This window comes from Oncorhynchus tshawytscha, linkage group LG22 (assembly GCF_018296145.1).
Source record: "Oncorhynchus tshawytscha isolate Ot180627B linkage group LG22, Otsh_v2.0, whole genome shotgun sequence".
NCBI lineage: Eukaryota > Metazoa > Chordata > Actinopteri > Salmoniformes > Salmonidae > Oncorhynchus > Oncorhynchus tshawytscha.
Window position 1 is genome coordinate 22,441,167 of NC_056450.1, and position 144,179 is coordinate 22,585,345.

General features: G+C 45.3%; 2 protein-coding genes across 15 annotated transcripts in view; one reads left to right on the top strand and one right to left on the bottom strand.

Annotated features, from left to right (window-relative positions):
* Positions 1–28,835: 28,835 nt before the first annotated feature.
* LOC112222093 (protein SOGA1) lies at positions 28,836–102,653 on the bottom strand. Of its 5 annotated transcripts, none has more exons than XM_024384697.2 (14): positions 101,375–102,653; positions 98,292–98,516; positions 90,983–91,141; positions 57,332–57,394; positions 53,812–55,158; positions 49,494–49,607; positions 46,733–46,885; positions 46,129–46,359; positions 45,392–45,547; positions 44,936–45,103; positions 33,359–33,613; positions 32,258–32,331; positions 30,639–32,142; positions 28,836–30,450 (listed from the first exon to the last, which is right to left on the bottom strand). In XM_024384697.2, the coding sequence occupies exons 1-14, from the start codon at positions 102,284–102,286 to the stop codon at positions 30,298–30,300; spliced, it is 5,514 nt and encodes a 1,837-aa protein (XP_024240465.1). In that variant the 5' UTR covers positions 102,287–102,653; the 3' UTR covers positions 28,836–30,297. The 5 variants fall into 5 exon arrangements, with proteins under 5 accessions (XP_024240465.1, XP_024240466.1, XP_024240463.1 ...); XM_024384698.2 differs by having other exon boundaries at positions 46,733–46,882; positions 49,494–49,610; XM_024384695.2 differs by having other exon boundaries at positions 49,494–49,610; positions 101,375–102,652.
* Positions 102,654–108,606: 5,953 nt separating this feature from the next.
* LOC112222095 (oxysterol-binding protein-related protein 2) overlaps positions 108,607–144,179 on the top strand; it is a 38,720-nt gene continuing 3,147 nt past the window's right edge. The window contains exons 1-15 of one of the 10 annotated variants that reach the window (XM_024384703.2): positions 108,619–108,710; positions 123,270–123,362; positions 124,665–124,852; positions 130,412–130,535; positions 130,940–131,015; positions 131,186–131,716; positions 131,819–131,916; positions 132,841–133,023; positions 134,970–135,077; positions 136,299–136,388; positions 140,948–141,071; positions 143,013–143,138; positions 143,222–143,345; positions 143,583–143,673; positions 143,800–144,179. The exon at positions 143,800–144,179 is cut by the window's right edge and continues 3,147 nt beyond it. In XM_024384703.2, the coding sequence (XP_024240471.2) occupies positions 124,816–124,852; positions 130,412–130,535; positions 130,940–131,015; positions 131,186–131,716; positions 131,819–131,916; positions 132,841–133,023; positions 134,970–135,077; positions 136,299–136,388; positions 140,948–141,071; positions 143,013–143,138; positions 143,222–143,345; positions 143,583–143,673; positions 143,800–143,902 (1,815 nt within the window). In that variant the 5' untranslated portion in view covers positions 108,619–108,710; positions 123,270–123,362; positions 124,665–124,815 and the 3' untranslated portion in view covers positions 143,903–144,179. Of the gene's footprint in view, positions 108,711–123,269; positions 123,363–124,032; positions 124,163–124,327; positions 124,397–124,664; positions 124,853–130,411; positions 130,536–130,939; positions 131,016–131,185; positions 131,717–131,818; positions 131,917–132,840; positions 133,024–134,969; positions 135,078–136,298; positions 136,389–140,947; positions 141,072–143,012; positions 143,139–143,221; positions 143,346–143,582; positions 143,674–143,799 lie in introns of those variants that run through there. The other 9 variants (XM_024384702.2, XM_024384700.2, XM_024384706.2 and 6 more) reach the window with 9 other exon arrangements.

Consider the following 144,179-nt stretch of genomic DNA (forward strand, 5'->3'; position numbering starts at 1 on the left):
AAAACAAAGGCAAAGTCTTCTCAGGCTTTGTTGATTTCAAAAAAGTTTTTGACTCAATTTGGCATGAGTGTCTGCTATACAAATGGATGGAAAGTGGTGTTGGTGGAAAAACATACTACATTATAAAATCCACGTACACAAACAACAAGTGTGTGTTTAAAATTAGCAAAAAACACAGACATTTCTTTCCACCGGGCCGTGGGGTGAGACAGGAATGCAGCTTAAGCCCCACCCTCTTCAACATATATATCAACGAATTGGCGAGGGCACTAGAACAGTCTGCAGCACCCGGCCTCACCTTACTAGAATCTGAAGTCAAACGTCTACTGTTTGCTGATGATCTGGTGCTTCTGTCCCAAAACAAGGAGGGCCTACAGCAGCAACTAGATCTTCTGCACAGATTCTGTCAGACCTGGGCCCTAACAGTAAATTGCAGTAAGACAAAAATAATGGTGTTCCAAAAAAGGTCCAGTTGCCAGGACCACAAATACAAATTCCATCTAGACACCGTTGCCGTAGAGCACACAAAAAACGATATATACCTAAACCTAAATATCAGTGCCACAGGTAACTTCCACAAAACTGTGAATGATCTGAGAGACAAGGAAAGAAGGGCCTTCTAAGCCATCAGAAGGAACATCAAATTCGACATACCAATTAGGATCTGGCTCAAAATACTTGAATCAGTCATAGAACCCATTGCCCTCTATGGTTGTGAGGTCTGGGGTCCGCTCACCAACCAAGAATTCACAAAATGGGACAATCACCAAATTGAGACTCTGCATGCAGAACTCTGCAAAAAAAATCTCGTGTACAACGTAAAACGACACACAATGCAGAGCAGAATTAGGCCAATACCCTCTAATTATCAAAACCCAGCAAGAGACGTTAAATTCTACAACCACCTAAAATGAAGTGATTCCCAAATGTAGAAGAGTCCACCAAGCAAGCTGGTCCTGGGGCTCTGTTCACAAACACAAACACAAACACACCCCACAAAGCCCCAGGACAGCAACACAATTAGACCCAACCAAATCATGACAAAATAAAAAGATAATTACTTGACACATTGGAAAGAATGAACAAAAAAACTGAGCAAATTAGAATGCGATTTGACCCTAAACAGAGAGTACACAGTGGCAGAATACCTGACCACTGTGACTGACCCAAAATTAAGGAAAGCTTTGACTATGTATAGACTCAGTGAGCATAGCCTTGCTATTGAGAAAGGCCAATGTAGGGAGACCTGGCTCTCAAGAGACAACAGGCTATGCGCACACTGCCCACAAAATTAGGTCGAAACTGAGCTTCACTTCCTAACCTCCTGCCAAATGTGTGACCATATTAGAGACACATATTTCCTTCAGATTACACAGACCCACAAAGAGTTCGAAAACAAATCAAATTTTGATAAACTCCCATACCTATTGGGTAAAATACCACAGTGTGCAATCACAACAGCAATATTTGTGACCTGTTGCCACAAGAACAGGGCAACCAGTGAAGAACAAATACCATTGTAAATACAACCCATATTTATGTTGATTTATTTTCCCTTTTGTACTTTAACTATTTGCACATTGTTACAACACTGTATATATACCTCGTATGACATTTAACATTTGTATTGTTTATTTCAGTTTCTTTGGCAATGTAAACATGTTTCCCATGCCAATAAAGCCCCTTAAATTGAAATTGAATTGAGAGAGAGGGAGAGAGAGACTGCAGATTCATGTAAAAGCCGTGCCACAGATGCAGCAGCACCTCCACCCTGCTAAGCAGTGGGCTCTGTCCTAAAACCCTGCACATAAACAATGCACTCACTCACACACACACACACACACACACACACACACACACACACACACACACACACACACACACACACACACACACACACACACACACACACACACACACACACACACACACACACACACAGCTCTCCTAGGCATCTAGGATGTACAGTATGCTGAGTGAGACAGGGAGCAAGGAAGGCATGTGCACACAAGCCTCACATCTTCACATCTATATATAGACAAATAATTCCCCTGTAAAGTCCTCTGGAATTTCCCTCCCACATAAGTCTTGAGAGAGACATGGGGAACTGTCTGTATCATTGCCATGATGGATGACTGTATCTTTGCTCTTGTTTCTCAACCAGAAGGGACCATGCACTAATTCTAGATCTGTAGAATGTTCATGCAAGTATGTGAGTGAATTATGTGAGTGTGTGTGAGTGTATGTGTTATAATATGATCAATGTAGATCGCAATGTTAGGATACTTCATCTTTACAGAAAGGATCACTGCTTATATTGTTGCCGAGATGTTTTCTATATATCCTAAATTCACCTTGGTTCATTAATTGGTGTCATGCAAATGTCATTGGGTAATCCTGAGTGAGTTTCCCAGATACAATCTACAGTGACCTTGATGTGTCATTGTCTCGGGTCACGTTGAGCTCCAGAGAGACAAACGTTTTGTCGCTTTAATGTGAAGAGTCTTTTTCAAACATACTATATACTGTATATCTGAGGTCTGTCTGTCTGTCTGTCTGTCTGTCTGTCTGTCTGTCTGTCTGTCTGTCTGTCTGTCTGTCTGTCTGTCTGTCTGTCTGTCTGTCTGTCTGTCTGTCTGTCTGTCTGTCTTCTGTCTGTCCGTCCGTCCGTCCGTCCGTCCGTCCGTCCGTCCGTCCGTCCGTCCGTCCGTCCGTCCGTCCGTCCGTCCGTCCGTCCGTCCGTCTGTCTGTCTGTGTCTGTCTGTGTCTGTCTGTCTGTCTGTCTGTCTGTCTGTCTGTCTGTCTGTCTGTCTGTCTGTCTGTCTGTCTGTCTGTCTGTCTGTCTGTCTGTCTGTCTGTCTGTCTCTCTCTCTCTCTCTCTCTCTCTCTCTCTCTCTCTCTCTCTCTCTCTCTCTCTGTCTGTCTGTTTGTCTGTCTGTCTGTCTGTCTGTCTGTCTGTCTGTCTGAGAAATTCCCTGTTTGCCCATGGTTCAATCTCCCTAACATTTGAGACAGAGTGATTGGAGATCCCCAGTGGAGTGGATTATACAGTATATAGGCTGCTGAGGTACAGTACTGTACAGCCTCCTTTCCCAGCACTAGGTTCTATTAGTGGTAGGTCCTACCCTCCTCCTAGAGTTATTCATGCATATGACAGGCTAAGCTTTGTGTGTTTGTGTGTATGCGTACTAGTGTGTGTTTGTGTGTATGTGTACTAGTGTGTGTTTGTGTGTATGCGTACTAGTGTGTGTTTGTGTGTATGCGTACTAGTGTGTGTTTGTGTGTATGCGTACTAGTGTGTGTTTGTGTGTATGCGTACTAGTGTGTGTTTGTGTGTATGCGTACTAGTGTGTGTTTGTGTGTATGCGTACTAGTGTGTGTTTGTGTGTATGCGTACTAGTGTGTGTTTGTGTGTATGCGTACTAGTGTGTGTTTGTGTGTATGCGTACTAGTGTGTGTGTGTGACACCAGGTGATATATGACCATGGGGGGCCAGGGATGTCCAAGCCCCAGGGGTGATGAGGGAGCTGGATGTGGGGTGGAGGGGATTTGGGGGTGTTAAGATCACCCCTCATTGCCATGGCTAATGGAGCTTAACCTAGTGGGTCTAGTGGGAAGTTTCCTGGGCTCACAGCAGGAAGGGCCAGAGGCATTACCCGCACTGCACTGTGAGAATGTACAGCATTCACCAGGCAGTGGTGCCGGTGACATGAGTGACCCTCGCTGCAGCAATTATGTAACATCTCTTTTGCATCTAAGGAATATGCTTAACTGAACGTTTTTGTTACGTACTCACAGTGTAGTGAGCCAGCCAGTATTAGAATACTACCGTCATTTATGTCCTTGACTCAAATGTGTTTGCCATTGAGGCATAATGCCAGTAGAAAACCCAAGCCTGTTGTTCTTCCCACAGAGCACCTGCTTTTTCACATGCCTTCTGATTCTAAGTCCCCGTGGTGGATCACAGAGGAGAGCAGGGTGGTGGATGTGTCCTTCTCTGTCCTCTCTCCCTCTCCCTCTACCTCTCCAGAGAGGAGAATCAGTGTGTGAAGGAGAGGAGCTTATAACGGTGGTGCTGGAACAAAGCAGCTCACACACACACACACACACACACACACACACACACACACACACACACACACACACACACATTGAATTGTTGTGTTTTTCTATCCTTGTGGTCACCAAACAATTGATTCCAATTCAAAACCTAAACCTAAACCTAACCGCTAAGGCTAAAATTGTATCCCCCCTCAACCCCACATCCTCAGCATGCCTCTGAACAATGGGTTTCCTGGGTTTGCCACTGACACCTGGTCCCTGCACATACACACACGCTGCTGATTATTACAGGTTTTTTATCACTTTGGCATTAATATCACAAGTATGTGGTACATTTTCACAACTCTTAGTTGTGAGGGTATTAATTTTAAGTTCCTCGGCGTACACATCACGGACAAACTGAATTGGTCCACCCACACCGACAGCGTTGTGAAGAAGGCGCAGCAGCGCCTCTTCAACCTCAGCGCCTCTTCAACCGCGATGCGGAGAGAGGGAGAGATACAGAGAAAGAGCAGAGAGAGGGAGAGAGATGCAGAGAGAGAGAGCAAAGAGAGGGAGAAAGATGCAGAGAGATACAGAGAGAGAGCAGAGAGAGGGAGAGAGAGAGCAAAGAGAGGGAGAGAGATGCAGAGAGAGAGAGAGAGAGCAGAGCGAGGGAGAAAGATGCAGAGAGAGAGAGAGAGAGAGAGAGCAGAGAGCAAAGAGAGGGAGAGAGAGAGCAGAGAGAGGGAGAGAGAGAGAGAGAGAGAGAGAGATGCAGAGAGAGAGAGAGAGAGAGAGCAAAGAGAGGAGAGAGAGAGCAGAGAGAGGGAGAGAGAGAGCAAAGAGAGGGAGAGAGATGCAGAGAGAGAGAGAGAGAGAGCAAAGAGAGGGAGAGAGAGAGCAGAGAGAGGGAGAGAGAGAGAGCAAAGAGAGGGAGAGAGATGCAGAGAGAGAGAGAGAGAGAGCAGAGAGAGGGAGAGAGAGAGCAAAGAGGGAGAGAGATGAGAGATGCAGAGAGAGAGAGCAAAGAGAGGGAGAGAGATGCAGAGAGAGAGAGAGAGAGAGCAGAGAGTGGGAGAGAGAGCAAAGAGAGGGAGAGAGATGCAGAGAGAGAGAGAGAGAGAGCAAAGAGAGGGAGAGAGATGCAGAGAGAGGGAGAGAGAGAGCAAAGAGAGGGAGAGAGATGCAGAGAGAGAGAGAGAGAGAGAGCAGAGAGAGGGAGAAAGATGCAGAGAGAGAGAGAGAGCAGAGAGAGAGACAAAGAGAGAGCAGGATAAGTTGACAGGGAGAGAGAGAACGAACAACAACACGAAGAGCTATCTATTCAAAACGGAGATGTATGAATAAACCACAGTGAGACACAGTGAGACACAGTGAGACACAGTGAGAAACAGTGAGAAACAGCGAGACACAGTGAGACACAGTGAGACACAGTGAGACACAGTGAGACACAGTGAGAAACAGCGAGACACAGTGAGACACAGTGAGTCACAGTGATATACAGTGATAAACAGTAAAACAAAGTGAAACATAGTGAGACACAGTGAGTTACAGTGAGTTACCGTGTGACACAGTGAGACACAGTGAGAAACAGTGAGAAACAGCGAGACACAGTGAGACACAGTGAGTCACAGTGATATACAGTGATAAACAGTAAAACAAAGTGAAACATAGTGAGACACAGTGAGTTACAGTGAGTTACCGTGTGACACAGTGAGACAGTGAAATACAGTGAGACACGGTGAGAGAGTGATATACAGTGAGAAACAGTAAAACAAAGTGAGACACAGTGAGTTACAGTGCGACACAGTGAGACAGTGAGATACAGTGAAATACAGTGAGACACGGTGAGACAGTGAAATACAGTGAGACATGATGAGACAGTGAAATACAGTGAGACACGGTGAGACAGTGAAATACAGTGAGACACAGTGAGACAGTGAGATACAGTGAAATACAGTGAGACACGGTGAGAGAGGAGCAGACAGGAGCAGGGAGACAAAGGTGTTACTTGTGCTTCTTGGGGAAAGGGGAGAGTAGCCTACCCACTACCCATTACCCACTCCCCAGAATAATAACATGACACATCAGATGACACAAAATGATATGAAGGATGGCTTTCAGTTCAGCATAGACATGGAAGGGGTGTTTATCATACAGATATGTCTCCTCTCTATTTAGGAAAAGGCTGATGGAGTGATAGTACTGTGTCCCAAACGACACCCTATTCCCTATATAGTGCACTACTTTTGACCAGGACCCTTAGGGACAGGGTGCCATTTGGGATGCACACATAGTTCTTTGTAAGGGTTTGGCGTGATAGTACAGTGGTAATGGTTAACCTCCAGCCAATGCGAGCTGGTCAAAAGCTCAGCAGGTTGCTGAAGAGCCAGGTCGATGAGGTGAGTGCCGTGCATAGCCCTGCCGTGTTCTGCCCCGTGGAGGAAGGTTGCTCCGGGTTTGGAGGTCAGAGGTCAGAGGTCAGCCGATAGTGCTTTAGTACAGGGTTTTCCGGGCTAGAGTATGGGGAAGTACTTCTGTTACTAAATGTGTTAGTAGAATGAAGAATATCAGAGTGGAACTCTGGAGACATTAGTAGTGCTATATGGAATAATTTAATAATGTGTAAGATGTGCCTTTTATTATGTATGGTAAAGAGTGTCTGTGTGCATATCTGCATTGTGTCTGTGTGTTTGTCTGTGTGTGTGTCTGTGTCTGTGTGTGTGTCTACATGGTGGTGTTTATGTTCCTGGAGGCCCTCCTCCCGGTCCCCACTGGCACCTCTCTCTCCTCGTCAGCCAGGGCCTCTGTTTAGCTTTTCTCCTCCTGCTTTGTTTACTCTAAAGGGCCAACATTGATTTACATCCACTACTGTGCACAGAGCTGAGAACTCTACCACTCTACCATACCTTATATGAGAATGTGGACCTAGGCTGCATGGGGACATTGTCCATCCCAGAGTTTGTGAATATGTTCATAAAATCTTGATCATCCTCACCTTTGAAAATATTTGCTGTTTCACTCTAAATGTGTCCAGAACCCACCTTGACATGAATAAAATACTGGGCCCCCTGGCAGATCATTTAGCATATCCTCACTGACTCTTTATTAGTAAGTCTTTATATAAAGATGACTGGGATTCTACTTGGAGCGTTAAAACCTGTTGGGGATGTGAAACATTTAGCATGCAGAAAGTGGTCTCTGATATATACTGTAGAGAGAGATGTGCTTGTGGGAATTGTTGGGCTTGTACATTAGTGGAGGCTCCTCAGAAGAGGAAGGGGAGGACCATCCTCAGTTAATTTCATAAAAATAAAAATTGTAAAACATTAAAAAAGTTATCCTTTTTAGATAAAACTATACTAAATATAATCACATGTTACCAAATAACCGATTAAAACACTATTTTGCGAAGAAGGTCTACAGTAGCCTCAGCAGCACTCTGTGGGGTGGCACCATGGTGTAGCCGGAGGACATCTAGCTTCCGTCCTCCTCTGGGTACATTGACTTCAATACAAAACCTAGGAGGCTAATCGTTCTCAACCCCTTCCATAGACTTACACAATAATTATTATGACAGCCTATCAGAGCTCCTGCAGCATGAACTGACATGTTGTCCAACCAATCAAAGGATCAGATAATTAATCTAGTACTGAAAACATAAACTACAGCTAGCTAGCACTGCAGTGTATAAAATGTGATGAGTTGTTGACTCAAAGAGAGAGAAATACAATAGTTGAACAGTTTTGAACAAATTAATTTCTTCCAAAATGAAGGAGAAGCAAGGGAGAAATAGAGACAGATTTCAACATGTTTTTTTTTCACTTTTAATGTCACTTACTTAGCCAGAAAAAGCAGCAAGCTAGTTTAGTCTACTAAAAAACCCTGCTTAAACAGAGGGATGCTATGTTAACTAGCTGGCTATGACTTTCTGTCACATCTGCTCCTGCAACGCCCTCTACTGCTCATCCTGTGTCTCCTTGATCTGCCGCCACTCCCCCAGTACTCTCTCCCTCTCCCTCTCCCTCTCTCTCTCACTGTATGTGATTGTGTGGGCGGAGACAGGTGTGCTGGAGTCAGAGCAGATCACCACCAGCTGCAACCTGTTCCATAATCAAGACCTCTACAAATACTCAGCCCTGCCACTTCCACACTACCAGATCGTAATCTCTGCTCATTCTGCCTGCTCTGACTCTGGTCCCTGTCTCCAGTGTCACATCATCCTGCTACTCTGTCTTGCATTCCTCACTGCTTACCCTGTCTCAACCCCTCTCGCTCCAGCCTCCGCACCTGGTTTCCAGCAACCCGCCCGAGTTTCCCCTGACCTGCACTACATCTCCCCCTGTCTTTCAATAAATACCCTGGTTACTTCATCCCAGTCTCCTTGTCTGAGTCTGCTCTTGGGTTCCCCTGTTCCACTCAGCGTAACACTTTCCAACACAACACTGGAACTCTTCCTAGTCAAGGTAAGCTTCTGGTATTAAACATTTATTGCCTACTGGGGTTTGCCGGTGTAACTGCTTACTGAGTGTACACTAACATTACTGCTTGATTGTAACGATTTTACTAACGCGTTAGTTCTATTAGCTATGCTGACTATGACACTACTTTAGCTAATATGGAGGCAACGATGTAGAGGTTTGGCGTGGAAAGTTTCTTTGCCTGGTCAAGTAAAGCTGATATATGGTGCATTGAAGTCCACAAGGGAAGGGAAGAGAAGGAATACAACTTGGCTGTTATGAGTGAACACTGTTTACGCGTGATCAGGGGTGTATTCATTCCGCCGATTCTGTTGAAAAACGTTTCTTAGACGGAAGCAAACTGAACAAAATGTGGATAAACATACCTGAATTTGTCCAATAGAAACGATCGTTTGCAACTGATGGACTAATGATTACACCTTATATCAGCTAGATGCAGGCAAGAGTGTGCAAGGCAGTATTGAATGTCACTGTCTGTCACCTCAGTTTTGTCTCTCGACCTGTGTGCACCTACGTAATCTTTAATTCATCGGCTAGGTTGTAGCAACCTCATGATGGGTATAAGGAACATTTGAGTATCATGTAGTAGCCTAAACCTATCACTGTTACATTGAACTGGGTGAATGGAATATGAATGACAGTATTCCAATGTGCTGTAATAGAAATAAGGCCATGCTCATAAAAAAAAATGGTCCTCCATCATCTTAAACGGAACTGACCGCCACTGATCTGCATGTGTCTGAGGGTGTGTGTGCTCTGTCAGTGTCTTTATAGTCAATGCTTTTACAAAATGTTAAGCTGTTTTCAAATGAAACACAATACCTTGCTCTTGTTAGGGCTTTGAGAATGTTTATTTAAAATGTGTGTATATACAGTGCCTTGCGAAAGTATTCGGCCCCCTTGAACTTTGTGACCTTTTGCCACATTTCAGGCTTCAAACATAAAGATATAAAACTGTATTTTTTTGTGAAGAATCAACAACAAGTGGGACACAATCATGAAGTGGAACGACATTTATTGGATATTTCAAACTTTTTTAACAAATCAAAAACTGTAAAATTGGGCGTGCAAAATTATTCAGCCCCTTTACTTTCAGTGCAGCAAACTCTCTCCAGAAGTTCAGTGAGGATCTCTGAATGATCCAATGTTGACCTAAATGACTAATGATGATAAATACAATCCACCTGTGTGTAATCAAGTCTCCGTATAAATGCACCTGCACTGTGATAGTCTCAGAGGTCCGTTAAAAGCGCAGAGAGCATCATGAAGAACAAGGAACACACGAGGCAGGTCCGAGATACTGTTGTGAAGAAGTTTAAAGCCGGATTTGGATACAAAAAGATTTCCCAAGCTTTAAACATCCCAAGGAGCACTGTGCAAGCGATAATATTGAAATGGAAGGAGTATCAGACCACTGCAAATCTACCAAGACCTGGCCGTCCCTCTAAACTTTCAGCTCATACAAGGAGAAGACTGATCAGAGATGCAGCCAAGAGGCCCATGATCACTCTGGATGAACTGCAGAGATCTACAGCTGAGGTGGGAGACTCTGTCCATAGGACAACAATCAGTCGTATATTGCACAAATCTGGCCTTTATGGAAGAGTGGCAAGAAGAAAGCCATTTCTTAAAGATATCCATAAAAAGTGTTGTTTAAAGTTTGCCACAAGCCACCTGGGAGACACACCAAACATGTGGAAGAAGGTGCTCTGGTCAGATGAAACCAAAATGGAACTTTTTGGCAACAATGCAAAACGTTATGTTTGGCGTAAAAGCAACACAGCTCATCACCCTGAACACACCATCCCCACTGTCAAACATGGTGGTGGCAGCATCATGGTTTGGGCCTGCTTTTCTTCAGCAGGGACAGGGAAGATGGTTAAAATTGATGGGAAGATGGATGGAGCCAAATGCAGGACCATTCTGGAAGAAAACCTGATGGAGTCTGCAAAAGACCTGAGACTGGGACGGAGATTTGTCTTCCAACAAGACAATGATCCAAAACATAAAGCAAAATCTAAAATGGAATGGTTCAAAAATAAACATATCCAGGTGTTAGAATGGCCAATCAAAGTCCAGACCTGAATCCAATCGAGAATCTGTGGAAAGAACTGAAAACTGCTGTTCACAAATGCTCTCCATCCAACCTCACTGAGCTCGAGCTGTTTTGCAAGGAGGAATGGGAAAAAATGTCAGTCTCTCGATGTGCAAAACTGATAGAGACGTACCCCAAGCGACTTACAGCTGTAATCGCAGCAAAAGGTGGCGCTACAAAGTATTAACTTAAGGGGGCTGAATAATTTTGCACACCCAATTTTTCAGTTTTTGATTTGTTAAAAAAGTTTGAAATATCCAATAAATGTCGTTCCACTTCATGATTGTGTCCCACTTGTTGTTGATTCTTCACAAAAAAATACAGTTTTATATCTTTATGTTTGAAGCCTGAAATGTGGCAAAAGGTCGCAAAGTTCAAGGGGGCCGAATACTTTCGCAAGGCACTGTATATATATATATATATATATATATATATATTTATTTATATAAATATTTATTTACATTTATTTTTTAACAAGGCCTGGTCAACCCAATGTAGTGGACTATGTGAGGGAGTGTGCCTGCCTGGGAGGGATTACCATCTATCAGGTGCTAAAACGTCTGTGTCCATGAGGCAGGTTAGTACATGGTGTACATCACATCATCACTGTATAGCCATCCTCCAAGTGACCTCTCCAGCTATAGGGAGGAGATTCATCCACATTAGATGCAATCTGTGGTGTCAATAACAGTCTTATGTAATCATACTAATAACATCCAAATAATCCACAAGTAGATTGTTGCATTATTTCGTCTCATAGTGAGGAAATGTCAAGGTTATTGTTGTAGCTGTACTTGTCTGCACACGTCTGTATATGTGAGGATATCCATAGTGCTGCTTGTGTAATGTTGCTTACTCAAGTGTTTTGAAATTTACTCTCCTCTTGCATACAGTAGGCTGGACAGAGAAATAGAGAGGTGGGGGGGCTGTGCTTTGATGGCCATACTGTGGGTAGTCAGGCAGAGACAGAAAAGGGCAAGAAGAATGAACAGGGTATCAGTCCACACACATACCCCCTCCCCCTCTCTCGATACACCCTTTGCCTTTCCCTCTACATCTTACTCTCCCCCATCTCTCTCTAGCTCTCTCTCGCTCTCTCTCTCTCTCTCTCTCTCAAATATCCCAAAAAATCTCCTTCTTGCCAGGAGAATTAGGTCAGTGACAGTGGCACAGAGAAGGAGAATGAGGGATCATGCTCTAGGTGGTGCTTATAAAGCAGAAATGTAAATACAGAGGCCCTGGTCTGGTTAAAGCATCTCACTCGTTTATCCTGACCTGCATCATCAGAACATCTGCTTTCCTTTAGAAATGCAGGCTTACCTTACCGTAGACCAAGCATCGTATGACTCCATGACTATGCTCCTGTACTGAGGAATCCAAACAATATAGCACAGGTTTAATGTAAATGTTTATTCTCAGTGGCTCTGGTTTGTGTTTACTGTTGTCTTTCATTCTCGTACAACAGACTTCTATTGTGCCTAAATGCTAGACAGATTCCAGCTCTGTCTTGGAATTTCTTCATAAGTCTACTCTCTTCCTAATGTGTTCTAATAGAACCTGGAGCCTCTCTCTACCAATTTCACTGTACAGTAAGTGCTCACTATTGGGGGAATTCCGACCCGATGTGTATTCTGATCTTAAACTTAAGCATGAGAATAGCATGCTATTCACCCGCTATTCGTTTGGGGTGGAGATCAAAGACACAGATTCAACATATTCTGACCTTAACTTAATTCCCTCTAAATTCCACATCCTTTACAAGCGATGAAACAATGAATAAGGTAGAGAAACCTGTCGGTTCCAAGTGGAACAACATCTACTTTCCCCCCCCGATTAAAATAGCACCTTTTTCCATGCACCGTAATTTACAACTTGATAAGAGCTATTGATAAGAGCTGGGTAAATTAGTAATCCGTTTGGATAAGGGAATTGTAAATATAAATTACATATGTTTTAGATATATAATTTTAACAAGGCTAATCTGAAAACAAGACTCCCTAAATTTTATCAGCATATTGATTGCGCAACCAGGGCTGGAAAAACCTTGGATCACTGCTATTCTAACTTCCGCGACGCATATAAGGCCCCGCCCCGCCCTCCTTTCGGAAAAGCTGACCACGACTCCATTTTGTTGATCCCTGCCTACAGACAGAAACTAAAACAAGAAGCTCCCGCGCTGAGGTCTGTTCAACGCTGGTCCGACCAATCTGATTCCACACTCCAAGACTGCTTCCATCACGTGGACTGGGATATGTTTTGTATTGCGTCAGACAACAACATTGACTAATACGCTGATTCGGTGAGCGAGTTCATTAGAACGTGCTTTGAAGATGTCGTTCCCATAGCAACGATTAAAACATTCCCAAACCAGAAACCGTGGATTGGTGGCAGCATTCGCATGAAACTGAAAGCCCGAACCACTGCTTTTTATCAGGGCAAGGTGACCGGAAACATGACGAACACAAACAGTGTAACTATTCCCTCCGCAAGGCAATCAAACAAGCTAAGCGTCAGTATAGAGACAAAGTAGAATCTCAATTCAACGGCTCAGACACAAGAGGTATGTGGCAGGGTCTACAGTCAATCACGGATTACAAAAAGAAAACCAGCCCAGTAACGGACGAGGATGTCTTGCTCCCAGGCAGACTAAATAACTTTTTTGCCCGCTTTGAGGACAATACAGTGCCACTGACACGGCCCGCAACTAAAACATGTGGACTCTCCTTCACTGCAGCCGACGTGAGGAAAACGTTTAAACGTGTCAACCCTCGCAAGGCTGCAGGCCCAGACGGCATCCCCAGCCGCACCCTCAGAGCATGCGCAGACCAGCTGGCTGGTGTGTTTACGAACATATTCAATCAATCCCTATCCCAGTCTGTTGTTCCCACATGCTTCAAGAGGGCCACCATTGTTCCTGTTCCCAAGAAAGCTAAGGTAACTGAGCTAAACGACTACCGCCCCGTAGCACTCACTTCCGTCATAATGAAGTGCTTTGAGAGACTAGTCAAGGACCATATCACCTCCACCCTACCTGACACCCTAGACCCACTCCAATTTGCTTACCGCCCAAATAGGTCCACAGACGATGCAATCTCAACCACACTGCACACTGCCCTAACCCATCTGGACAAGAGGAATACCTATGTGAGAATGCTGTTCATCGACTACAGCTCGGCATTTAACACCATAGTGCCCTCCAAGCTCGTCATCAAGCTCGAGACCCTGGGTCTCGACCCCCGCCCTGTGCAACTGGGTACCCGGGCTTCCTGACGGGCCGCCCCCAGGTGGTGAGGGTAGGCAACAACATTTCCACCCCGCTGATCCTCAACACTGGGGCCCCACAAGGGTGCGTTCTGAGCCCTCTCCTGTACTCCCTGTTCAGCCACGACTGCGTGGCCACGCACGCCTCCAACTCAATCATCAAGTTTGCGAACGACACAACAGTGGTAGGCTTGATTACCAACAACGACGAGACGGCCTACAGGGAGGAGGTGAGGGCCCTCGGAGTGTGGTGTCAGGAAAATAACCTCACACTCAACGTCAACAAAACTAAGGAGATGATTGTGGACTTCAGGAAACAGCAGAGGGAACACTCTCCTATCCACATTGATGGAACAGTAGTGGAGAGGGTAGTAAGTTTTAAGTTCCTCGGCGTACACATCACAGACAAACTGAATTGGTCCACCCACACAGACAGCATCGTGAAGAAGGCGCAGCAGCGCCTCTTCAACCTCAGGAGACTGAAGAAATTCGGCTTGTCACCAAAAGCACTCACAAACTTCTACAGATGCACAATCGAGAGCATCCTGTCGGGCTGTATCACCGCCTGGTACGGCAACTGCTCCGCCCACAACCGTAAGGCTCTCCAGAGGGTAGTGAGGTCTGCACAACGCATCACCGGGGGCAAACTACCTGCCCTCCAGGACACCTACACCACCCGATGTCACAGGAAGGCCATAAAGATCATCAAGGAAAACAACCACCCGAGCCACTGCCTGTTCACCCCGCTATCATCCAGAAGGCGAGGTCAGTACAGGTGCATCAAATCTGGGACCGAGAGACTGAAAAACAGCTTCTATCTCAAGGCCATCAGACTGTTAAACAGCCACCACTAACATTGAGTGGCTGCTGCCAACACACTGACTCAACTCCAGCCACTTTAATAATGGGAATTGATGGGAAATGATGTAAAATATATCACTAGCCACTTTAAACAATGCTACCTAATATAATGTTTACTTACCCTACATTATTCATCTCATATGTATATGTATATACTGTACTCTATATCATCGACTGTATCCTTATGTAATACATGTATCACTAGCCACTTTAACTATGCCACTTTGTTTACATACTCATCTCATATGTATATACTGCACTCAATACCATCTACTGTATCTTGCCTATGCCGCTCTGTACCATCACTCACTCATATCTTTATGTACATATTCTTTATCCCCTTACACTTGTGTGTATAAGACAGTAGTTTTGGAATTGTTAGCTAGATTACTTGTTGGTTATTACTGCATTGTCGGAACTAGAAGCATAAGCATTTCGCTACACTCGCATTAACATCTGCTAACCATGTGTATGTGACAAATAAAATTTGATTTGATTTATAACTTATAATCGATGGAGACAAATGTGAAACCAGTCATATGGAAATGACAGTATGTCTAACCTACCGAGGTGATCTATAATTCCTAAAAAATTTGTTAAATATTAGCCACTCTCTGTAGCCACATACATTTATAACTGTCACTTTAGTGTTAGTTTCCTTTCATTTTGCTCTGTCATGTTTGTGTGGTTGTTCCTGAGGATCACTAGCAATAGTGGATCATATAAGGCTAACGTATTACAAGTTGTGCAATAATGAATTTAAATCATTATGGAACGCAAACCATACAGTACATAGCAGGTTGAAGCTGGAACCTGGAGCACAGTTCCCGACAACTGTACCGTTGTCATCACAGTTCCATGATTAGTGAGGATTATTCGGGTAGATTTATAGGACTACTGTTATAGCCCTATTGTACACTTCTTACCTTGCAATATTTCATGGATTAAACAATTAAATATGGCAACTTTCAAGATGAATCAAATCACTGTAGTTTTAGTTCACCAATATATGATGTGTGTAAAGGCTCTTCAAGACAGTTTTTAAAATGATTATTCAGAAATAATTATGCAAGATCAGAGTAATTTTAAATCTACCAATTGATACTGAAAAGGAGATGAATATGTATGTATTTACATGGCTTTCTTTCATTGTTCCCTAATATTCTGAACCGTCCTCTCATATCTGTCAAAATTCAAATGAAAGGTACACCAAATTGTAATGGATGGCTTTAGATAAATGTACTCTGAAACCCACTGAGTGAAAACTCCACTAGAAAATCTGTTGGCCAGCAAATGGGAGGATTTTCAGCTGTTGAATTAAATGCATTCAATGTGTGCAAGGGAACCACATCTGCAAATCCTGTTACACTCTTTCATAAGAAGACGTGCGTAGGAAATGCGTACATTTCCTAAGTCTGAATCAAAGAGAACTAGGGCACTGATTATCTTTTGACCTCTCTGCTATCAGTAGGGGCTTTTAAACCCACGTCTGGATGGTTATGCAGACCAGTGAGTGCACAGCAGCCCTGTTCACTTTGACTCCCATTGGTCTCTTTATTAAATATTGCAGTTGTGATTTGGAGTCGCCATGGCTTCCTAAATGTGTTTTCATCTACGTTATTGATGGAGGAAACACAAAACCTTTCCTCAGTTTAGATGGCCACAGCATGTAACCACCCAACAAACAGCTGTTTTTCTGTCCATTTTCTCCTCTGTGTGTGAGGGCAAGCCTGAGAGAAACGAGTTGGATTTCCCAGCTTCGCGCTCAATTGAACCTTTAATTGAAGGAGACCCATTGCATGCATCCTGTTTTTGTGTGGGATCCGGTCCAGGCCATTCTCATGTCTGTCTATGATCCCTTTTTGGGACAGTCAGTGGTCTGACTGACCCAGGGCCAGGCACTAACAGTAGGAGTGCTGATCTAGGATCCGTTTGACCTTTTAGGTTATAATGAATAAGATGACGGGGGGGGGGGACCTGATCCTAGATCAGCACTCCTACTCTGAGACTCTTTATGAATACAGGCCCCGAAGAAGGAGAGTGGTCAGACTGAACATAGAGCTCCACACTATATGAATGGGAGTTTACCCCAGACACCAATACACATTATAAGTAGAATATACAGTACAGTAGTGACTTTCACCATCGTATGACATTGAAGAATTCCATTAAAGAAGAATTGCTCAGATCAGCTGTTCTATTGGTTGCACATATTGATTGATATCTGATTGTTAAGTTCAGCAGGCAGGGTTTATTAACGCAATCTTGATGGAGCACATGCCCAGGGGAGGCACGTAGGAGAGTTGGGCCAGTAACCGAAAGGTTGCTCGATCGAATCACCGAGCTGACAGCGTAAAAATCTGTAAAAATCTGTCGTTCTGCCCCTGAGCAAGGCAGTTAACCCACTGTTCCCCGGAAGCCGATGACGTGGATATCGATTAAGGCAGCCCCCCGCACCTCTCTGATTCAGAGGGGTTGGGTTAAATGTGGAAGACACATTTCAGTTGAATGCATTCAGTTGTACAATTGACTTGGTATCCCCCTTTCCCTTTCCTATTTGTCCATACCCTAATCACTGCACTGCTGCTTTATCACATCCAATCAGATCATTAGACTGTTCATGCATAGTATAGTGGGCCATATGCATGTGAAATAGAGAGGAGGGGGTAGTTAAAGTTTCCCCTGTCCAGTGGCCTCTCAACCCATTGATTGGTGTGAGGGAGATTTGGGCCTTGGACCCCAAGTTTATGGTGAGATTGCTTGGTGCTGTTGTGTAGTGTGTAGTGTACAGTGTGTAGTGTACAGTCCCCGTCCAAGCTTTGCTTAGGCAGGTGTTTTCTCAGAGCAGGCCTTAAATAGAGGAGCGTTATGGGATTTGGGATCTGGAGACCTTGAATCTATGTTAATTAAAGAGAATTGATGATGACTGCCCCATCTCTCACGTTCTCCCCCTCTCTCTCACTCCTCCTAACAATCGTTCTTCCCTCGCCATCCTTAGTTGTTGCATTAAAGAGCTCATTGTGACACATGCCGCCCTCTGATAGGAGCTTTTAAGACCACCCCTTCTGTGAGGTTGAGAAATAATTTATTTATTTATTTTTCATATTTTCATACAGGAATTCCTCATTACAGTTTTTCTCGTTTGCTTAAACACAAAAACTGGTTCCTGTACCACAAAAACCCAATACCTTATGTCATTCCCAAAAACACACACATTTCCCATAGCCGTAAACACTATTCACCTGTTTTCACACCTTCCAACATTCAAAACTCTTTCTGCAAAACCTTACACAAAAGTGGCCAAACAAATCATTAATTGCACTATATATTCATTCATAATAATGCTCTCAATATAATTAACTCAAATCATCACAACCTAAACTCAAAGAGCACACCTTACTCCACGTGCAAACACTAAGCCTCAAAATGGTTAACACACCAATCAGAATTGCAGGATCAATAATTGGGCCGAGAGGCATGTCCATGTGCTTTGGAACAATGGATCCTAACAATGCCGAAGTTGCAAGATAACAGAGCGGAATAGGACAACGAAGACAACAACAAAGACAAGTAATCTCAGAGGAAATCCGTGCCACACTAGTTCATCATGTGTTCATACATGGGAGGACTATGAGAGAAGCTGGACAGCTAGTGCAACCCAGCCTAAGCCGTTACACGGGTTGATCCATTGTCCGTACTTTCAGAAGGGAAAACAGGTAATTTGCCTTGTTACTATGATACATGTAATGTTGTAGTGCATATGGACTGAATCTCCACTTTGTCCTCAGTGTAGTTTTTACCACAGTAATGGACGACCATAGGCCAGTAATGGTCAAATTACATTTTTGCAGAACTGAGAGGCGGCCATCTATTGGAGGTAGGCGGAGACCTCTCACAGCTGAGCAAGAGACTGCCCTAGTGAATATGGTGATTGCCAATAATGCCATCCATTTGAGGGAAATTCAAACCCAAATAGTTGAAGACCAGGTTGTCTTCCAAGGAATTGACAGCATCAGCATTTCCACCATTGACCAGATCGCTCAGAAGAACCATATAAGGACAACAGCTGTACCGTGTGCCTTTTAAAGGGAATTCAAACAGAGTTAAGGAGCAACGATTCCAATACAGCTAAAGGGGGAAGTTTACATACACCTTAGCCAAATACATTTAAAAAAAACTACGTTTTCACAATTCCTGACAATTAATCCTCGTAAAAAATCCCTGTCTTAGGTCAGTTAGGATCACCACTTTATTTTAAGAATGTGAAATCTCAGAATAATAGTAGAGTGATTTCTTTCAGATTTTATTTATTTCATCACATTCCCAGTGGATCAGAAGTTTACATACACTCAATTAGTATTTGGTAGCATTGCCTTTAAATTGTTTAACTTGGGTCAAACGTTTTGGTTAGCCTTCCACAAGCTTCCCACAATAAATTGGATGAATTTTGGCCCATTCCTCCTGACAGACCTGGTGTAACTGAGTCAGGTTTGTAGGCCTCCTTGCTCGCACACGCTTTTTCAGATCTGCCAACAAATTTTCTATAGGATTGAGGTCAGGGCTTTGTGATGGCCACTCCAATACCTTGACTTTGTTGTCCTTAAGCCATTTTCGCACAACTTTGGAAGTATGCTTGGGGTCATTGTCCATTTGGAAGACCCATTTGCGACCAAGCTTTAACTTCCTGACTGATGTATGGTGTTGCTTCAATATAGCCACAATTTTCCTACCTCATGCTGCCATCTATTTTGTGAAGTGCACCAGTCCCTCCTGCAGCAAAGCACCCCTACAACACAATTCTGCCACCCCCATGCTTCACGGTTGGGATGGTGTTCTACGGCTTACAAGTGGATATAGGTACTTTTGTACCGGTTTCCTCCAGCATCTTCACAAGGTCCTTTGCTGTTCTGGGATTGATTTACACTTTTCGCACCAAAGTACGTTCATCCCTAGGACGTCTCCTTCCTGAGTGGTATGACGGCTGTGTGGTCCCATGGTGTTTATACTTGCCTCATACATTTTGTACAGATAAATGTGGTACCTTCAGGCGTTTGGAAAATGCTCCCAAGGATGAACCAGACTTGTGGAGGACTACAATTTTCTCTCTGAGGTCTTGGCTGATTTCTTTTGATTTTCCCATGATGTCAAGCAAAGAGGCACTGAGTTTGAAGGTAGGCCTTGAAATACATCCACAGGTACACCTCCAATTGACTCAAATGATGTCAATTAGCCAATCAGAAGCTTCTAAAGCCATGAAATCATTTTCTGGGATTTTCCAAGCTGTTTAAAGACAGTCAACTTAGTGTATGTAAACTTCTGACCCACTGGAATTGTGATCCAGTGAATTATAAGTGAAATAATCAATTATAAGTGAAATAAAAAATAACAATTTTTGGAAGAATTACTTGTCATGCACAAAGTAGATGTCCTAACCCACTTGCCAAAACTATAGTTTGTTAACAAGACATTTGTGGAGTGGTTGAAAAACTATTTTTAATGACTCCAACCTAAGTGTATGTAAACGCCTGACTTCAACTGTATGTGCAGGTAATTGCTATACTGTAGAGTATGGCCCATCTCTCCAGCATATCAATACAGTACTGAGTTACAGTAACTGAGTTACAGTAACTGCAGTACACAATCTTTCATATCAGTACAGTACTGTGTTTGTAGTACAGTAAAATGTGTGTTTTCGGACTTCTGTAGAGAATTTTTGAGCTGGATGCCATGGCTGACCCACAGGAGAACATCTTCTTTGACGAGGCAGGGTTCAACTGGAGCGGCAGGGTAGCCTAGTGGTTAGAGTGTTGGACTAGTGACCGGAAGGTTGCGAGTTCAAACCCCCGAGCTGACAAGGTACAAATCTGTCGTTCTGCCCCTGAACAGGCAGTTAACCCACTGTTCCCAGGCCGTTATTGAAAATAAGAATTTGTTCTTAACTGACTTGCCTGGTTAAATAAAGGTAAATAAAAATAAAACTTAACAAAAAGGCGCAAAAGGGGGCGCACCATCATTGGCCACCGTGCCGTCATACAGGATCCTGGCCAGAGGGGAGGCAACATCAGCAATTGTGCAGCCATCAGCAATTGTGATGTCCTCCACCGCCATGTCAAAGTGGGTCCATACAACACGGCACAACTCCTTCAATTTCTACATCAGCTGCACAATAACATTATTCAACAGGAAGGGGAGTCGGGGAAACCAGAGCAAGCCCAATATGTTGTAATTTGGGATAACGTGAGTTTCCATTGAGCTGCTCTGGTTCCAGGTTCCAGGATCACAGTGTGTATCACCGTTCTTTTTTTGCCAGCATATTCCCTTTTTTAAAATCAGATTTTCTCAGCATGGGGTTGGAGAGTGTATGACCGTAACCCCTACGTACAGCAAACCCTCCTGGAGGCAATGGTGGACGCCTGTGGTGATGTGTCTGTGGAGTCTATCCAGGGTTTTCTAAGGAACACCAGGGCAAACATAATGTGTGACGTTGATGAGATATTATGGCCTGACCCAGACCTGAGACGAGATGATGAGAATGCTGATGCTGAGTAACCTGTACATTTTGCTGCATTTGGAAATTAAGCTTTTTGAAATGGGTATTTTACTGTGCATGGGCTCTTCCTTACATGTTTTGTCAGTATTTATTACATTGCTGTCTTGAGGTGATCTTGCCAGGGTATCCTGAAAGGGTTATCTGGATAGTCAGTGCTGGGATTTGACAAAGTTCCAAATTATTTCTCTGAAAACCTATTCTAAACATTTTGTTTTGTTTTGAATGAATCCCTCCAGTGTGTAACAAACAGTCGTGTAGTCTGTGTTTTTGACAGCTTGTGTATGTTGTCTGAGGGCAAAGTTTGAATTGGGACCCAGACGTTAAATGTTTGTACCATTGGGTGTGAGTTTTTTAAATTGTGTGAAGATTTGACCCTTGCCTGTCCTGACGCCGAAACCGTCTGCCTAACCACTCTGCCTGTTCTGACCTCGAGCCTGCCTATACCCTGGTACTGTTTGGACTCGGACCTGTTCACTGAACCCCTACCTGTCTATCCCCTGGTACTGTTTGGACTCTGACCTGTTCACTGAACCCCTACCTGTCCTGACCTCGAGCCTGCCTATCCCCTGGTACTGTTTGAACTCTGACCTGGTTTAGGAACTCTCACATGTCCTTGTGCCCTTATAGTCTAAGCAATTGAGAAACTGTAAATGGGTGGAATCGAACCTAAAGATGGGAAGATCTGTATTTCCTATGGAGAAGGAGGCGTAGCGATCAGGAGTCGATCCATCCTTCATTGTCTTCCCTTATCTTCCCTGATATGGGAGAGAATATCCATGGTACTTACACCACGGAGAGCCAGGTTGAGAGAAGCTCTTTCCCTCCCGTCCACTTTGACCGATTCTAACACATATCAAGGTTTCGAGCAGACACTCAGGCATCAGATCTATATCTCAGCCCAGAGCGCTTAGACATGCAGATCCCCTGACACAGCAGCAGCAGCAGGCATAACATAACATCGGGGCTTCCAGACATCGGTAAATCTATGCCAGCATCTATGTAAAGTCCATGGGCTAAATTGTCTGTTTAATTTAAGTCCATATTGTTTTTAACCTGCGATAAACATCTATGACCTCCCTTGTCTCTCCACATCAAACCTTCTGACACAGCCACTTTATTTTGTTCTACAAATGTTATCTACTGTATAAGTGCATCATAACAGACTTGCACAGCCCTGTAGTATGTGGTCTAAGTGAAATGATCACATGAGGTGAATGTTTAAGTGGTGGGGTGGAGGCGTAGAAGACATGTAATCTGTAAATAGTAGAACAGGGTTGAGAAGGTATTAACTCCTCTAAAGTGGTCATTGGCGACCCGTCATTCAGGGCAGGTGGGGCAGAGCCACCTGTTTAGCTATTTAAAAAAAAGTGTCACATATCAGTTTGCAAACAATGAAAACAAATAATAATTTAGTTAATAAAGCAGCATACAAACATGGTCTCTTTTTTGCTTTCTTGTGTAAGGCAGCTCCAAAATGCAGGCGTTTCAGCCTAACTTAGTGCTTCCTGTAGTGGTGGGGCAGCCAGGGAAAAATACGGAGCGTAGGGGTTGGTATGTGGTCCAAGTCTGGGTTTAAGGGTATTTTCCAAGCTTAAAAGGATAAACATTCAACATTGGCCATGCTGTCAATACAGCATGACTTCTGCCACGTTCAAAAGAACTGGAACCTCGGAACTGGGAAATCTCAGAATTCAGTGAGTTCAAGACAACTGGGAACTCTTGAAAAAAAACTAGCTCTGACTGGGAAAATACACTTTGAATGGTCATCCAATTTAGGAACTCTGGCTTCTTTCTAGAACCCCGACCTGAAGATCACTCCCAGTTGTCATGTGTTGACACTGTTTTTTCAGAGTCCCCAGTTGTCTTGAAAGCACCATAAATTCCTGTAGGTCGAAGGAATTTTCCGTAGACAGGATTGTGTCAAAGCACAGATCTGGGGAAGGGTACCAAAACAATTCTGCAGCATTGACGATCCCCAAGAACACAGTGGGCTTCATCATTCTTAAATGGAAGAGGTTTGGAACCACCAAGAGTCTTCCTAGAGCTGGCCGCCTGGCCAAACTGAGCAATCGGGGGAGAAGGGCCTTGGTCAGGGAGGTTACCAAGAACCGAATGTTCACTCTGACTGATCTCCAGAGTTCCTCTGTGGAGATGGGAGAACCTTCCAGAAGGACAAAGATCTCTGCAGCACTCCGCCAATCAGGCCTTTATGGTAGAGTGGCCAGAAGCCCACCTTGAGTTTGTCAAAAAGCACCTAAAGGACTCTCAGTCCATGAGAAACAAGATTCTCTGGTCTGATGAAACCAAGATTGAACTCTTTGGCCTGAATGCCAAGCGTCACGTCTGTAGGAAACCTGGCACCATCCCTATGGTGAAGCATGGTGGTGGCTGCATCATGCTGTGTGGATATTTTTCATCGGCAGGGACTGGGAGACTAGTCAGGATTAAGGGAAAGGTGAACGGAGCAAAGTACAGAGATCCTTGATGAAAACCTGCTCCAGAGGGTTCAGGGCCAAACACTGGGTGAAGGTTCACCTTCCACCAAGACAACAACCCTAAGCACACAGCCAAGACAGCGTAGGAGTGGCTTCAGGACAAGTCTCGGAATGTCCTTGTGTGGCCCAGCCAGAGCCCAAAATTGAACCCAATCGAACATCTTGGAGAGACCTGAAAATAGCTTTGCATCAACACTCCTCATCCAACCTGACAGAGGTTGAGAGGATCTGCAGAGAAGAATGGGAGAAACTCCCCAAATACAGGTGTGCCATGCTGGTAGCGTCAGAAGACTCGAGGCTGTAATTGCTGCTGCCAAAGGCGCATCAACAAAGTCCTGAGTTAAGGGTCTGAATACTTACGTAAATGTGATATTTCATTTTCTTATTTTTTAAAATATTTTTTTACAAAAGGCAAAACAACTTTTTGCTTTGTTATTATGGGTTATTGTGTGTAGATTGATGAGAACTATTTTTTTCCTCCATTTTAGAATAAGGCTGTAATGTAACAAAATGTGGAGAAAGTCAAGGGGTCTGAATACATTCCGAATGCAATGTAATAACACTGATTTATTTAACCCTCTGATGATAGTGTCACCTCTACCCTAACAGGAAGTCTTTCATGCGGTGGTGAGGTAATTTCCTGTCGGTCCACCAGCCAGATGGCCAGCTGGCAGCACATTCAAGCCCATACTTGTTTTGTTTTAAAAGGAGAGAGAAATAAAAAAATATTAAACTATACTCAAATCCCAGATGTTTTTAACGAGATGAAGCCCACTGGATCATTTGCCATCCCTATAACCACTCCCCCTTCCCCTCCAACCCCCCCTAACTTCAGTTCCCCTCCGATGACATCAGTCAAGTGTAACAGATTGGACAGAGAGCAGCCTGTGAGACAGACACATCAGTGGCCTCAAGCAGACCCTCACGCCTCTGTTAGAACGCTAGAGGATACAAACAACAAGATGGTATGTGACGGACAAACAGCTGAGAACTCTGTTTCAGATTCACTGTGGAAAACCGCTCTCTTCCTCTTAGCCATTTCTTGCTCCTCTCTCACTCCTCACTCTCCACTGTATTCCTCAGTCTTCCATCTCTGGCCTCTCACCCTCCCCTTTTCTCTCTCTCCACTGTATTCCTCAGTCTTCCATCTCTGGCCTCTCACCCTCCCCTTTTCTCTCTCTCCACTGTATTCCTCAGTCTTCCATCTCTGGCCTCTCACCCTCCCCTTTTCTCTCTCTCCACTGTATTCCTCAGTCTTCCATCTCTGGCCTCTCACCCTCCCCTTTTCTCACTCTCCACTGTATTCCTCAGTCTTCCATCTCTGGCCTCTCACCCTCCCCTTTTCTCTCTCTCCGCTTGTATGTGTTGCTCAATGTTTCATCATTTCTCTATGCAGCTGCCTAGTCAGCCCAGAGATCGTGTACAGGGACAGCTGGGCTGCATATAAAGACCAAACCCACAACCATGTACAAATGTGTTAATTTTATTTTCAACAAACATTTATTTGTGGTCTATATGACAAACAGAAGGAAATGAGATCTCAGCTGAACAGGGTACATGGTTGGAAAAGAACAACCCCCAAACCCCCTAAAAATCTAAATCCTGTTCCATTTCTTATCTTTGTTAGACTCATTTTAAAAAAGAAAGTAAATGTACAAAGACAGTGTCTGGAGAAAGGGAGAGAGCTACATACTTCAACAGTCAGCTCATAGCTACAGTAGACATTCAGCTTTATTCTCTACGCAAGGATAGAAAGAGTACAAATAATGTTGATGTATCCTTTTCAAGTAACAATACAAGCAATTATTTTTTTGTTTCATTTTCAGTCATTGCATTCTCTTTTTGCCCAAGAGTCAATGTATTAGAAAGAAAGGAAATATATAAAGCGAATATACAGGCAATCTTTCAGTAATAATTTAGCTAATATTATTAACAGCGTAAGCTAAGAATTCATGTACATATTGTGATGTGACAGTGTGGATGGGGAAGTGACATCATGCAGTTTGCTTAAGGATAGATGAACAATGACATGGTACAGTGGCATTGCCCTCTCATGCCTAGCAGTATCTCTCTCTCTGATTGGACTGTTGCTTTAGACTGAACCAAGACTCTCTCCTGTCATTGGCTACCTGCTGTGAGACCAGCTACTGTTACCTGAGGGAGAGGAGCCTAACATGTGTACTTGACAGACAGGTAGAAAGGATATATTAGACCGAAACTATTATAAAACAATAGGAAAGACCTTTACTGTAAACATAAAACCCAAAGTGTATTAAGAAGAAGCATATCATATTTCAGTTCCCTTTTAAAATGTACATAATTATGACTTCACTTCCATTCATGTGCTCAGTTACTTGTTTTAGGAACGTAGAACAGCCAAGTGGTTTTGGATACTGTATAACACTTTGTGTTTTGCTAACCGCTGCTGCTCACCAAGACATTTTTATTTTAGAAAGGCACTCTAGTGACCTTCTTACTGACAACACAACAAACATGGTGGGCCTCGGGTAGGTAGGTACAAGTGACAGCCTTGCATTTAGTTCTTCCAGGTCAAAGGGCAGAGGAGGCCAGGGAGGTAGCGGAACGGGTATGGCAGCAGCTTTTATCAAAGGCAGGAGGAACCAGACCAGTTAAGTCTGTGTGGACTGGAATCAAGCTCGCCAGTGGTTGGATGGCTGGGCCTGTGAGAAATTGTGGGTTTGAACCACAAGTACATTTAAAGACTTTCAGAGACCTACTACTGTAATTCCCTATTTAAAGAGACGAGTCATAATTTCCTTCTTACAACAAGAAGAAACACACAAAAGAGCCTGCTGACTGCCCTTGCTAACTCAGCTTCTAGGGAGGGAAAGAGAGAGAGACTGAGAGAGCGAGAGAGAGGTGTGTGTATGTGCCTGTTACATGATCAGTGAGGCTCTCGGGTAGCGGCCAAATCCGTTTTTACGACAGTGACATGCTCATCATTAAGGCAACTGCCAGGGACTGACTCCTAACCAATAGCCATTTAAATAGAATACTATGTGCCAATATAGCAAAGCTGAGTAATTTCTCTTACATAAAAGCATTGTAAAAAGCACTTTTTAAAATAACAGAATCTGCACTATTAGTCCAGCACCATTACAATCCGAGAGAAAAACAAACATGTATATATAAACATTTATAAAAAAACAAATAAAAATAATTTACTTCTCTGAAAAAAGTTCCTTGGAAAGTAAACCATTCGCTCTCTCTCTGTGCTTTTCAGAGTTGGTGATGGCGTGTTACTTCAGAATGAAATACTATAGAGTACAGGTTATATCTCCCTTGTGTCTAAAATTATTACATGAACAATGGTGTCCGTTGAAAAGGTCTGGGGTTGTTGTTCTGAAGTGCGGTTTGGTGCGCGCTGACCTAGTCTAACAGGCACTTCAAAGTCAACACCACAACAGTCACCATATTAACAGACTGATTGACATCTATCAGACCTTAGAAAGACACTGAAATAGATGGAATACACCAAATTTAACTAGACAACTTCTCAGACTCTCACTTAATTTAAAGGTACAACAAACTCTCTTCACAACTGAGGCCTTTGTTCCCTCCATTTTCACAATGTTTTTTCATAAGAAACATCACACATATAGTACCAGTCAAAGGTTTGGATACACCTATTCATTCAAGGCTTTTTCTTTATTTTTTTTACATTGAAGAATAACAGTGAAGACATCAAACTATGGAATCATGTAATAACCACAAAAGTGTTAAACAAATTTTATTTTAAATTTGAGATTCTTCAAAATAGCCACCATTTGCCTTGACAGCTTTGCTCACTTTTGTCATTCTCTCAACCAGCTTCATTGGGTAGTCACCTGGAATGCATTTCAATTAACAGGCGTGCCTTGCTAAAAGTTCATTTGTAGAATTTCTTTCCTTCTTAATGCGTTTGAGCCAATCAGTTGTGTTGTGACAAGGTAGGGGTGGTATACAGAAGATAGACCTATTTGGTAAAATACCAAGTCCATATTATGGCAAGAACAGCTCAAATAAGCAAAGAGAAACAACAGTCCATCATTACTTTAAGACATGAAGGTCAGTCAATCTGGAAAATGTCAAGAACTTTGAACGTCTCTTCAAGTGCAGTCGCAAAAACCATCAAGCGCTATGATGAAACTGGCTCTCATGAGGAACGGCACAGGAAAAGAAGACCCAGAGTTACCTCTGCTGCAGAGGATAAGTCCATTAGAGCTAACTGCACCTCTGATTGCAGCCCAAATAAATGTTTCACAGAGTTCAAGTAGCAGACACATCTCAACATCAACTGTTCAGAGGAGACTGCATGAATCAGGCCTTCATAGTCGAATTGCTGCAAAGAAACCACTATTAAAGGACACCAATAAAAATAAGAGATTTGCTTGGGCAAAGAAACACGAGCATTGGACATTAGACTGGTGGAAACTTGTACTTTGGTCTGATGAGTCAAACTTTGAGATTTTTGGTTCCAACCTCCTTGTCTTTGTGAGACGCAGAGTAGGTGAACATATGATCTCCACATGTGTGGTTCCCACCGTGAAGCATGGAGGAGGAGGTGTGATGGTGTGGGGGTGCTTTGCTGGTGACACTGTCTGTGATTTATTTAGAATTCAAGGCACACTTAACCAGCATGGCTACCACAGCATTCTGCAGCAATACGCCATCCCATCTGGTTTGCGCTTATTGGGACTATCATTTGTTTTTCAACAGGACAATGACCCAACACACCTCCAGGCTGTTTAAGGGCCAAGAAGGAGTGTGATGGAGTGCTGCATCAGATGACCTGGCCTCCACAATCACCCGACCTCAACTCAATTGAGATGGTTCTGGATGAGTTGGACTGCAGAATGAAGGAAAAGCAGCTAACAAGCCCTCAGAATATGTAGGAACTCTTTCCAGACTGTTGGAAAAGCATTCCTCATTAAGCTGGTTGAGAGAATGCAAAGAGTGTGCAAAGCTCCAAGGAAAAGGGTGGCTACTTTGAAGAATCTAAAATATATTTTGATTTGTATAACACTTTTTTGGTTCCTACATGATTCCATTTGTGTTATTGCATACTTTTGATGTCTTCACTATTACTCTACAATGTAGAAAATAGTGAAAATAAAGAAAAACCCTTGAAAGAGTAGCATGTCCAAACCTTTGACTGGTACTGAACAATATCTCAAGACTTCAGTGGTGACATGAGAAAAGGAAGGAGCTAACCTTCTGTAGAGGACATTGTGTCCTGTTACATTTAAAGCAGGAGACGAGAGGTCAGGAACACAGACAGTCGATGGCTGAGGATGAAGCAGAAACACTGTGCAACAACAACTGCCTTCACTATATGGGAATGCTGCAAAGGCATTCTAGAATGAGCATTCTGTCACTCACAAACACAGTGCACGCACGCACACACACTCACACGTTAACAGATTAGCCAGAGTGTAATTGGAATTGTAACGTAACAAAGGAATGCATTGTCTCTCGAAATGGGACAAGTTTGTTTTTTCCTGGCAGGGAGTTATCTTTACAGCTGGGATCCTCTTATACACCTACATCCTACAGTATAGTACACACACGAGACAAAACTCATAGGGTCTCAGAGTCTTAACCTGCATCCTATCAATGTGTGCCAACAACAGGCAGATTACAAACATTCAAACAACCTTTAGAAAACAGAATCATCATATCATACGTAACATAAGGACGTAAATGTCCTACCCCTTCATTGGTTGAAAGTCTTTCAGAAAAACAACAGGGAGGTAGTTGACATAAAAAAATAAACATACATTGATGAGATGTTTTTTTTATGGTTGTTGGTTGATAATGGCAAGAGGCGGTCCACACCAGTAGAATCCTCTGCTTGGTGTTAGGGAGGAGGCTTGGACAGAGCTCTCCAGATGCTGGGTTGGGAAGGGACTGGTGCTGGCTAGGGAATTGGACTGGGAATAGGATTGGTATTTGGAATGGGAGCAGCTAACAAACCACCTCATATCCCTGTCGGTTGGGAAGATCCACTTTGTAGAAATCTAGTAGCCCAGTGTGTTTTCCCTATGCAATTCCAAAAATAGGACTGTCTGAATTCCTAGGTGGTCGTTTCCACAAACCGTTTGTGTGCAAAATAGCACCCTATTCCCTAAATACTGCAGTATATAGGAAGTAGTGTGTCATTACTGTTCCAGTATGTGTGTTGTGTGTGAGGTTGTTGTCCTGCTGGTAGGTGGTTCTGGTGCTCAAAGAGGAATCCTAGGAGATTCTGGTCTTCTTATATCCTTGGCATTAGAATGTGCTGCATGGGTTGAGTTCCAATTCCAGACGTGTGTGTGTGTGTGTGTGTGTGTGTGTGCATGTGACAGTGGTTCTGTGTGGCAGTTTGTGAGGGATTGTGTGTATGTACAGTATGTATGTAGCAGTGTGTTGGTGTAGCCTAGATGTTTGTGTCTACATTTTGTGACAGTACTGTAGCTTATGTGGCAGTGTGTTGGTGAGGCAATATGTGTGTGTGTTCTCACTGATCCATCACTCATTGCCTGCATCCACTCTCTCCTCCGTTGCCGTGGAAGGCTCCTGAGAGCGGTGCATGCAGTGGCCCAGTGAATGGCGTGTGGCTGAGCGGGAGGGCCGGGCGAAGCAGGATGTAAGAGACTGGGAGTTGCAATCACACGCTGCATCCTGGGACAGTGAGGAGACATTAAATAGTTATGTTATAATGCAATCCAATGAAAGACAGAGCTGCTCAAATAATCTGGTTGGATATGATGTCCTGTATGTGTGTTTGTGTGTGCATGTGTGTACCCCTGTCTCTGTGTGAGTGTCTGTCCCTGTCTCTCTGTGTGTGAGTGAGGATGTGTGGGACCTACCTCCATGCTGGAGCTCAAGGTCAGGTCCCTGGCAGTGAGATCGTTAGCAGGGGCCCCCAACTCCTCCCTGGGCATCTGTCTCATGAACCTCTTGTTGACGATCTTGGTGACGCTGTCGTTCCCCACCAGCGAAACCCCGGAAAGGCACTCAGGCTTGGGCTCATCCATGGCCCCCACCTCCCTCTGCCCCCTCTCCCCTCCCCCGGGCATGGTCGTTCCGGTCCGGCCGCACACATTCCTGAAAAACTCCTGGAAGGGGCCATATTTCTGGGCTCCGGTGTCTGGTCCAGGGCCAGAGGGCTTCCCTGCTGCCTGGCGGGCTGGGCTGGCCCCTGGCTCACTCTTCCACAGGGACTCTACGCTGCCGGAGTGTTCCACCACGCTGAATAGGCTGGACAGGCCATCGTTGAGGCCGCTGAGCACGGGGCTGTCCCTGGTGGTGGTGGAACGGGCCCAGGCCGAGCCGCTGGAGGTCGAGGACCGTTGGTGGAGGTTCCACAGGCTGCGGTCTCTGGATGAAGCCGAGGACAATCCTCCTCCGTCCAGCTTGGAGGAGGAGGCGGAAATGCGTCGCTGTAGCTTGGGGGAGCCAAACTTGGGTGAGCAGCAGGGCCTGTCGATGCGGCTGTGCACCTTATCCAGTGATGAGGAGATGTGGCGCGAGCGGGCCGAGGCCAGCGACGACGAGGGCCGGGGGGACCAGGAGGATTTGGTGTGGAAGCCCCCCACCCCCCGAGACCCGAGCCCGTCCGTCTGCAGCCCCACGCTCACAAATTGGACCGTCTGGGTGGAGCGGCTAGACACCCCCACCGTCTGGCTGCTCGCATCCTTGCTGCAATTCCTCTCCAGAGAGCTGGAGCGGATGGCCTGGCGCACGCAGTTGGTCATCTCCTTCATGTCGTCCGAGAGGTTGGCAGAGATCTCCAGGCCATGGAAGGGCGCCACCCCCGCGCCACCGCTGCTGTTCTCCAGAAGGTCCCTGTGCTGCTTGGACAGAGAGCTCAACCACTGGTCATAGGACGAAGAGGAGGCAGAGGAGGAGGAGGAGGGAGGTTGGCCCTCCAGGGCCACAGCGTCTGAGGGAGTTGAAGCCCGAGACAGGTGGCCTTGCTGGGCTTGAGGTTTGTCCTGCTTCTCCTTGGCCAGCCGGCTCTCCATACGGCGCATGGTAGGGGGGCTGTAGTAGATGCGGATGCCGGTCTTGTCTGGGGCCGTGTAGCTCCTCTGGATGCTCTCCAGGTCCAGGTAACTGCTGGGGGAGCTGGGACAGTCCCACGTCTTGAAGGGGGCATCACCCTGCTCCATCAGAGCCATCTCATTGGTCAGGTACTTCCAGTTCTTCCTGGTGAGGTCACCCGGGTCTGTGTGGGTTAGAAGGGGAGGGGCCTGGGTACTGGGCTGGTCCTTCTCTCCCTCCTCATTGGCTGTACCATTGACCTCCTGACCCGGAAGGAAAGGACAGGCCTCCAGCAGACCCTCCAACATGGACGGGAAGGACTTAGTCCTGATAGAAGAAAAATTATATCACTAAACATGATCGTTTTATTATTCAGCTATGACTATACATTTTTTCATGATCTTTGAAAAATAGCTTTTTATACATTAAATACATATGTTACCTTGATAAATTGGTTCCATTTGTAACAACGTCCAGTGCAGTTTTTGTTTCAGGGGTGGTTTTGTAGTGCAGAGACTGAGGGAGAAAACCAGGAGACATTTTTTTGTTTCCTGTCCAGCCAGTCCGATAGTTTTATTGGCAATGTTTAATGGAGGACATGAGGATGTGGCCATCATCTAGGAGCTACAGTATTTATCCCTGACAAAGGCCTTGCTGTCCCTGTAATGATGCTGACTCAGGAGCTTTCAGCTCACAGGGGGATGAGCTCACACACACACAAATAAAAACACATATTTCCTCTCGGGGGAGAGGAGGCGAGGGAAGGGAGAAGAGGAAGGATGGGGTGGTTCAAATGAATCCTACAGTATATGACTGCTGTATTTTGATGCACAATGCAAATGTGACTGACAGAGAAGCAACAGTAGGGCTACGACAGATAGGAGAAAAGCGTAGCGAGAGAAAGAGGCGTCTGTCTGAAATAATGACGTCCTCTTGTGTGCTTGGCCTCAGTGCTATGTTCCTGTGCTGTTTTCTGACACAATAAGTACTGGAGTGCGAGAGACCTATTCTCCAAGACCAGCCAGTCAGTTTTGGGACAGACTGGATGACAGCCAGACAGACACAGGTAATGAGGCTTTGCTGGTAGAAGAGCCAGTCACTCACTCACTCACTCACTCACTCACTCACACACACACACACACCTCCAGTGTGGTCTGGCCATGCAGCAGACACACTCATGTTCAGCAGCATGTTGTCTCTCCCTGCATTCCACTACTGGCCAGTTATGCCTAACCCCTCTATGGAAAACACTAAACAACTAGTCACAGAGTACAGTAATGCATACACCCCAACAATGTCCTACCAGTGACATTAACCTTCCATTGCACCCCAACAAAAGACCACACAGAGATTTTTTTTTTGCCAAAGATGATGAGGAGAAAGGAGGACAATTAGGATAGTCACTAGATGCTACAAGGGTAGTTAGTGTCACTCTCAGTACTCACCACATGGCTAAGCTATAATACTAGACCATGCTATAATAGAATAGAGTGTAGAGCAGAATATAAGCTTATCAGGACTGAGGTGCCAATAATCCAGTTACCATCTTGCACTGTAGCCTCTGCTCCCACTGGCCCCTCTCCTGACTGAAATGCTCTAGGAGCTCCAGCTTCTCGCGGTTCCAGTTCCTCTCGCCCATCTGTAGCTGCTTGGTCAGGTCCATGACGGCTGCATATGAGTCGGCCAGGAGGTGCTGGTGCTCCTCACGCTCCCTCTTCAGTGCCACCTTCAGTTCGGGAGGTCCTTGGAGGTCCTTCTCCCCCCCGGCCAGGGCAGCCAAGCCCGCCTTGCTCTCCAGCTGGGGGGAGGGTGACAGAGAGAGGGTTGGTGAGGATGGTGATTATGTGACACTATGGGGGATGTTGTGCTTGTTCCATACATGTTTGAGCAGCTAAATTACATTTATATGTGATGATGTAATACCAAAAGTAATGAATACCCAAATGCTCAACAAACACATCCTACACTCTCACTGATTAACACTCCAGATACATTTATTTCAATTTCCTTTCTTTTTGTCCATCTCTGAAAACACTAACATTTTCATCTGAAGATCTAAACCGACTATTAGCTTTTAAGTATTCCTCCCTCTATAAAACGAGATGTGGAGCGAGGCACTTAATGAGAAAGCCCTATAAATAAAGAACAGCAGCAGATGCCTCGTGTGTGTGTTACGTTTAAGTCATCCTTCCCTTGTTTCTAAGATTGATGAGTTTACAGGTTCTCTTCCGTCACATTAAAAGACAACAGTTAAAGACGCCCGCTACGTTACTCCCATCCCATCCTCTCCTCTCCGCGTTGCGGGGCTGTGACTAAATGGTTGTCTGCAGGTTTACAGCACAGAGAAAGACATTTGCTCTGAATGCTCCCAATTCACCCCAGATTCCCCCCAAAACCACTGAAGACAGATATGAGTCCCAAATGGCACTATGTTTTAGTGCACTACTTTTGACCAGGGCCCACATAGGCCTCTGCACTATACAGGGAATAGGGTGCCATTTGTGACACAGCCTTCCTTAGAAAACTGTCTGTTGGCATCTGTAGGCATTAGGCCATAAGCCTGGTTCCACAGTGCAACAGCTGCTGGTGCCATGCCACATTGCCAGGATGCTATCCTACTTCTGTGATTGGCTGAGCAGGGCAGGAAGAGATTGGACCCAGCTTTGCCATCCAGTTCTTTCCTGGGCACCAGCCCAGTGGGTTTACACAATACAAGGGCACAGTAACGGCATAGTTTATAGGGGTGAAGGGGTAAAGGGAGAATAGTAACAATTTGTGCGCGTGTGTGTGTGTGTGTGTGCACCCTCTCAGGATGGGGTGGTTCAAATGAATCCTACAGTATATGACTGCTGTATTTTGATGCACAATGCAAATGTGACTGACAGAGAAGCAACAGTAGGGCTACGACAGATAGGAGAAAAGCGTAGCGAGAGAAAGAGGCGTCTGTCTGAAATAATGACGTCCTCTTGTGTGCTTGGCCTCAGTGCTATGTTCCTGTGCTGTTTTCTGACACAATAAGTACTGGAGTGCGAGAGGCAGCAGATGATGAGTTTCTTAAAAAATAAGAAAAGCAAAATGAATCAAGCTCTGATTATGCCATAAAGGTTAGTCAGTAAATCTGATCGAATAAAATAAATGCAATGCATTTGGGGAATGGGCAAGCTGTTATCTTTTTTGATGGAGGTGGCTGTTATGGTGACCATATTACTGCCACACCGGCGATCACGAGTCATGACCACAGTCAAATTCCACATGACCATTTAGTCATGATAACTAGGCTTCTCAAAGCTCATAGCCTACCAAACGTGCTAACTGCCTGGTACTCAGCACTCTATTGTCCCTCTAATCACTCTGACATCAATGCAAATATAATCGAATATCTAATCAAACACTTCATCAGAACCCATGAGCTGTTGTGTGAGAAAACAGAGTGATGGCCTCTATTAAAAAGAGGAGGATTCCATCAGCTTTCTATAGGCTAGGTCTACTATATTTATTTCTCAACTTTCCTAATTTCAAGCACATTGCTTCTCTTTACAACAGGAGTATAGCCTACCTGGCTGGCATGAAAATGAACCACGGGAAAAGCGTCCTCCATTTGCTATATTAGCGCATCGATGACACATTTTTCCCCCTGCCCATGTTTTGAGACAGGTGCATGACAATGGTCTATTCTAAATCCAAACAAATTTCACAGATATTATTTAGTATATGTAAAGACACGATTCAATCAAGAAAACAATATTAGCCTATGACTTGTGAATTATATATTATCACTTGTGAATGATGCCCAGCTTTTATGCTGTAAGGCAAGAAACAGCGCATGCCTTTTTTTTGTCGCACATCTAACGTAGCTTAGCCCATAGGCCTATATGTTTTGATAAGGTTTGTATCTCAGCTAACATGGCCAAATGACTTCTTAAAATTAAGCACATTAATCTGCTTTACAACCGGTGTAGAGCCTAACTGGCATACAGTGTATTCGGATAGCACTCAAACCCCTCGACTTTTTCCACATTTTGTTACATTACAAACTTATTCTAAAATTGATTAAATTGTTTCCCCCTCATCAATATACACACAATATACCAAAATGACAAAGAAAAAACAGGTTTTTAGACATTTTGGCACATTTATTCATCAATGATCTCTCTGTACTTTGCTCCATTTATCTTTCCCTCGATCCTGACTAGTCTCTCAGTCCCTGCCACTGAAAAGCATCCCCACAGCATGATGCTGCCACCACCATGCTTCATCGTAGGGAGGATGCCAGGTTTCCTCCAGACGTGATGCTTGGCATTCAGACCAAAGAGATCAATCTTGGTTTCATCAGACCAGAGAATGTTGTTTCTCATGGTCAGAGAGTCCTTTAGGTTCCTTCTGGCAAACTCCAAGCGGGCTGTCATGTGCCTTTTACTGAGGAGTGGCTTCCGTCTGCCACTCTACCATAAAGGCCTGATTGGTGGAGTGCTACAGAGATGGAAGAACCTTCCAGAAGGACAAACATCTCCACAGAGGAACTCTGTGATTGAGTTCTTGGTCACCTCCAAGACCAAGGCCCTTCTCCCCCGATTTCTCAGACAGCTCTAAGAAGAGTCTTGGTGGATCCAAACTTCTATAATTTAAGAATGATGGAGGTCACTGTGTTCTTGGGGGACCTTCAATGCTGCAGACATGTTTTGTACCCTTCCCCAGATCTGTGCCTTGACACAATCCAGTCTCGGAGCTCTATGGACAATTCCGTGGACCTCATGGCTTGGTTTTTGCTCTGACATCTGTGAGACCTTACAGAAAACATCTCAAGGATGATCAATGGAAACAGCATGCACCGGAGCTCAATTTCGAGTCTCATAGCAAAGAATCTGAATACTTATGTAAATAAGGTATTTCTGTTTTACACTTTTTAATACATTTGCAAACATTTCTAATGACCTGTTTTCACTTTGTTATTTTGGGGCATTGTGTGTAGATTGATAATAAAATTAAAAATTAAAATGTATTTTTTCCCTTTTTCTCCCCAATTTTGTGATATCCAATTGGTAGTTACAGTCTTGTCCCATCGCTGCCACTCCCGTACGGCCTTGGGAGAGGCGAAGGTCGAGAGCCGTGCGTCCTCTGAAACACAACCCAGCCAAGCCACACTGCTTCTTGACACAATGCCCGCTTAAATCAGAAGCCCACCTTACCAATGTGTCATAGGAAACACCGTACACCTGGCGACCGTGTCAGCGTGCATTGCACCCGGCCCGCCACAGGTGTCGCTAGTGCGCGATGGGACAAGAACATCCCTGCCGGCCAAACCCTCCCCTAACCCGGACGATGCTGGGCCAATTGTGCGCCACTCCATGGGTCTCCCGGTTGCGACAGAGCCCGGACTCGAACCAGGATCTCTTGTTGAAACAATTAGCACTTAGACCACTGTGCCATTCGGGAGGCATTGATGAGGATTGTTATTTAATTATCAATTTTTAGAATAAGGCTGTAACGTAACAAAATGTGGAAAAAGTTTAGGGGTCTGAATCCTTTCTGAATGCACGGTATATAGGCGGCGTGTGAGTTTCACATTTGGGAAAGATAATTCTCCTCAGCAAAATGCAAGGATTACATGCATAACCGCACTTGTGGTCACTTTTGAGAACGGTGTTTTCCCGCTAATTGATTGCATTTTGGAACATTCACGCTTTTAGACAGCCAATTGCTGTGTGTGCATTGCTGCGCTTATAATGAGAAAAATCGCCTAATAGTTTATCAACATTTTAAGCTAAATGTTCTGATCTGTTGCATCAGCCTCATCGACTTTAAACGTTTTTTTAATGCTAGTGGTTGTATTAATTTGGGATCGATTGCATCCCACAACGGTACCTGTCACGCCCAGATCTGTTTCACCTGTACTTGTGCTTGTCTCCACCCCCTCCAGGTGTCGCCAATCTTCCCTCCTATACAGTGGTTTCGAAAGTATTCACCCACTTGGCATTTTTCCTATTTTGTTGCCTTACAACCTGGAATTAAAATGGATTTTGGGGGGGGTTTATATCATTTGATTTACACAACATACCTACCACTTTGAAGATCCAAAATATTTTTTTATTGTGAAACAAACAAGAAATAAGATTAAAAAAACTGAACTTGAGCATGCATAGCTATTTACCCCCCCAAAGTCAATACTTTGTAGAGTCACCTTTTGCAGCAAATACAGCTGCAAGTCTCTTGGGGTATGTCTCTATAAGCTTGGCACATCTAGCCACTGGGATTTTTGCCCGTTCTTCAAGGCAAAACCGCTCCAGCTCCTTCAAGTTGGATGGGTTCCGCTGCTGTACCGCAATCTTTAAGTCATACCACAGATTCTCAACTGGATTGAGGTCTGGGCTTTGACTAGGCCATTCCAAGATATTTAAATGTTTCCCCTTAAACCACTCGAGTGTTGCATTAGCAGTATGCTTAGGGTCATTGTCATGCTGGAAGGTGAACCTCTGTCCCAGTCTCAAATCTCTAGAAGACTGAAACAGGTTTCCATCAAGAATTTCCCTGTATTTAGCGCCATCCATCATTCCTTCAATTCTGACCAGTTTCCCAGTCCCTGCCGATGAAAAACCTCCCCACAGCATGATGCTGCCACCCCCATTCTTCACTGTGGGGATGACATTCTCGGGGTGAGGGGAGGTGTTAGGTTTGTGCCAGACATAGTGTTTTCCTTGATGGCCAAAAAGCTCAATTTGGCCACTCTTCCGTAAAACCCAGCTCTGTGGAGTGTACGGCTTAAAGTGGTCTTATGGACAGATACTCCAATCTCCGCCGTGGAGTTTTGCAGCTCCTTCAGTGTTATCTTTGGTCTCTTTGTTGACTCTCTGATTAATGCCCTCCTTGTCTGGTCCGTGAGTTTTGGTGGGCGGCCCTCTCTTGGTAGGTTTGTTGTAGTGCCATATTCTTTCAATTTTTTAAATAATGGATTTAAAATGGTGCTTCGTGGGATGTTCAAAGTTTCAGATAATTTTTTATAACCCAACCCTGATCCTTCTCCACAACTCCACAACTTTGTCCCTGACCTGTTTGGAGAGCTCCTTGGTCTTCATAGTGCCGCTTGCTTGGGTGTGCCCCTTGCTTAGTGGTGTTGCAGACTCTGGGTGCCTTTCAGTACAGGTGTAAATATACTGAGATCATGTGACAGATCATGTGACACTTAGATTGCACACAGGTGGACTTTATTTAAATAATTATGTGACTACTGAAGATAATTGGTTCCACCAGATCTTATTTAGGGGCTTCATAGCAAAGGGGGTGAATACATATGCACCCACCACTTTCCATTTTCCATTTTTTGGGGTGAATTTTTTTCATTTCACTTCACCAATTTGGACTATTTTGTGAATGTCAATTACATGAAATCCAAATCAAATCCATTTAAATTACAGGTTGTAATGCAAAAAAATAGGAAAAACGTCAAGAGGGTGAATACTTTTTCAAGGCACTATATCCCCTGGGTATTTATACCTGTGTTTTCTCTCTGTCTGTGTCAGTTTGTCTTGTTTGTTCAAGCCTACCAGCATTTTGTGTCTCAGCTCCTGCTTTTTCCAGTATCTATTTTCTTGTCCTCCTGGATTTGACCCCTGCCTGTCCTGACTCCGAGCCCGCCTGCCTGACCACTCTGCCTGCCCCTGAGCCTGGCTGCTTGCCCCTTCCCCTGAGCCTGGCTGTCTGCCCCTGAGCCCGGCTGTCTGCCCCTGAGCCCGGCTGTCTGCCCCTGAGCCCGGCTGCCCCTGAGCCCCCCTGAGCCCGGCTGCCTGCCCCTGCCCCTGGCCCTGGCTGCCTGCCCCTGAGCCTGGCTGCCTGCCCCTGAGCCTGGCTGCCTGCCCCTGAGCCTGGCTGCCATCCTGTACCTTTGCCTCTACTCAGACCTTCGCCTCACCTGAACCTGGGCCTGCCTGCCGTCCTGTATCTTGACCCCACTACTCTGGATTATCGACCCTGGCCTGCATTGACCTGTTGTTTGCCTGCCCCTGTTGTTACAATAAACATTATTACTTCTACACAGTCTACACTTGGGTCTTCCCTGAAACCTGATAGTCTGGTACTATGTTTGGGCTCCCGAGTGGCGCAGCGGTCTAAGGCATTGCATCTCAGTGTTTGAGGTGACACTACAGACACCCTGGTTCGATTCCAAGCTGTATCACAACCGGCCATGATTGGGAGTCCCTAACCTTTATTTAACTAGGCAAGTCAGTTAAGAACAAATTGTTATTTACAATGACGGCCTACCCGGCCAAACCCGGACAACGCTGGGTCAATTGTGTGCTGCCCCATGGGACTCCCAATCACGACCGGTTGTGATACAGCCAAGAATCAAACCTGGGTCTGTAGTGACGCCTCTTGCACTGAGATGCAGTGCCTTAGACCGCTGCGCCACTCAGAAAGAGAGTCAACGCTTTGATGATGGCCATGATTCACACAGGTGACACCTTTTTCTCTTCTAGTGATACACAAACAAAACACAAATCAGGATTCTAACCCGGGGTCAAATCTAGACTTCACCCAAGGCTACAGACTGAGTCATGCTCCTACAGTCCATGTAGGCCATTATTTCATCAGGAAACATCAATGAAAAAAACAAGTTAGTTGTGTCCAGTTTAATAAAGGTGTAGAACCAATGCACAAGAAGCCCCTTTTCCTGTCTCCACAATCCTTATTTTCCCTCTCTCCCTCCCTCCCACCCTGACACACAACACATTACTACTGCCAGGGAGGAGAGAGACAAAAGCCTCTACGGTGGATACAGGAGGAGGAAGGAGGGGGAATGGATCAATGAAAAACCCTGGCCCAGGTTGTAAATTGTGACCCAGTTATGGTGTTGAGTAGCTGTGTTGGCGCCGCCAGGAAAGGGATCCCCATGGCACAGTGCTGCTCTCAGGGCAGGCAACCATTTAGCTGTGCCCTTACAGACCCACGGAGGAGGGACTGCAGAGGGAGGGAACAGTCTGACAGGACCAAGGAAACATGCCTCAAACTCTCTCTGTGTCTACTGTACTGTACCTCTCTCTCTCTTAAAAAAATAAATAAATCCCTCTCTCTGTTTATTCCCCCTCTCTCTATCCCTCTACCTTCTCTGCTATGCAATCTGGTTTCAGAGCTGGTCATGGGCGCACCTCAGCCACGCTCAAGGTCCTAAACGATATCTTAACCGCCATCGATAAGAAACATTACTGTGCAGCCGTATTCATTGATCTGGCCAAGGCTTTCGACTCTGTCAATCACCACATCCTCATCAGCAGACTCGACAGCCTTGGTTTCTCAAATGATTGCCTCGCCTGGTTCACCAACTACTTCTCTGATAGTGTTCAGTGTATCAAATCGGAGGGTCTGCTGTCCGGACCTCTGGCAGTCTCTATGGGGGTGCCACAGGGTTCAATTCTTGGACCGACTCTCTTCTCTGTATACATCAATGAGGTCGCTCTTGCTGCTGGTGAGTCTCTGATCCACCTCTACGCAGACGACACCATTCTGTATACTTCCGGCCCTTCTTTGGACACTGTGTTAACAACCCTCCAGGCAAGCTTCAATGCCATACAACTCTCCTTCCGTGGCCTCCAATTGCTCTTAAATACAAGTAAAACTAAATGCATGCTCTTCAACCGATCGCTACCTGCACCTACCCGCCTGTCCAACATCACTACTCTGGACGGCTCTGACTTAGAATACGTGGACAACTACAAATACTTAGGTGTCTGGTTAGACTGTAAACTCTCCTTCCAGACCCATATCAAACATCTCCAATCCAAAGTTAAATCTAGAATTGGCTTCCTATTTCGCAACAAATCATCCTTCACTCATGCTGCCAAACATACCCTTGTAAAACTGACCATCCTACCAATCCTTGACTTTGGCAATGTCATTTACAAAATAGCCTCCAATACCCTACTCAACAAATTGGATGCAGTCTATCACAGTGCAATCCGTTTTGTCACCAAAGCCCCATATACTACCCACCATTGCGACCTGTACGCTCTCGTTGGCTGGCCCTCGCTTCATACTCGTCGCCAAACCCACTGGCTCCATGTCATCTACAAGACCCTGCTAGGTAAAGTCCCCCCTTATCTCAGCTCGCTGGTCACCATAGCATCTCCCACCTGTAGCACACGCTCCAGCAGGTATATCTCTCTAGTCACCCCCAAAACCAATTCTTTCTTTGGCCGCCTCTCCTTCCAGTTCTCTGCTGCCAATGACTGGAACGAACTACAAAAATCTCTGAAACTGGAAACACTTATCTCCCTCACTAGCTTTAAGCACCAACTGTCAGAGCAGCTCACAGATTACTGCACCTGTACATAGCCCACCTATAATTTAGCCCAAACAACTACCTCTTTCTCAACTGTATTTAATTAATTTATTTATTTTGCTCCTTTGCACCCCATTATTTCTATCTCTACTTTGCACATTCTTCCATTGCAAAACTACCATTCCAGTGTTTTACTTGCTATATTGTATTTACTTTGCCACCATGGCCTTTTTTGCCTTTACCTCCCTTCTCACCTCATTTGCTCACATTGTATATAGACTTGTTTATACTGTATTATTGACTGTATGTTTGTTTTACTGCATGTGTAACTCTGTGTTGTTGTATCTGTCGAACTGCTTTGCTTTATCTTGGCCAGGTCGCAATTGTAAATGAGAACTTGTTCTCAACTTGCCTACCTGGTTAAATAAAGGTAAAATAAATAAAATAAAATATTTATTCTCTCTCTCTCTCTTTATTCCCCCTCTCTCTCTCCCTCTATTTATTCTCTCTCTCTCTTTATTCCCCCTCTCTCTCTCCCTCTATTTATTCCCCTCTCTCTCCCTCTTTATTCCCCCCCTCTCTCCCTCTGTTTATTCCCCCTCTCTCTCCCTCTATTTATTCTCTCTCTCCCTCTTTATTCCCCCTCTCTCTCCCTCTATTTATTCTCTCTCTCTCTTTATTCCCCCTCTCTCTCTCCCTCTATTTATCTCTTTATTCCCCTCTCTCTCCCTCTATTTATTCCCCCTCTCTCCCTCTATTTATTCCCCCTCTCTCCCTCTGTTTATTTATTCTCCCTCTGTTTATTCCCCCTCTCTCCCTCTGTTTATTTCTCCCTCTGTTTATTCCCCTCTGTTTATTCCCCCCTCTGTTTATTCCCTCTCCTCTGTTTATTCCCCTCTGTTTATTCTCCCTCTTTATTCCCCCTCTCCCTCTGTTTATTCCCCCCCTCTGTTTATTCCCTCTGTTTATTCCCCCTCTCCCCCTCTCTCCCTCTATTTATTCTCCCTCTGTTTATTCTCCCTCTGTTTATTCTCCCTCTGTTTATTCTCCCCCTCTCCCTCTGTTTATTCCTCTGTTTATTCTCCCTCTGTTTATTCTCCCTCTCCCTCTCCCTCTGTTTATTCCCCTCCCCTCTGTTTATTCCCCCTCTCCCTCTGTTTATTCCCCCCTCTCCCCCTCTCTCCCTCTATTTATTCTCTCTCTCTGTTTATTCCCGCTCTCCATCTGTTTATTCTCTCTCTCCATCTGTTTATTCTCTCTCTCCATCTGTTTATTCTCTCTCTCCATCTGTTTATTCTCTCTCTCCATCTGTTTATTCTCTCTCTCCATCTGTTTATTCCCCACTCAATTGAAGGGCTTTATTGGCATGGGAAACATGTGTTAACATTGCCAAAGCAAGTGAAGTAGATAATAAACAAAAGTGAAATAAACAATACAACTGAACAGTAAACATTATACTCACAGAAGTTCCAAAATAATAAAGTCATATTATGTCTATATACAGTGTTGTAACGATGTGCAAATAGTGAAAGTACAAAAGGGAAAATAAATCAAACATAAATATGGGTTGTATTTACAATGGTATTTGTTCTTCACTGGTAGCCCTTTTCTTGTGGCAACAGGTCACAAATCTTGCTGCTGTGATGGCACACTGTGGGGTCTCTCTCTCTCTCTCTATCCCTCCTCTCATTATTCCTCTCCATCTCTTCCTCTCTTAATTCCTTTTCTCTTTTTTGCCTTCTATTTCCCCACTGGTCTGATAATATATACATTATCTCAGTGTAATGTGGTGACCTGTCTCAAACCCTGTTCATTTATGTCATTACGGAGGATGTTGTTATGAGAGTGTCTCAGGTTCCGAGGAGTCTGTATATTAACCTCATCTCTCACTGCCAGTTACCTCTGTCGCTCACTCACAGATGAGCACACACACACACACACACACACACACACACACACACACACACACACACACACACACACACACACAGTGAACAGAGGTCTGGGGGAAAAGTAGACGGCCAAACTAAACCCCAGACAGATAGATTGGCACAAATCCACCACCTCGGTATATCAGCAGTTTCAAGGCACTTGTCAACATGAGTATTGGTGATTAAATGAATACCCAGTGACTGATCCATACTTCTGATCATCTGTAACATAACAAACAGCTCCCCACAGCTCGGCAGCTTCTCTCAGTAAAACTGTGACAAATGACAGGTCATGTCATCCTTTATGAATGGGTAACTTGATCTTCGTACAGCTTCAGAGGGTGCTATCCTGCATGATGAATGAAGACCTTTCTTATTAATAACTAGAAAAGCCCACTTAATGGTCAGACAATCTTTGCCTCAGACATCCAGGCAGCCAACAGGAGAAACGATTGGAGCCCAGTAGGTATATAGCAGGTTTAACTGATCAGGCAAGAGTCTACTCTAAAGTCTTTATTCTACCTCCAATTAGGGAACGATCCTAACCCTGGTGGCCAGAGTCCAATTATCAGCCCTCTCTATCCAGTAGTCTGGTGTAACGGCTGATGTATTACCCTCCCAGGGATGCCTTATGCTAAGCCTCTAAGATAATGGTCAGGCAGGAACCGTGACAAATCTGAAATCCATTGGTCTGTAAGCTACATAATAGACTGGCCTCTGAACTAGCCAAATAAGGTTTTTAGTTGGTTTTCGGTAAACTATGGGCTTGAAACTATAACTATACAACAGAGGGTTTCTATAGACTAGCTAGCACAAAACCATGTCAGCCATATTGAGTGTACCCATGATGGTGAAGTCAAATTTCCATTCTAGTAATTATTTTTCTATGCTAGTTGCGCCCTTCTAGGTGGTGTGGTCTTACCTGGGTAATGAGGCTCTTGAGCTCTGTCCTCTCCACCTCCCAGGAGGCCTTAGCGCGGGCAAACTGCTGGGTCAGTTCCTGTGAGCCCTGGCGCTCCTCTCGCAGCTCTCCGCTCAGATCCTGGAGCGCTCCCTTCAGGTCCGCCAGTGTGCTGCTCACGCCGCTCGTCTAGGCCACGGACAGGATGGAGAATCAGTGAATGACCTCTCAACGTTATAGAGATGAACATGACATTTGAGAGGATCTCCATGTCATGCACTTGATCAATAACAGCTGTTTCCTGTGTGTTGTCAGGGTTGTCTTCAGTAGACACTAAACAGAAAGAACCGACTGAAACCGAGAGGAACAACCTGAACTTGTCCAATAACAAAGGCTTGTTTTTGTTTTCTGTAGCAAAACATTTTTTGCAACGGTGTGCACTAATGAATATGACCTAGGTGTGACCTGTTCCTGCACCTGTGTGTAGCTCTTCTCCAGCACACAGAGCTCCTTGGAGATGGTGGGGCAGAGGTGCTGCTCCTCTGCGGAGGTAATCTTGTTGTCTCCCTGTTGGGGGTGGGCGGCCAGACTCTCCTCCTCCAACAGCAGGTACAGGTCCTTCAGGCTGTTCACCTGTAGGGAAACACACAGCAAATTAGTAGTCAGCCAAGTTTCTTAAACAGCTAATTTATTTGATTTAACCCAGTAAGTTGATTGAGAACACATTCTCATTTACAGCAACAACCTGGGGAATAGTTACAGGATGAACGAGCCAATTGTAAGCTGGGGATGATTAGGTAACCGTGACGGTGGACACCAGGGTTAACAGCCCTACTCTTACAATAAGTGCAATGGAATCTTTAGTGACCACAGAGAGTCAGGACACCTATTTAACATCCCATCCGAATGACGGCACCCTACACAGGGCAACGTCCCCAATCACTGCCCTGGGGCATTGGGATATTTACATCGTTTTAGACCAGAGGAAAGAGTGCCTCCTACTGACCCTCCAACACTACTTCCAGCAGCATCTGGTCTCCCATCCAGGGACCAACCAGGACAAACCAACGCTTAGTTTCAGAAGCAAGCCAGAAGTGGGATGCAGGGTGGAATGCTGCTGGCTAACGAGGATAAAATAATATCAACCAACCAAACTACTATGCCACAGCTAAGTGGCTGATTCAAAGGGAGAGGGTGGCTAGTCAGTCCCGTACCTCCAGGACATCCTTGGCCTCCGTGTCCAGCTTGCGTCCCAGCCGCCACTGTTTGAGGAAGCAACGCAGCTTGAGGCTGAGCAGCAGCAGGGTCTGCTTGAGCTGCTGGGACTCCTGCAACATCAGGTTCCTCTCTTGGCTCCAGAACTTCTGCTGCAGCCGCGTCTGCAGACTCAGACTCTGTAGCTGGAAGTCCCTTCTCGTCAGGGCCTTCTGGTGCTCCTCCTGCAGCTGGAGACAGAGGGAGAGACAAACACACGCAGGCAGGCAGGCGTACGCACACACACACAGAGAGAGAGAGGAGACAGGCCAGTCAGTGGGCTACAGGGGCTCACAGTGCCAGTGTTGTTATGATAAGGGATTACGTGCAGCACCGTTTATGGAGTTTGCTTTAGCTGTTTTGCTAAGTGGGTGAATGCATGTATATAATAAATTGTTGTTGTTGTACATATCATAGTAGTGATACCATACTGTTCTCAGGTGTGGTGCCTACTCTATTAGCATTGACAAGACGTTACAGTAACAATGCTCTGTGTGGTTTAGAAGGGTTTGACTGTAGTCAGTGTTGTGTACATAGATATAGAACAGTTTGATGATTGTGTACCTGTGTGAATGTCTGTGAGCTGCTGTGGGTGGGGCCTCTGTGATCCCGTCTCTCCACAGTCAGTTCCTCCTGCCTCTCCACAGTCAGTTCCTCCTGCGTCCTGCAAGCATTGTCCCTCGCCTCCAACAGAAGGGCCTGCAGCTCACTGATCTGCTGAGGGAGGGAGGGATACACCATTATAGCTAGATTACCATACACTCTGCAATGCTAGAACACCCTGTAAAGTGTAAAGCATACCACACCACTTCCCACAACTGAAAAATATCCTCCATTGATAAAACAGTTACTGGAGTTACTGTTCCCCGTAGTAGTGTTCTTCTTCACTTCTCGCTAACCCGTGGTGGGGGAACAACAATCCAACCTGTCACACAGTTAAAGACATACAGCACACTCACACACCCACACTGGGCCCCATGGTCCAACAAATACACCTCATCTGTAGTACCGTCACATGCTTCATTTGGCTGTTGAGTGAGAGGAGTTCCCCTTAGTGTTCTTCTTCTTCACTTCTCGCTAACCCGTGGTGGGGGCCACCCCAGCCTAACCCGTGGTGGGGGCCACGCCAGCCTACCATTAGCGCTAACCTACGAAATGCTACTCAAATGGCCTCCGTTCTAATGACAGGCACAAGACCAGCCACTCAAGCTTTTCATTATCACTCAGTGCCCAACAGTTTTTCTCTTCACCAATTAGTGTGTAGAATTTGATAAGGTGGGTCAATGGGGGTGTTCTGTGGAAGACTGAAATACCCCGAGGGGCATTAATAGACTCTGAAGGTTTTAAATATTATTCCAATATCTACTGTGTCATAATGTTCCATGGATATCTGTGTTTAAATGGCACTTTAAGACTACTGCTGTGTTTTGAGGTACAATAACAACCTTTATGTTTTGTCCCAAGATTCTCTGAGGGCTTTGACAGATAAGTGAAAATACAATATTATTTTAATGTTAGTTTATTTAGATGTTGCATTGCTGGAATCATTGTTTTTTTCCCCATTTAAAAAAAATTCTTTGCACACTCAATATCTACTCATAATCTACTACAATCTACTTGGTTATTACTAGGGATAACCAACATCTTGGCAGTATGCCCTCCCAACAACTCTACCCTCCCTGTGTATTCTGAGAGAGTCCCTGCCAGTGCAAGTTCCAATTGCACTATGACACTGTAGCTCACTATTACTCAGCCAGTCACAAATGGATTTGCAGCCAATTTTTTATATAATTTACACCGTAGCCCGCTTCTGCATTTCTCCCCCTTTCTCCTTCTCCTCAGCAGCCTCTGTAAGTGACTTCTGACACCCTCTTTCTCTCACCAAAGGGATCCAAGGAGTAAGAGTGAAGGGAGCTCAATTTCAGCTGCTAAACCTTTCAATTTCCTCACATTCCAATGCATATTCGCCTCATTGACCATAACAGTTGTATAAAAGGCTTACATTCCCTAGCCAAGCCTTAGACACAGACTCCATGCATATAAATGGATAACCTGCTGTCAGTTTCCAATGCCTTTCACAGCATTATGTCAGTCTTACTGTCCCGCAGAAGAATCTTCTATTTAAGTTCCTTTGTGAGCAGGATATAGTACCCTATTTTTAACATTACACAGTTACACTGAAAGGGTTGGTTGGTGGTAATGGACACAAGAGGCACCACTCAGTGGGGAGAGACCAGGGTCGTATTCATTAGCCATTAAACAGGAGAAAACTGACTAAAACGGGGAGGGACTACCTGCACAACATTTTGAAACTATGTTCCCTAATGAATAGGACCCAGAACACAGTCAGCCTGATGGACCCCAGGTTCCCACCAACATCCATGTCCATACATCAGCCCTGTCATGCTTCTATCGACCGACCCTGTCTCTACAGACACACAGAGCACTCAGGCAGTCTGCGTGTGATAACGTCGCCTGGCGTAGGGCCAAGGTGTTACTGCCTGCCTGTCCTATCCCCTGTCCTTTCCCCTCCTTCCCTCACCGGAGCTGGTCCTGATCTCCCGGACCTGGCAGCCTCATCATTGATCACTGAGAGGGGAGAGGAGCAGGGTGGATGATAATGTGTAGAAGCCAACAGTAGTTTGTCATGCAGAGGTTACTGAGAGAGACACAGGGTGAATTATTAGACCTACTTATTTCAAACACGTGGCCCGTGGGCCAAAAGTCACCCACAAGCTGATTTAATGTGGCCTGCTGAATGATGTCATAGTTAACCATCTACTAACATTATATAATTCTATATTTCGAGAATGTGTTTACTCTGGAGAACCTTTAATAACCAGCCTACTGACAGCAACAATGAGTTTCTCTAGTTCTCACAGTTAGGGAGTGTGTGTTCAGATGACTAACTGATTATGTGCTACAGTACAGCCCAGAGAGAAACCTTCCCTTTCATGACATATTATAAAAGCAACATTGTATATCCTGTAACAGGAGAGCGGGCTGTGGCGATTGTGTTGCTCTCTGCTCTATTCATTGCTTCTGCAGTTGCCCCTCCCTCACAGCCCAGGTTTCCAAGGAGACCTGCTACGGAAAGGTCAAACGAACACTGAGCAGCAGACACTTCCTCTGCTCACTTCAAGAGCTGATGTCATTGTGTTTACTGCAGTGTGATTCCAACCTGATTCCCCCACTATCTATCACATGAAAGAACGAGGGAGGCGATGTTTGGGCCATCAAGGAGTGCACAGTGTGTGTGTGTGTGTGTGTGTGTGTGTGCGTGCGTGCGTGTGTGTATTTAGACTGTTCTATAGCAGTGACCTACCAGGGCTGTGTCCGTCTCCTGTTTAACCTGGTTCTTGTTGTTGTCAATGTGGCTGTCACCCTCCTCCTCCTCCTGACCTTTCACTTCGCGCTCTGATTGGTCCCTAAAGTCGGGCTGCTGCATGCATGGGCAAGTTAATGAATAAAAATGAAACAAAATAATAAAAAGAGGGAAAGAGGAACAGAGGAAAGGGAAGGAAGAAGATGAGGGGAGACATATGGTAGGGAGAGAGGGAATCGAAAACAAAACAATACAACCAAAATGGAAGATCCGCAAGACACATTGAAAATAAAAAATGAACCTCACAGGACAAATAAAAGTATGTAAAGGAAAAACAGCTTTGTCAGAGTGGCGTAGGACAGAGTGGAGAACAGAACCAAAACAATGATGAGAAGTACGAGCGACGGCTGGAGGGTTGGGGGATGGGGGTGGGAGTGAAGGACCGTAAGAGGAGAGTGTAGGAGAGGGGATTAACATAATCAAAGGAGTGAAAGAAGAGAGGAAGAAAGGGAAAGGGAAACAAGTGAAGAAAGCAGCGGTCATGGTGCCCATGCAGTGAGAGGGGGGAGAGGGAGGGACGGGGTGAGAGAGGGAGGGACGTGGTGAGAGAGGGAGAGACGGGGTGAGAGAAGGAGAGACGGGGTGAGAGAAGGAGAGACGGGGTGAGAGAAGGAGAGACGGGGTGAGAGAGGGAGGGACGTGGTGAGAGAGGGAGAGACGGGGTGAGAGAAGGAGAGACGGGGTGAGAGAAGGAGAGACGGGGTGAGAGAGAGAGAGGGAGACAGGGTGAGAGAAGGGAGAGACGGGGTGAGAGAGGGAGAGACGGGGTGAGAGAGGGAGGGACGGGGTGAGAGAGGGAGAGACGTGGTGAGAGAGGGAGAGACGGGGTGAGAGAGGGAGAGACGTGTTGAGAGAAGGAGAGACGGGGTGAGAGAGGGAGTGATGAGATGGGGAGGGAGAGGAGGGACGGGGTGTGAGAAGGAGAGACGGGGTGAGAGAAGGAGAGACGGGGTGAGAGAAGGAGAGACGGGGTGAGAGAGGGAGGGACGGGGTGAGAGAAGGAGAGACGGGGTGAGAGAAGGAGAGACGGGGTGAGAGAAGGAGAGACGGGGTGAGAGAAGGAGAGACGGAGTGAGAGAGGGAGAGACGGGGTAAGAGAAGGAGAGACGGGGTGAGAGAAGGAGAGACGGGGTGAGAGAAGGAGAGACGGGGTGAGAGAAGGAGAGACGGAGTGAGAGAGGGAGGGACGGGTGAGAGAGGGAGAGAGAGGGAGAGACGGGGTGAGAGAAGGAGAGACGGGGTGAGAGAAGGAGAGACGGGGTGAGAGAAGGAGAGACGGGGTGAGAGAAGGAGAGACGGAGTGAGAGAGGGAGAGACGGGGTGAGAGAAGGAGAGACGGGGTGAGAGAGGGAGAGACGGGGTGAGAGAGGGAGAGACGGGGTGAGAGAAGGAGAGACGGGGTGAGAGAGGGAGAGACGGGGTGAGAGAAGGAGAGAGAGAGGGGTGAGAGAGGAGAACGGGGTGAGAGAAGGAGAGACGGGGTGAGAGAAGGAGAGACGGGGTGAGAGAAGGAGAGACGGGGTGAGAGAGGGAGAGACGGGGTGAGAGAGGGAGAGAGGGAGAGACGGGGTGAGAGAGGGAGAGACGGGGTGAGAGAGGGAGAGATGGGGTGAGAGAGGGAGGGACGGATTGAGAGAAGGAGGGACGGGGGTTGAGAGCGGGGTGAGAGAAGGGAGAGACGGGTTGAGAGAGGGAGGGACGTTTGAGAGCGGGGGAGAGACGTGTTGAGAGAAGGAGAGACGGGGTGAGAGAGGGAGTGATGAGATGGGGAGGAGAGACGGGGTGTGAGAAGGAGAGACGGGGTGAGAGAAGGAGAGACGGGGTGAGAGAAGGAGAGACGGGGTGGGAGGGAGAGACAGGGTGAGAGAAGGAGAGACGGGGTGAGAGAGGGAGAGACGGGGTGAGAGAGGGAGGGACGGGGTGAGAGAGGGAGAGACGTGGTGAGAGAGGAGAGAGAGAGGGGGGTGAGAGAGGGAGAGACGGGGTGAGAGAGGGAGAGACGGGGACGGGGAGAGAGGGAGGGACGGGGTGAGAGAAGGAGAGACGGAGGAGAGAGAGAGGAGGGAGAGGGGAGAGAGGGAGGGAGGGAGGGGTGAGAGAGGGAGGGACGGGGTGAGAGAGGGAGAGACGGGGAGAGAGAGGGAGAGACGGGGTGAGAGAGGGAGGGACGGGGTGAGAGAGGGAGGGACGGGGTGAGAGAGGGAGGGACGGGGTGAGAGAGGGAGAGACAGGGTGAGAGAAGGAGAGACGGGGTGAGAGAGGGAGGGACGGGGGGGTGAGAGAAGGAGAGACGGGGTGAGAGAAGGAGAGACGGGGTGAGACGGGGGAGAGGGAGGGACGGGGTGAGAGAAGGAGAGACGGGGTGAGGAGTGAGAGAGGGAGGGACGGGGTGAGAGAGGGAGAGACAGGGTGAGAGAAGGAGAGACGGGGTAAGAGAGGGAGGGACGGGGTGAGAGAAGGAGAGACGGGGTGAGAGAAGGAGAGACGGGGTGAGAGAAGGAGGAGAGACGGACGGGTGAGAGAGGGAGAGACGGGGTGAGAGAAGGAGAGACGGGGTGAGAGAAGGAGAGACGGGGTGAGAGAAGGAGAGACGGGGTGAGAGAAGGAGAGACGGAGAGAGGAGAGAGGGAGAGACGGGGTGAGAGAAGGAGAGACGGGGTGAGAGAAGGAGAGACGGGGTGAGAGAAGGAGAGACGGGGTGAGAGAAGGAGAGACGGGGTGAGAGAAGGAGGACGGGGTGAGAGAGGGAGAGACGGGGTGAGAGAAGGAGAGACGGGGTGAGAGAAGGAGAGACGGGGTGAGAGAGGGAGAGACGGGGTGAGAGAAGGAGAGACGGGGTGAGAGAAGGAGAGGGGTGAGAGAGGGAGAGACGGGGTGAGAGAGGGAGAGACGGGGTGTGAGAAGGAGAGACGGGGTGAGAGAAGGAGAGACGGGGTGAGAGAAGGAGAGACGGGGTGAGAGAGGGAGGGACGGGGTGAGAGAAGGAGAGACGGGGTGAGAGAAGGAGAGACGGGGTGGGAGGGAGAGACGGGGTGAGAGAAGGAGAGACGGGGTGAGAGAGGAGAGACGGGGGAGAGAGGAGAGAGACGGGGTGAGAGAAGGAGAGACGGGGTGAGAGAAGGAGAGACGGGGTGAAAGAGAGAGGGAGGGGGGTGAGAGAGGGAGAGACGGGGTGAGAGAGGGAGAGACGGGGTGAGAGAGGGAGAGAGAGAGGGAGGGACGGGGTGAGAGAGAGGGGGAGGGAGGGACGGGGTGAGAGAGGGAGAGACGGGGGTGAAAGAGAGAGGGAGAGGGGAGAGAGAGGGAGAGACGGGGTGAGAGAGGGAGAGACGGGGTGAGAGAGGGAGGGACGGGGTGAGAGAGGGAGAGACGGGGTGAGAGAGGGAGGGGACGGGGTGAGAGAAGGAGAGACGGGGTGAGAGAGGGAGAGACGGGGTGAGAGAAGGAGAGACGGGGGGAGAGAGGAGAGAAGGAGAGACGGGGTGAGAGAAGGAGAGACGGGGTGAGAGAAGGAGAGACGGGGTGAGAGAAGGAGAGACGGGGTGAGAGAGGGAGAGACGGGGTGAGAGAAGGAGAGACGGGGTGAGAGAGGGAGAGACGGGGTGAGAGAGGGAGAGACGGGGTGAGAGAGGGAGAGATGGGGTGAGAGAGGGAGGGACGGATTGAGAGAAGGAGGGACGGGTTGAGAGCGGGAGAGACGGGTTGAGAGAGGGAGGGACGTTTTGAGAGCGGGAGAGACGTGTTGAGAGAAGGAGAGACGGGGTGAGAGAGGGAGTGATGAGATGGGGAGGGAGAGACGGGGGGATGGGGGTGAGAGAGGGAGGGACGGGGGGAGAGAGCGGATGGGGTTGGGACTCAGTTGGCCTCTAATGGAGCTTAACTCTAAGCATAGAACCAACTTTACTAGAGTGCATTTACTTGGATATGCAAGTTGTATTTTGATGTGTGTAAATAGATGGTGGCTTATGGCTTCTATGATTTCTTTATCATTCTAGTTGTCATGCAGCACAGTGGTGTCTCCATTTGAGCCTTGAGCTCTATGTAGCATCTATAACAGGTTATAAGGCATCAAAGCAGCATGCGTGTCATGTCATGTGTGCCGGCAGGGAGAAACCATAGTGTGAGCTGGGAAGGGGTGGGAGCAAACGGAACAGAAATAATAGCCTTGCTACAAAAAAGGAGCATATGAAAGAAAAGGAAAGAAACAAAATCAATAATAAATGAGTGGTGGGAAGAGGAGGAGGGTGTTCATTCTTACCTTCTGCCCTGCAGTGATCTCACCCGCCTGGTCGTCTGGAGGGCAGGGGTGTGAGGCAGAGGGCGTATCCACCACGGAGTCTCCAGCTTCGGACAGTAGAGGCAGGGGGGATGCCACTTCCACCTGCTCCCTCCCAGGAGGGGCGCTGCCAAGGCTCTCCACTCGCTTCACGAAGGCCTGGAGCTGGGTGTGCAGTGCTCGCAGCCTGCCCGTCAGAGCCTCCACCAGGGGCAGGTCCTGGAGCTCCGAGGGTTGGGACTGCTGGCTCTTCTCTGGGACACAGGGCTCTGCAGTCTCCCCGGAGGAGTTGGAGGAGATCTTGCGGTAGAGGGAGAGGGAGGGGCAGTTGGAATCAGAAGCGGTCAGCAGCTGGATGGCTGTAGAGATGAGGCGGGCCTGGTCCCTCATGGCCAGCAGGGCCTCATGGTCATTCAGCCCCAGGGGGACGTTACCGTGCAGGTGAATGGGAACCCCCGTTGACGTCTTCTTCTCCTTCTCCTCCAGGGGCTTGTTCTCCCCTCCGATGGGGCCTTCCCGGCACGCTTGGCTGGGGAGGCACTCGGCCGAGTCCCCTGCCTCAGCGTCGGTCTCCAGGGTGGGCCTAGAAGAGCTGTGGTAGGAGGCCAGGTCGCAGCGCTGCAGGTTGGACAGCAACACACGGTTCTCGTACTGGAGCTTCTTCACTTTGCCGCTCAGCTCCCCGATCTGGAGCCTGGCGGCCTGCAGCAGCTCCTCCTGGGGGGCCTCGGTGCTGATGAGAGCTCCCCCACCATGACCATCCTCCAGGAGAGAGATGGACGAGGAGTCATCCTGGTTTGGGTCCAACGTCAGCGGCAGCTCCGACTTGTAGCGGTTGATCTCATTCATCAGCAGCTTGTTCTGCTCCTCCATCTCCAACAGCGAGCGCCGCAGCAGCTCCGCTTCCTCCTCCACAAACTGCAGGTGCCTCTGGAGCTCCATCACGTTATCCAGACCACCTCCTCCAGGGCCTCCCATGCCTCCCAGCCCCAGCCCTGGAGGCAGCTCCTGGCCCTTCATGTCGTCCATCTCGGCCCGTAGGCCACGGTTCTCCACCTCTAGTTCCACGATACGCCGGCTCAGCAGGTTGGCTTCCTCCTCCACCAGCTTCAGGTGAACTCTAACCTCGGCCTCGCGGGTGTGGGGTGAGTCGTTGACCTCCTCCACGGTGAGTGAGGCGTCCACATCGCCGTAGACCGAGCGGTACTTGGCCAGCTCCTCCCGCATTGCCTCGCTGTCCTTAGCCATCTTGGTCAGCTTCTTGCACATGAGAACGGACTCCTCCTTGGCAAAATGGAGCTGGCACTTGAGGTCAGAGTTGTCCTCCTGCTGGCCCCAGAGAGGCACAGAGACCAGCTGTTAGGAACACTGACAACACACTGACTCACACACACAATGACAATATATCCTTTCACATACCACAGAGAGAGAGACCGAGAGAGAAAGATTGCGAGGCCAAAATTACAAAAAAAAAAAAAAAAAAAAATGTGTGGGAGTTTCTTTCTGGCTTAAACTCATCTGACATCCTCATATTAACCCTTTCAAATATTTAGACCAATGCTATGGATTTTTTGGGGGCAAAGTGGGATAGGTTGATGCAACACTGGGGAGTCATGCATACTATATTACAGTGTAATGTTTGCTAGCTGGGGGCATTGAGGTACATTGGTGTATTTATAAAAGACATAAGCTATTTTGAATATTAAACACCCGCTATTATTTAACCAACTGACTCAAAATGGTGAAGACCCATTAAATAATGTGTTGTGTACTTTATTGGTGATGGGGCTATTTCCCAGAACATCAAACACAGTCTGGAGAGGGTTTACACCAATTACAGTATGTCACAGTGGCACTCCAATAATATGATATTAAGCATTAACCTCATCCCCACAGAAATGGAGGAACAGAGAGCGAGAGCGAACACTATGGAACACACATTTTTTACTATCTTATCCCGGAATATAGGTCTTCCTTTGGATTAAAGAGCAGGAACCCAGACATCATCAAATAAATTAGCATCCTACAAGAAACATGGTATAGAGGAGATGGACCCGCTGGTTGCCCTCTAAGTTACAGTGTGCTGTTAGTCCCATCCACCAAACTACCAGGTGTGAAACAAGAAAAAAGACTCAGGATGTAAGCTAATTTGGTATAGAGAACACCTAACCCACTTTATCAAATGAATCAAAACAGGAACACTGCATCGCAGTGCCACCAGAGACTCTGGGTTCGAGCCCAGGTTCTGTCGCAGCCGGCCGCGACCTGGAAGGCGATGGGGCGACGCACAATTTGCCTAGTGTCGTCCGGGTTAGGGAGGGTTTGGCCGGTAGGGATATCTTTGTCTCATCGCGCGCTAGCGACTCCTGTGGTGGGCCAGGCACAGTGCACGCTGACCAGGTTGCTAGGTGTACGGTGTTTCCTCCAACACATTGGTGCGGCTGGCTTCCGGGTTGGATGCACGCTGTGTTAAGGTTAGGCTGCCAGCTCTAAGAAGAGTCTTGGTGGTTCCAAATTTCTTTAATTTAAGAATGATGGCGGCCACATTGTCCTTGGGGACCTTCAATGCTGCATACATTTTTTTGGTACCCTTCCCCAGATCTGTGCCTCGGCACAATCCTGTCTCAGGTCGCTACGGACAATTCCGTCGACCTCATGGCTTGGTTTTTGCTCTGAGATGCACTGTCAACTGTAGGACATTATATAGACAGGTGTGTGCCTTTCTAAATAATGCCCAATCAATTCAATTTACCACAGGTGGACTCCAATCAAGTTGTAGAAACATCTAAAGGATGATCAATGAAAACAGGATGCACCAGAGCTCAATATCGGTCTGAATACTTATGTAAATATGGTATTCATGTTTTTTTATTTTTTAAATAAATTTACAAAAAATGTGCTTTGTCATTATGTGGTATTGTGTGTAGATTGATGATTAATGATTTATTTTGTTACAATAAGGCTGTAACGTAAAGACATTTGTATAAAGGGAAGGGGTCTGAATACATTCAGAATGCCCTTTCATACTTCTTTTAAAACTTTTGTGTGTAATGTTTCATGTTTCTTTTTGATTGTTTATTTCCCTTGTTAATTTCACGTTTGTTTATGGTCTATTTCACTTGCTTTGGCAATGTAAACATATGTTTCCCTTTGAATTGAGAGAGAGAGAGAGAGAGAGAGGAATGTGCACAGTCTGAGCTGGTCATGTCAAACTAGTAATACTGTGAAGTGCTATCTGTGAATCATCTCTCCCATCAACTACCTCCCCAACTCCCACTAGGGACTAAATTGTGAAAGCGAGAACAATCAGTGTAACTGTAATACTTTAGTCCTGACTTTGGGTTCAATAGCTGAGGTAAGAATCAGAGGTGAGTGTCTGGAGACAAACTGCTGCAGCTGCAGTCTGTTTCTTTGGTTGAGTCGTTTGCAAATCTATATGAGATTTTCCTTTTGGCTGTTCAATGTAGAAAAAACATTGAAGGTCTCTGTTAGTCTAAGTTACCTGGACAGATGGCTTCTTCTCTGGCTTATTGTTTGGCCGAGCACCTCTCTTCTTCAGAGAGTTCTGGAAATAGAGAGAAACACATACAATTCACAATAATTAGTATCAATCAATCAATGAAATTATATTTCCATAGCCCTTTCAATAACAACGTTTGTCACAAAGTGCTTTTACAGTAACCCGACCTAATGTTAGGCCCTAGACCCCCAAAGAGCTAGCACCAGCACATTGGCTAAGGTGTTATACAACATAATAATACCACCTTGAGTCTATAGACTTCTCCCCTGCCCCCCACCCCCTCGGGCCTGCCCTTTCACCCAGTTTATCATCACCATGGAGACGTTTATCCCCACAGTGACACCAATAGGGGTGTGGAGCTACAGTTGACTGCATTTCTACTATGTAAACAGAGAGTATAAGATAAAGAGGGGGAGATGAGGGAGAGGGTGGGAAGATAGGTAGAGAAAGGGGAAGGAGAGAGAGAGGAGTGTGAGAGAAAAGGGAAAGGATAGAGAGAGAACAAGAGAGAGGAGAGAGAAAGATGAAAGAGTTGAAGAGAAAGAGAGGGATAGAGGAGAGAGAGAATGGGAGAGAGGGAAGGATAGAGAGAAAGAAATGTGTGTAAACTGAGACGAAACAATAAAGAGAACATGAGCACCGTTGCTAATGACAGCCAGCTCCTCCCCCTGGTCACCTGGGCCCCAGTACACTGAGTTAGATCCTAATAGATCCTCATTCCTACCAGATTCAGATCGTAATAGATCCTCATTCCTACCAGATTCCTGAGAGATCACACACACACAACATGCATGCAGACAGAGGAGCTGCAAAACAAGCTTATCTCGCTAAGGCGTTTCCATGGAAACTGGCTACTTTCTCCGCACTGAGCTGACTGGTGGAAAAAGCAGGGATTTCCAGTCCACTCTGCTGTGTCTTATTCAATCAAGCTGAAAACAAACAAGACCCTGCTACCACGGGACATTATATAGCCTTTAATATAGCTCCCCCCCACACACACACACACACACACACACACACACACACTCCATCCAGAACCAATTCCCCTAGTGGAAAAACCAAGCTGGAGAGAAAGCAGGGTAACTAGACTGGATTTAAAGTGGTGCTGGTACAGCATAAAGAGCAGCATCCAATCCAATCTCAGACCCCATTTTGTGTTTGCTGACAATGTCACACAGTTTAGCTGAGAACCTTTTAATGGTGCTAAACTTCACTGTGGAATCAATGGTGCGGAGAGATAATGGAACTATTGATCTGGACACATATCGACCAACTTTGGGACACTTTTCCGTTTTGTTTCGACCATTGGTTTGGTCAGGCCAGCTGCAACAGTCTCGCTATGACAAGTGACAGGGATGTAGAGGTGTCACTGTGACAGGCAAGTCAACACTATTCTAACACAGAGCTAAACCACAATACCTATTCATCATCTATAAATCCCATTTATGATACATCTCGTAGATATTATTTCTGTCCCCTAAACCTATTTTGTTATCTGTATTAAATATCAATAACTTTCACACTTCCCCCTCGTCCTTCCCTCCTCCCCTCCCACACTAAAGCTCTCCCGGTGCATCCCAAATGGCACCCAATTCCCAATGTTGTGCCCTATGGGCCCTGGTCAAAAGTAGTGCAATTTATAGGGGACATGGTGGCATTTGGGACACTACCCTGCTCTGCGATCTCACGTCCCGAAAAGAACCAGACAAAATTCCACCCACTCTGCCAAGTTGATGTAATCGGCCGGCTCTCTCTGCACAACAGCTACGTGTCGTCCAGAACACAAGGTCACTCACACAAACAATGCAGTAAAACACAGAGAATATTGGGACAACGTTAGGGAGATGAGCTTTCAAATGAGGTTTCTGTATGTAAAATGGTGCCACTCCAGGCCTGCCTGTCTCATGCCTTTACACACACATACACAGTGTACAGTTAAAGACACACACACACACGCACAGAGATATACGCACGCACACACACACACGATGTACGCATGCACACACACCCTACCGTTAGCAAAAGAAGTATTGAAAAGCATGTGCCTGTGCTCTCTGATGCCATGGTCCTGTGGGTGTATGTCAACAGGTTGTAACTCTAGATGTGTGGGCTGGGTAACCTGAGGCCTGGAGGGGGTAGGTAGTTCAAATAATCCCTGGCTGGATGTCTCTCTCCTGGGAGAAGGAGGTAGAGATGTGTGGACCTGACCATCATGCCTGACACACGTATGCCTACTACAGCTCTGCTAGGTTTGGCTTGGCTTGGCCCTATAGTGTAATTCAGCCATAAGTCATCTTGCCTCGACCTGACTGGACTTAGGAAATAATGCCTGGAGCACAGGAAATAACTGAGACGTTGTCATGCCTTTGTCATGGATCGGGAACCATGCCGGCATCCTTTCTTACACAACCTCACAGTCCACAGCTGGGAAAGATACACTTGTGTAATGGGCTCAACAATTAATGTTAGGATAGGAATGGACATCATCTCAACATTCATGTGGGTTTTCTGGATATCTCATGGGTTATGGATCTGTGTGTGGGGAGCGGTTAACCTTTTACTGCAGTGGGCTAAATCAGGGTCACACAGAGTGTTTGTTGGTAGTCTTAAACAAATCTACTTTGAAACAAAAGTATACACCTCACACACACATTATGGGCTTAAAGAAAAAAAAAAAATTCACATTTGAGTCATTTAGCAGGCGCTCTTATCTAGAGCGACTTACAGGAGCAATTAGGGTTAAGTTCCTTGCTCAAAGGCACATCAACTGATTTTTCACCTAGTTGGCTCAGGGATTGGAACCAGCGACCTTCACCGTCGACTCAACTAAGTGACAAGACACAGCAGCACAGTATTCCAATTTCTCCTTCCTTTGTTTCTGTGTCTGCCGTATCTAAACCATTACAAGGTGTGAGACAAGGGAGTAAGAAAGGAGGGAGAAAAACCTAGGGAGATAGGGGAGTGGGGTATTGGGAGGGAGGTAAGGAGGAGTGGGAGAGAGTGAGAGAGGGGAGTGGGGAACTGGGAGGGAGGTAAGGAGGAGTGGGAGAGAGTGAGAGAGGGGAGTGGGGTATTGGGAGGGAGGTAAGGAGGAGTGGGAGAGAGTGAGAGAGAGAGTGGGGGATAGCGTTATGCTGACTAGTTTAGAAAGGAGAGTAATAGTCTACCGGAGACCACGGCATGCCTAGATAGATGAGGGGTCATGACCCTGACGTGACCAGAGGAAAAATAGTCCCACGCGCCCACTGATGAATCCGTCAGGCACTAAAACAATGGATCGCTCCGCCAGCCCGAAGCACAATCACACAGGGGAACTACAACCAACGCAGCCATCACAAAATATGGCTTTATCATATCATATCATGAAATTAGAAATATGAATATCCAATCAGTAGGGTTATTAAAAACCAGTCGATGACATTCTTGTTGTAAGAATGGTGCTATTGCAGTAGCAGACGAGGCAAGTTCTAAATTCAATCTGTATTCTATCTGCATTGCAGAAGGAGAAGTGAGTAGAATAGTCTATTTGCATGACACTCCCCGGACTGCTGTATGCAGAGCTGCAGGTGTGATATGATGTGAGTAGAGTTGACAACAGCAGACAATACACTCCCCCACTCTGTTTGCTTTTGGTCTTATCCACAGAACAATCAATAGTGCTCGGTTCAACCCAAGATTGAGATCCAGGGGGTGAGATATTTGTCTCTTTGTTACCAAACTCACTGCTGCTCACTTTCAGCCATCGTGTGAAGGCTGTCAGAAAGAAGGCTGTTGATTGGTCTGACCCTCTGTGTCCACTGGTCTATGTTTCATCAATTTCAAGCAGAGCAGACATAGAGTAATGTTTGAAATGTGTGTGTGTGTGTTTCTGTCTGTTGGTGTGTCAGTCTGTGTGTGGTGAGTGAAGGGCAACAATGAGTTGAGGAGAGAAGGGGGGCTCTAGACGTCCTCTAAAGCATGTCAGCACAGCACAATCCAGGGGGGGACAGACATCATGAACACTAGCCACCAGTCCCCTATCTGTCTCAGTCCCTCCTCTCCTCTCTTCAGGCTCCTATTGTCCCTGTACTGCACTCACAATGGTCCCAATCCCCAACCCTGTATCCACCCAGTCCCAGGGATGAAATGTAAACCCTGACTCTAAGCAAGGAGCTCTGCAGGAGTAGAGAGAGAAATTGAGAGAGAGAAAGAGAGTGGGGAGATTAAGACAATCTGTATAGGAATGGAGAGTAAGAGTGAGAGATGGAAGGGGGAGGGAGACATAAGGATACATATTTAATTTCCTAAACTACAGCGAGCCTTCGTTACAGAGATTGGGGGGGATGGATGTATCATCCATTATCCCACTGCCACAGACCATCATAAGTTCCCATGACAAATGCTTGTGCACTCCCTCGTTGAGTTTCTGACAGTGGTGGCCAACAAAACAAATTGGTGAAAGGGGGGGTGGTGGAAAAGAGGTAGCCTCGCAAAGGATGTGAATCAGTCTGGTATTTACAAGAGGAAAGGAAGGGGTTGAAAAAACATGGAGGACAGGAAATGAAGACCCTTGAAATCCATCTTGACACGAGATAGCTTCGCTCTTCAAAAACCAATGGAAATAACGACAAACGGCCCTCTCTTTCAGTTCCTGACACATCTATACATACAATTGGAAATGTGATGATTTGCATACGAATTACTCAGAGATGTTAACATGAACACATGTTGTTGCACACACTATTTATTTTCCAATGTTGTATTAACCAAAACATACAGAACAGGAACACACACAGGCCTGAGAGATACACTATATACTATTACACAGATTGAGAAAAATCTGTTCTGAATATCCAGAAAAGCCAAAGGATTTGAAGCAGTCTTTCACCTGCCCTTCACTTCATCCCCCCAACACCCGTGCCTCAATCCTTCATCCCCCAAGCTCCCCGTGCCTCAACCCTTCATCCCCCAAGCTCCCCGTGCCTCAACCCTTCATCCCCCAAGCTCCCCGTGCCTCAACCCTTCATCCCCCAAGCTCCCCGTGCCTCAATCCTTCATCCCCCAAGCTCCCCGTGCCTCAACCCTTCATCCCCCAAGCTCCCCGTGCCTCAACCCTTCATCCCCCAAGCTCCCCGTGCCTCAACCCTTCATCCCCCAGCTCCCGTGCCTCAACCCTTCATCCCCCAAGCTCCCCGTGCCTCAACCCTTCTTCCCCCAAGCTCCCCTGTGCTTCAACCCTTCATCCCCCAGCTTCCCATACTTCAACCCTTCATCCCCCGTGCCTCAACCTTTCTCCCCCAGCTTCCTGTGCCTCAACCCTTCATCCCCCCAGCTTCCCATACTTCAACCCTTCATCCCCCGTGCCTCAACCTTTCTCCCCCAGCTTCCTGTGCCTCAACCCATCATCCCCCCAGCTCCCAGTGCCTCACCACTTCATCCCCCTGGTCCTCAATCCCCCAGCTTCCCATGCCCCAAGCCTCCATCCTTCCAGCTCCCCATGCCTCACCCCTTCATCCCCCAGCTCCCCATGCCTCACCCCATTCATCCCTCCATCCCACAGTTCCCCCTTGCCTCAACCGTTCACCCCCCAGCTTCCCATGCCTCCCCCTTCATCCCCAAATCTCCCCATGCCTCAAAACCTCCATCCCACAATTCCCCCTTGCCTCAACCCTTTACCCCCCCCAGCCTCCCATGCCTCCCCCTTCACCCCCAGCTTCCCATGCCTCAAGCCTCCATCCTTCCAGCTCCCCATGCCTCAAACCTTCATCCGCCCCAGCACCCCATGCCTCAACCCTTCATCCCCACATACCTCCCCCAGCACCCCATGCCTCAACCCTCCATGTCTCAACCCTTCATCCCCCAGCTCCCCATGCCTCAATCCTTCATCCCCCAGCTCCCCATGCCTCAACCCTTCATCCCCCAGCTCCCCATGCCTCAACCCTTCATCCACCAGCTCCCCATGCCTCAACCCTTCATCCACCCAGCTCCCCATGCCTCAACCCTTCATCCCCCAGCTCCCCATGCCTCAACCCTTCATCCACCCAGCTCCCCATGCCTCAACCCTTCATCCACCCAGCTCCCCATGCCTCAACCCTTCATCCCCCAGCTCCCCATGCCTCAACCCTTCATCCACCCAGCGCCCCATGCCTCAACCCTCCATCCCCCAGCTCCCCATGCCTCAACCCTTCATCCACCCAGCTCCCCATGCCTCAACCCTTCATCCACCCAGCTCCCCATGCCTCAACCCTTCATCCACCCAGCTCCCCATGCCTCAACCCTTCATCCACCCAGCTCCCCATGCCTCAACCCTCCATCCCCCAGATCCCAATGCCTCAAACCTTCATCTATTCAACACCTCTTACTCTACATTTCCATTGTCTGAGTAATACAAAGCTGATTGGCCAAGACCTGAAAGCGTGGCCATCCCTGCTGCAGGCAGCTCTCCCACCCCCTCCTTCTCCTTCTCTTCCCTGTCCTCTCTCTCCCTTCTCCCTCACTTGAGGACACCTGAGCTGATAGCAACTGTTACCATGGCATCACAGAGCGAGCCCATATGTTAATGAGAAAAACACACACACACACACACACACACACACACACACACACACACACACACACACACACACACACACACACACACACACACACACACACACACACACACACACTCCTCAGCATTGAGACAACCCTATAGCTCTTCCCCAATCATCTGTCCAAGGGTATGTAACAGAGGGTGTCCCAAACACACACAGACCCTGTTACAACCCTAAAAATAGTCCCCCATCTTTGACAACAGAGCCCCATCACCCCTCCGTATCCCTCCCCCACAGCACCCACGTAGAGCATCAGTGACACCTCCCAGAATATGCCTCTGTGATTGTGGTGACCGGGGTGACGGAGGGAGAGGAGCAGTGACTGGACTTATTTGTAATTAGCGCTGTGAAACAGTGTTATAATTGTGCCCTGAATGGGGGAGTTCTTTCTGAGCTTGAGGGAACACAACATATTGACTGGCCCTATCCATTTAGATTACGAGTCGACTCCAGAGTTGACTTCGGAGAGTGGAGAGGACAACAATAGAGGTCATTTCCAGGTCGTGATAGAATGATGTTGGACAGTGGAGGTGATGTATTTTGTTCTCTTGTTTTGACCCAGTCAAAGTAACAATTACGCTATGAAAAATAGCCCATTATAATCCATGCACATGGAATAAAGGTTGAATAAAAGTAAGGGATGAAATTAAGATGTTATCCCTCCATCCAACCACCCTTTAGATGAGTGTCATTGTTTAAACAGCCACACAAATACTAGGAAAAAACCTGCTGAACTCCTGACGTTCACCCTTTCATCTCTCCCTTGAATGTGCTGAAACCAGCATCACTTCTAGGTTAAGTCCCAAATGGCACCCTATTCCCCATGGGCCCTGACCAAAAGAAGTGCACTATATAGGGAACATGGTGCCATTTGGGAAAAACCCCTAGAATGGACTTGTCCTGCCTAGACTGCTCTCACTGCCATTTAACTACCAGCACTGGCCAAAATGTCAGGGATTTGACTGTTTGTCTACTGAAATTAAACATCACACAAATCTCTCCGAAATCTATTTTCATCAAACACCTTTCTGGAGACATGACTTGTGTAACCCAGGCGATTTCCCCTTTCTGACAGGACATCAATGTGGGAATGTACGTACATACCCCAACCAGAAGCCATGGATTACCGGCAACATCCGCAATGAGCTAAAGGCTAGACCTGCCGCATTCAAGGAGCGGGACTCTAACCCGGAAGCTTATAAGAAGGGCTTGCAAACCATTAGACTACAAAAGGAAGCACAGCCGAGAGCTGCCCAGTGACACGAGCCTACCAGACGAGCTACTTCTATGCTCGCTTCAAGGCAAATAACACTGAAACATGCATGAGAGCACTAGCTGTTCCAGAAGAGCTGTTCCAGAAGACTGTGTGATCACGCTCTCTGCAGCCGATGTGAGTAAGACCTTTAAACAGGTCAACATTCACAAGGCCGCGGGGCCAGATGGATTACCAGGACGTGTGCTGCGAGCATGCACTGACCAACTGGAAAGTGTCTTCACTGACATTTTCAACCTCTCCCTGTCCGAGTCTGTAATACCAACATGTTTTAAGCAGACCACCATAGTGCCTGTGCCCAAAAACACTAAGGTAACCTGCCTAAATGACTACCGACCCGTAGCACTCATGTCTGTAGCCATGAAGTGATTTGAAAGGTTGGTCAGGGCTCACATCAACACCATTAACCCAGAAACCCTAGATCCACTCCAATTTGCATACCGCCCAAACAGATCCACAGATGATGCAATCTCTATTGCACTCCCCACTGCCCTTTCCCACCTGGACAAAAGGAACACCTATGTGAGAATGCTATTCATTGACTACAGCTCAGCGTTCAACACCATAGTGCCCTCAAAGCTCATCAATAAGCTAAGGAACCTGGGACTAAACACCTCCCTCTGCAACTGGATCCTGGACTTCCTGACAGGCCACCCCCAGGTGGTAAGGGTAGGTAAAAACACATTCGCCATGCTGATCCTCAACACAGGGGCCCCTCAGGGGTGCGTGCTCATTCCCCTCCGCTACTCCCTGTTCACTTACGACTGTACGGACAGGCACGACTCCAACACCATCATTAAGTTTGCCGATGACACAACAGTTGTAGGCCTGATCACCGACAATGACAAGACAGCCTATAGGGAGTATGGTGTGGTGCCAGGACAACAACCTCTCCCTCAACGTGATCAAGACAAAGGAGATGATTATGGACTACAGGAAAAAGAGGACCGAGCACGCCCCCCATTCTCAGTGACAGGGCTGCAGTGGAGCAAGTTGAGAGGTTCAGGTTCCTTGGTGTCCATGAACAAACTAGCATGGTCCAAGCACACCAGGACAGTCGTGTAGAGGGCACGACAAAACCTATTCCCCCTCAGGAGACTGAAAAGATTTGGCATGGGTCCTCAGATCCTCAAAAGGTTCTACAGCTGCACCATCGAGAGCATCCTGACAGGTTACAAGCCTGGTATGGCAACTGCTCGGCCTCCAACCGCAAGGCACGACAGAGGGAAGTGCGAATGGCCCAGTACATCACTGGGGCCAAGCTTCTTGCCATCCAGGACCTCTATAAGAGGCGGTGTCAGAGGAAGGCCCTAAAAATTGTCAAAGACTCCAACCACCCTGGTCTAGACTGTTCTCTCTTCTACCGCACGGCAAGCGGTACTGGAGCGCCAAGTCCAGGTCCAAGAGGCTTCTAAACAGCTTCTACCCCCAAGCCATAAGACTCATGACCATGTAATCAAATGGCTACCCAGACTACTTGCATTGCTCACCGCTCCCCCTCTTTTACACCACTGCTACTCTCTGTTGTTATCATCTATGCAGTCACTTTAATAACTCTACCTACATATACATATTACCACAACTAACTGGTGCCACCACACATTGACTCTGTACCAGTACCCCTCTGGATATAGTCCCGATATTGTTATTTTACTGCTGCTCTTTAATTACTTGTTACTTTTATTTCTTATTCTTATCCATATTTTTTTAAAGCGGCATTGTTGGTTATTAACTTGTAAGTAAGCATTTCACTGTAAGGTAACCTGTTGTGTTCGGCGCATGTGACTAATAAATTATTAGATTTAGATTTGAATAGGAAATTGATTAAACATAATTAATGCAATCATGTCCCTCAGGGCACAATTCTGGCAGAAGAGCGAGAGACTGTTACGGTTTTCTTTAGGTGAAGTAGAGGCGGACCAAAATGCAGCGTGATTGTTATTCATGTTTTTTAATGAAGAAAACTATACATGAATAAACTAACAAAAACAATAAATGTGAGAAAACCTAAACAGCCTATCTGGTGACAACAAACACAAAGACAGGAACAATCACCCACGAAACACTCAAAGAATATGGCTGCCTAAATATGGTTCCCAATCAGAGACAACGAGAATCACCTGCCTCTGATTGAGAACCGCCTCAGGCAACCATAGACCTTGCTAGAACATCCCACTAAGCCACAATCCCAAAACCTACGAAAAACCCCCATACACAAACACACCACAAAATAAACCCATGTCACACCCTGGCCTGACCAAATAAAGAAAGAAAACACAAAATACTAAGACCAGGGCGTGACAGAACCCCCCCCCAAGGTGCGGACTCACGGCCGCACACTGAAACCCATAGGGGAGGGTCCGGGTGGGCGTCTGTCCACGGTGGCGGCTCCGGCTCGGGACGTGGACCCCACTCCAACCAAGTCTTAGTCCCCCTGTAACGCGTCCTTTGATTGGCGACCCTCGCCGCCGACCTTGGCCTAATAACCCTCACCAAGGACCCCACTGGACTGAGGGGCAGCTCGGGACTGAGGTAGAAGCTCGGGACTGAGGGGAAGCTCGGGACTGAGGGGAAGCTCGGCACTGAGGGGAAGCTCGGGACTGAGGGGAAGCTCGGGACTGAGGGGAAGCTCAGCCCTGAGGTGAAGCCCAGTACTGAGAGGAAGCTCAGGCAGGTAGTTGGCTCTGGCAGATCCTGGCTAGCTGGTGGTTCTGGCAGATCCTGGCTGACTGGCGGATCCTGGCTGACTGGCGGATCTGGAAGATCCTGGCTGACTGGCGGATCTGGAAGATCATGGCTGACTGGCGGATCCTGGCTGACTGGCGGATTCTAGCTGACTGGCGGATCTGGAAGATCATGGCTGACTGGCGGATCCTGGCTGACTGGCGGATCCTGGCTGACTGGCGGCTCTGGCTGCTCCATGCAGACTGGCAGTTCTGGCTGCTCCATGCAGACTGGCAGCTCTGGCTGCTCCATGCAGACTGGCGGCTCTGGCTGCTCCATGCAGACTGGCGGCTCTGGCTGCTCCATGCAGACTGGCAGCTCTGGCTGCGCTGAACAGGCAGGAGACTCCGGCAGCGCTGGAGAGGAGGAAGGCTCTGACAGCGCTAAACAGGCGGGAGACTCCGACAGCGCTAAACAGGTGGGAGACTCCGACAGCGCTGGAGAGGAGAAAGGCTCTGGCAGCGCTGAACAGGCGAGGCGCACTGAAGGCCTGGTGCGTGGTGCTGGCACTGGTGGTACTGGGCCGAGGACACGCACAGGAAGCCTGGTGCGGGGAGCTGCCACCGGAGGACTGGTGTGTGGAGGTGGCACTGGATAGACCGGACCGTGCAGGCGCACTGGAGCTCTTGAGCACCGAGCCTGCCCAACCTTACCTGGCTCGATGCCCACTCTAGCCCGGCCAATACGAGGAGCTGGTATGTACCGCACCGGGCTATGCACCCGCACTGGAGACACCGTGCGCTCCACAGCATAACACGGTGCCTGCCCGGTCTCTTTAGCCCCCCGGTAAGCACAGGAAGTTTGCGCAGGTCTCCTACCTGGCTTAGCCATACTCCCTGTGAGCCCCCCCCCAATACATTTTTGGGGCTGACTCTCGGGCTTCCATCCGCGTCGCCGTGCTGCCTCTTCATACCAGCGCCTCTCCGCTTTCGCCGCCTCCAGTTCTTCTTTGGGGCGTCGATATTCACCAGGCTGTGCCCAGGGTCCTTTTCCGTCCAATATCTCCTCCCAAGTCCAGAGATCGCTGCTCCTCACGATAAACGGGGAGTTGGCTCAGGTCTGAACCCTGACTCTGCCACACTCTCCCTGAGCCCCCCCCCCCCAAGAAATTTTTGGGGCTGACTCTCGGGCTTCCTTGCCAACCGTGTTCCCTCGTATCGCCGGCTCCCATCTCCGGCTGCCTCTGCTCTCCTAAGTACCTCCACCTGTTCCCATGGGAGGCGATCTCTTCCAGCCAGTATTTCCTCTCAAGTGTAACAACCCTTGCCATCCACAACGTCTTCCCATGTCCATTCCTCTTTTCGCTGCTCCTGCTGTCGCTGCCTGTCACCACGCTGCTTGGTCCTGGTGTGGTGGGTGATTCTGTTACGGTTTTCTTTAGGTGAAGTAGAGGCGGACCAAAATGCAGCGTGATTGTTATTCATGATTTTTAATGAAGAAAACTATACATGAATAAACTAACAAAAACAATAAATGTGAGAAAACCTAAACAGCCTATCTGGTGACAGGAACACAAAGACAGGAACAATCACCCATGAAACACTCAAAGAATATGGCTGCCTAAATATGGTTCCCAATCAGAGACAACGAGAATCACCTGCCTCTGATTGAGAACCGCCTCAGGCAACCATAGACCTTGCTAGAACATCCCACTAAGCCACAATCCCAAAACCTACGAAAAACCCCCATACACAAACACACCACAAAATAAACCCATGTCACACCCTGGCCTGACCAAATAAAGAAAGAAAACACAAAATACTAAGACCAGGGCGTGACAGAGACATTGACAGAGACACAGATATACACAGTAACAAAATAAAATAAAACAAAGCCATCTGCATATGCTCCTACAAAGACACAAAAGGCCCAGCTGCAGTAAACACATGGTTAATTACACATAGGTGTGGGCCAGTCATACTTAACCACCACAACATCATTATGCTAACCAAAATGGCCACCACTGAGACAATACAGACTCTGTCCTGCTGATGGAACTACGGGGAAACAGAAATCTGATACCCTTGTGAATATGCATGGGGAGCAAGAAAACAAGAAATATGTTTGTGAGGCCTGACATTACACAGTTATGACACATAATTCTGGCAGCAGAGAAGTCAAAAAGGAAAATGTCATCCATTCCTAGGCCACTCAGCTCAGAGAAGATTAGACAATTTATTCAGAGAGACGGATACTGGGAGGTGTGGAGTCTCTCTCTCTCTCACTCTCTGAGAGATAATCAAATAAGGCCTAAGAGTCAAATCAGAACTGGGAGATCAGTTTGACCCAGTTAACAGCAGCATCTCCCTCCCTCTCTCTCCCTTCTTTCCTCCCCACCTAGCACATCACCTGCTTTGTGATGCGTGATTAACAGGGCTCTCCATCCAATGCCTGTCTGCATTTACTTTCTATTAAGACTGACTGAGGACTAGAGGCAGGAGGAGACAAGACCAATAAAGTATATATCCCAACTGTCGCATAACAAATACCGTCTCCCTCTCTTCTCCTTTTCTCTCCTCTCTTCCTCTTTCATTTCTTCTCCTCTTCTCCATTCTCTTCAATGGAATTCAATCAAGGCGAACACCTTCACCTCTTTCTCCCCCTCTCGTTAGGAGAATCTGGAGCACCTGAAGCTCATTAAGCCGTAAGTCAGCTGGTCGCTAACGGAGACAGCGCGACGGTCCCCTGCATTCCTCCCATAGCTCACCTCATATCTTTATTAAGGCCGGCACAACAACAACAGTGGCGACAGGGCCTTTTCCCATTTCTATCCAGACTGAAGAAAGATGCAAATAGCAAATTAAATGGATTCAGTTTCAAACTGTAAGAGATGTGTGATTGTATCTTGGGGCTTTTTGTGTTGAGTGGGCAGGTGCACACTTCACAAATAAAGACACCCATGCAGCACTCAACATCACACACACACACACAGACCGCACCCCTCCTTCCCTCACACACACACACACACACACACAGATCCGCACCCCTCCGTCCCTCACACACACACACACACACACACAGATCCGCACCCCTCCTTCCCTCACACACACAGACCGCACCCCTCCTTCCCTCACACACAGACCGCACCCTCCTTCCCACACACACACACACACACACACACACACACAGATCCGCACCCCTCCTTCCCTCACACACACAGACCGCACCCCTCCTTCCCTCACACACACAGACCGCACCCCTCCTTCCCTCACACACACAGATCCGCACCCCTCCTTCCCTCACACACACACAGATCCGCACCCCTCCTTCCCTCACACACACAGACCGCACCCCTCCTTCCCTCACACACACAGACCGCACCCCTCCTTCCCTCACACACACACACACACACACACACAGATCCGCACCCCTCCTTCCCTCACACACACAGACACACACACACACACAGATCCGCACCCCTCCTTCCCCACACACACACACACACACACACACACACACACACACAGATCCGCACCCCTCCTTCCCTCCTTCACACACACACACACACACACACACACCAATCATCCTCTTTTGACTAAACCTCTCACACCCTCAGCACAGAGGGGCTGCCAGCCAATTTATTTTCCTTTCTGCCACAAAATGAGTTTGGAGAGCTCTCCATGCCCCGGAGCTCAACTAACAAGCTCCCCGTAAGTCCTGAGAGAGACGAGCACTGAACGCTACGCTGCTCTTCATCACAGATAGGAGTATATACACATCTATATACACCATGTCCTGTGTGACAGCTAGTCAGCCTTCTATGTGCTCTCATAACCAAGCAGGACCAAGTGGGAGCACTGAGGCTGAAACCTCACAGTCCATCAGCCCATCCAGAGCTGTGATGGTGGTAGTGGAGGGGATTTGTGCTGGTCAATGGAGAGATAAAGAGAGGGATGAGATGAATATCCAGCTGGTATCGCAGACAGGGTGCTAAAAACTTCCAACAGCCACACTACAGAAGACAGATCCAGGAGAAGACGGGATGTCCAATAAAAACACATTTTGACCAATGGGTAAAATAATATGTCAAAGGAAAAGTTCACAGGTCACGCTGGCATAAATAGTTGGGGAACAGGCGCAGGACTGAGTAATAGGGGTTTTTATTTCTCAAATTACAGTGTGCTATGTAAAGGCATGGGGACGAAGACCAAACAAACACATATGCAAAACACAGGGTAGAAACCCAAACAAAAGAGTGAGGAGTACCTTGAATAAATACACAATCGCACAATGATTATCACACGGGACGAGACCCGTAATCATCTGCACAATAGATGTGGCACGAAAGCCAAAACACAGCACAGGTCCTCACACAACCAACAGACATTGGAACAATAATCGACAGGACAATGGTGAACAAAGGGCACACTTATACAGTTACTAATCAACGGGAATAGGGACCAGGTGTGCGTAAGTACAGTTCCAGGGGGATCTGTGACATCACCATCACCAACTTCATATTCATCTCCAGCACCACCCCAACACCTCAACATGTGAAAAGGGTACGTTTCTACACCACCGTTAAAACGTTATTCAATAAATAACATCAAATTGATCAGAAATACAGTGTAGACATTGTTAATGTTGTAAATGACTATTGTAGCTGGAAACGGCTGATTCTTTTATGGAATATCTACATAGGTGTACAGAGGCCCATTATCAGCAACCATCACTTCTGTGTTCAAATAAAAATTAAATCAAATGTATTGGTCACATACACATGGTTAGGAAATGTTAATGTGAGTGTAGCAACATGCTTGTGCTTCTAGTTCCGACTATGCAGTAATGAAAATGGCACGTTCCAAGTTTATCATTTGAAAAGGCTAATTTGTTTTTTCTTTGGAAGTCTGCCTATAAGGCCAACATCCCGGAGTCGCCTCTTCACTGTTGATGTTGAGACTGGTGTTTTGCGGGTATTATTAAATGAAGCTGCCAGTTGACGACTTGTGAGGCGTCTGTTTCTCAAACTAGACACTCTAATGTACTTGTCCTCTTTCTCAGTTGTGCACCGGGGCCTCCCACTCCTCTTCCTATTCTGGTAAGAGCCAGTTTGCACTGTCAATTGAAATACATTCATTATGCCCTAATTTATGGATTTCACATGACTGGGTAGTTGTGCAGCCATGGGTAGGCCTAGGAGGGCATAGGTACATCTACTTGGGAGCCAGGCCCACCCACTGGGGAGCCAGGCCCAGCCAATCAGAATGAGTTTTTCCCCACAAAAGGGCTTTATTACAGAAAAATACTTTTCAGTCTCATGAGCTGTCCGGGTGGCTGGTCTCAGATGATTCCGCAGGTGAAGAAGCAGGATGTGGAGGTCCTGGGTTGGTGTGGTTACACGTGCTTGTAAGGCCGGTTGGAGGCAGCTTATGGTAGAGAAATTAACATTAAATTCTGGCAACAGCTCTGATGGACATAACCGCAGGCAACATGCCAATAGGGCGCTCCCTCAAAATGTAGATATCTGTAGCATTGTGTTGTGTGCCAAAACTGCACATTTAAGAGTGGCATTTTATTGTACCCAGCACAAGGTGCACCTGTGTAATGATCATGCTGTTTAATCAGCTTCTTGATATGCCACACCTGTCAGGTGGATGGATTATCTTGACAGAGGAGAAATGCTCAATAACAGAGATTTTGTGCACAATCATTTAGAGAAGTAAGCTTTTGTGTGATTGGAACATTTCTGGGATATTTTATTCCAGCACATGAAACATGGACACTTTACATGTTGCGTTTATAGTTTTGTTCAGTAAAATGTTGCTTTTTGTGACCAGCAGAAACAACTTGGAAGACGACCACCCTTACATATAAAATCCTCAAAGGTTCCTGTGAGAAAGCGGCACCGCTCTGTCAAAAGAGCTCAGAGATTAAAATTGGATTTAGAAGTTTACAAAATCAGACTTTCTCGATATAATGTTAATGATAAGTTACAGAAAGACCCCACTGAACAATTCAGAACATGAATAATCATATTTGTCTTGGTAAAATGTATTTTACAACATAAAGAAGTGAAATTTCCTCACCAAACATATGTAGTGATGCTTTGTCCAGTCCTATATAGATTACTGACCATCTCACGAGCCATGTATATTTTTTATATAGTTTTTATGAAGTTTATTTGGACAGGGACAATGTACAACAAAAACATACATCTCAGAAGTGAGAACTGATGCGTTTGCACCAGATTTGAGCTTACAGCTAATTTACATCTACGGTCCCAGAATGAACATCAAGAGGCGTGTAATGAATGTCAAGAGAGACTACATTACTACAATGTGTACTGTGCTTAATACGGATGAGTCCCCCTCTCAACATAGCAGACACAGAATGTTATGGTGTTTTAATTGCAGTCTTACGATGCTGCTGTTAGCAGTGCCAGGCATAGTAATCGATATGTAGGTGATAATTGATGAGTGCTTCATTTTACTGTGCTCATCCAGGGTCTTCTCTCTGATACTACTGTCTGCAGCTGCCTGGAAGTTAACTGATAATTGAAGAGGAGAAAGATGAGAGAGAAGTGTGTCACAGCACTGAGCTCTAGGAGAGACGATAAGGGGATGGGTGTGTACAGTATATCACCCCATTGCAGCATGCTACTGCCTGCCTGCGAGCACACACACACACATACACTCATGCACACAGACACACAAACAAGCATGTGCATGGACACACATCAAACAAGTACTGTATGTGCATGCACGCACAGTGAGAGAAGCCTGCCCTGTTAAGCTGCTGCATATCCTAAGCAGAGAGAAGATGATCTCTCTCTCTCTCTCTCTCTCTCTCCCAGGTCAGTGTGCAGAGCACTAGTAATGGTACCTCCCCAAAGTGGGACCAATGAAGATGCAATTTTCCTTTTGCAATTGAGCAATCAATCTCACTTCTCATTCGCTCCACTCAGCCTCATTACTAGGGCTGGGAATTGCCAGGGAACTCACGATACGATATTATTATGGTGAAATCCCTGATGTTTCCTGAGTTATGAAGGATGCCTGTATCTTTGTAATTTCTGGGTGTATTGATACACCATCCAAAGTGTAATGATTAACTTCTACATGCTCAAAGGGATATGAAATGTCAGCTTTTTCCTACCAATAGGTGCCCTTCTTTGCGAGGCATTGGAAAACTTCCCTGGTCTTTGTGGTTTATTCTGTGTTTGAAATTCACTGCTCAACTGAGGGACCTTACAGTTAATTGTATGTGTGGGGTACAGAGATGGGTTAGTCATTCAAAAATCACCTTGACTAGGAAGAATTCTAGTGTTGGATAGTCATAGCCAGCTAGCTAACATTGAATGCCTCTGTTTGAGCTGGCTGCATTTGCTAGCTAAGTGAAAGTGAAAAAAATACAGCAAAATATAGCTAGCTCTCGCTCTCTTGCGTCTCCTTAATTTTTAAATACATTAATTTGTTAAAAACTTTTCAACTATTGTCTTTTTCTCTCTTTGAGTCAACTACTCATCACATTTTATGCACTGCAGTGCTAGGTTGCTGTAGTAGCTTTCAGAATCATTCATTCTCTGAGCCTTTGATTGGGTGGACAACATGTCAGTTCATGCTGCAAGTTGGAGGACATCCTCCGGAACTTGTCATAATTACTGTGTAAGTCTATGGAAGGGAGTGAGAACCATGAGCCTCCTAGGTTCTGTATGGAAGTCAATGTACGCAGACGAGGAGGGAAACTAGTCTTCCTTCGGTTACACCATCGTGCTACTCTACAGAGTGCTGTTGATGCTACTGCAGACCTTCATTGCAAAAATGTGTGTTTTAATAAATTATTTGGTGACGTGAATATATTTAGTATAGTTTTATCTAAAAAGGATAACTTTTTTACGTTTCACTATTTTTATGAAATTCACTGAGGAGGATGGTCCTCCCCTTCCTCGTCTGAAGAGCATCCACTGTTTAAAACAGTTACAGTTAATAGCTGTGAAAGGAGTAAACTGAGGATGGACAACATTGGAAACTCAGCAGAAAAAGAAACGTCCCTTATTCAGGACCCAGTCTTTCAAAGATAATTCGTAAAAATCCAAATAACTTCACAGATCTTCATTGTAAAGGGAAACACTGTTTCCCATGCTTGTTCCATGAACCATAAACAATTAATGAACATGCACCTGTGGAACGGTTGATAAGACACCTACAGCAATTAAGGTCACAGTTATGAAAACTTAGGACGCTAAAGAGGCCTTTCTACTGACTCTGAAAAACACCAAAAGAAAGATGCGCAGGGTCCCTGCTCATCTGCGTGAACGTGCCTTAGGCATGCTGCAAGGAGGCATGAGGACTGCAGATGTGGTCAGGGCAATAAATTGCAATGTCCATACTGTGAGACGCCTAAGACAGCGCTACAGGGAGACAGGACGGACAGCTGATTGTCCTCGCAGTGGCAGACCATGTGTAACAACACCTGCACATGATTGGTACATCCGAACATCACACCTGCGGGACAGGTACAGGATGGCAACAACAACTCCCCGAGTTACACCAGGAACGCACAATCTCTCCATCAGTGCTCAGACTGTCCGCAATAGGCTGAGAGAGGCTGGACTGAGGGCTTGTAGAACTGCTGTAAGGCAGGTCCTCACCAGACATCACCGGGCAACAACGTCACCTATGGACACAAACCCACCGTCGCTGGACCAGACAGGACTGGCAAAAAGTGCTCTTCACTGACGAGTCACGGTTTTGTCTCACCAGGGGTGATGGTCGGATTTGCGTTTATCGTTGAAGGAATGAGCGTTACACCGAGGCCTGTACTCTGGAGCGGGATCGATTTGGAGGTGGAGGGTCCGTCATGGTCTGGGGTGGTGTGTCACAGCATCATCGGACTGAGCTTGTCGTCATTGCAGGCAATCTCAACGCTGTGCATTACAGGGAAGACATCCTCCTCCCTCATGTGGTACCCTTCTTGCAGGCTCATCCTGACATGACCCTCCAGCATGACAATGCCACCAGCCATACTGCTCGTTCTGTGCGTGATTTCCTGTACGACAGGAATGTCAGTGTTTTGCCATGGCCAGTGAAGAGCCCAGATCTCAATCCCATTAAGCACGTCTGGGACCTATTGGATCGGAGGGTGAGGGCTAGGGCCATTCCCCCAGAAATGTCCAAGAACTTGCAGGTGCCTCGGTGGAAGAGTGGGGTAACATCTCACAGCAAGAACTGGCAAATCTGGTGCAGTCCATGAGGAGGAAATGCACTGCAGTACTTAATGCAGCTGGTGGCCACACCAGATACTGACTGTTACTTTTGATTTTGACCCCCCCTTTGTTCAGGGACACATTATTCAATTTCTGTGGAACTTGTCTCAGTTGTTGAATCTTGTTATGTTCATACAAATATTTACACATGTTAAGTTTGCTGAAAATAAATGCAGTTGACAGTGAGACAGTGAGTTTCTTTTTTTGCAGAGTTTAGTTAATCCTCAATACTAACCTAAATGATAGAGTGAAAGAAGGAAGCCTGTACAGAATAAAATATTCCAAAACATGCATCCTGTTTGCAATAAGGCACAAAAGTAAAACTGTAAAAAATGTTAATTTATATTCCACATTATGTTCTGAATACAAAGCGCAACACATCACTGAGTACCACTCTTCATATTTTCAAGCATGGTGGTGGCTGCATCATGTTATGGGTATGCTTGTCATCGGCAAGGACTATGGAGTTTGCTAGGATAAATATAAATGGAATAGGCCTCCCGAGTGGCGCAGTGGTCTAAGGCAACACTACTGACCCGGATTCGATCTCAGGCTGTGTTACATCCGGCCGTGACCTTGATTCCCATAGGGCGGTGCACAATTGGCCCAGCGTCATCTGGGTTAGGGGTGGGTTTGGCCAAGGGGGCGGCTTTACTTGGCTCATCGCGCTCTAGTGACTCCTTGTGGTGGGCTGGGCGCCTGCAGACTGACTTTGGTCATCAGTTGACTGGTGTCTCCTCCGACACATTGGTGCAGCTGGCTTCCGGGTAAAGCGGCGGGTGTTACGAAGGTTTGGCAGTTCATGTTTCGGAGGACGCATTACTTGACCTTCGCCTCTCCCGAGCCCGTTACGGGGTTTGCGGCGATGAGACAAGATCGTAATTAGATCGCAATTGGATTATCACGAAATTGGGGGTGGAGGTAAATAAAAAAAATCCTAGAGGCAAAAACATGCTTCAATCTGCTTTCCAACAGACACAGGGAGACAAATTCATCTTTCAGCAGGACAATAACCTTAAACACAAGGCCAAATATACACTGGAGTTGCTTACCAAGATGACATTGAATATTCCTCAGGGGCTTAGTTACAGGTTTGACTTAAATTGGATTGAAAATCTATGGCAAGACTTGAAAATGACTGTCTAGCAAAGATCAACAACCAACTTGACAGAGCATGAAGAATTTTTACAATAATATTATGCAAATATTGTACAATTCAGGTTTAAAATCTCTTCGAGACTTACCCAGAAAGACTCACAGCTGTAATCACTTCCAAAGGTGACTAACATGTATTGACTCAGCGATGTGAACGCATGTAAATGTGATATTTCTGTATTTCATTTTCAATAAATTAGCTAAAAATTCAAAAAACATGTTTTCACTTGTCATTTTGGGGTATTGTGTGTAGATGGGTGAGATGTTGTATTTATTTAATACATTTTGAATTGTCGCAGTAACACAACAAAATGTGGAAAATGTCAAGGGGTATGAATACTTTCTGAAGGTACATAACTGTACTTAAGACATTTCAGCTTTTCATTATTTATTAATTTGTAAAAGAAAAATCTGAAAATCTAATTCCACTTTTACATTTTGTGTTACTGTATGTAGGCCAGTGACAAAAAAAAATCAAAATGTAATCCATTTTAAATTCAGGCTGTAACACAATTTATTTTTGAAAAGGGGTGTGAATACTTGCTGAAGGCATTACAGTATATACATTTTTACTAATCAATAGTTGGAGTCAAAGTATCGATATACACTATATTACCAAAAGCATGTGGACACCTGCTCGTCGAACAAATCATTCCAAAATCATGGGCATTAATATGGTGTTGGACCCCCTTTGCTGCTATAACAGCCTCCACTCTTCTGGCCAGGAAGGAAAAATAGAGACAGAGATGAAGTGGAGCTCAGCTCCTTCTTAGTCTCCTGATGCAGACAGATATGTTTATAACAGGGTGTTTTTAATACACAAACAAAAAAATATAGTAGTCTTTTCTAATTAGATAAGAATCTGATAAGGCCTGCCCTTCAGGAACCCACGAGAGGAGTGGGAGACTTCTCGGGAGTCGGGATGTACTGATTCTCTGTCAGTCAGAGAGACAGGAGCATTCTGACAGGAACTAACAAGGAGAACAGGGAACACAGAGAACCCTGGAGAATAGCTGTGGTTCAGACAAACAGCATCTCTGTGTATCTACAGTTGAAGTCATACGTTTCATACACCTTAGCCAAATACATTTAAACTCAGTTATTCACAATTCCTGACATTTAATCATCGTAACAAAATCCTGTCTTAGGTCAGTTAGGATCACCACTTTATTTTAAGAATGTGAAATGTCAGAATAATAGTAGAGAGAATTATTTATTTGGGCCTTTATTTCTTTCATCACATTCCCAGTTGGTCAGAAGTTTACATATACTCAATTAGTATTTGGTAGCATTTCCTTTAAATTGTTTAACTTGGGTCAAATGTTTCGGGTAGACTTCCACAAGCTTCCCACAATAAGTTGGGTGAATTTTGGCCCATTCCTCCTGACAGAGCTTGTGTAACTGAGTCAGGTTTGTAGGCCTCCTTGCTCACACACGCTTTTCAGTTCTGCCCACAAATGTTCTATAGGATTGAGGTCAGGGCTTTGTGATGGCCACTCCAATACCTTGACTTTCTTGTCCTTAAGCCATTTTGCCACAACTTTGCCACAACTGGAAGTATGCTTGGGGTCATTGTCCATTTGAAAGACTAATTTGCGACCAAGCTTTAACTTTCTGACTGATGTCTTGATGTGTTGCTTCAATATATCCAAATCATTTTCCAACCTCATGATGCCATCTATTTTGTGAAGTGCACCAGTCCCTCCTGCAGCAAAGCACCCCCACAACATGATGCCTCCACCCCCGTGCTTCACGGTTGGGATGGTGTTCTTCGGCTTGCAAGCTCCCCCTTTTCCTCTTCACAAGGTCCTTTGCTGTTGTTCTGGGATTGATTTGCACTTTTTGCACCAAAGTACGTTCATCTCTACGAGACAGAACGCGTCTCCTTCCTGAGCGGTATGATGTGGTCCCATGGTGTTTATACTTGCGTACTATTTTGTACAGATGAACGTGGTACCTTCAGGCGTTTGGAAATTGCTCCCAAGGATGAACCAGACTTGGAGATCTAAAATTATATATTTTTTCTACAATCTTGCCTGATTTCTTTTGATTTTCCCATGATGTCAAGCAAAGAGGCACTGGTTTTGAAGGTAGGCCTTGAAATCCATGTCAAATAGCCTATCAGAAGCTTCTAAAGCCATTACATAATTTTCTGGAATTTTCCAAGCTGTTTAAAGGCACAGTCAATTTAGTCTATGTAAACTTCTGACCCACTGGAATTGTGATACAGCGAATGATAAGTGAAATAATCTGTCTGTAAACAATTGTTGGAAAAATTACTTGTGTCATGCACAAAGTAGATGTCCTAACCGACTTGCCAAAACTATAGTTTGTTAACAAGAAATTTGTGGAGTGGTTGAAAAACAAGTTTTAATGACTCCAACCTAAGTGAATGTAAACTTCGGACTTGAGGCTAATATACCTAGCCAGGCAGGTGTATGATTTTGGGTAACCATGGCAACCACGGCCCAGAGCAACAGCATAGCCAATATCGTGTCAACAGCCAATTCACATTAACTTGTTGCATATCACAGTAAACACAGGAGCCACTGGCAGCATGTTGACGATGTCATGACCTCTGTCTGGTAGGAAGACAGGGATCTTATTTTAACTACATCTCCCAATAGGCTTCTGGTAAAAATATGAATAGTTAGGCCAATGCAGTCAGGTCAAATAAAATAAAAGGTTATTTGTCACATGCTTGGTAAACAACAAGTGTAGACTAACAGTGAAATGCTTACTTATGGGCCTTTCCCAACAATGCCTTTCCCAAAATGGGCCTTTCCCAAAAATAGAAAAATAATAACGCAAGCAATAAATAGACGGGGTGTGGCGGCGGACTTTACAAATGACCTGCCAGGACATGAGGCCTATTACCCATTCCAACATAATCACAGCTCGGTCTGACGGGCCCTGCTCCTCGTAGAGAATATAAACATGCCAAACATCATAAATGACACGACACATCCCTGGGTTTGGGTTTCTTCCCCTGTGAAAATGTCCGACAGGGTCCCTTTGTGTCCTCCGATAAGGAAATATGAAAAGGAGCTGCATGCGAGATCTCTCAATGACTCCCTTCGGTCGTATGCTTAGCTGGAAGCAGTTTGTTAATTGAAGCGGAATCTTGCAGCTTTATGAAACACGGTCTAGTGAGCAGATTACTCTGACATAAGTATATATAATTCATGTGTAATTCTCCAATCAGGAGCTGTTTAGAATCACACACACACAAACACACACATGCATGCACATATGTACACCCACATACACACTGGTATAGAACAGATGCACTCTGGAGAGCAATTCATTTTCACCACTAAGCCTTAGTGAGGAAAGGTAAGGCAATCGATAAAACCGTCTATCCCCCCAGATCCCCCTTCACCTGCCCGTCGAACATTTCATTCTAAAATCACAAGCGTTAATATGGTGTTGGTCCCCCCCTTTTTTGCTATTCATCCAGAATTTCATTGTGTGCTGTAGCGTTAAGATTTCCCTTCAATGGAACTAAGGGGCCCAGTCCGAACCATGAAAACCCCCCCAGACCATTATTCCTCATCCACCAGACTTTACAGTTGGCACTATGCATTCAGGCAGGTAGCGTTCTCCTGGCATTCGCCAAACCCAGATTTGTCCATCGAACTGCCAGATGATGAAGCGTGATTCATCACTCCAGAGAATGCGTTTCCACTGCTCCAGAATCCAATGGCAGTGAGCCTTATACCACTCCAGCCGACGCTTGGCATTGCGCATGGCGATCTTATGCTTGTGTGCGTGCGGCTGCTCAGCCATGGAAACCCATTTCATGAAGCTCCCAGCAAACAGTTATTGTGCAATTTTCAGCACTCAGTGGTCCCGTTCTGTGAGCTTGTGTGGCCTAACACCTCGCGGCTGAGCTGTTGTTGCTCCTAGATGTTTCCACTTAACAATAACAGCACTTACAGTTGACCGGGGCAGCTCTAGCAGGGCAGAAATTTGATGAACTGACTTGTTGGAAAGGTGGCATCCTATGATGGTGCCATGTTGAAAGTCACTAAACTCTTCAGTACAGGCCATTCTACTGCCAATGTTTGTCTATGGAGATTGCATGGCTGAGTGCTCAATTTTATACACCTGTCCGCAACGGATGTGGCTGAAATAACTGAAATAACCTCTCTCTCTCTCTCCTCCCTCTCTCTCTCTCTTCCCTCTCTCTCTCTCTCTCCTCCCTCTCCTCCCTCTCTCTCGCTCTCTTCCTCTCTCTCTCTCTTCCCTCTCTCTGTTCCCTCTCTCTCTCTCTTCTCTCCTCTCTCTCTCTCTTCCCTCCTCTCTCTCTCTCTCCTCTCTCTCTCTCTCTCTCCTCCCTCTCTCTCTCTTCCCTGCAGACTGGTACAGGTGTGGATAGGCTGGCTGGGGATGGAGAGACAAGCAGGAGATGGATAATGGAAATAAAATGACTTCCATCTAACCTGTCAGGTGTCCAGCGGTCTGCATTCTTTCTGTCTACTGGTTGTGTTTCTATGTCCACAGTGTTTTCACTCTGTAATGAGGAGGAGTAGGAGCCTAGAGCCTCAGGTCGCTGTGTAAGGATCCATTCCACACTTGACATGACTCTTCTCAATTTTCATGTGTATTTTTATTGGAGCATGAAATTACCTTGCGATCCCTTAGGGGGGAAATGTGTGTGTGTTTGAAAAATTCAACACAGAGTTTGGTTGGCTGTTCCTTACTCATACATGAGTAAATGGCCCGTGCAGCTCCAAGATGTGTTACATGGATACATGTGTATATGTGTTTTGTGACACAGTCTGTTCTGTATGTGTTTATTTTGTAGTGAGATGTGTGTGTGTCCACCTGGGTGCATGAGCATGTACGTGTCTGATGGTCTGATGTGACATCATCGGCCTTCACCCTTGCTTGATGAACCAATAGAGGACAAAAGAAGAAAGGCCTACTGTAAACTGGTGAATCGCCAAGGATGACTTTACAGAGGCGTGGAGCGTGAGAGTGGTTCTATATAGAGTGGACAAAGAGGGGGGCTTGGTTTTAACATTAGCATGAAGTAAGTCAGCAGCATACCACTCTGCATCCCACTACTGGCTTACCTCTGAAGTTAAGCAGGGACGGTCCCTGGATGGGAAACCAGATACTGCTGGAAGTGGTGTTAGAGGGCCTGTAGGAGGCACTCTTTCCTCTTGTCAAAAAAATATAATGATGCCCCAGGGCAGTGATTGGGGACATTGCCCTGTGTAGGGTGCTGTCTTTCGAATGGGACGTTAAACAGGTGTCCTGACTCTCTGTTGTCACTAAGGATCCCATTGTACTTGTAAGATTAGGGGTGTTAACCCCTCTGTTAACCCCTCTGTTAACCCTTTATGTCTCTCTCCTTCAGGCATTAGACTAAGAAAAGGTCTCTATATTTACATCCTATATAGTACTGCAAGTCCTAAGACAGTGATGTCCTGATCAATCACAATGACCCAGAAAAACAACCATCCATCCAGTGCCTCCATAACACATCTACTTTGATTCCATGATGGTCCATAACAGGTTTGTTTGTATTTGGCAGAATCCTTGAACACACCCAGCGCAGGGCGCTCCTCATCAAATACAGCTGGCCAGCTACATCATTATTAGGCTAGGAGAGGTTTAGACCAGGGGTAAGCAGCTCTGATTTTATGAGCCAGACAGTCATTATCGGGGAAGGCTCTGTTACGACCTGGAGTTCTGCAGGTCTAGCAGTCTACAGGTCTGTCGGTCTGCAGGTCCAGCAGTCTACAGGTCTGTCTGTCTGCAGGTCTAGCAGTCTACAGGTCTGTCGGTCTGCAGGTCTAGCAGTCTACAGGTCTGTCGGTCTGCAGGTCTAGCAGTCTACAGGTCTGTCGATCTGCAGGTCTAGCAGTCTACAGGTCTGTCGGTCTGCAGGTCTAGCAGTCTACAGGTCTATCGTTCTGCAGGTCTAGCAGTCTACAGGTCTGTCGGTCTGCAGGTCTAGCAGTCTACAGTTCTGGAGGTCTGCAGCACGGTGGGACCCAGTTCAGCCCAATCTAATCAGAGCACACAGCACGCACTCAGACAGAGACAGAGACAGAGACAGAGACAGAGACAGAGACAGAGACAGAGACAGACAGACAGACAGACAGACAGACAGACAGACAGACAGACAGACAGACAGACAGACAGAGACAGTGACAGTGACAGTGACAGTGATTGCCCACAGCGACCTGATTGGTTGGCAGGAGCTGAGTGCAGAATCCCAGATTAAACCTCTCAGCTTGACCCACGGAGGAGAAGCACTCAGAACCCACCTAATGCAGCGGAACAGGGTGTGTACTACTGTATGTGTGCCTATGGTGTCATTTCTGACCCATTTCACTGTAACCTAACTGAATATAACCACCACTGTGTGGGAACTAAAGTGGGCCACAGTGCCACACAGAAGATGGAATATTGTCCAAGGTACCAAAGAAAACACACGGTTGTTCACTGTCCTAGTCCTAACTGTCCACTACTCATCACATGAAAACACACTGTTGTTCACTGTCCTAGTCCTAACTGTCCACTACTCATCACATGAAAACACACGGTTGTTCACTGTCCTAGTCCTAACTGTCCACTACTCATCACATGAAAACACACTGTTGTTCACTGTCCTAGTCCTAACTGTCCACTACTCATCACATGAAAACACACTGTTGTTCACTGTCCTAGTCCTAACTGTCCACTATCATCACATGAAAACACACTGTTGTTCACTGTCCTAGTCCTAACTGTCCACTACTCATCACATGAAAACACACTGTTGTTCACTGTCCTAGTCCTAACTGTCCACTACTCATCACATGAAAACACACTGTTGTTCACTGTCCTAGTCCTAACTGTCCACTACTCATCACATGAAAACACACTGTTGTTCACTGTCCTAGTCCTAACTGTCCACTACTCATCACATGAAAACACACTGTTGTTCACTGTCCTAGTCCTAACTGTCCACTACTCATCACATGAAAACACACTGTTGTTCACTGTCCTAGTCCTAACTGTCCACTACTCATCACATGAAAACACACGGTTGTTCACTGTCCTAGTCCTAACTGTCCACTACTCATCACATGAAAACACACTGTTGTTCACTGTCCTAGTCCTAACTGTCCACTACTCATCACATGAAAACACACTGTTGTTCACTGTCCTAGTCCTAACTGTCCACTACTCATCACATGAAAACACACTGTTGTTCACTGTCCTAGTCCTAACTGTCCACTACTCATCACATGAAAACACCCTTCAGCAGCTCATCTGCATGTTGTGAAATACTGAATAATCAATGGCTCAAGCCCAGAACAAAACCATTCATTCATTGGGAGAAACAACCATGTGACTGATAAGGACGTAGCTCACAATCACGTCCTTTAGCTCCACATACCTTCTCTTTGCCTCTCTTAGGCTCCTCCCCTTCTCTAGCTCAAGGACATGCTTCCCCCAGCCCCCTACAAACAAAGGACAACAGCCCTTCCTGAAATTCACATATACAATGGGGGCAGGATCGGTGTTGTGTTTCCTAGAAAAGTAGTGGCAAAATGAGCGGTGGTTGCAAAACAAAGGGAGTGCATTAGGCCCTGTTGGGATCGACTGCTAAAGAAGTCTGTGTCCCTAAGCAGGCCACGCCTTGTTCCCACAAAATCACACTGTTCTGGGGTGATGAGAGCCCACGAATAAACACTGTTCTGGGGTGATGAGAGCCCACAAATAAACACTGTTCTGGGGTGATGAGAGCCAACAAATAAACACTGTTCTGGGGTAATGAGAGCCCACGAATAAACCCTGTTCTGGGGTAATGAGAGCCCACGAATAAACCCTGTTCTGGGGTAATGAGAGCCCACGAATAAACCCTGTTCTGGGGTAATGAGAGCCCACGAATAAACACTGTTCTGGGGTAAAGAGAGCCCACGAATAAACACTGTTCTGGGGTAAAGAGAGCCCACGAATAAACACTGTTCTGGGGTAATGAGAGCCCAGAAAAATCAAATTGTTCTGGGGTAATGAGAGCCCACAAATTTACACTGTTCTGGGGTAATGAGAGCCCACAAATCACACTGTTCTGGGGTAATGAGAGCCCACAAATCACACTGTTCTGGGGTAATGAGAGCCCACAAATCACACTGTTCTGGGGTAATAAGAGCCCACAAATAAACGCTGTTCTGGGGGTAATGAGAGCCCACAAATAAACACTGTTCTGGGGTGATGAGAGCCCACAAAAAAACACTGTTCTGGGGTAATGAGAGCCCACGAATAAACACTGTTCTGGGGTAATGAGAGCCCACGAATAAACACTGTTCTGGGGTAATGAGAGCCCACAAATCACACTGTTCTGGGGTAATGAGAGCCCACAAAATCACACTGTTCTGGGGTGATGAGAGCCCACAAATAAAGACTGTTCTGGGGTAATGAGAGCCCACAAATAAACACTGTTCTGGGGTAATGAGAGCCCACGAATAAACCCTGTTCTGGGGTAATGAGAGCCCACGAATAAACCCTGTTCTGGGGTAATGAGAGCCCACGAATAAACACTGTTCTGGGGTAATGCGAGCCCACAAATCACACTGTTCTGGGTTAATGCGAGCCCACAAATCACACTGTTCTGGGGTAATGAGAGCCCACGAATAAACCCTGTTCTGGGGTAATGAGAGCCCACGAATAAACACTGTTCTGGGGTAAAGAGAGCCCACGAATAAACACTGTTCTGGGGTAATGAGAGCCCACGAATAAACACTGTTCTGGGGTAAAGAGAGCCCACGAATAAACACTGTTCTGGGGTAATGAGAGCCCACAAATTTACACTGTTCTGGGGTAATGAGAGTCCACAAATCACACTGTTCTGGGGTAATGAGAGCCCACAAATCACACTGTTCTGGGGTAATGAGAGCCCACAAATCACACTGTTCTGGGGTAATGAGAGCCCACAAATCACACTGTTCTGGGGTAATAAGAGCCCACAAATAAACACTGTTCTGGGGTGATGAGAGCCCACAAAAAAACACTGTTCTGGGGTAATGAGAGCCCACGAATAAACACTGTTCTGGGGTAATGAGAGCCCACAAATAAACACTGTTCTGGGGTAATGAGAGCCCACAAATCACACTGTTCTGGGGTAATGGGAGCCCACAAAATCACACTGTTCTGGGGTGATGAGAGCCCACAAATAAAGACTGTTCTGGGGTAATGAGAGCCCACAAATAAACACTGTTCTGGGGTAATGAGAGCCCACGAATAAACCCTGTTCTGGGGTAATGAGAGCCCACGAATAAACACTGTTCTGGGGTAATGAGAGCCCACAAATCACACTGTTCTGGGGTAATGAGAGCCCACAAAATCACACTGTTCTGGGGTGATGAGAGCCCACAAATAAAGACTGTTCTGGGGTAATGAGAGCCCACAAATAAACACTGTTCTGGGGTAATGAGAGCCCACGAATAAACCCTGTTCTGGGGTAATGAGAGCCCACGAATAAACCCTGTTCTGGGGTAATGAGAGCCCACGAATAAACACTGTTCTGGGGTAATGCAAGCCCACAAATCACACTGTTCTGGGTTAATGCGAGCCCACAAATCACACTGTTCTGGGGTGATGAGAGTCCACAAATCACACTGTTCTGGGGTGATGAGAGTCCACAAATCACACTGTTCTGGGGTGATGAGAGCCCACAAAATCACACTGTTCTGGGGTGATGAGAGCCCACAAATCACACTGTTCTGGGGTGATGAGAACCCACAAAATCACACTGTTCTGGGGTGATGAGAGCCCACAAATAAACACTGTTCTGGGGTAATGAGAGCCCACAAATAAACACTGTTCTGGGGTGATGAGAGCCCACAAATAAACACTGTTCTGGGGTGATGAGAGCCCACAAATAAACACTGTTCTGGGGTGATGAGAGCCCACAAATAAACACTGTTCTGGGGTGATGAGAGCCCACAAATAAACACTGTTCTGGGGTAATGAGAGCCCACAAATAAACACTGTTCTGGGGTGATGAGAGCCCACAAATAAACACTGTTCTGGGGTGATGAGAGCCCACAAATAAACACTGTTCTGGGGTGATGAGAGCCCACAAATAAACACACCAGTAAACAGAAAACTGCCCAGTCTGCCCACAACCTCCAAGAAAGAGAGAGAGACTGGTGGAGAACAAGAGAGAGAGACTGGGAGTGAAAGTGAGAGAGAGGTAGTGAGAATGAGAAAAAGAAACAGAGGGAAACCAAGTTAAAGAGAGAGAAAGGAGGGAAATATGCCCTGTGGAATTTCTTCACCTTCAGAGGGTCAAAAAAGCTGGAATGGGAATCAATGCTCTTGGAATGAGAGGGGGAATGAGCAGGGATAGGAGATAATAACTTCATCAGCAGTGTTCTGTGTCTCTTTTGGAAAGGGAAGGGGTTGCAATCATTCCACTTTCCTTTGTCCATTTTTGTGCAATCTCTGCTTATCAAACATGTGTCTGGTCATAGTAGTGCAGTAGAACCAGGCAGCCAAAACCACTCAAATGTATCTAATCATCATCGAGAGAGAGCTGTCCTAACTTAGCCTCAGCGGTTCCCCGACTCCCCTACTCTTGACCCAAAACTATTTAAATTGGTTTAGAAGTGTGGATGGTTGATGCATTATAGTCCATTTACATGATGAAAGACTGAGAGCCTAAAATGTTTTTTAAACAGATTGTCTAATATCACAGGAGGCAGACCCCAATGGGTCACAGCAGCAGAACCCAATGGGCTAGCCAGGCAAAGCAGCTTGTCTAATATCACAGGAGGCAGATCAACTAGCAGCAGAACCCAATGGGCTAGCCAGGCAAAGCAGCTGGTCTAATATCACAGGAGGCAGATCAACTAGCAGCAGAACCCAATGGGCTAGCCAGGCAAAGCAGCTGGTCTAATATCACAGGAGGCAGATCAACTAGCAGCAGAACCCAATGGGCTAGCCAGGCAAAGCAGCTGGTCTAATATCACAGGAGGCAGATCAACTAGCAGCAGAACCCAATGGGCTAGCCAGGCAAAGCAGCTGGTCTAATATCACAGGAGGCAGATCAACTAGCAGCAGAACCCAATGGGCTAGCCAGGCAAAGCAGCTGGTCTAATATCACAGGAGGCAGATCAACTAGCAGCAGAACCCAATGGGCTAGCCAGGCAAAGCAGCTGGTCTAATATCACAGGAGGCAGATCAACTAGCAGCAGAACCCAATGGGCTAGCCAGGCAAAGCAGCTGGTCTAATATCACAGGAGGCAGATCAACTAGCAGCAGAACCCAATGGGCTAGCCAGGCAAAGCAGCTGGTCTAATATCACAGGAGGCAGATCAACTAGCAGCAGAACCCAATGGGCTAGCCAGGCAAAGCAGCTGGTCTAATATCACAGGAGGCAGATCAACTAGCAGCAGAACCCAATGGGCTAGCCAGGCAAAGCAGCTGGTCGACCTCAATACTACAGCAGCATCACTTACACACCCAGACAGGAGCCACAGAATACCAATCAATTATTTACAAACCTCCTTTTATTACCTTTATACACATGTCTGTGATTCTCTCTCTCTCTCTCTCTCTCTCTCCCTCTCCCCCTCTCTCCCTCTCTCCCGACCGACCGACCGACCGACAGCCAGTCAGCCAGTCAGTCAGCCAGTCAGTCAGTCAGTCAGTCAGTCAGTCAGTCAGTCAGTCAGTCAGTCAGTGAGAGAGTTTGTTTCACAGTCAGCAAGACAGCCAGCCAGCTACCCAGCCAGCCAGCCCCGGTTCTGAGAGCTTGGCCAAGGCTACGGTCAGTTATCAGCCCCCCTCCCTGCTCTCCTCTCATCCATAAAGGGACGGCAGGAGAGAGGGGCCTCCTTTTGTCCACTCCAGATTAGTTAACACAGAGGGAGGGCAGAGATTGAGAGAAGAGGACATTTGATTTCTCCTGAGAGCATTAACTGAGCATAACACAATATCTGTAGAGAGTAAAGAGTGTTTTTAACGGAAGCTTTTATGAGGATAGAAAGACTTGCACAAAGCAGCTTCCTCCCACGGTTTTCTATTCAACTCTGTCCAGTAAACATACCGCCCAATGGTTAGCAGTCCAAACAAAAACACAACTCTCTATAAAAAAAACTCAAATCGCCCACTTCTTCATTCTACACAACATAGTGGACAACATAGCATGGTGGTTCAGTCTGACCATGTATGAGGTCCCAAACTTCAACGTTTTTTATTCCAAGCCCGGTGAATTTATATGGACCATTGAAGAAAGCCTACTTAACCTAGCCATCTCAACACAGTGTAACCTATAGCCAAACCCAGCTAAACCCAGTCCAGCTAGACAAAGCCGTGGTCAACCCAACCGAGCCCAGCCAAACCAAACTCAGCCCGGCAGTACATCATGTCTTACCTCTCAACACGCCCCGACCATAGTAAACCCAGCTCAGCCCAATCCGACCCCTCCCAGCCTGGCAATCCACCATGTCTTACCTCTCAACACACCCCGACCATAGTAAACCCAGCTCAGCCCAATCCCACCCCTCCCAGCCTGGCAGTCCACCATGTCTTACCTCTCAACACGCCCGACCATAGTAAACCCAGCTCAGCCCAATCCCACCCCTCCCAGCCTGGCAGTCCACCATGTCTTACCTCTCAACACGCCCCGACCATAGTAAACCCAGCTCAGCCCAATCCCACCCCTCCCAGCCTGGCAGTCCACCATGTCTTACCTCTCGTTGCTTCTCCATCTCAGCCTGCAGGACCTGCTTGGCCACCTCTAGGTCCTGGAGCCTGACCCTCAGCTCCTCGTTCTCCTGCTCCAGACGACCCCTCTTCTTCTCCACAGAGTCCAACTCGTTGTGCAGCCGGATGGACACGTCTTTAGCCACCTGACGTCCAAAGGAGGAGAGAAGAGAGAGAAGACATGAGGGAGGGTGGTCAGCATCAGTATGATCCACATGCCATGATCCAGAGTCACCCTAAAGGACTAAATGAGTCATACTATAAATGCCCTATAAAGCCTTCACACTGTAAAAAGTCCTTTATTTAAAGTATGACCACATATACAGTGCCTTGCAAAAGTATTCGGCCCCCTTGAACTTTGCGACCTTTTGCCACATTTCAGGCTTCAAACATAAAGATATAAAACTGCATTTTTTTTGTGAAGAATCAACAACAAGTGGGACACAATCATGAAGTGGAACGACATTTATTGGATATTTGAAACTTTTTTAACAAATCAAAAACTGAAAAATTGGGCGTGCAAAATTATTCAGCCCCTTTACTTTCAGTGCAGCAAACTCTCTCCAGAAGTTCTGTGAGGATCTCTGAATGATCCAATGTTGACCTAAATGACTAATGATGATAAATACAATCCACCTGTGTGTAATCAATCATTATTTGGATAGTATGACCCAGCATTATCACTATGTGTAGGAGTGGAGCAGAGAGCAGCTCTGAGATGATCATGTGTTGACATGTCGCTACAGAACAAGACTGTTATAACCGGCTGATCTTCTTAAAAGGCCCAATGCACCCGTTTCTAACTCATTATCAAATCATCTCTGGGTGACAATTAAGTACCTCACTGGGATTGTTTTCAATGAAAAGGGTCCAAATGAAATAAAAAATGCTTCTTAGCGAAGGGAATTTCTCAAGCAACAACTTTGCTAAGACTGTCTGGTAGTGGTCTGAGTGGGGAGGGACAAACTGAAAACTAGCTGTTATTGGAACTCTTTCTTATTGGTCTGTTAACTAATTTACCGCCTGGCGATGTCACCAGGCAGGCCAAAACTCAGGCGGTCTTTTCAAACAGCTCTTACACTGAAAGGGCATTATCATAATTTTCACAATTTCATATTATTACTCCAACTTCATAGTGTGGAAATATATATAAAACCCAGGAAAATCACATTTTTGACTGCACTGGCCCTTTAAAGTTGTGTTCCTCTGAGCGGTTGGAAGGCCATTAAACACAGTTAGGGATAAACACAGACACTACCCAGATGAGTGTATGATTTTCTGTTGGGCCAACAACAACATAAGGTGCAGATTTGATCATAACAAAGAACCGTGTGTGTGTGTGTGTGTGTGTGTGTGTGTGTGTGTGTGTGTGTGTGTGTGTGTATGTGACTGTATATCACAGGGCACTATAACAGGTGGTTCAATCCAAAAGCAAATCCAACTGCCTGGTTCTAATTGTTTATATGGAAAGGAGGTGACATGTCAAGGGTGCATATTCATACGATAGATGGGAAACATATCCAAAACATTTGAGTGGATTGTCATCTTTATGTCAAATGTCCTGGAAACAGTTTATATTGAAAATGTAAACAGAATGATACAAGGCACATTATTATTATTTCATTTTCACCCATACTCTATATTTGTCTCCCTCTTTGCATCTACATAGCATGAGATGGGAGTCTATTGGTATAGGATGGTACAGTGCTGATCTCATTGAATGAGGAAGGGGGTGACAGGAAACAGGGCCTGTGTGTGTGTGTGTGTGTGTGTGTGTGTGTGTGTGTGTGCATTGGGGGATTCTCTCTGCCCCTGAATCAGAGCCAATGTGCAGCTGGGAACCACAATGCCCCTCTGTGCTGCCCACTCTGAGCTGAACTGCCCAGTTCACCACCACGCTCTAATTAATTTTTCGCACTCTCTCCTACGTATCTCCCTTTGTGTGTTGCTTGGCTGTTTTTAATGCTGTCCTTAACTTTTAAAGAAGGAAAACAACAGAGACAGAGACAATATATTATTTACAAACCACATTTGTATTCACCTTTATACACACACAAATCTGTGATTATCTTTCTCTCTCTTTCCTTATACTTCTTTGCCTCTCCCTCTCTGCCCTCTCCTCTCCGTACTGTAGAAGGGAGAAGGGGGACAGGCGGGGAGACGGACTGCATGGTCAAATCAATGCCTCTTTCATTAGCGTTCTGGGAGGTTTCCAGGCTCTGTTTTTAGACTTTGATGCTTTATGGTGATTGGGCCCCATTGGCAGTAAACAGCAGCCTTTATTAATGGCCTGTTAACTTAACACACATTCAATGAGAGGACTCTCCCTCTCGCAGTTAAGCTCCTTTCCATACACTGCTTTGTCTGCCTGCACCTCCCAATAAATATAATGCTTTGATATGTAAAGAGAAAAAACACCTCGAGTCCCTCTTAGGTACAGATCTAGGATCAGCTTGCTCTCTCCCAATCTTAACCTTAACCAATAGTTGGAAAAAATCACCGTCTAGGGTCACCCAACGAGCGGTTTTAGCATTGGTGAGAGAGGCCCCAGCTGGCACTAGAGGATGTGACAGGCATACAGTCAGTGTGTATGTAGGGGGGAGTGACTGGTACATTATGGTCAAGTCTCAGCCTTCAAACATCTATCAGCCAGCCCTCCTACCTATACACTTGAGATGCCCTCTATTCTCTGTGATCCACTGGACAGAGTCAGACAAAATCAAAAGGAGACATTTAACCATCAAAAGGGTGTCTTTCATGTATTTTTGTGTGTGTGTGTGTATGTATGTGTGTGTGTGTCTACATGCGCGTATGTGTATTTGCATGCATGCGTGCATTAGAGTGTGTGTGTGTGTGTGCTTGCTGAAGCAGATCCCTGTTCGCTCTCTGATCCTGCCTGTCAGCATTGTCACAGCTAGAACTGTTCCTCACACTGCCGTTTTCCAAAGACTTCCCTGTACATTTTATCATCAGGGTTTTGCATGTTGGCAGTAAGCGCAGGATGGGGGAGTGTGTAAAGCATTGGCCATGGCTACGTCACAAATGGCAGCCTATTCCGTATGTAGTGAACTACTTTTGAACAGGGCTCATAGGGTTCTGCTCAAAAGTAGAGCACTATTTAGGGAATAGGCTGCCATTTGCAATGTTGCCAACTTGATTAGCTGATGCCTTACTGACTTTACTGTAAAGTATGTCTTAAAGAGATATTGTATTTTCTACTTTAATGAGCTAAGAAAGTGCTTACAAATGAGAGCATACTCTAGGAAAGCATTGAGTATATACTATATAGAGTATATACTATAAATCTTAGCTATTTAAATGATGATGGGATCCAGTATTGCAGTATCAGCGAACAGGCTCACCCAACTGGTGCACTTTTATGTACCTATCATCTAGTTGTTATCCTTTCTGTTGCAGCCTCCAGAAACAGAGAATAGTACATCTTCTTCCATTCTGTGTATATATAAAAAGGCTCCCCAGCTGTTAAAGAGCCAACCTCTGCACGACAGTTGTTTAGTGGTTACAGTATAATCCACATTGTGGGCATCCCACACACGCTCCTGCTAGTGCCGTGCTGAGCAGGCAGCAGGCACAGGGATCAACAACACTTCCTGGAACTCCATGAGCAAGCCAATCGGCTCTCTGAACGGGAGCCTGCCTGGCTGACACATGGAGACGGTTTCTATGTGTATGGTATCTCCAGGATGCTGCTCTTACTGCTGCCCAGCTGTTATCTGCAGTCCTTTGTAGCTCAGTTGATAGAGCACGGCGCTTGTAACATCAGGGTAGTATGTTTGATTCCCGGGACCACCCATATGTAAAATCCATGTACGCATGACTCTAAGTTGCTTTGGATAAAAGTGTCTGCTAAATGGCATATATGATTTATTTGTCTGCTGCTGAGAGAGGGATGGAGAGAGGGAAAGTGGAGAGAGAGAGAGGGAATCCACCCTCATCTCCCTATCTCACTAACCTCTCCTTTCCCTCCCTATATGCTAAGCAATATTGTGCTGCTATTTGTATTGATTTGGCCAAAGCTTTTGATACGGTAGACCATTCCATTCTTGTGGACCGGGTAAGGAGTATTGGTGTCTCTGAGGGGTCTTTGGGCTGATTTGCTAACTACCTCTCTCAAAGAGTGCAGTGCATAAAGTCAGAAAATCTGCTGTCTCAGCCACATCCTGTCACCAAGGGAGTACAGCAAGGCTCGATCCTAGGCCCCACGCTCTTCTCAATTTACATCAACAGCATAGCTCAGGTAGTAGGAAGCTCTCTCACCCATTTATATGCAGATGATACAGTCTTATACTCAGTTTGCCCCTCCCCGGATTTTGTGTTAGGCCCCACGCTCTACAACAAAGCTTTCTTAGTGTGCAACAAGCTTTCGCTACCCTTAACCTTGTTCTGAACACCTCCAAAACAAAGGTCATGTGGTTTGGTAAGAACAATGCCCCTCCCCCCACCGGTGTTATTCCTACCTCTGAGGGTTTAGAGCTTGAGGTAGTCACCTCATACAAGTACTTGGAAGTATGGCTAGACGGTGCAATGTCCTTCTCTCAGCACATATAAAAGCTGCAGGCTAAAGTTAAATCTAGACTTTGTTTCCTCTATCATAATCACTCCTCTTTCACCCCAGCTGCCAAACTAACCCTGATTCAGATGACCATCCTACCCATGCTAGATTACGGAGACATAATTTATAGATCGGTAGGTAAGGGTGCTCTCGAGCGGCTAGATGTTCTTTACTATTTGGCCATCAGATTTGCCACCAATGCTCCTTATAGGACACATCACTGCACTCTGTACTCCTCTGTAATCTGGTCATCTCTGTATAGATGTCGCAAGACACACTGGTTGATGCTTATTTCTAAAACCCTTCTAAGCCTCACTCCCCCCTACCTGAGATATCTACTGCAGCCCTCATCCCCCACATACTGTACAACACCCATTCTGTCAGTCACATTCTGTTAAAGGTCCTCAAAACACACACATCCCTGGGTCGCTCCTCTCCTCTAGCGACTGGTACGAGCTGCAACAAACACTCAAACTGGACAGTTTTATCTCAAACTCTTCATTCAAAGACTCAATCATGGACACTCTTACTGACAGTTGTGGCTGCTTTGTGTGATGTATTGTTGTCTCTACCTTCCTGACCTTTGTGCTGTTGTCTGTACCCAATAATGTTTGTACCATGTTTTCTGCTGCTACCATGTTGTGTTGCTACTATACCATGTTGTTGTTATGTTGTGTTGCTACAATGCTATGTTGTTGTCGTAGGTCTCTCTTTATTTAGTGTTATGTTGTCTCTCTTGTTGTGATGTGTTTTGTCCTATATTTATATTGTTATATATATATTTATATTATATTTAAAAAAAATGTTTTTATCCCAAGCCCCCCATCCCCGCAGGAGGCCTTTTGCCTTTTGGTAGGCCATCATTGTAAATAAGAATTTGTTCTTAACTGACTTGCCTAGTTAAATAAAGGTTCAATAAAAAATGGAATTAAAATAAAATATGCAACTTGTCTATTGCTATGAGTACATGGAATCTCAGCCCACACATCCTGTATATGTGAAGCTCAGAAGGGAAGGATATGGTATCTTTCACACCTGAGCCAAGTAAACAGTGAAGCTAGCTAGCTGCCTTGAAGAAAAACCACTGACCCAGACAGTGTAATGCAAGACTAATTCCATATCCTACTGGACATTCTTGGAGCAAATACTGTATTTCCCTTAGTGTATATCCCATTGACATTGTGGTAGACCTCACTGTTTTCTATTTCCTGTATCAGACCCAGATGTTTCATAGCTCTGGAATTATGACAGTGGGTCAGAGAGGCCAGAAAATGACCAGGGGTATCCCATGACCATCTCCAGATATCACACACATGTGAAAACTGTATGCATGCAAGGGTACACACCCCTTCCCACAGCCTTATCAACTTACAGTATGTTATTTTATGTGATGTTGGTTGAGTACTATGTGACTAATTAAGACTGAGTATTTTTTTGGTCTAAAGAACCTTCCCCAATGTGTTGAAACAACTTGTATCCACTGAATGTAACATAGCGTGCTAGTGTTCAAGTTAAAGAGGGTTTACAGTGGCTGGTACAGGACAGGTCTCAAATATCACTAGGAATACATATAGCCTAAATCCTCTAAAACATGTGACACACATTTCCTTCCCCAGTGCTTGGTTTGATGCTTGATTAACCCCTACTGTCAGAGAACAAAGCCAGCCTCACTGTTCAGATGAATTCAGTTTGAAATGAGTCGGGAGGGCATGGGAGTGTTTAAACCCAATTTGAGGGAACAAGGGAACATTTGACCTGGTGTAGTTGGTAGCTAGAGGAAACAATCAGGTATGTGTTGAGAGACTGGGCTGTTTAGGAATACGGAGAGAGAGATGGCGGAGAGCAGAGGCCGCCGGGGTCACATCCCTGTGGTTTGTTTTTGGTTTCCTGTGTTAACAGCCTTTTTTGACTGGCTTCCCCCGGCCTGGAGAGCCTTGCGCCCTCCCGCTGTGCCCCGATTGGCTGCTGAGGACCTAACTCGGGAGCCAGACCAATTCCTTATCCCCCAGAGTCAGCACAGAAACACCGCTCAGAGGCATAATATTTTGATTGCCAGAAAGAAGGGGTGCTTTTCTTCCCGTTTCTTTCTCTCTCTTTTTTTAAAGATACACAACTGGACCGTCTTTAATGAGGGACAGCGGCCAGCCTTCGGGGATGACATCATCACCCTCCACTCTCCTCTCCCCCTCTCTTCCCCGATTTCTGAGAAAGACCTCATTGTGCTACTGTCACATGGAAATGGTTCACAAACAGCTGTGAATTTGGGATGTGTAACCATAGCCTCAGGTCAGTAGGAAGACCCACAACCAGAAATGTCTCTCCTAACAAGAAATCCCATCAATGGTTTGTGAATGGATGCATTTAAAGCCAAATGTAACTTTTGTCCTATGATCTGTTATCCCCCTATCTTTGAAGTTTCCAGAAGTTGAAACATCTTTGAAGTTTCCAGAAGTTGAAACATCTTTGAAGTTTCCAGAAGTTGAAACATCTTTGAAGTTTCCAGTCTGTGAACACCTAAATGCTAGCGATTTACCCAATGATCAGTATCTCTTCAAGTTTCTGTTTGTGTTGCTAACATATGAATTATGCATTGGCCTGTACACACGCATACACACACACATGCCCACACACACCACCTTAGCTGTCCATCGAAGTCGATGATGACAGACACACCCCACCCTTACAAAGACAGTTCCATCCAGATTTTCTCCCTCTCCCCTCACCTTGACGTCCTGCTCCAGGGTCCGGATGAGCTCCCCGTCTACCTGTCCCGTCTGGGCCACGCGGAGGCTGCGTCTCTCGGCCTTGCGGAGGCGGTACTGCAGGATGCGGCAGGTCTTGTTGGCCTGCTCAAACTGTTGCCTCAGCTCCTGCAGCTGGTACACATCCTCCTCCATGTACATATCCCTCATCTCCAACATCTCAGAGCGCAGCTCCTCCATCTCATCCTGGGGAAAGAGGGGGGAAGGATGGAGGAGAGAGGATGGGGGAAGGATGGAGGAGAGAGGATGGGGGAAGGATGGAGGAGAGGATGGGGGAAGGATGGAGGAGAGGGGAAGGATGGGGAGGAGGTGGGGGAAGGATGGAGGAGAGGTGGGGGAAGGATGGAGGAGAGAGGAGGGGGAAGGATGGAGGAGAGAGGAGGGGGAAGGATGGAGGAGGAGGGGGAAGGATGGAGGAGAGAGGAGGGGGAAGGATGGAGGAGAGAGGAGGGGGAAGGATGGAGGAGAGAGGAGGGGGAAGGATGGAGGAGAGAGGAGGGGGAAGGATGGAGGAGAGAGGATGGGGGAAGGATGGAGGAGAGAGGATGGGGGAAGGATGGAGGAGAGAGGGGGGGGAAGGATGGAGGAGAGGGGATGGATGGAGGAGAGGGGATGGGGGAAGGATGGAGGAGAGAGGAGGGGGAAGGATAGAGGAGAGAGGAAGGATGGAGGAGAGGATGGGCGAAGGATAGAGGAGAGTGGAGGGGGAAGGATGGAGGAGAGCGGAGGGGGGAAGGATGGAGGAGAGAAGAGGGGTGAGAATAGTTGGAAATGCTTACCTACCATATACAGGGTCTTGATGAGCCAATCATTATACTCATTCTAATCATTAATGTACAGTATATGTCAGCATCTGATCAGTCATCAACACCATCATTGTCACTGTCTCCTTGGCAGGATGTGTATCTTCCTCTCAGAATTATTAACAATGCTATATAACAACCCCATCATAACTGGTAGTCTACATAACCAGTCTAGGGGTAAACCCCTACAGAACACTGAGATTAATACAGAACTGAACTTTTCCCAGCTGACAAATACCTGAATAATAACAATGTTATGATTTATGATTTATTTCAAACACAAAAAGCCTTAGGGGCTTAACCTGGCATTACCTACTACTACTTACATAACAACACAGTGTGCAGTTTGAGAGGCATTAGCCCAAATCCCTCAACCCCCCTGACAACGGGATAGTGATAAGGCAGATCAAATATTTATAAGGGTGGTGGTGGATGAAATGTGTAGTAGTAGTAGTAGTAAATAGAAGCATTTTATTGCATGGCTAATGTGCGGAGGGCTGCCGTGCAGCGCACTCTGATAGAAGACAGGGGAATGTGGGTCAACCACTGCAGAGCTCGTCACTAGTGCAGCCCGGTACAAACAATGATGTGTGGAATGAGGACAGTAGGCACACTCGACTGCAGCATCTGCACGAGGCAGGCTACCTCCAGAAAACAGCTGCAATAGTCCGACAGGTGTGTAGAGGACCTGAGAACAGAAGCAGGGGATGAATGAATGCAGCGGTGGAGGTCTGGTACTACTATGGCTGCACGCATGACCTGATTTTTATGCCGAATTAGACTGACTAATAAAAAAAAAAAGGATGTGGCTCCCCATGGCTGTCTGTGGTAATCGGCAGGTAGCCTAGTGGTTGGAGCGTTGGACTAGTAACCGAAAGGTTAGAAGATCGAATCCCCAGACAGACAAGGTAAAAATCTGCCGTTCTGCCCCTGAACAAGGCAGTTAACCCACTGTTCCACCAGGGATGTCATTGAAAATAAGAACTTGTTCTTAACGGACTTGCCTAGTAAAATAAATATCAATCAGTCAACTGGATTTGATGATCATGGGCAGCAATCAATCAAAAAATCTAGCATGATTGTGGAAGTGTGCATGACTGTCCTAGTGAACCTTTGGTGGACTTTTGATCTTAGATGGCCACCACATAGTAGCCTAGGGAGGCCTATGTATACCATAATAATCATCATTCTAATTCTAAAGAAAGAAAATGTGCTTAAGGTAACCTAGAAGTTGATTGGATAACCCGTTGTCATGGCGCGCCTCTGCACACAGGCCTGTAGGATAATTCAATGAATTATTAAGCTCCCCCACTGAGGCAGTCTCCGTGACGTGTGGCAATGATATTGGATGATAAAATACAATTAGTCAAGCTGTCTTAACCATGTCACTGTAATCATCCCGTGCGTAACGGATGAGCCCCTGAAACCACCTCCAACCACCTCTGATGTGTTGGGAATTCACTAACCACCTGACCATCATCAGCTGAGAAAACATTGGGTTTATATTCTGAGATAACACTGACCACCCTAAGTCGCTGTGCCTTCAAAGGGTGGTATTTTGTTGTTGTTTTTGGACAAGAGTGAGGATGAGTTAACAATCTTGCCCTTAAGAAGTTGTTGGCTATGTGGCCCATTTGGGTTTGCCCTGATTTTTTAAACTTGAAGTTCAGACCAGTAATTATGCGTGATATTTTATGCAAATGAGTCTATTTTTTTTGGGTGATCCAATGAAAACAGTAGTTCGGCTCCATCTCTTAAATCTGCATTCAGCAGTTGAAACAACAACAAAGTGAACTCCCCGCCCCGTTTCAGTACCTATTGAAGGCTGGGGCTGAACAAATGTAACCACTTTCAAATTCACAGACAAAGATATGGTTGCAAGTACTGACCATCCAAAATTATAGTTTTGACCATGCATAGTCCATGTTTTAAACATGTTTTGAGGCCATATAGTGTTTGTTTACAAACACTGGAGTAAAACAAGCTTATATTTTGGGTTGTCTGTGGGACTATGACAGTTGAACTAAGCTCATGGGGCATTTCTAAGTTATTTTCTTCAAGAATCAATTAGTACAATATCATTCATTTATACGTAGAAAATGTAGGTAGCAACTACAGATTGCCCCTTGAACAGAACAGTTCTTGGAGACTAGGGTTTTGTTGTTGTTTTCTTTCACAAATGAGAGCAATCTGAGGGAGGCATTTCTGTAGTTGAAGAACATCTGGAAAACATATGCTTACTTTTAGGTAATCGTTCTCTGATCTCAGTTCCTCAATTTCTCTGACAAATTCTTCATGCATGCCATCCATGAACTCTTCCGTCAGGTCGGAGAAAGCTAGGGATGTGCTGGCAGGCACCCGGCTGTCGAACGAGGTGAGAGACCGTTCATCCCCGGGAGAAATGCTCCCCCCTACGGTCTCCACTCCCAGGGAGATTCGGTCCTTATCCACTGGGGTCTTGGCGTGATGGTCACCACGACTACCCCTATCCGGTGGCCCATGTCCGCAGTTACTGCTTGGTTTATCGCCATCAAGACCCTCGCCTCGGTTGTTGGATTCGGTGTCACTACTCAGAGCGTCCGTGGATAGTTTATTCTCCTCCGAGGCACAATCGGAGAGCTCGGAACTGCTATCCGTTGACGAACGTTTGCCCGCAGCGCAACCGGAGTCTTTGCTCTGGTCGTCGGAGGCGTTGCTCGCATCGGACACCTTCCTCCGAACACCTTTCATCGATTTACTGCTGCTCTTCTGGGCACTGGCTACCGATACCGTGGATTTTCCCGTCAGTTTTCCTTTCTCAGATTTCGTCTCTTTCCCGCTAACCGGACTACGCCTGGACACCCGGCTGCCTAAATGTATGGATCCTGGTTTAACGCTCAGTGTTGGTGTACCGATTCCTCCACGGATCTTGGTGAGGGACCATCCAGGCACATCCTTGGGTCTGGCGGGTGATGGAGCCCGATTATTTTTTTTCTTTGCGTTGACTTGAATGGGCTGCACTACGGGCTGTTGCTCGAACTGGTGCTGTTGTTGAGGCTTCGCCTGCCCGCTGTCGGCGCTCTCCGTCCCGCTTTCCATTTTGTGCCTGTGTCTCCTTTCCTTCGGCGAGACAAAGTGAGTTGGCGAATTAACATCCGCCTTTGTCTTTGTCATTCATTCCGCTTTGACAACTACAGAAAAACAGAAATGAAACCCCTATCAGAAAAGGCAGAAGAAGTCGAGCTTTTATCTCACAACTGCAAACAAATAAACTACAGCAATCCCTATTAAACCGGATTTAACAGCGCATAGAGATGGAAACGGCAAATTAGGCTACAATAACATAACACGCTGTAGGCCTAATGATGTTTTATGGTTAATTCCGTTTAGGTTTTGGCACATCTTCTACTCATATTGCACTAACATATGCAACTCTATCTCGCCGGAGTGGTTCGAAGTGGTAGAAACAGAGTGGAAGTGTGCTCGCGAGTTTTTTTCTCCGCCCAGCTTTAGCGGTTCTGTCTGTGGCGAATCGCTGTCTGGAAATTCAGCATCACTTAGAGCTCTCTGCTGCCACCCAGACTTGTAGATCGTTTCAAGAAGCACAGGTAAAAACATAAATACAGAAATAGGTAGAGGATGCACAGGCCTACTACAAACATAGGCTATATGCTATTAAATTCAGACTTAAACAATATTTGGACAGTATAGGCCGGCTGGTGCAAAGCTTTGCAGGAAATGGATGACACAAATATAATTAATTCAGCCCAAATTTACTGGTAAACAATTAGGCAATGTTTCAAATGAAACCCCTGCCTTTCTTAGCTGGCCAAATCCATAAAATAACATATACAGTTCTGCTTATAGAACATGTTTACCAGGGGGGTTTCTAGGATTTCAGGACATTGGGGGCTTAGCCCAAAGCCAGAGGTGGAATTTCAACAGATAAATGCATCAGTCTGGTGCACTGTGTGATGAACATAGATCTACTAAGAATTTTGTTAAACATGAATTCATGTCGGTGAACTATCCCTTTAAAATAGGTCTTGAAGAAAGTATTGCAGGGGGTTATGTTCCCCAAGTGCAGGGGGTTATGTTCCCCAAGTGCAAGGGGTTATGTTCCCCAAGTGCAGGGGGTTATGTTCCCCAAGTGCAGGGGGTTATGTTCCCCAAGTGCAGGGGGTTATGTTCCCCAAGTGCAGGGGGTTATGTTCCCCAAGTGCAGGGGGTTATGTTCCCCAAGTGCAAGGGGGTTATGTTCCCCAAGTGCAGGGGGTTATGTTCCCCAAGTGCAGGGGGTTATGTTCCCCAAGTGCAGGGGGTTATGTTCCCCAAGTGCAGGGGGTTATGTTCCCCAAGTGCAGGGGGTTATGTTCCCCAAGTGCAGGGGGTTATGTTCCCCAAGTGCAAGGGGTTATGTTCCCCAAGTGCAAGGGGTTATGTTCCCCAAGTGCAAGGGGTTATGTTCCCCAAGTGCAAGGGGTTATGTTCCCCAAGTGCAAGGGGTTATGTTCCCCAAGTGCAGGGGGTTATGTTCCCCAAGTGCAGGGGGTTATGTTCCCCAAGTGCAGGGGTTTATGTTCCCCAAGTGCAGGGGGTTTGAAAATGTTCCTGCTATAACAATGAATTTCTCCAAGTTGCCCCACCTTCACAACAAATCTAAAGGTGGTTGAGGCTGATTAGTTGCAGATACTTATCATCTTACAATACATAGGCAAGATCTTTTGTGTTTATGAGCTATTGAGAGACCTCTTACCATCTCGTGCCTAGCAGCTTTCACACAACTAAAATGACTAAATAATTGAGGATAACAGTCATTTCAATACAGCATATTCTCGTTTTCATGACTTACAATCAATGACATAGTCTACCTACATGAATGCCGACAAAGATGCATAGCCTCTTGTCATTTATTTTCAAACACCCAAGTAGGCATATTAGATTTCAATAAGTAGTTACATCATCAAAATTGGGAAGAAGTGGAATAATAAAATACTAAAAGGAATAACAGTACTGTTCTTACTGACAAGCACACTAATTATCCTATAATATGGTAGCCCATCATAAGGAATAGGACTTGTTCCACTGACTTACATCAGCTAATGTGAAAGAAAGAAATTAAACAGAAAATCTCAAGAAGACAACATGCCATAGCCTAAATCTACCCAGGACTACACCCTAATCAAACGATGTATTTTTTTCCCACCCTCTCCACTAGGATAAAACGGATACTTTGGGGATTTAAGGTAGCATGACTGAACAAGCTTGTTATTGAACAAATAAGCTAATTAGCAGTCCGTGAGTAGACTAGTTTCAAAATGGGCCAGGACGTGGTTTATTTATCAAATGCTTCCCTCAAATTCATAATAGAAAAAAAAAACATACAGTACCGTTCAAAAGTTTGGGGTCACTTAGAAATGTAATTGTTTTAGAAAGAAAAGCATATTTTTTGTCCATTAAAATAACATCAAATTGATCAGAAATGCAGTGTAGACATTGTTAATGTTGTAAATGACTATTGTAGCTGGAAACGGCAGATTTGTTATGGAATATCTACATAGGCGTAGAGGCTCATTATCAGCAACCACCACTTCTGTGTTCCAATGGCACGTTGTGTTAGCTAATCCAAGTGTATCATTTTAAAAGGCTAATTGATCATTAGAAAACCCGTTTGCAATTATTTTAGCACAGTTGAAAACTGTTGTCTGATTAAATAAGCAATAAAACTGGCCTTCTTTAGACTAGTTGAGTATCTGGAGCATCAGCATTTGTGGGTTCGATTACAGGCTCAAAATGGCCAGAAATAAAGAACTTTCTTTCTCTTGAAACTCATCAGTCTATTCTTATTCTGAGAAATGAAGGCTATTCCATACGAGAAATTGACAAGAAAATGAAGATCTCGTACAATGCTGTGAACTACTCCCTTCACAGAACAGTGCAAACTGGCTCTAACCATAACAGAAAGAGGAGTGGGAGGCCCCGGTGCACACTTGAGCAAGAGGACAAGTACATTAGTGTCTAGTTTGAGAAACAGACGCCTCACAAGTCCTCAACTGGCAGCTTCATTAAATAGTACTCGTAAAACATCAGTCTCAACATTGAAGAGGCGACTCCAGGATGCTGGCCTTCTAGGCAGAGTTGCAAAGAAAAAGCCATATCTCAGACTGGCCAATAAAAAGAAAAGATTAAGATGGGAAAAAGAACACAGACACTGGACAGAGGAACTCTGCCTAGAAGGCCAGAATCCCAGAGTCACCTCTTCACTGTTGACGTTGAGACTAGTGTTTTGCGGGTACTATTTAATGAAGCTGCCAGTTGAGGACTTGTGAGGCGTCTCCTTCTCAAACTAGACACTCTAATGTACTTGTCTTCTTGCTCAGTTGTGCACACACACAGCACAAAGATCCTGGTTAACCCCTTACAGGGTTATTACCAGCCTCTCCAGGGTCTAATGCAGGCTGATAGTCACCCCAGCTCCTAAAAAGCACATTAATAATAGATTAACACGCTGCAATGGCAATCTTCAAAGACCAATAATGGAATAATATCATAAAGTAAGTCATGAGTAGCTGTGAGCTTCCGCCAGGGATCATGTAACAATGTTACATAAAACCTATCAAAGCGGATTTGTACAGAGATAGTACATGAAAGGTTGTCAGCCTTGCAAAACATCCTACTGGAAGAGCATCCATCCATCCATCCATCCATCCATCCTTCCCGCCCGCCCGCCTGCCCGCCTGCCCGCCTGCCTGCCTGCCGAAGATGGGCATTTCTGCAAGATATGCCATCTGCTAGGTTGGGCATAGTGCAAACAAGGCACTTTGTGGTGCCAGGGCTACCATGGCTGCATCCTTGGCAGAGCCAGGATATGGCATGGAATCACAGACGGCACCGGGGCCCAGCGTTTTATCGTTCACAGAGCTGGAACAGGGAGGGAGAGAATCAACACTCACTAAACATGGAGATAGTGCTTAATGATCTTACACCTTTTTCTTTCCCTTCCAGTTTAGATATTTGAAGTCCATCCGCTCTGGATGTACAGGAGACTATTACCCATATAGAAAAACTGCTGTCCAAGCATGTCTTTACCATAAAAGAATTGGAATCCAGTCATCCTCAACATAAATTTTGAGAACTTGTAATGGCTATTATCTATTAGCAGTGCTATTACATAAGTATGCCACCATTCTCAGAGACAGATTTAAACCATCATTTAACTGCTGGTGGAATATAAAGTAACATTATTTTTCAATAGTATGAATAACAAGCATTTCCTCTGCTTTCATCCCAGAATAACTGTAATAATGAGATCAATAGTAGGACCCCCTACTGCTCTGTTGTCCCTCCAGAGGCCTAGATGAACACTGTTTCTGGGGCCCTCTGGCAGTGCACTGCCACCAAGTCTCCATAGTGATGGTTGGGATGCCAACAATGATGATAACTGTATGCTCATCGGGTGCTTTCATCTGGCCTTGTTATTTTTTTCCTCTGCTTGTTGTGTGTTGACATGGTGAGTGACACAAAGGAATATAAATAGTAAAAAGATGTGACACAAATCACAGCAAATTATATTTACATTAATACAGTATATGACCTTCGTATGCACAGGAAATCATACATTCGATTTGAGCTGTCTTTTGGTCAAATGGGCAAATAATAATGTTCTCACAACATCTGGATGGCCTTCAATTAACTCTCAAAATAGTTACAGATTTCACTCATTAACAATTTCAATCTAGGGAGACAGCATATCATGAAAACTGAATAGATTTCTGACCTACTGATTGTGGATGATCAAGAAAATGTATCACAGTTCTCTACCTCCATCTAGTGGGGATATGAGGAACAGCCAGTAAGGACATTGCAGGGGAAATCAGGGCGTCAGCAAGGAGCAATACGTATTACTACCCCCTGAAACAATGAATATGACTACTCCTTGAAGTAAACAACATATCCTCACAGAAAAATAATTCTGTGATAAGTAATTTGTGAGAAGCCTATTTGATTACAAAATATTTGACACATCAATTTCAATGTTTCCTACGCTCAAAGCCTTCTTGGTCAATCTAAATTCCAAAATAATAAAATAGTTTAGGACCCATAGTTGTGATATGCCAAGAGATAAATAATTTAAAAAAAATATTCTCTGAAGCACTTGAACTAAACTAGTCTGTGGCATTCTCCAGCCCTGGTTATCTGTGTAATTACCGTTCATAATGCTGAATGAATAACTCTTTCTCTGAAGCTGGCTCAACAACTTCTCTTGGGTTGCCGTGAACCATCAGAGCGATGCCGCTTCAACAATGGCCATAATTATCCACTATCTCTGTACATTCTCCCTGTTTTGAGGGGGGTGTGAGTAGACAAACAGGTCTGTGTTTTATTGAAGAGCCCAGAACTGGGCAGTGCTTGAATGGAGAAAACAACTCCCTCACTCATCAAATCATCAGACTTATGCAACACAAGTTGGCCAAGATCCTGTCTAATCCACCCAACATTTCATCTGCTCTCAGCGAATGATCGAAGTTGATTGCTATGCTCTCTCTCCCTCCTCCTCTCGTGTCTCTTATCTGAAACACACACACACAGTGAGTGCATATTTGTGACAGGGTCACTGCAGGTCATGGCAGCAGCCAGTAGTCATTGCTTTATGATGATCTAAGCAGGTGGGTGTATCAGTCACTGCTGCCTCCCTTATCGATGCGCAGAATAATACATGGCAACCAAACTTATCCCTCATTAATAATGCACTGCCTCCTGATTACTGCTATAGATCTACTCCCATCCCTCCCAGCTTTATCTTTGGTGCAGGACATGCTGGAAGTAGGTAGACTGGGATTGAAAAATACTCTCCCTGTCAGTTGCTGTATTTGATTGCCTAATGTGTCTACAAGTGTCTGTACATGTGATATTATTCACTTTAGAACACAGTTTGACATATTTGTAGAGGAGGTGTCTCTACTACAGTCCCATGGTTTTCTCTCATCATCACCAGCATTACCAGTAAAGCATTATCAACTTCAATACAACCAACAATTACCATTCACCATTCACTGAGCCTTCATGCAGAAATGCTTGTGCACCTGGCTTTGGCAGTGTCCATGAGAGCAGACAGAATGTGTTGGCTGTTGATGTTGTGTAGTAATGCCATGGGATTAGGAGATTTCAGATATAAATGATCAAAATGAAAAACAACAAGGTGGTGTGGTAAGAAAATCGACCAAGTATTTTCCATAATCATTAATGATTTCCTCTGTCCTCTGGAAATTGATTGTTAGGTCACATATCACTTTGATAGTAATTCGATATTTTGCCATACACCTTATCCCTAATGTGGATAAAACACGTTTTTGTATCCGAATACTGAGTACAGTGTGTAATGTTATTTACAGTAGTAGTACACTCTGCTCTTCTTCCAGCCTGTCAGCATGTGTTTGTGTGGATCAGGCGGTCCATTCACGGATGCCCGATTGGCCGGTTGGCTTGTCATGAGACCGCCCCTGTGGTCAAGCATTTCCGCTTCTGTGTCAATTCACACAGAGCGTTTGGTCACCCTGTCAAATTAAGTCAAGCGTCACCAGGTGTCCCAAATCTTCAGGTACAGTAATTATTTAACACTATATGTGACAGTTCTCTGAGTTTTGTGCATGGAATGGAATGGAATGTGAAGAAGCGCAAACTTGTGCTTAATCTTTGTTTTGATGCTAGCTAACAAGCTTTTCTCGACGAGCTCTCAGGACCAGCTAGCTAACTTTCTAGCTGAAGCAAGACATAACTTCCATAGTTTGTTTGATTTATTTTATGTAGCAAGTAAATTCATTGTTATAAAGGTTGGTGTCGCATTGATGTAATATTAGCTCCCTAGCCAGCCAATATATTTTATAACGTTAACACTTACTAGCTAGTTACTGTAACATAGTTTACTTAGCTAATGTCTCCCTCATTAATTCCCTACTATATCTAGTCCCATGCCTAGTTAGCTAGCAAGCTAATCTATCTTTGAGCTATAAAATGCATTTACTTTCACTGCCATCCCTGGCTACTACCGACAACAGAGACTTGTTCAGTGAATGCAATACATGGGCATAATTTAACAGACACTATTATCCAGAGGGACTTACATTACAGGAGAAATTAGGGCCTTGCTCAAGGGTACAAAGACAAAACCTTTGATTCGAAACAGCAACGTTTTTGTTACTGGCCGAACGTTCTTAACCGCTAGGCTACCTGTCGCACTAAAGGTGGGGATCAAATTTCATTTGTCTCATGCACCGAATACAACAGGTGTAGGACCTTACCGTGAAATACTTACAAGTACTTAACCAACAATGCAGGTCAAGAAAAAGTTAAGACAATATTTACCAAATAAACTGAAGTAAAAAATAAAAAGTAACACAATAAAATAACCAGCCAATATACAGGGGGTACCGAGATAAATGGTATGTCTGTCTGTGTCAATGCTGTATCTGTCAAGATGCGGAAAGCTATCTGCTCCACCAGTTAATGTTAGAAGATGTTCTGGCCGCTGTTAACCTCTGTCTGTGCTGGAAATGGGCCACTGTGACACTAGACAGCTTCATGTTATTTGAAGTACCAGCATCTTGACAGAAATCAAGAAATCGTGAATCGTACAGATGTAGTGTGAATCCCATTTACATGATACACAATTAGAGTAAAGATTCAACTTTGTTGACAGATAAATCCCCATGGGAATAGCCTGTGTAAGGTGACTTTCTGTAATTGCCCGCACCAATCAATTAGCAGCATCCATTTCAACCCACGCATCTCTCATACTTACACAATCCTCAGAGGCCTTAGCTGTGTCAGCACTCAACATGACAAATTAGGTTTATGCCTGGAGGTTAGTCATTACCATTGAGGAGTATGGAAAAGTCTCTGACATGGTTGGTGCTTCAGGTATACAGTTTAAAGCACATCGCTCCTCTTGATGTTTTTGAGTTCCAGGGAGGATGCAGGAGAAGTTTTGGGGGCAGGATCCTCCTAGGTAGTAGTGTGTGTGACTGTTCTCTCAGGTTTCAGGTGACGCTGCATTGTGCTGACTCACTCTCTAGCTCGTGCTAAGTGGGTGTGTATCTGCAGACACCTGCAGCAGTGTCTTGCCCTGCCATTGGTTGCCTCATTATCAGTGTCTAAAGGTTTTAAGGTTACATTCCTCAAGGCTTCCCTGAGGGACACCAGGCCGGAACGTAGCAACTTCCTCAATGTTTGTCTTTTATACATTGTCAATGTTGTCACAGGCGTGACGTGTGTTGGTGGTTTTCTTTTGTCAGTTACAGTTCGATTCACAGAGTACCAGATAAAGCCCCACATTTCCTAGAATGTCCTACACCCAGAGCAATGTAAACCCATGGCCCTGTGCTTGACTATTAGTACCTACCTTTTAATCAAATACATTTTTATTGGTCACATACACATGTTTATCAGATGTTATTGTGGGTGTAGTGAAATGCTTGTGTTTCTAGCTCCAACAGTGCAGTAATATCTAACAAGTAAGAGTACAACAATGGAAATAAGTCCCAGACTTTTGTGTGTTATCCTCGATGATTTTATTAATGTGCATGTAAGACTTACGTTTTATGTATGCTTGTTTTTTTAAATGGTCGAATTAATAAACTAAACTAAAAGTAATATCTAACAATTTCACAGCAATACACACAAATTGAAAGTAAAGGAAGGGAATTAAGAATATATAAATATTTGGACGAGTAATGTCGGAGCGGCGTAGACTAAAATACAGTAGAATGGAATACAGTAAATACATATGAGATGAGTAGTGCAAAATATGTAAACATTATTGAGGTGATTAGTGCACCAATTATTAGTGGCCAGTGATTACAAGTCTATGTATATAGGTTAGCAGCCTCTAAGGGACTAGTGATGGCTGTTTAACAGTCTGATAGCCTTGTGATGGAAGCTGTTTTTCAGTCTCTCAGTCCCAGCTTTGATGCACCTTTACTGACCTCGCCTTCTGGATGATAGCGGGGTGAACAGGCAGTGGCTCGGGTGGTTGTTGTCCTTGAGGATCTTTTTGGCCTTCCTGTGACATCGGGTGCTGCAGGTGTCCTGGAGGGCAGGTAGTTTGCCCCCGGTGATGTGTTGGACAGACCGCACCACCCTCCGGAGAGCCCTGTGGTTCGGGGGCTGCAGTTGCTGTACCAGGCGGTGATACAGCCTGACAGAATGCCCTCAATTGTGCATCTGTAAAAGTCTGAGGATTTTAGGTGCCAAGCCAAATTTCTTCTGCCTCCTGAGGTTGAAGAGGCACTGTTGCGCCTTCTTCACCACACTGTCTGTGTGGGTGGACCCCTTCAGTTTGTCAGTGATGTGTACGCTGAGGAACTTGAAGCTTTTCACCTTCTCCACTGTGGCCCCGTTTGTGGATAGGTGGGTGTTCCCTCTGCTGTTTCCTGAAGTCCACGATCAGCTTTATTAACTCAGTGTGTTTTTTCTATCCTGTCTCAATATGATTTACTTTTCTACCAGTTGTCCTTTTCCAAGTTTGACTCATCGCTTACACTATAAGTCACTCCCATTCTCAATCATCACCATGTAGATTTATTTTTGTAGACACTCATGCTAACCTTTCCACTACTACAGCTGTCAATGGTATTTATTCAGAGATTTGCGGCGAAGGATTGAAAGCCAGGCCTTTCTCTTGATTTCAGTCATTATGCCTAGTCTAGCCTATTGATTGACTGCTTTCTTATTTTTGGTTTTCTACTATGGGCCTTGTGATGGCTGTTTAAATTCCAATTTGAGGCTGTGATAATAGAAGTCATCATTCTAAAGAGAGTAGACCACTTTCTGCATTTTGAGTATATGTTTCAAAGGCATTGTTACTAACATGTTGGACAGGTTTAGGGTATGTAATGTGCGATTCATGCCAGCGGGTGCGGAAAGTATTTTTGGTATCTGATTCTTCTGGCAATTCTCACATAAACTTCATTGGGAGGAAGGATGTTTGACATGCTTTTTACAAAATGTTTTTAGAAAATCATGAAGAAAGTGGCCATTTTAGGCCCTTTTTAGCCCTAGACACACCTCCCGTAAGACCTTATGATCCGTGAACCATACATGATACAGACATCTGTCATTATACTCCAAAATATGGCGTATGTCTATATGTCTATAGGAATATCTCAACTACTCTTTTAAATTTAGTACATTTTAAGACATTGTTTGGAACTAAATACTCTATGAGCATACAATTTCCAGAGTGGGCTCTACTAATTTTGAAGTTCTGATAAACGTTATGAGTGCCTACAGTGCCTACAGTGTAATGGTAAATGGATTCCAAGGCCGCTCACCTCTGCTGGTGATTTCCTGAATGTGCAATCCTAAACGAGGGATAACAACAAATAGTGCATTGACTGACAGATGCCCGTGTAACTAGCTAGGATGCTAACCAAAGCCAGCTAATGAAAGTTATGTGAGCACCATTTCAGTTAAGACAGCCATACTGTACTAGTCTACCTGTTGAGATGAATGTCAGCTTAACCATGCCTATATGAGCTGTTGAGGGTTGATAATTCCAGTGAAACCGTGTCGGATTTCAGAAGTCATTAATATTTGAATATGCATACTAGAGGTCGACCGATTAATCGGAATGGCCGATATTTTTGGGTGCCGATTTAAATATATATATAACATTTTTTTTATTATTATTATTTTTTTGCACCTTTTTATTTAATCTTTATTTAACTTGGCAAGTCAGTTAAGAACACATTCTTATTTTCAATGACGGCCTAGGAACGGTGGGTTAACTGCCTCGTTCAGGGGCAGAAAGACATATATTCACCTTGTCAGCTCGGGGGATCCAATCTTGCAGCCTTACAGTTAACTAGTCCAACGCAATAACGACCTGCCTCTCTCTCGTTGCACTCCACAAGGAGACTGCCTGTTACGCAAATTCAGTAAGCCATGGTAAGTTGCTAGCTAGCATTAAACTTATCTCATGAAAACAATCAATCATAATCACCAGTTAACTACACATGGTTGATGATATTACTAGATATTATCTAGCGTGTCCTGTGTTGCATATAATCTGACTGAGCATACAAGTATCTAAGTATCTGACTGAGCGGTGGTAGGCAGAAGCAGGCGTGTAAACATTTATTCAAACAGCACTTTTGTGCGTTTTGCCAGCAGCTCTTCGTTGTGCGTCAAGCATTGCGCTGTTTATGACTTCAAACCTATCAACACCCGGGATGAGGCTGGTGTGACCGAAGTGAAATGGCTGGCTAGTTAGCACGCGCTAATAGCGTTTCAAACTTTACTCGCTCTGAGCCTTGGAGTGGTTGTTCCCCTTGCTCTGCATTGGTAACGCTGCTTCGATGTGGTGGCTGTTGTCGTTGTGTTGCTGGTTCGAGCCCAGGGAGGAGCGTGGAGAGGGACGGAGGCTATACTCTTACACTGGCAATACTAAAGTGCCTATAAGAACATCCAATAGTCAAAGGTTAATGAAATACAAATGGTACAGAGGGAAATAGTCCTATAATAACTACAACCTAAAACTTCTTACCTGGGAATATTGAAGACTCATGTTAAAAGGAACCACCAGCTTTCATATGTTCTCATGTTCTGAGCAAGGAACTGAAACGTTAGCTTTCTTACATAGCACATACTGCACTTTTACGTTCTTCTCCAACACTTTGTTTTTGCATTATTTAAACCAAATGGAACATGTTTCATTATCTACTTGAGGCTAAATTGATTTTATTGATGTATTATATTAATTTAAAATAAGTGTTAATTCCAGTATTGCAGCAATTTTTTAAATCGGTATCGGCTTTTTTGGTCCTCCAATAATCGGTATCGGCATTGAAAAATGATAATCGGTCGACCTCTAATGCATACAGACATGATCAAATACCTATATTCATAGTTCTCTCTGTTATTTCAAATCAAAGTTTATTTGTCACGTGCGCCCAATACAAGTAGACCTTACAGTGAAATGCTTACTTACAGGCTGTAACCAAAAAAAGTGTGTGTGTGTAGGTAAGTAAAGAAATAAAACAACAGTAAAAAGACATTTGAAAATAAGAGTAGCAAGGCTATATACAGACACCAGTTAGTCAGGCTTATTGAGGTAGTATGTACATGTAGGTATTGTTAAAGTGACTTTGCATATATGATGAACAGAGAGGAGCAGTAGCGTAAAAAGAGGGGCTGGCGGATGGTGGGACACTATGCAGATGGTTGGGCCAATTGAGGTAGTATGTACATGAATGAATAGTTAAAGTGACTATGCATTGAAGATAAATGGAGAGAAGCAGCAGCGTAAAAGAGGGGTTGGGGGGTGGCACACAATGCAAATAGTCCGGGTAACCATTCAGTTACCTGTTCAGGAGTCTTATGGCTTGGGGGTAAAAACTGTTGAGAAGCCTTTTTGTCCTAGACTTGGCACTCTGGTACTGCTTGCCATGCGGTATTAGAGAGAACCGTCTGTGGCTGGGGTTTTTGACAATTTTTAAGGCCTTCCTCTGACACCGCCTGGTGTAGAGGTCCTGGATGGCAGGCAGCTTTGCCCCAGTGATGTACTGGGCCGTACGCACTACCCTCTGAAGTGCTTTGCGGTCGGAGGCCAAGTAATTGCCGTACCAGGCATGAATGCAACCGGTCATGCTCTCGATGTTGCAGCTGTAGAACCTTTTGAGGATCTCAGGACCATGCCAAATCTTTTTAGTTTCCTGAGGGGGAATAGGCTTTGTCATGCCCTCTTCATGACTGTCTTGGTGTGTTTGGACCATTCTAATTTGAAGCTCTCAACCTGCTCCACTACAGCCCCGTCGATGAGAATGGGGACGTGCTCGGTGCTCTTTTTCCTGTAGTCCACAATCATCTCCTTGGTTTTGGTTACGTTGAGGGATAGGTTGTTATTCTGGCACCACCCGGCCAGGTCTCTGACCTACCTATAGGCTGTCTCGTCATTGTCGGTTGTGTCGTCAGCAAACTTAATGATGGTGTTGCAGTCGTGCCTGGCCATGCAGTCGTGGGTGAACAGGGAGTACAGGAGGGGACTGAGCACGCACCCCTGAGGAGCTCCAGTGTTGAGGATCAGCGTGGCAGATGTGTTGCTACCTACCCTCACCACCCGGGGGCAGCCCGTCAGGAAGTCCAGGATCCAGTTGCAGAGGGAGGTGTTTAGTCCCAGGTTCCTTCGCTTAGTGATGAGCTTTGAGGGTACTATGGTGTTGAACGCTGAGCTGTAGTCAATGAACAGGATTCTCACATAGGTGTTCCTTTTGTCCAGGTGGGAAAGGGCAGTGTGGAGTGCAATCGAGAGTGCATCATCTGTGGATCTGTTTGGGCGGTATGCAAATTGGAGTGGGTCTAGGGTTCCTGGGATAATGGTGTTGATGTGAACCATTACCAGCCTTTCAAAGCACTTCATGGCTACAGATGAGAGTGCCACGGGTCTGTAGTCATTTAGGCAGGTTGCCTTTGTGTTCTTGGGCACAGGGACTATGGTGGTCTGCTTGAGGCATGTTGGTATTGCAGACTCAATCAGGGGAATGTTGAAAATGTCAGTGAAGACACCTGCCAGTTGGTCAGCACATGCCCGGAGCACACGTCCTGGTAATCCATCTGGCCCCGCAGCCTTGTGAATGTTGACCGGTTTAAAGGTCTTACTCACGTTGGCTACGGAGAGCGTGATCACACAGTCATCCGGAACAGCTGATACTCTCCTGCATGCCTCAGTGTTGCTTGCCTCGAAGCGAGCATAGAAGTGATTTAGCTCATCTGGTAGGCTCGTGTCACTGGGCAGCTCGCGGCTGTGCTTCCCTTTGTAGTCTGTAATAGCTTGCAAGCCCTGCCACATCCGACGAGCGTCGGAGCCGGTATAGTATGATTCAATCTTAGCCCTGTATTGACACTTTGCCTGTTTGATGGTTCGTCGCAGGGCATAGCGGGATTTCTTGTAAGCTTCCGGGTTAGAGTCCCGCACCTTGAAAGTGGCAGCTCTACCCTTTAGCTCAGTGCGAATGTTGCCTGTAATCCATGGCTTCTGGTTGGGGTATGTACGCACAGTCACTGTGGGGACGACGTCCTCAATGCACTTATTGATAAAGCCAGTGACTGATGTGGTGTATTCCTCAATGTCATCGGAAGAATCCCGGAACATGTTCCAGACTGTGATAGCTAAACAGTCCTGTAGTTTGGCATCTGCTTCATCTGACCATTTTTTAAATAAACCGAGTCACTGGTGCTTCCTGGTTAAATTTTTGCTCGTAAGCAGGAATCCGGAGGATAGAGTTGTGGTCGAATTTACTAAATGGAGGGCGAGGGAGAGCTCTGTACCCATCTCTGTGTGTGGAGTACAGGTGATCTAGAATTTTTTTTCTCCCTCTAGTTGCAGAAACATTATGTACAAAATCATTTACAAATATTCCGGGGAAAAAACACAATAGCACAATTGGTTAGGAGACCGTAAAACGGAGGCCATCTCCTCCGGCGCCATTATGTCCATGGTAGCTTCATGTTGAAGGTGTTTGGTATACTCAGTGCATTATCTAAATTGCAGCCAAGAATCCGTCGTAGAAATAGGTAGAATATAAGCTCCGGTAATATGGATGGCCTAACTATTGAACAGTTTGGAGTGTGCGTTGAAGTAATGGAAGGGTTCGATACTGCTACCAAAAGAGTCACCAAACCTGAAAACTTTGCCGTGGTATAGTTTCGGTGTCCATGGCCAAGCAGCCATACACAAGCCTAAGATCACCATGCGCAATGCCAAGTGTCGGCTGGAGTGGTGTAAAGCTCGTCACCGTTGGACTCTAGAGCAGTGGAAATGCTTTCTCTGGAGTGAGGAATCATGCTTCCCCATCTGGCAGTCTGACGGACAAATCTGGTTTTGGCGGATATCAGGAGAACGCTAACTGCCTCAATGCATAGTGCCAACTGTAAAGTCTGGTGAAGGAGGAATAATGGTTTGGGGCTGTTTTTCATGGTTTTGGCTAGGCCCTTTAGTTCCATTGAAGGGAAATATTAACGCTACAGTATACAATGACATTTTAGATGATTCTGTGCTTACAACTTTGTGGCAGCAGTTTGAGGAAGGCCCTTTCCTGTTTCAGCATGGCAATGCCCCCGTGCACAAAGCGAGGTCCAAACAGAAATGGTTTTTGAGATTGGTGTGGAAGAACTTGACTGGCCTGCAAAGAGCCCTAACTTCAACTCCATCGAACACCTTTTGGATGAATTGGAACGATTCTGTGAGCCAGGCCTAATCGCCCAACATCAGTGCCCAACCTTTGACTATTGGATGTTCTTATAGGCACTTTAGTATTGCCAGTGTAACAGTATAGCTTCTGTCCCCCTCCTCGCACCTACCTGGGCTCGAACCAGGAACACATTGACAACAGCCAACCTCGAAGCAGCGTTACCCATGCAGAGCAAGGGTAACAACCACTCCAAGTCTCAGAGGGAGTGACGTTTGAAACGCTATTAGCACGCACCCCGCTAACTAGCTAGCCATTTCACATCGGTTACACCAGCCTAATCTCGGGAGTTGATAGGCTTGAAGTCATAAACAGCTGCTGGCAAACACACGAAAGTGTTGTTTGAATGAATGCTTACGAGCCTGCTGGTGCCTACCATCGCTCAGTCAGACTCCTCTGTCAAATCATAGACTTAGTTATAACATGATAACACACAGAAATACGAGCCTTAGGTCATTAATATGGCCGAATCTGGAAACTATCATCTCGAAAACAAGACGTTTATTCTTTCAGTGAAATACGGAACCGTTCCATATTTCATCTAACGGGTGGCATCCATAAGTCTAAATATACCTGTTACATTGCACAACCTTCAATGTTATGTCATAATTACGTAAAATTCTGGCAAATTAGGCAGCCCAAACTGTTGCATATACACTGACTCTGCGTGCAATGAACGCAAGAGAAGTGACACAATTTCACCTGGTTAATATCGCCTGCTAACCTGGATTTCTTTTAACTAAATATGCAGGTTTAAAAATATATACTTCTGTGTATTGATTTTAAGAAAGGCATTGATGTTTATGGTTTGGTACACATTGGAGCAACGTTACGCACCGCATGGATTATATGCAACGCAGGACACGCTAGATAAACTAGTAATAACATCAACCATGTGTAGTTAACTAATGATTATGATTGATTGATTGTTTTTTATAAGATAACTTTAATGCTAACTAGCAATTTACCTTGGCTTACTGCATTCACGTAACAGGCAGTCTCCTCGTGGAGTGCAATGTAATCAGGTGGTTAGAGCACTGGACTAGTTAACTGTAAGGTTGCAAGATTGAATCCCCGAGCTGACAAGGTAAAAATCTGACGTTCTGCCCCTGAATGAGGCAGTTAACCCACCGTTCCTAGGCCGTCATTGAAAATAAGAATGTGTTCTTAACTGACTTGCCTAGTTAAATAAAGATTAAATAAAGAAATTGGGCCAAATCGGTGTCCAAAAATACCGATTTCCGATTGTTATGAAAACTTGAAATCGGCCCTAATTAATAGGCCATTCCGATTAATTGGTCGACCTCTAATCCAGAGCATCCCAAACATGTTCAATGGGTGACATGTCTGGTGAGTATGCAGGCCATGGAAGAAGTGGGACATTTTCGTCTTCCTGGAATTGTGTACAGATCCTTTGCTTCCATGGGGCCGTGCATTATCATGCTGAAACATGAGGTGATGGCAGCGGATGCATGGCAATGGGCCTTAAGATCTCGTCATGGTATCTCTGTGCATTCAAATTGCCATCAATAAAATGCAATTGTGTTCATTGTCCGTAGCTTATGCCTGCTAATACAATAACCCATCGCCAAAAATGGAGCACTCTGTTCACAACATTTACATCAGCAAACTGCTCGCCCACACGACGCTATACACTCTGTCTGTCATCTGCCTGGTACAGTTAAACCGGGATTAATCCGTAAAGAGCACACTTCTCCACTGCATTTGCCCACTCAAGTCGGTTACGACCCCGAACTCCCTGGTGAGGACGACGAACACGCAGATGAGCCTCCCTGAGACGTTTCTGACAGTTTGTTCAGAAATTCGCGCATGGTTACATGGTCTGCGCTTGTGAGGCCGGTTGGAAGTACTGCCAAATTGTCTGAAATTACGTCGGAAGCGGCTTATGCTAGAGAAATTGATTGAATTCGCTGCAACAACTCTGGTCGGCATTCCTGCCAATTGTACAGTCCCTCAACTTGAGATATCTGTGGCATTGTGTTGTGACACTGCACATTTTTGAGTGGACTTTTATTGTCCCCCAGCACAAGGTGCACCTGTGTAATGATCATGCTGTTTAATCAGCTTCTTGATATGCACTTCTGTCAGGTGGATGGATTATCAATGGAGAAATGCTCACTAACAGGGATATAAACTAATTTGTGCACAACATTTGAGAGAAATAAGCTTTTTGTGGGTATGGAACATTTCTGTGATCTTTTTATTTCAGCTCATGAAACATGGGACCAACACTTTACATGTTACGTTGTATATTTTGATTCCAACGGTTTCCCCAATTTAACTAGGCCAAGATGTTTTTGCCAGTATCATGCAGCCCTGCATGGCACAGTGTGGAAATGATAAGAAAAGTGCAGGAAATGCAGAAATTAATTAAAAAGCAGTTGGATTGAACAATAAAAAACATCAGAATAGAGAGAGACCCATTTTTTAATCACTTGTTTGTGTTGTCACTCTAGGGTCATAAAGTATCATAAAAAATATTCAAAGACAAATACTGTCATTTGGGTCCAAAAATGTCACAAATGTGGGGATATGATATTTTGGCCATATCACCCAGCCCTACTGCCGCTGGTGATCTTGGTCAGATATGACTGGATCTATCAAATTAGTGATGGCTTGGGGTTCTTCAGTCCTTGTACTGATCTGACCATAGATTGTATTAGGTATGCTGGTTAGGCTACATCAATAGATCTGTGAATGGGTCTGTTCTTTGTCATTACCTGGATCCCTAATCCCATTTTGTGATTCACCATTGCATAAAATAGAAACATTTTAAACGGTTGTATTACATACATTACGCATAATGTTATTGTTTTCATTAGTTTTGGAACTGTTAAAATGTTTAAAAATGTTGGACTGGAACGTTGCCACCATGTGCTTAATAACAATAGTGTTTCTGTGCGCACTTTTCCCCCCTTTTTTTTAAACGCTCACACTAGCTTTACACACACACGTGCACACACTCTCCAGGCTTTGTGTTCTCTCTTAATGGGGCTCCTGGGTGTGTTGGTCCCATTTGTTATTTTGCTCTCAGCTAACCCCTAAGAAGCCACTCTGCTTGCCAAATGGGATTCTATTCCATTTTCTCAGGTCGTTGCTGTAGCTACCATTCCTCAAAGTCCATGTCCTCACAGGCACACAGTGGTATGTGTGCGCCAAATTTCACTGTGTGTTTGTGTGTGTCTGTGCCTCTCGCATGGTGACAGCTCTCCATGGCTGAGGCTCTCTTCCCTTTCTCTCTCTCTCGTCTCTGACTTCCGCTGGTTTTGGATGTTGTTTACCAACCACACAGGACCGTACTAGGAGCAGCATAGAGAATTTGAATGGCATAATGGGTTGGCAACGGCTCTGTCCCCATTATTACAGTCTACAGCTGTAGCCTCAGACAATCTGTCTGATGGGTTGCTAGTCTCTCATTAGCCTGTCAAGTGTTCTTCCCACGTCCTTTAAGGAGTCAGTTATCTGAATCTGTCAGTTAGGTTGTGTTGCTCTTGTTGGTTTAAGTGAAAATTTTGCTCATGGCAGGCAAGGCTTCGGATGTGTGTATTGTAGTTGCACCTGTTGTGTCCGAAGGAAAGCGATCGGTTGGACCTTAGACTGTGTTGATCAAATGACAGAGCCAAACGAATGTAGAGTAACAACAGTTGAGTTGTGTGTAAGTTACCTTAAGAAACCCCTACCTTAAGAAAACTCCTCCCCTGTTGACCCAGTCTCTAGCTACCAGACTGACTGTAGCGTTATCCTCTGGGTCATACTGTGCTCTTTTTCATCGCACTAAATAGACTTATGAGTGAGCGAGTAGTTAGTGTGTGATAACGTATTGTTTACCTATGATGCATATGGCATGATATGGTGCCATGTCTCTAACACTTACATAATCCTTAATGAGAGGTCGATGGAGTGAGTGTGACGTGACCTGAGAGATGGTAACAGCCAACCAGATGGCTCACATGGGGAACGGGGGAGAGCAAGGTCTCATATGTTCAGATATGAGTAGGTCTCTACTGTTGTATGTTCCTGATGCCTCTGTCTGCTGATGGACTTAGTTACACCAACAGCCTAGGGAACTTTCAAAGGCCAAGGATGGGGTCAGCAGTGAGAGGTCATAGTTGCTCCTCAAGCATTTTATCTAATTATTGGTCAATGTCTGCTTTCTTAAGCCATAGGCCTACTTCAACTCTCCTCACCCCTTAGTTCTAGCATAGATAGGCAAAACCATAATCATTGATTCATTTGACACATGATGAATGCATTAGTGTCATAAAAGTTGCCTAAACACTTTCTTGTGTGAGGTGACTAGTGTTGAAGAAACGTCTACTTTTTCGATCCTAGAATATGAAAAACGGTTTGGTACTATAATTAAAATAAAAAACTTTTGGTACTTCTGTCAAATGTCTGGTGTCGTCTACTGATTGAGCGTACCGTTCCTGCTCCCCTTAGTCATTGCCAGCTTTAGCCTGTCCTGAGGAACCACTGCACTCACTGGGAGTATGGGCTGTATGCTACACAGAAGTTAACACACTTAAATAATGCATGTACAATTTTTTATAACTGTCCATTACAGGCTACAAGTCTTCACATTGCAAGAAGATACCAATAGCTTCCAGCTTTGTGGGCTAACTTTCTGTGCTAGCTTACAACTGAAGCTAACATCAATTCACTACCCGAGTACTGTGTTTGTCATAATCTGCAAACCATAACGCAAAATATTGCTAATTTCAAATCTGATTGTCCCAAAAAACATTAGTCATTCACTTTGTCTCCCCCGCCTCATGTCTCTCCCAGTCAAGATCATCTTTGCTCAAGCCTTGAATGGTCTCTGTGTGTGAATGACATATTGGGTCTTAAAGAGACAGCGCACACTTTTATAAAAGAAGAGATTGCTTCATCTATGCAAATGTTGTGGATCAGTGGTGACTCGGCTAATTAATGCTCCAGATAATTTACTGATTAATTACTGGAATAATTAATTGATCTGATTTTGTTTGATTCATTTGGTTATCCTATCCAAATCTGAGGCACCATTTTTAAGGTTTCAATATAGAGAAACCCTTGACTGAGCTCTATCACTAGTTCTCATTAACTGTTATAATGTTAGTAACATCAACAATATACAGGGCATTCAGAAAGTATTAAGACCCCTTGACTTGTTCCACATTGTTACCTTACAGCCTTATTTTAAAATGGATTATATAAAATGTTTTCCTTATCAATCTACACACAATATCCCATAATGACAAAGCAAAAGCAGCTTTTTAGAAATGTTTGCAAATGTCCAAAAAAAATAAACATACCTTATTTACATAAGTATTCAGACCCTTTGCTATGGGACTTGAAATTGAGCTCAGGTGCATCCTGTTTCCATTGGTCATCCATGAGATGTTTCTACAACTTGATTGGAGTCCACATGTGATAAATTCAATTGATTGGACATGATTTGGAAAGGCACACTCCTGTCTATATAAGGTCCCACAGTTGACAGTGCATGTCAGAGCAGAAACCAAGCCTTGAGGTTGAAAGAATTTTCCGTGGAGCTCCAAGACAGGATTGTGACGAGGCACAGATCTGAGGAAGGGTACCAATACATTTCCGCAGCATTGAAGGTCCCCAAGAACACAGTGGCCTCCATTCTTAAATGGAAGACGTTTGGAACCACCAATGCTCTTGCTAGAGCTGTCCTCCCGGCCAAACTGAGCAATCAGGGGAGAAGGGCCTTGGTCAGGAACCATACCTACTGTGAAGCATGGTGGGGGCAGCATCATGCTGTGAGGCTGTTTTTCAACGGCATGCACTGGGAGATTAGTCAGGATTGAGGGAAAGATGAACGGAGCAAAGTACAGAGAGATCCTTGATGAAAACCTGCCCCAGACTAACTTTTCTCTTTTTGTCCTTAGTCTTTACTTACCCAGTACCAGTAACTCCTCAAACACATTCACTGGTGAACTTTGGACTGTACCACGATCGCTAAGCGAGGAGGAGACCTGTTGGTGAGTAAGCCCTATGTATTCAGTTCCACACAGAGGATTGGTCACATCTAAAAATAGCTTTATTATGGAGTATTGTGAGTAGATAAGTGGGAAAAAAACAATTGAATCAATTTTAGAATAAGGCTGTAACCTAACAAAATGTGGAAAAAGTCAAGGGATCTGAATACTTTCCAAGGTAGCCTATACTGGTAGGAATCCACAAACCGGTAGGGATTTTATAATACCGTCTGTGTCGATACGATGCTAAATAAAGGAAGTTCTACAAATTGTACTACTTCACTGTCAGTTTTGTCCTAGTTTGTTTATGTATAAAACAAATCAGAATGGAAAAAGACCATTTAAAGCCACTTTTAATGTATGTGTTGCCATCCTAGGGTCATGCACTACTCATGAAACATAATTTAGAACTTTTATTATTCAAAAACATAAAATACTGTCAGATACCACTATACAGTGAAAAACATTGATATATTTGGGCTATAGCGCCCAGTCCTGAGGGGGGGGTGTGTGTATTTGATTAACTTTTAATATGGAGCTTAGATGTGACCAATCCTCTGTGCAGAACTGAATACATAGGGCTTATGCACCAACCGGTCTCCTCGCTTATCGATCGTGGTACAGTCCAAAGTTCACCAGTGAGTTTGTTTGAGGTGTTCCTGGTACTGGGTATGTAAAGACTAAGGACACAAATAGAGAAGTCAGTCAGTCAGTCACCCTCCCTAGTCGTCCTACACCCAGAAAAACCTCCTAGACCACAGGCTAGGTCTGAATAGGGAGACTAACAGACAGCAGAACAGCAGGTAAGGCTAACGCACAGAGAGAAAGTTCAGGATCAGATTAACACCAGACCGACCGACAGACTGACACAGCAAATGGCAGCCATTTTGCTCCTGTGTTTGGTTATGTAATTTGAGCACTGTTTGTTTGGGCTCAGTGGACCATACAGGCCACCACTCACTGGGTCCACTCCAAACCAGAAACCACAGCTACTAGACTAGAGGGACAGCAAGGAGAAGAGTTCATATAGTCTACTGGTAGATGAGTGAATGAGTGTGTTGTGAAATTAATAGGAGTTTCATGGACAGATTGCCTAGTTGTATTGTTGTTGTTGATGTGTGATCGTTAATGGTGGTCTGTCTGGGTCATATTCATTTGACACAAAATGGAAGAAAACGGACTGAAACAGGGAGGGACTACCTGGACTTGTCTAATAAGAACTGCTCGTTTTTGTTTTCCGTTGCAAAACATTATGCTACAGTGTGCATTAATGAATACAACCCTGACCTGATTGTCTTTGTCCAGCAGGTTTGCTGTGTGAGCTGCTGCCTGTCCTGACGTGGAGGAGGAGGCATTTGAAGTGCCAGTGACCAGTGAGGCTCACTAGAGGGACCATGCTTTAGAGACTCACCTCTCTCTCCGCTAGCACCTGGAGGTCTGACTTTGACCCTGTACAATGAACAACGATGACGAGTTCTACGATGCAGTCACAGGTGGGTGTCCCTGTCCGAACGGGGGGCGGGCCTAGATAATAGAATTACTTACAAGAGCTTCAAATGTTACCACATAGTTGTAGGAGTATAGAAGACACACACAGAGACAGTGCATTGACAGTGACTTAACAGTTATTTATCATCTCTTGTCATGGTCACGTTCAAAATGGGAGTTTTTAAAACAGGAAGGGCTACCAGGAAATGTTCATTTTTCTTTTTCGCTATATTCTCAAATACATTGTCTCCTGTTTATACCTACTGAACATGACCTTGTTGTGGTCTTGGCATTTAATGGCTCTTGCCATTTTGGACTGTTGCGCTTGACACACTGTTATGGGCAGGACTCAGGAGTTAGAGATGTGTCTTTTGTACTTTAGCTCACACAGTGGCCCAGTGCCACACAGTATACTGTAAACTTAGCAGTCGAACTGATGGCTTCAATAATGCAGCGAAGCACCGCCGCAACGCATTATATTTTACAGCCAAGGCTCCAGCAGACACAAACTCCTTTGTCGGCTACTTTTGTCCGTGCACGTGTGCGATTGGCTGGGGAACAACGCGTGTGCGATTGGCTGGGGAACAACGCGTGTGCGATTGGCTGGGAAACAACGTGTATGCGCTGGTAGCTCCTTGGCTCTGTGGAGAAACAAACTTGCGGAGGTGTGCGTGCATGTGCGTGCGAGGGGATGAAAGGATGGAAAAAGGGAGAGCCTGTTGAACGTGGGGTGAACTGCAGATCACACAGTGTCATCAAGTTATTGTTTATGTCTATCAGATATTCTTATGAATCCCAGATCAGATTTCTTTGGGTGTTCCGGGTTGATCTAGCTAATTATTTAGTAGTTAATTATTTATAGCAAATAAATGCTTAGCTCAGTCGGTGTATGTTGTGTCAATTTGTATCACGTCATAGTGCATTAGTTCTGTGGCTCCTTCCCATGTAGTCATTTCTTTCACCTGTAGCCTAATTGTAAGACTGTCAAATGTCAGACTGTTTACTTACTTGTTATTATACAGTGCATTCGGAAAGTATTCAGACCCTTCACTTTTTCCACATTTGATTACGTTCCAGCCTTATTCTAAAATGGATTAAATACATTTTTTTCCTCAAATCTACACACAATAAACCAAAATGAAAAATGTATAAAAAACAAAACATATACCTTACTTACATAAGTATTTAGACCCTTTGCCATGAGACTCGAAATTGAGCTAGGGACATCCTGTTTCCATTGATAATCCTTGATGTTTCTACAACTTGATTGGAGTTCACCTGTGGTAAATTCAATTGATTGGACATGATTTGAAAAGGCACACACCTGTCTATATAAGGTCCCACAGTTGACAGCGTGTCAGAGCAAAAACCAAGCCTTGAGGTTGAAAGAATTGTCCGTGGAGCTCTGAAACAGGATTGAGTCGAGGCACAGATCTAGGGAAGGGTACCAAAACATGTCTGCAGCGTTGAAGGTCCCTAAGAACACAGTGGCCTCTTAGAGCTGGCTGCCCGGCCAAACAGAGCCATTGGGGGAGAATGGCCTTGGCCAGGGAGGTGACCAAGAACCTGACTCTTCCACGGAGATGAGACAGCCATCTCTGCAGCACTCCACCAATCAGGCCTTTATGGTAGCGTGGCCAGACAGAAGCCACTCCTCAGCAAAAGGCACATGACAGCACACTTGGAGTTTGCCGAAAGGCACCTAAAGGACTCTCAGACCATGAGAAACAGGATTCTCTGCTCTGATGAAACCAAGATTGAACTCGTTGGCCTGAATGCCAAGCGTCACGTCTGGAGGAAACCTGGCCCCATCTCTACGGTGAAGCATGGTGGCAGCATCATGCTGTGTGGATGTTTTTCAGCGGCAGGGACTGGGAGACTAGTCCGGATCGAAGGAAAGCTGAATGGAGAAAAGTACAGTTTGATCATTGATCAAACCTGCTCCAAAGCGCTCAGGACCTCAGACTGGGGCGAATGTTCACTTTCCAACGGGACATCAATCCTAAGCATACAGCCAAGACAACGCATATAAATGAATGGAACAGGGACTTAAAAAGAACTGTTGGCTCAAGATGGAGGGAAAGTTGGAGTATAACTAATGAAATTACAGTTAACGAAAATGTACGCTTAATACAGTAACTAATGTATAATAAATTCTATACAACTGTCAAAATTCACATTCTACAACACAATGGCAGTCTTGTGTTGTGTAAAACTAACAATGATTCAATAATCCATGCTTTCCGGGAATGCTGTAAAGTGATGACTGCTTTGCACACTCTTGGCATTCTCTCAACCAGCTTCATGAGGTAGTCACCTGGAATGCATTTCAATTAACAGGTGTGCCTTGTTAAAAGTTCATTTGTGGAATTTCTTTCTTTAATGCGTTTGAGCCAATCAGTTGTGTTGTGACAAGGTAGGGTTGGTATACAGAAGATCTATTTGGTAATAGACAGTCCATATTATGGCAAGAACAACTCAAATAAGCAAAGAGAAACGACAGTCCATCATTACTTTAAGGCATGAAGGTCAGTCATTCCGGAACATTTTCAAGAACTTTGAAAGTTTCTTCAAGTGCAGTCGCAAAAAACATCAAGCGCTATTATGAAACTGGCTTTCATGAGGACCGCTATGGGAAAGGAAGACCCAGAGTTGCCTCTGCTGCAGAGGATAAGGTCATTAGAGTTACCAGTCTCAGAAATTGCAGCCCATTAATCATTAATACGATGGAAAAATCAAATAATTATTTTTATTTTTAATAGCATGGCGACCGATAATAAAAAAAAAATGGTACAACGTAAGGCCATGTGGCAAACAATAATGCAGGAACTAGGGTTGGAGGTGTGAGCCATGCGTGTCTGGGCAGAGGAGATCTAGGGTTTGTGTGCGTCTGTAGTTGTTGTTGTTGTGTGTGTGTATTTTTGGTGTGAAGAAAATAAAATATAATTTTTAAAAAAAGGTAGATTATATAATTCTATATTAGGTAACCTTGTCAGGCTAGGTGAGTTGTGTAATGTAAAGACCCATTTCTCTAAAACTGTTGAAAAGAATTGTTTGACCAAATACAATACTATTTCTCTGTAAAAAAAAATTGATCAAGACTTTCAGCATGCTTATAGAGAGGCACTCAACATGTACTGCACTGAAACAAATGACTCATGATTGGTTGAAAGAAATTGATACGAAGATTGTGGGAGCTCGACTGTTAGATTTCAGTGCAGCTTTTTGTTATTATTGACCGTATCCTGTTGAAAAAAACGTATGTTATGGCTTTGCAACCGCCAACATATCGTGAATTCGGAGCTATTGTATTTATCCAATAGAACACCAGAGGGGTTTCTTTTATATCATCTTTTCTAATGTTTAACATGTGAAGTGTACTCTGCGGTACACTGTGTTTACCAATAACCTGCCAGTGGCATTAAACAAAGCCTGTGTGTCCATGTATGCTCATTATTCAACCCTATGTGTCAGCAACCACAGCTAGTGAAATCACTACAACCCTAAACAAAGAGTTGCAGTCCGTTTTAGAATGGGTGGCCAGTAATTGACCGGTCCTGAACATCTCTAAAACTAAGAGCATTCTAGACCTGAGCGTAATATGGTAATGAATGGTGTGGCTGTTAAGCAAGTTGAGGAAACTGAGTAATTTAGTTTACCATCTAAGGCAACACCATCATGGTCAAAACATGTTGATTGAAAGGTTGTAAAGATGGGAAGAGGTCTGTCTGGTGATAAAGAGATGCTCTTCTTTTTTGACACCACACTCCATAAAGCAAGTCCTGCAGGCTCTAGTTTTATCTTGATTATTGTCCAGTCAAATGGGAAACTGCTGCCGAGAAAGATCTAGTTAAGCTGCACCGGCCCCAGAACAGAGCGGAATATTGTGCTATTCATCAGTGATATCAATACTAGTCTCTCTTGGCTAAGCATTGATGAAAGACTGAATGCATCACTTCTTGTTTTTATAAGAAACATTGTGTTTAAAAAAAATCCTAATTGTTTGCAGAGTCAACTTACACACAGCACTGACACACACTTACCCCACCAGACATGCCACCAGGGGTCTTTTCACAGTCACCAGGTCCAGAACAAATGCAAGGAAACATACAGTATTATACAGAGCCATGATTCAATGGAACTCCCTTCCATCTTATATTGAGCAAGTGAACAGCAAACCTGGTTTCAATAAACAAATAAAACAACACTTATGTGCTCGAGCGTTGCAAAATAAATGTACACACGTTATTCAATAATTTAATCCAAACTTCTTGCACGTCTCAACAAGCTTCTGTGTAGCCAGGCGCTAAAATAGAACTTGGTTCTATTTTTGATGCTTGACACACGGCAAGTCCCGCCTCTCCCATTCCTTATTGGTTTTTAGGAGCATATACCCATGTGGTTGAGAAAGACGAACTGGGGTCCACACTCCAGTCCAGTTGGTGGTGGTAATGCACCTTAATAAAGTTGGTTGCCAACTGCCATATAAAGTCAGAAGAAGAAATTACTAGAAACTGACAAGGTTTCCCCTTTTATCTGTGGAATAATTGTCGGAGTAGAGAACATACGATTTTGTGTAACTCAAAATGGGTCCAAATTCTACAAAGATCCAGAAAAAAAGGAGATTGTGCATTTCAGGTAAAATAACAACCCAATTATTTAAATAACAACCCAAAATAACAATCCAATACATTAATGTTTCATGTGTTTTGACCTGTCCCTAAATTAATCTATTTGGTTCAGTTTGTTTTGATATTTCAACCTGTGTGTCCTGATTGCGTCTGGTGTGGATGTACAAAACCAACATGCGCGTGCTTGCCCGGTCTAGTCAACATGTCACTATAAAGTGCTTTTTTTGAGCTCTCCTAGCCTTGCCATTGAGGAACTGAAGCAAACGCACTCATCGTTTTTTGTTTGGAACACAGCCCTCTGTCCCCACCGTCATACAATTACTGTTGTTTACACAATCCAAAAACGTTTATAAATGTATAAATCGCAATCTGGGTCAGGTGGGTGTAATTTGAAAGCTTATTCTATTGCCAACATAGCTAGCTATGTTATAAAATATGATCTTAGTGTTCTGCTTTCAAACTGCACTTCAGAGAAATTGTAATTCATGTGCGCATAGAATGGAGTCGTGTTCCATGGCATATTTTTGTCACAATACTACAAACATCTTATTCTATTCAGGACTACCCAGGTTAGGCATGCCATCCTTGAAACTGGGTAAAATATAGCGATCATAAATGTTGATACTGTAAATGACATGAGTCTTCAAATATAGAAATGTGAAGTGCACATTTGGGACTAATGAGTGATTTGATTGTGTAACATCGAAGCTGTATTTATTATAATCCCCAATGTGTCATCTTTCAGAACACATAGTCTCCTTTCAATTTACAGCATTTCCCTCCGATAACAAATCACTGTTAAGTTTGTCAATGTCCCGACATCCATGTTAGCTATCCTGCTACAGACGCACGTGCATCACTCAACATGACTGATGGTAAACAGAAAATGGCTCTATAGCCTTTCCCTAATTTGTGTGTGTTTGTCTGTGTTAGGCCTGGACTCTGATGAGTCGTATGAAGGCACGTCGGAGGCCAGTTTTAAAGATGCCGTGGTGTATGATGGCACCCAGAGGAACAATGGTTCCTTGCCACAGGAGAACGGAATCAGGAAACACAGGTACGCTAAGATTCCTGTTGTCCTCCTCTCCAGGTCTTCTCTTTCTCTCCATCCATCTCTTTTTCTTTTCGATCTCTCTCGCACTCTCTCACACTATCGTAATCTGTCTCTTTCTGACTCTGTGTTGCTCTCCCTTTACTTACTGCCCCCCTCCCTCCCTCTCTTTTCTCTAACATTCTTAATAGCTTTAACCCTGCTAGAAGACTGGCCAGTCCACATGCTCCATTTATCTCTAACCCAGTCAGCCAGCCAGTCAGTATATAATAACATCCAACAGGTCAGCCTACAATCACATACTTTAGTAGTGATATTCATCATGGTGATACTCACCTTCTCTGATTCTCTACAAGACACTAATATGTTGTCTTTGTGTGTTTTGTCTGTCTTATCCTTAAATCTTTCAGGACAACACTACCTGCCCCAATGTTTTCCAGAAACAACTTCAGTGTGTGGGGCATTCTAAAGAAATGCATTGGACTGGTAAGGGCTACAGACCATATCTAAAGAATCACTTTGTGATCACACATCTATTTATAGACAATGACATTCTCTAGGTTTCTACGCTAAAGAGTTTGAATTCATCCCACTTCTGTGAAGGTATTTGACATTCTAATCTTCTTTTCTCTGTGTGTGTGCGTGCGCGTGTGTAGGAGCTGTCCAAGATCACCATGCCCATTGTGTTCAACGAGCCCCTGAGCTTCCTCCAGCGGATCACTGAGTACATGGAGCACACATACCTCATCAACAAAGCCTGCTCGCTGTCTGACTCCATAGAGCGCATGCAGGTGAGAGCATACACACACCGTAACAACAAAGCCTGCTCGCTGTCTGACTCCATAGAGCGCATGCAGGTGAGAGCATACACACACCGTAACAACAAAGCCTGCTCGCTGTCTCACTCCATAGAGCGCATGCAGGTGAGAGCATACACACACCGTAACAACAAAGCCTGCTCGCTGTCTGACTCCATAGAGCGCATGCAGGTGAGAGCATACACACACCGTAACAACAAAGCCTGCTCGCTGTCTCACTCCATAGAGCGCATGCAGGTGAGAGCATACACACACCGTAACAACAAAGCCTGCTCGCTGTCTGACTCCATAGAGCGCATGCAGGTGAGAGCATACACACACCGTAACAACAAAGCCTGCTCGCTGTCTCACTCCATAGAGCGCATGCAGGTGAGAGCATACACACACCGTAACAACAAAGGAAGCTTCCGATAACCCAGTTGGATGACTAAACAGTAAGAGACAGTGAATCCTCCCCTCGTGTCTTCCCAGGCGGTAGCTGCTTTTGCCGTGTCGGCCGTAGCGTCACAGTGGGACAGAACTGGAAAGCCCTTCAACCCTCTGCTAGGAGAGACCTACGAGCTGACACGGTGAGGGGACAGGACTGCAACACTTCCATACCTAGTTGCATAGAGAGGTGTTGTAAAAAGCTGTGGAGCTCTGGACTGTTCCTCCCTGTCTCTGACTAGACTGCACACTGTATTGGTCTTCAAGCCTTTAATAGGACATCTTTACCTGCTTTCACCTATGAATTTAACAATAATACTTACACTACCATTCAGAAGTTTGCGGTCACTTAGAAATGTCCTTGTTTTTGAAAGAAAAGCACTTTTTTGTGTCGTCCATTAAAATAACACCAAATTGATCCGAAATACAGTGTAGACATTGTTAATGTTGTAAATAACTATTGTAGCTGGAAAATGCAGCTTTTTAATGGAATATCTACATTTATCACCAACCATCACTCCTGTGTTCCAATGTCATGTTGTGTTAGCTAATCCAAGTTACTCAACTAGTCTAAAGAAGGCCAGTTTTATTGCTTCTTTAATCAACAACAGTTTTCAGCTGTGCTAACATAATTGCAAAAGGGTTTTCTAATGATCAATTAGCCTTTTGAAATGATAAACTTGGATTAGCTAACACAACATGCCATTGGAACACAAGAGTGATGGTTGCTGATAATGGGCCTCTGTATGGCTAGATAGATATTCCATTAAAAATCAGCCGTTTCCAGCTACAATCATCACTAACAACATTAACAATGTCTACACTGTATTTCTGATCAATTTGATGTTATTTTAATGGACTTTTCTTTGTTGCTTTTCTTTCAAAAACAAGGACATTTCTAAGTATATGTTCCTCTGTTGACCTTATTTTCAATGTGCTATGATACGTCTATTTTTTCCTCCTGTCCTGCCTATATTCTTTTTCTTCCCCTCTTTCTCATCCTCCCTTTCTCTTTTATCTTTTCTCTCTCCTCTGTCTCGCTCTCTGGCTCTCTCTCTCTCCCCTAGAGAGGACCATGGCTACAGGCTGATCTCGGAGCAGGTCAGCCACCACCCCCCCATCAGTGCCTTCCATGCTGAAAGCCTAGTCGGGGACTTCGTCTTCCACGGCTCCATCTACCCCAAATTAAAGTTTTGGGGCAAGAGTGTGGAGGCCGAGCCAAAGGGAACCATCACACTAGAACTCCTCAAGTGAGTCAAATCAATCCAATCAAATGTTATTTATCACATGTGCCGAATACAACAGGTGTAGACTTGAAATGCTTACTTAACCTCTCTGGTACAAGTGGGACGCTAGCGTCCCACCTCGACAACAGCCAGTGAAATTGCAGGGCGCCAAATTCAAAACAACAGAAATCCCATAATTAAAATTCCTCAAACATACAAGTATTATCCACCATTTTAAAGAAAAACTTCTTGTAAATCCAACCACAGTGTCCGATTTCAAAAAGGCTTTACTGCGAAAGCACACCATGCGATTATGTTAGGTCAGCACCTAGTCACAGAAAACCATACAGACATTTACCAGCCAAGGAGAGGGCTCACAAGTCAGAAATAGGGATTAAATTAATCACTAACCTTTGATCTTCATCAGATAACACTCATAGGAATTCATGTTACACAATACATGTATGTTTTGTTCGATAAAGTTCATATTTATATCCAAAAATCTCAGTTTACATTGGCGCGTTAAGTTCAGAAATGCATTGTCTCAAACAAACATCCGATGAAAGTGCAGAGAGACACACCAAATTACAGAAATACTAAACGATACAAGTGTTAAACATACGAATAAAGATAAACTTCTCCTTAATGCAACCGCTGTGTCAGATTTCAAAAAGGCTTTACGGAGAAAGCACACTTTGTGATTATGTTAGGTCAGCACCTAGCCACAGAAACCCATACAGCCATTTTCCAGCCAAGGAGAGTGTCACAAAAGTCAGAAATAGCATTACAATTAATCACTTACCTTTGAGGGTCTTCATCTGGTGGCACTCCCAGGTCTCCATGTTAGACAAATGTTTGTTTTGTTCGATAATGTCCCTCTTTATGACCAAAAACCTCCTTTTTTGTTTGCGTATTTTGTCCAGTAATCCAAATGCTTAAGACGCGTGCACGAATTCCAGACTAAAAGTTTTTAAAAAGTACAATAAAAGTTAGTAGAAACATGCCAAACGATGTCTAAAATCAGTCCTCTGGTTGTTTTTGTCATAAATAATCAATAATATTTAAACTGGACAAAAGCTTCGTCAATAGGAAAGTAGAAACAAGAAAGGCGCGTTCCCGATCAGATGCATGGCTGGTGAATGGAAATTTCCACTGGCCACTGATTGAAAGTGCTGTATCTCCCTCATTTTTCAGAGTAAAAGCCTGAAACAATGCCTAAAGACTGGCCACATGTAGAGGAAGCCACAGAGCTTGTGAACTGGGTCCTAAGTCTTTGTATGGTGGATAGGCTTTCAATGGAAAAACAGCCTTTCAAAATAATAGTACTTCCTGGTTGGATTGTCCTCGGGTTTTCGCCTGCCATATCAGATCTGTTATACTCACAGACATTATTTTAACAGGTTTGGAAACTTTAGTGTTTTCTATCCAATTCTACTAATTATATGCATATCCTATCTTCTGGGCCTGAGTAGCAAGCAGTTTAATTTGGTCATGCTTTTCATCCAAAATTCCAAATGCTGCCCCCTACCCTAGTGAAGTTAAGTGCCCTTTTCCAACAATGCAGAGTTAAAAAGAACAAACATTTTTCCTTATTAAAAATAAGAAAAAAATGTATTAAAAAAATAAGGCTATATACAAGGACTACCAGTACCGAGTGAATGTGCAGGGGTATGAGGTAGAGGTATTATGTACATGTACCTGTAAGTATGGTTAAAAGTGACTAGGCATTCAGGATAGATGATAAACAGTAGCAGCAACGTATATGAGTGTGTGTGTAGCGTCTATGCATGTGCGTGTGAGCGTATGTAGTGAGCGTATGTAGTGAGTGTCAGTGCAGTATGTGTAGGTAGAGTCTAGTGAGTGTGCACAGCCAATGCAAATAGTCCGGATAGCCATTTGATTAACTGTTAAGCAAACGTGTGTGTGAGAATCCATTGTACTGAGGCTTTGTTTGCTCCCCTTCTCTCCAGGCATGGTGAGGTCTATACATGGACCAACCCTTTCTGCTGTGTACACAATGTCATCCTGGGTAAACTGTGGATCGAGCAGTATGGCACTGTGGAGATCCTCAACCACAGGTGAATATAGGAATGGCTATTTTGTTTACCTTAGTTTACCTTCAATTCTTGGTTTGGAAGCATATAAAAGTGTAAATATCCACTACTTTCAGTAGAACAGACATAGGGGCAAATCCTAATTTCCACTTCAATACAATGTTCACTTAATCATGTATTAATGTCAATGGGTTAAGTCTTGTTCACACTGGCAGTTTGAAGTGACTCAGATCCAATTTTTTTGCGTTTCCTTTTCGAATCTGATCTTTTTCCTGGAGACTGAACAACCAATAAACACACGGAATCAGATATTCTCAAGTCAGATTCAAACCACATTCATAGGTGATGTTAAATCCGATACAAATTTGATTCCTGGTCATGTTTATTTTAATTTAATTTGACCTTTATTTAACTAGGCGAGTCAGTTAAGAACAAATTATTATTTTCAATGACGGCCTAGGAACAGTGGATTAACTGCCTGTTCAAGGGCAGAATGACAGATTTGTACCTTGTCAGCTCGGGGATGTGACTTGTCTGAATGGTTAAATCTGATTTATTGACCCGTAAGTGTTTTTTTAGACTTATTTGGCATATCTTGTTACTTGCTAGCTACTCTGTTGACAGTTTGATAAAAACATGATGTGGTAGCTAACTAGCTTATTAATTGTTTACAAACAAATGAGTGAATATGCTAGCAAGCTGAACAGCTAGCTAGCCAGTTGACTCTTTGTGGTTAGAAAAAAATGACACATTTTGAAGTTGAAAGTTGGATCCTCTTATCCTTTTGAGGCTTAAAGTGTTCAGACACTGATTTCGAACAGTCAAAGCAACTGGGAAACTTCTAAGGTAGGCGTTGTTGTCACCTTCGCTTGCAACACAAGAACTGCTGAGCAAGAGGAAACCCGAGAACCACCACCAGTCAGCCTTCACCACTGTACACCCCCCCCGTCATTACCATGACAACTAGCGTAAACATGTCAGCAAATGACTACAGTCTGAGCATACCGAAATCCCCTTTGGTCACTTGTAACTTGCTGTTTGGACAGTCAGTATCCCAAAACGGATTTGAAAAACAAAACGGATTTGAGCGTTAAGGTCTGCGTTGTGAACAAAGCTTAAGTGAAAATGTGACTTTAGTGGTAGTTAAGATTTGCCCCTAAAGACAGTACTTGAGCCATAATGGTCTGGAAATGAATTATTGTTTCTTTTCTCCTCATTCTTCTGGTCTCTGTCTGTCCTGAGCAGTACTGGTGATAAGTGTGTGCTGAACTTCAAGCCATGTGGCATGTTTGGGAAGGAGCTACACAGAGTAGAGGGCTACATTCAGGATAAGAGGTACAGAATGTGGAAGTATTGGCACTCTGATACACCAACTATGGCTTACTTCTCTGGTCCTGAATTCACTGGTCCAGTTGAAGTGTTTTTGTGACACACTGCAACAAAAGTATTTACAATGGAAAACATAATACGTGTTCTTATTGGGCAGAGTTGATCAGGGTCACACAGTTTTTCTGGGTAGTCTTAAACAAACCTACTTTGAAACAAAAGTATACACCTTACACATGGTTATGGGCTTACAAAACAGACACCTGTACTGTCATATATACAGTGGTTCTTCCTTTAAAAGTTTTGAGCTTATGCGCGACCATTTGTGGTAGATGGTGGCAGATAAATTGTGATAAATTGCATCATTCTGGCAACAATGGCTGACACTTAAATAACGCGCCATAGAATTCTGCGGCACCCCCAAGCTGTGCTGCAGTACGCCATAACTTTTAAAGGAAGAACTACTGTAGAGATGAAATGTATAACATTTTGAGTTTGAGTCACATTATTTATCTTTATATACATCACAAAAGACTGAAATATAACATAACTGTTTATTCAAATCAAATGTGCCAAATACAACAGGACCTTACCGTGAAATGCTTACTTACAAGCCCTTAACCAACAATGCAGTTCAAGAAATAGAGTTAAGAGAAGATTGACTAAATTATTTTAATTTTATTTTAATTTAACCTTTATTTAACCAGGTAGGCTAGTTGAGAACAAGTTCTCATTTGCAACTGTGACCTGGCCAAGATAAAGCGTAGCAATTCGACACATACAACAACACAGAGTTACACATGGAATAAACAAAAAAATACAGTAGAACAAAAGAAAAACATAAAGTAAATATACAGTGAGTGCAAATGAGGTAAGTTAAGGAAATAAATAGGCCATGGTGGCGAAGTAATTACAATATAGCAATTAAACACTGGAATGGTAGATCGGCAGAAGATGAATGTGCAAATAGAGATACTGGGGTGCAAAGGAGCAAGATAAATAAATAAATAAATACAGTATGGGGATGAGGTAGGTAGATAGATGGGCTGTTTACAGATGGGCTATGTACAGGTGCAGTGATCTGTGAGCTGCTCTGACAGCTGGTGAGGGAGATGTGAGTCTCCAGCTTCAGAGATTTTTGCAGTTTATTCCAGTCATGGGCAGCAGAGAACTGGAAGGAAAGACGACCAAGGAGGAATTAGCTTTGGGGGTGACCAGTGAGAGATACCTGCTGGAGCACGTGCTACGAGTGGGTGCTGCTATGGTGACCAGTGAGCTGAGATAAGGCGGGGCTTTACCTAGCAGAGACTTGTACATAACCTGTAGCCAGTGGGTTTGGCAACAAGTATGAAGCGAGGGCCAACCAACGAGAGCGTACAGGTCGCAATGGTGGGTAGTGTATGGGGCGTTGGTGACAAAACGGATGGCACTGTGATGGACTGCATCCAGTTTCTAGAGTGTTGGAGGCTATTTCATAGATGACATCACCGAAGTCGAGGATCGGTAGGATGGTCAGTTTTACGAGGGTATGTTTGGCAAAATGAGTGAACAATGCTTTGTTGCGATATAGGAAGCCGATTCTAGATTTAATTTTGGATTGGAGATGCTTAATGTGAGTCTGGAAGGAGAGTTTACAGTCTAACCTGACACCCAGGTATTTGTAGGTGTCCACGTATTCTAAGTCAGAGCCGTCCAGAGTAGTGATGCTGAACCTAAACGACATCTTTTCAGTCTCCTGAGGGGGAGAGGTGCCGTCTTCACGACTGTATTGGTGTAAATGGACCATGATAGTTTGTTGGTGGAACTTAACTCTTGACCCGCTCCACTTCAGCCCCGTCAATGTTAATGGGGGCCTGTTCGGCCCTCCTTTTCCTGTAGTCAACTATCAGCTCCTTTGTGTTGCTCACATTGAGGGAGAGGTTGTTGTCCTGGCACCACACTGCCAGGTCTCTGACCTCCTCCCTATCGTCTGTCTCATCGTCGGTGATCAGGCCTACAACTGTTGTGTCGTCAACAAACTTATTGATGGTGTTGGAGTCGTGCTTGGCTACGCAGTCGTGGGTGAACAGGGAGTAAAGGAGGGGTTTCAGATCAGCGTGGCAGATATTGCTTACCCTTACCACCTGGGGGCGGCCCATCAGGAAGTCCAGGATCCAGTTGCAGAGGGAGTGTTTAGTCCCAGGATCCTTAGCTTATTGATGAGCTTTGTGGGCACTATGGTGTTGACCGCTGAGCTGTAGTCAATGAACAGCATTCTCATGTAGGCGTTCCTTTTGTCCAGTTGGGAAAGGGCAGTGTGGTGTTTGATTGTGTCATCTTACAAAGCACTTCATGGCTACCGACGTGAGTGCTACAGGGTGGTAGTCATTTAGGCAGTTTACCTTCGCTTTCTTGGGCACAGGGGCTATGGCGGTCTGCTTGAAACGTGGGTATTACAGACTCGGTCAGGGATAGGTTGGAAATGTCAGGGGAAGACACTTGCCAGTTTGTCCACGCATGCTTTGAGTACATGTCCTGGTAATCCGTCTGGCCCCGCAGCCTTGAATGTTGACCTGTTTAAAGGTCTTCCTCACATCGGCTACATTAAGCATGATCACACAGTCGTCCGGAACACCTAGTGCTCTCATGCATGCTTCAGTGTTGCTTGCCTCGATGCAAGCATAAAAGGCATTTAGCTTGTCTGGTAGGATCGCGTCACTGGGAAGCTCGCGCCTGGGCTTCCCTTTGTAGTCCGTAATAGTTTGCAAGCCCTGCCACATCCAAGGAGTGACAGAGCCGGTGTAGTAGGATTCAATCTTAGTCCTGTATTGACGCTTTGCCTGTTTGATGGTTAGTCTGAGGGCATAGCGGAATTTGTTATAAGCGTCCGGATTCGTGTCCCACTTCGTGAAAGCTGCAGCTCTAGCCTTTAGCTCGGTGCGGATGTTGCCTTCTTGGCTTCTGGTTGGGATATATACGTACGGTCACTGTGGACACGACGTCGTAGATGCACTTATTGATGAAGCCAGTGACTGAGGTGGTATACTCCTTAATACCATTGGATGTTTACGCTACAGCAAAACAGTTCTGTAGCATCCGCGTCATCTGACCACTTCCTTATTGAGCGAGTCACTGTTACTTCCTGCTTTAGTTTTTGCTTGTAAGCAGGACTCTGGAGGATAGAATTATGGTCAGAGTTGCCAAATTGGGAGAGCTTTGTATGTGTCTCCGTGTGTGGAGTGAAGGTGGTCTAGAGTTGATTTTTTTCCCCTCTTTTTTTCTGGTTGCATGTGACATGCTAGTAGAAATGAGGTAAAGCGGATTTAAGTATGCCGGCAAGTCCCCAGGCCGCTAGGTGTGCCGCTTCTGGATGAGCGTTTTCTTTTGGCCTTATACAGCTCAGCTCGTTAAGTGCGGTCTTAGTGCCAGCATCGGTTTGTGGTGGTAAATAGATGGCTATGAATAATATAGATGACAACTCTCTGGGTAGATAGAGGTCTACAGCTTATCATGAGGTACTCTTACTCGAGAAATACCTTGAGACTTTAATATTAGACATTGCACCCAGCTGTTACTGACAAATAAACCAGACATAGCTGCTCTGTCCTGCCAATGCACAGAAAACCCAGCCATCGCTATATTATCTGCCACAACTCGGTGAAACATAAGATATTAGTTTTTAACGTCCCATTGGTAGGATAATCTCGATCGTATATCATCCAGTTTATTTTCCAGTGATTGCACATTGACCAATAGAACGTGTGGTAAAAGCGGTTTACCCAGTCGCCGACGACGGCCCACTGAATTTCCGTCATTTCTTCACGCTAATAGCTAAATTAGGGACAAAATAAGTTAAAACAATGCTTACATTTTTTATTTATTTTTATTTATTTATTTAACCTTTTATTTAACCAGGAAGGGCTCATTGAGGTTTAAAATCTCTTTTTCAAGAGCGTCCTGGCCAAGATAGGCAGCACCAAGTCATTACAAAAATGACAGACAAACAACATGAAAAACTACAAGTAATCTAGTAAAAACCATAGAATTCACAAGAGTATAACAAAATTAAAAACAGCAAATTAAAAACATTGACAGGTCAGGGAATCAGTCTCAAGATCATTCATCAGTGATTTAAAAATACCAATCGGAACAAGTTCTTCCAGTTTAAAAGTATTTTGTAAGGCGTTCCAAGACGATGGCGCAGAGTACATAAAAGCCCTTTTACCAAATTCAGTTGGGACATTTGGAACAGTTCGCAGGATAAAGTCCAGCGAACGAAGAGACGACCCACCACATCTCTGAACAATAAAAAATAGCACAGTTGGTTAGGAGCAAAACGGCAGCCTCCCCTCTGGCACCATTATCATCAAAATAGAAACACCGTGTTTGAACAACATTCCACCCATGCGTCAACTAGGTCATTTGACTGCAGGAAAGAGTAGTACCTTCCCGTGTCAAATGGTTTTGAAGCGTTTCTCCCTACTGAACTCGCCCCTGGTGGGTGACACACAATGATAACATGGTGTCATTCTCTGTCAGTGCTGCAGTATTTGGCTGCTGATGTCTCCTCCCCTCTCTGTCCCTGGCAGTAAAAAGAAGCATTGTGTGATCTATGGGAAGTGGACTGAGTGCATGTGGAGCGTGGACCCCCAGACATACGAGGCCAACAAGAAGGCTGAGAAGAAAGGAGACTCGAAGAAACCGAAGAGTCAGGTGAGTCAGTGTCTCACAATATGGGTGTCCTTTTCTAGAGTAAAGATCTTTTCGAAACAGATTGGGCCTTGTAGTGTACATATTGTGTGTGTTTGTAATGTTTGTTGACTTATTGTAATACAACATTGACTTCTCTTGATAACTGTCCTCTGATTTTGATTTCCTGATGATTCTGTCAGAATGTCATGACGTAATGTCAAGGTAAAAATGAGACAAGTAGTCTAGGTCTCTTGTAGTGTGTGTGTGTGTGTGTGTGTGTGTGTGTGTGTGTGTAACCAGTGAGAACAGTATAGTGTAGTTCATTTCACAGTGGATATGGTATATTCATGGTACATGAAGTAGACATACAGGGCATTGGGAAAGTGTTCAGACCCCTTGACTTTTTCCTCATTTTGTTACGTTACAGCCCTATTCTAAAATTGATTCAATTGTTTTTTTCCCTCAATCTACACACATTAAACCATTATAACTAAGCATAAAAACGTTTTAAGAAATGTTTGCAAATGTATTATAAATAAACTATCACATTTACATAATTATTCAGACCCTTTACTCAGTATTTTGAAGCACCTTTGGCTGCAATTACAGCCTTGAGTCTTCTTTGGTATGACGCCGTAAGCTTGGCACACCTGTATTTAGGAGTTTCCCCCCATTATTCTCTGCAGATCCTCTCAAGCTCTGTCAGGTTAAATGGAGAGCATCACTGCACAGCTATTTTCAGGTCTCTCCAGAGATGTTCGATCGGGTTCAAGTCCGGGCTCTGACAGTGCCACTCAAGGACATTCAGAGACTTGTCCCGAAGCCACTCCTGCGTTGGCTTGGCTGTGTGCTTAGGGTCGTTGTCCTTTTGAAGGTGAATCTTTTCCCCAGTCTGAGTGCTCTGGAGCAGGTTTTCATCAAGGATCTCTCTTTATTCCATTCATCTTTCCCTCGATTCCCGACTAGTCTCCCAGTCCCTGCCTCTGAAAGACATCCCCACTGCATGATGCTGCCACCACCACCATGCTTCACCGTAGGGATGGTGCCAGGTTTCCTCCAGACGTGACGCTTGGCACTCAGGCCAAAGAGTTCAATTTTGGTTTCATCAGACCAGACAATCCTGTTTCTCATGGTCCGAGAGTCCTTTAGGTGCCATAAAGGCCTGATTGGTGGAGTTCTGCAGAAATGGTTGTCCTTCTGGAAGGTTCTCCCAACTCCAGTGGAACTCTGGGGCTCTGTCAGTGACTATCGGGTTCTTGGTCACCTCCCTGACCAAGGCCCTTCTCCCCAGATTGCTCAGTTTAGCTGGGCGGCTCTAGGAAGAGTCTTTGTTCTAAACGTATTCTATTTAAGAATGATGGAGGCCACTGTGTTCTTGGGGACCTTCGATGCTTTCTGGTACCCCTCCCCAGATCTGTGCCTCGACATAATCCTGTCTCGGACCTCAAGGCTTGGTTTTTGCTTTGACATGCACTGTCAACTGTGGGACCTTATATAGACAGGTGTTGTCTTTCCAAATCATGTCCAATCAATTAAATTTACCACAGGTGGACTCCAATCAAGTTGTAGAAACATCTGAGGGATGATCAATGGAAGTCTCATAGCAATACTTATGTAATTATGGTATTTCAGTTTTTATTTGTAAAACATTTTCAGAAATATCTAAACCTGTTGTTGCTTTGTCATTATGGGGTATTGTGTATAGATTGATGAGGGGGGGGGGAAATGATTTAATCCATTTTAGAAAAAAAGGCTGTAATGTAACAAAATGTGGGAAAGGTCAAGGGGTCTGAATACTTTCATAATGCCCTGTATCCCTTGCTGAAGTCATTTCTGATTTTATTGCTTTATTCAGAAGGAAAGTACACTTCTCATTAGAGGTTTGTAAGCAATGCAAGTTTTATATAGACGTGTGTGTGTGTGTGTGTGTGTGTGTGTGTGTGTGTGTGTGTGTGTGTGCAGGAGGAGCCTGAGGGGGCAGACAACGATGATGCAGATGACATGCCTGAGGTCCAAGAGACCGTAGCTATGATCCCTGGCAGCACCCTGCTCTGGAGGATATCATCACGACCCCAACACTCTGCTAAGGTAACGCACACACAGCTTAGCGTATAACCCAACAGCTTACACATACATTTTGGTATTAATTATGTATAATGTTATTTTTCCAGATGTATAACTTCACTAACTTTGCCATGTCGCTGAATGAGCTGGAGCCTGGCATGCAGGACCTCCTGGCCCCCACAGACTGCCGCCTGCGGCCCGACATCAGAGCCATGGAGAACGGAGACATGGGTATAGAAGTTCTTCTATTACATCCTCACACCCTACATGATGCTGCCCTCTACCGTTCCTTTGGGGTGGTACATTCACATGTCGTTTTTGTGTTCAGATTCCATTGTTGTTTTTTGAGAGGTGTTAAGTATGTCAGTGCCACATATCCACAAAGCCAAAGTATTAGAAACTAGTGTTACGTTTGTGTATCTAAGTACAGAATAGGTCATTTAAGATCCACTGTTCTTGTATGTGCAGATGAAGCCAGTCGAGAGAAGGCGAGGCTGGAGGAGAAACAGAGATCGGCTCGGAAAGACCGTTCCAAGGATGAGGAGGAATGGTCCACTAGGTGACAACTGAGTGTCCTCACATTTCAGGATTTGTATTTATTCATATGACATACTTGTAGAACATAATGGTCAATGGTGTTATATCATTTAAAGTAAACCATAATAACCATTATCTTGTCTTCCAGATGGTTCCAGTCAGGCACAAACCCCTACACGTCATCCCAGGACTGGCTCTACACGGGGGGCTACTTCGATAGAAATTACTCTGAGCTCCCTGTTATCTACTGATCCAGGTGGTCTCTGTGGGAACACCCACCAACATCCCCTCAGCCTCCCTTTCACTCCGGCCAGTCCCCTGACACTCTCCTGCTCTAAGCACCACACAGTCTCCCATTGGAACTCTGAACTGGCGATAGACAAGTGTTATACAAGGAGAGGCTATGTGTTGTTAACACAACCCTCCCCCGTCTTCTAATAGATATGGAACAAACAGTCAACGGTGAAATCAGGAATGTGAATGTGCCTTTGATCATTGGAGGCATCAAAGGTGAAAGCAGAAAGGAAC

What these genes read in the sequence shown, in the direction of transcription:
- LOC112222093 (XM_024384695.2), bottom strand. Translation starts at nt 102,286, where the DNA reads ATGACAAAGACAAAGGCGGATGTTAATTCGCCAACTCACTTTGTCTCG. An exon ending in CCCTGGAGCAGGACGTCAAG is followed by an intron (nt 91,142 to 98,291) that starts GTGAGGGGAGAG and finishes TTTGGACGTCAG; the next exon opens with GTGGCTAAAGACGTGTCCAT. An exon ending in GCTCACAGACATTCACACAG is followed by an intron (nt 46,360 to 46,732) that starts GTACACAATCAT and finishes CTCTGTCTCCAG; the next exon opens with CTGCAGGAGGAGCACCAGAA.